Genomic DNA, 117,029 nt, shown 5'->3' with positions numbered 1-117,029 from the left:
TATTTAGCCAGTCCCCTGCTGGTGCCTTCTAACAACACAAGCCACAGAGCCATAGACTCTGGTGTCCATTGACTCCTTATAGCAAAAGTCTGCGGAGTACATTTGTGGATCCTGCACTGCTGCAATTGTCTGTGGATATCGTTGTCATCTGCTGGCCTGTGGACCCCTGGTGCCTAGGCTTTTCCTCCATCTTCAGAAGCAAGTCGAGGGATGGGATGGCAGTGGGGCAGGCTTGACAGTTAACTGCACTGGGCTGCGTCTTTGCCCCTTTCAAATCTCAAACGTCAGCAGTCATCGGAGTCGGGCCCTTGTCCTTGTGCCCTAGCTCCAGAATCTCAGACCAGCTGCTTCAAGTCCACGCTGCCTGTCAGCTGTCTCTCCTGCACTGAGATGCGGCTCTCCTTGCCATCCTCCTGTGCGACAGGCTGACACCCATGCAATGTCTCCTGCACAGGAGCTGCAGTGTTGTGGCCAGGATAATAGTCCACCTCCACAGGTACTTGCTGTCCAAGATCAGGGGATAAGGCCTGGGGAGCCAGGGTGTGCAATCCAAGATCATCCCTAGCCACAGAGCCATCCTGCCCCTGAGGAGGGGAATCCTCCTCCAAGTCCCTTCCCCTTGTGTGTAGGGGGGGGGGGGGCGGGAGTATCAAAGCTGATTTCTTGGATACCTCCTGCCCCCTGCTGGACACATGAAATTTGGCAGGAAACTTCCAGAGCCAGTCAGTGGAAGAAGCTGCCCCTTTGGTTCCACCTACTGGCCCCTTAAGGCGGGACTCCCCTATGTTCAAGGAGGGAGAAAAGCATGGGCTTTCCAGTGGTGCCCAGTTCCTCCCAGTGGGGAAGTGACTGGGTTGGAGGAAGAAATGAAGGCCGTGAGTCAGGTTTAGAGAGGGGTAAGACCCCAGGGACAGACCCTGAGCCCGTTTTCCTCTGTGTGTGGAGGGGGAGGAGTATGGAAGGGTGTACACACACGTGGTGTACACACACGTGGAGTGTGGTGTTGGGTGTATGTGCACACACCCATGTATGCACTAATGGAGGTCACGCTCAATCTTATTAGCTGAGTTAGGGTTTCTTTCGAAACCTGCAGCGCCTCATGTCAGCTAGACTGGCTGGCTAGCAGGCTCTGCATGCCCACTTCCCCTGCCAGCACTGACCTCACAGGCTGTTTTCACGGGTACTGGGTTCAACTTCAGGTTCCTGTCCTTGTGTAGCAAGCACTTTGCCCACTAAGCAGTAGCCTGTCTCCCTGCACCGTGAGCTTCCCTACCAGCCCACTATCTCTTCCAGCTTTTCTCCCTCCAGGATAACTTACCTTATCATCCACGGGGTCCTTGACCCTCTTTTCTAGAAAGAAAAAGAAGAGGTGGGGCATTGGGAGGGCAGGTTGGCATCAAGCACTGGCTGGTTCTGCAGGGCTGAGTCCTCCCTCCCTCCCTCCCTTTCACTCACTGATACAGAAAGACATCACCACGGAGATGGTGATGAGGATGGCCATCACGATGGGAATGACCAAAAGGGCTCGCATCCGGCGCTGCAAACCTGGAGAGAAAGACCTGAGTGGAGCCACTGGCCAGTGCGCCTACTCCTCATCCAAAGCAGCCACTTCCTCTAGCATCCGGACCTCCTGAAGTCAGAGCTTTCCCGCACTCGCGTTGTGGATGATGTTGCCATTAGGGGACCTTTTCAAATGCTTTGCGGTACTTGCCGATGTTTATGAATTGAGAGATTCATATTTTAGGAGGGATAATGTATGTGGGTCTGAGATATGTGCAGGTGTGTGTATCTGTGAACACATTCAGAGGCCAGAGGAGGATGTAGGTGTCCTGCTCTGTCACATGTCACCTTCTGCTACTGAGACAGAGTCTCTCGCTGAGCCTGGAGCTAGTCTGGCAACCAACAAGTTACTTTTGTTACTGAGAAGTAATTCTCCTTCTCAGTCCCGCCCCCTCCATAGCACTGGGGTCAGAGCTCATGCTTGCACAATAAACACACTTACTTTTAAGTCATCACTCTTGAGCTTGGGAGATTCCAGGTGGGAGGACCAGGCCCCCAATGAGCCAACTTCCTACCTGGCACCAGCTGCGTGGGGAAGGGAAAGCCCAATTGCCTGCCTGTTTCTCACACCCCCTGCTCTGTTCCCTATGCTGCGGCTGTTCAGCTCTAGTGTCTACATTGTTAAAATCTACTAAAGAAGTGTGCAGGAGAGAGGTACTGTATCTCTTGTGTCTACATTGCAACAAATTCAAAGCAACAAATAAAAAGACCCAAAGGCAGGTGGCTTCAGAGGCAAGGGGTGGCAACCACTTCCCCCACAAAAATTACGGAGACACAAAAAAATTTAATCAAGGTTAGGTCCTCTTTGAGACAGGGTCTCACTAAACGGCTCAGGCCAGCCTTAAACTTGATGTTCTCACTCATTCATCCTGCCCCTGAGTGCTGGGACTGCAGGCCTGTATCACCACACCCACCTGTTAGGTAGGGAGGCAAACACCAGTAGAACAAACACTGGCTCATAGGTGGCTACCTGGCTTTTAAATAAACTCATATTGGAGCTGGGTGGTGGTGGCGCACGCCTTTAATCCCAGCACTTGGGAGGCAGAGGCAGGCGGATCTCTGTGAGTTCGAGGCCAGCCTGGTCTACAAAGCTAGTCCAGGAGAGATGTTACACAGAGAAGCCCTGTCTCAAAAAACCAATAATAATCATCATAATCATAATAATATTGGAACCAGGGCCAAAATTAGGATGATGTAGGCAGGGTCATGTCAAGGCAGCTCCTACTTGATTTTAAAATCTGCTCTTTTGTTCATCATAGGTTTTCTGTTTTTACATTTGTTTTTGTTTTTTCTAGTATATCAAAGTGGTTTTTCTCTCTTGCTTGCTGTCCTTTTACAATAGCTTGTTACGTGTTACATATGAGCTCAAGTGCTTTTCTCACTCCTTTCCAGGAGAACAAAGTCAATCTTGAGAAAAAGCAATGAGACTAAAGTTTTTTTTTTCCTTTTCTTTCTGGCAATGGGGATCTAACTTAGGATCTCACACATGCTAGACTACTGTGGGGGTCTAACCCAGGATTATGCACATGCTAGACTAGTGTGGGGGTCTAACCCAGGATTATGCACATGCTAGACTAGTGTGGGGGTCTAACCCAGGATTATGCACATGCTAGACTAGTGTGGGGGTCTAACCCAGGATTATGCACATGCTAGACTAGTGTGGGGGTCTAACTTAGGATCTCACACATGCTAGACTAGTGTGGGTGTCTAACCCAGGATTATGCACCTGCTAGACTAGTGTGGGGGTCTAACCCAGGACCTCACACATGCTAGACTAGCGTGGGGGTCTAACCCAGGATTATGCACAGGCTAGACTAGCGTGGGGGTCTAACCCAGGATTATGCACATGCTAGACTAGTGTGGGGGTCTAACCCAGGATTATGCACAGGCTAGACTAGTGTGGGGGTCTAACCCAGGATAATGCACAGGCTAGACTAGTGTGGGAACCTGGGTTGTCAGGATTGCACAACAGGAACTTAGTTTCCTGAGCCATCTCAGTAGCGTTCTTTCCACTTCCTGTCTAGACAGTGCCTTCCCAAGCTGCCCAGGCTAGCCTGGAACTGGCAAAGTTCTTGCCTCACTTTCCTGAGGTGCTCTGTTGACAGGCCCGCTCACCAGCCCTGACGCTCTTGCCCCTCTCTTTCCTCACTCACACAGTGACAGCCTCGTCTCTGTCGTCTGCGTTTGTGATCCAGGCAGCTGGTGGAGCGTCACAGCCTAGCGCCCAAACCGAGGCTAACAGGCAACAGGGTCACACGGTGTAGCCACACCTCAAGTGCGGGGCAGCAGAACAGCGCTCACCATTTCCAAGTGGCAAAATTCCACACCAGGTACTCACAACACATGGGTAAGGGAGGGGCTGCTGTCAACCCATTTCACAGTCGAAGACACTGAGGCTCACACAGGGAATGTGATGCCTTATCCAGCTCCCAAGACCAAAGCTGAAGTACTATTCCCCAAAGTGCCTTTCATTCTCACTCCTACCCCAGTGTTCCAATGATCTCCCCCTTCAGTCCACCCTTCCCAGTCTCCCCTGGACTCACCACAGACAACATCAGTCTGATTCGTCCCTTCCTGTATAACCGTCATCTTTTCGGCCTCACAGCTGCACAAAGACACAAATGTACACATGTATGTGCATGCACACACGCATGCAGGGAGGGAGGGTGGGAGAGAGTAGGAGGGAGAAACACAGAGAGAGACAGAAAGAGTGTGTGAGACAGAGAGAAAACAGGGCTCCTCAAACATAGAACTTCCAAGTCCAGAGGAGTTGGCCAGTGAGTGGCAAGTCCACGTTCACTGAGTATGTGACTTACATACACTACAGCATCCTGAGTTGGTCCTTAAGGGAAGGACGGGAACACACAAGTGGAAGGGAAGGTTACTGCCCACATCGAAGGAGGGATAACCAAGGGTGTGGATGATGAGGGTCAAGCTTTGTGGTAAGGGTTAAAACTGAGAGGGCCTTGTTCCAAGGCAGGACCCTCAAGGCAGGAATGGGAGGAGATGATTGGCCTACAGTGGGGCTTCTCAATCTCGGCACCCGAAGGTGTTTTGCACTGGAAAATGTTCCAAGCTTTCTAGAATATTTAAAAGTGCCTCTGTCTCCACTAGCTAAATGCCAGGAACAGCCCCCTAACCAATGATGGCATCTGAAAGATGGACCAGATACAGACAGTGACCCACAGAGAACAAAACTGATCCCTGTTCAGAAGCTCTGATTTAAGTGCCTTCGGGGAAGATTTCACTATGAAGGCACTGAAGAAAGTGAAAGTTGGAGCCGGCTTGGCAGGACTAATGTGTCAGGAGGGAGTCAAGTGGGGGTCACTTGTGATGGCCTGCTCCAGGCAGGACAGTTCCAGGCAGCTCAAGAGTGTCCTTGGCACCCAGGCAGATGACCTAACTAGAAAGAAGAACTGCTCTCAGACCACACACGAAGGTGTTGCAGAGGAACTGCCCCCAGGCCACTCGTGGAGGCGTCGCAGAGAAACTGCCCCCAGGCCATAGAGGAGGCTTGCAGGAGAACGGCCAGCCAGGGGTGGAACAGGAGTGGAGACGTGAGATGTGGGATGGGTATTCCTGGGAGAAGTGGGCAGAGGGGGACGTGGCAGAGGAAAAGCCAGAGCAGTGGAAGGGGAACTTCAGAGAAAGCATGTGCTTTAGCTGTGTGAGAAAAACACTCAGCACCTTCATCTGAAGCCTCCAGAGAGAAGGGGCATTCCAGCTCCAGATAGGAAGCTGAGGGTCCCACACATGCTGAGGCAGATTAGGGGATCCCCAGAGGAAGATCAGAAGGGCCCCAAAAGATACAAAGTTGAAACAGCACACACCAGCTAAGTGGGGCAGCGTGGTGGGGGCACATTGGATTTCGATACAGGAACCTATGATCAGCCAATACACACCAGTGGACGCTGATGAGTGCCTGCTTGCAGATGGCACCATTCCAAATGCAGGAGACAGAGCGGGGCCGGAGGGGGGGGACTACAACTCTCTATTTATGAAGTTGTTAGGGGCTGGGAGGTGGTGGTGCGTGCCTTTAATCCCAGCACTCGGGAGGCAGAGGCAGGCAGATCTCTGTCTGTGAGTTTGAGGTCAGCCTGGTCTACAAAGCAAGTTCCAGAACAGCCAGAGGTATTACAGAAAGAAACTCTATCTCAAAAAAGAAAAGAAAAGAAAAAGTTTGTTAGCCTTTGGGAACTGTGAACTAAGTACAGATGGCCAACCACAACTTGTATAAGAGGTCATGGGGGAGCATATGTGTCCAGTGTTTCCTTGTTTACTAGTAGACTCTCTGGGAAAGAGTACTGAGGAAACAGCCTGCAGGAGGTGTTTGCCCGGTTAAAAAGATAATGGGGCATGTAGTTAAGGGTCTTACCAAGCAGGAGACTTTGAAGCAAAAGAGTAAACTGTGCTCAGGGGTGCAAATGCAGGGTGCAAGGTGTGAAGGAAGAGTTAGGGGACCGCAGCTAGACCCCAGTCCAACACCAAAGTGTCTAGGCTTCCTCCCAGAGGCAGCGGGGAGCCACGGAGTGCTTTAAATCATGAAGCACCCTGATCCAAAGGGGCTACAGACACTCACAATGACAATATGATGCAGAATCAACCAAGGGGGGGCACCAGAGGCAGGGAGCCTGTGAGGGGATGATGCTATCACCACACCACAGTGATTGAGGCTCAAGTTGACTACACTAGAGGAAAAGGAGGTGAACTCCCAAGATGCCCATACCAGACGTATGGACCCGACTGAAGTGGAGGGGAAGCAAGGGTGGGCGGCTCACTGTGACTGCCTGGAGCCAGAATCTGCCTCTCACTTGGGGCTTGGCTAGGGGCCCACCCTGGATATACAGAGTCGGAGGTGTTGGTGAAACATCACATTCAGGAATGGGACTTGATCATCTGGGGCCCAAACGACAGATCCAGGGGGAGATGGAACCATTGATGTAGATAAGAGAAGCTCAGGAGAGCCGGGGAAAGTGACTGGGGAGAAGAGAACCCCGACAAAGCAACAGAGAAGCAATGAAGACTCAAGAAGGGCTGGGGAGATAGATAACTCAGTGAGGAAAGTACTTGCCCTGTGAACAAGAGTTTGATCCTGAGAGCCCACATTTAAAAAAAAAAATCCAGACTTAGTGGCATGTGGTTGTAATCCCAGTGCTGGGGAGGAGACAAAGGGTCCCTGGGACTCTGGCCAGGCAGCCTAGTCTACTTGGCAAGTTCCAAGCCAGCGAGAGACTGTCTCAAAACAAAAGAAAAAGGTGAACAATGCCTGAGGGACAATACTCCAGGTTGATAGGTATCACACATGTGCACACGTAAATATGCATACATATATATGCACACACAGGAGTGTATACACATACATGCATGCACACACACACATGCACACACCAAAAAAGTGGAAGATCTGGCAAGGAACAGAAGAGGAGAGAAGGGGGTGTCATGGTGCCTCAAAAGGAGAGATTTCAAGAAGTTAGAGAAATCAAGAGATTCTATTAACCAATCAGAGCAGGCAAGGAAAAGAAAAATGCAGGAAATATCCCTTAGACCAGGTCACTTTCACAAGTGAGTGTGGCCATGGGGGAGGGGACTGAAGGGCAGGCAGACCCACACTACTTTCGGTTAAGGAGAGGCAACTCTTATACCTTGTCCACGGATGACACCGTTCAGAAGTTGATGACACACTGGAGAAGAAGCCAGCTGGGCAGAGTTCACACACAGTGTCAGCTGTCCCTGTGGCTGGGAGCGTGTGGGGAGGATGGATCAACAATCTCAATGGGCCACAGGATCTGAGTCCCAAGGGAGCCAGCAGACAGGCAGGGCAGGAAAGAACACCTGCCTTCAGCTCCTAGTCCCACTGCAGTAGCAACCCCCCCCCCAAGGCTGCAATCCAGCAAGGGTCTCCTCCCCTCCAAGGCTGCAATCCATCAGGGGTCTCCTCCCCCTTCCCCAGGAAGTTGCCCATAGCCAAGACCAGAAAGCAAAAGATCCCATTTCCTGTTAACGAGAAGGAAGATGCCAGTTGGGGGAGGGGGGAGTCTCTACCCTCTCAGTCTCTGAGGACCAAAGGCCAACTGCTGAGCCCCCAGTTCTTCCCTCCTACCCACAGAGCTGTTTCCCTAGGCAGGCCACTTACCCATCTGCTTAACTCCAAAGCCGGGGCCACAGGACGTGTGCGACACACATCTCACGCACTCCTTGCTGGTACAGTGTTGACCTTCCTTACAGGCACAAACGGTGTCTGTATCTGAGGTGCCCTCCTTCTCAACCTGGAGCCCATCATCTGAGCAGAGATGAGAAGGAAGAATGGGAACCCCGCCCTGACAGCACCAAGAACCCCACTTCTCACATCATCTCCTGTTTTCTTACACCCTCTTCCTACCACCGACTGTGATCACCTAACTTATTCAACAGCCCAGAGTTCCACTGGTGGGCACAGACCCGGGCTACTGAAGTCATAAGGATGCCACTGTTAGGAATATTAAGCCAGTTCTCAAGTGCACCTCCCCAAGCAGCCCCACGCACTAGGTTCACAGTGTGTATGCTGGTAACACCGCGTCTCTTTGTTCCACTTGTCCATGAATTCGCCTGAGCTACACAAGAGGCACTGGGTCTTGAAGAGAGCCGAGCAGTGTTCCTCCAGTCTCTTTCCTGAAAAAAAAAGGGGGGGGGAGGTGAGGAAATGTGGCAGCTCAGGCCAGTTCTGTGAATCAGACCCTGTCACTAACCAGGTGAGCCAGGGCCTGGGGGGAAGGGAGCTTGGGAGTGGGCATCTCAGGCCCTGCATGAGTAGGGAAAATGGAAGGCCCAGGGAAGCCTGGGGCATTCTGGCATCAAGGAAGGGGCAGGGGCATGAGTCGTTTTTAGGCTTGAGTTCACAGGTCATACATGGTATCGGCATCTGCCAGCAAACCGAGAGGGGAGGGTCTCGGGGTGGGGCTGGAGAGGCTGTCATCTCACCTGGCGGGCACAAGTCACAGCACTGGCCATTGAAGAGGTACTGTTTGTCACCACATGCAGCACATTGTCCTAGATGGACCTAAACACAGAAGTGTGTAACCGGAAGGGATCTTGGACAGGCATGTTGAAAGTTAGCCAAGGCACCTACTGCGACAGATATGGAAATCCAAAGCAGAAAAGAAAGCCCCCACAATATGTGGCATATTTGATTTTTTTTACTATATTGCCAAGTGGTGTGATTATAAAAAAAAAATCCAGAGAGTCATTTTGCCATCTTACAAAGCAAAAACTCAGAACTCTGTAACCCAAATAGATCCACTTGACTCCTCAGTGCTCCTAAAGACCCAGCAAGAAGGGAACACTGGAGCACTTCCTGGAGTCCAAGCCTGCCGGCTCCAGCTGGCCTCAGCCCTTCTCCTTCTAAGCACCGCGCCGTGGTCTCTGTCCCCAGCTCCACACCATCTGAGGTCAGAAGGATAGGAATCAGTCTACGAAGGGCAACACTGAGCAGCAAGGGGGCTGAGACACTGTGCGGGGGCAGATGCCCTCAGAGATCAGAAACACGAATCAGATACTCTTCGGAGCTAGACTTGCAAGGGGCTGTGAGCTGCCCAGCGTGGGTGCTAGGAACCTAACTCGGGTCCTCTGCAAGGGCCACACATGCTCTTAACTGCTGAGCCATCTCTCCAGCCTGTATGTGTGCTCCTTAAAGTCAGGCTAGATTTTAGGGTCCTACGGGGACAGAATTCAAAGCTCTCAGCATGTCCCGTCTCCACTGACTGTTTCAATCTCACCGTTTCTGGGGTGACTGGGTACCACCCATGCTATGAACCGCGTCTTGCTAATTTAAACTTCTCTTTAACTGTAAATCTACTGTTGCCTTGAGAGAACAGCCAGTATCACTTCCTATAAATTAAAAGAAACCCTAAAAATACACGCAACAGACTCTCAACAAGATTAGTAAACCTCAGCTCCTCGCTGTACTCGCCTAGAGCCCTCTCCCTGGGCCTGTCTTGATTCTAGTTTTAAAAGGGGGATTAGCCAAGGCATTAACTAGAAAGGTGTGGCGGTGCAGGTGTTAAACTCAGGCAGAGGTGGGAGGATCTCTGTGAGTTCAAGGCCAGCCTAGTCTACAAAAGCGCGTCCAGGACAGCCAAGGATACACAGAGAAACCCTGTCTCAAAAACAAACAAAAAACAAAACAGAAAAGAAAGGAGGGAAGGAAGGAAGGAAGGAAGGAAGGAAGGAAGGAAGGAAGGAAGGAAGGAGGGAAAGAAGGAAGGAAAGAAGGAAGGAAGGAAAGGTACTTATGACCTGAGTTCAATCCCTAAGAACCACACAGTAGGAAAGATTGGCTCCCATAAGTTGTCCTCTGACCTCCACACATACCCTGTGGTACTCAAGGACACATGCATACATACACATATACGTAAGTGTAATTAAAATTAATTTTTTTCAAAGTGTGAGAGTTTTTAAAAGAACTGTATGGTGAGTCTGCACGGTGCCGTTTGTGACTTGACGCATGCAGTGTGTGGAGGTCAGGGTACAATGTTGGTGTCAATCCTCACTTTCCACCTGTTTAAAACAGGGTCTCTTTGCTGTTCTCAGCGGCACATGCCCAGCTAGCTGGCCTGGGAACTTCAGGGGACTCTTCAGCTGCTTCGCTGTAGGAGCACACACCTCACATGGGTTCCAGGGATGAACTCAGGTCGACGGGTTGCCATGGCAACTGCTTCAATCACTGAGCTTTCTCCCCAGACTGGTACTTGGGAACTTATGTGAGGTTTTTTGTTTTTTTTTTTAAGATTTAAATTTTTTTTTTAGATTTATTTACTTTATGTGTATGAGTGTTTAGCCTGCACTGGTGTGTGCCCTTGGAGGCCAGAAGAGGACATTGGATTCCCAAAACTGGTGCCAAGGACAGTTGTGAGCCACCCTGTAGGTGCTGGAGAATGGAACCTGGGTCCTTTGCAGGAGCAACAAGTGCTCTAACCATCTCTCTAACCAAAAGGTTGGTTTTATTTTGATTATAGGTAGATTTGCATGTCTATATCTGGTTATGTGTGCGGGCAGGTACCTCAGTGTTCAGTAGAGCGAGTCAGAAACTCCTTGGAGCCAGAGTTGCAGCCCCAGCTCCAGTGTGGGAGCTAGAAACCTAACCCCAGCCCTCCACCAGGGCTGCACATGCTCCCAACTGCTGAGCCAGCCCTCCAGCCCTCATGTGCATTCCTTAAAGTCAGGCTACACTTTACAAACAACCATGGCTAGGGTTGCAGGGCACCCACCTTTGAGGATGAGAGGAGTCATTCTGCAACATAAACTAAGTCTCCCGCTTTTCTGAGGCTGTGTTTTCTCATCATTAAAGATTGGTTTTTATTATATTATTCATGTGCTAGCCCAGGGCAGGTGCTAAGAACTGAACTTGGCAGCGTGTGCTCTGACCTGCTAAGCTATCTCTCTAGCCCTGTTTAATCACCTTTAAAATGGAATTACAACCCCTGCCCTGGAGGTTGGGTGGGGAATGTCATGGCCCGGCAGTCCACCGTGGTCACAAAGTAGCTTTAATCGGCACACACAGATGAGCGTCTGTCTGGGTGCCCTGCACCCTGGCAACTGACTGACTGGCCAGGAGTCAGCTGATGGGTTGCTCTCATTCAACCTGGGTATCTGAGCAAATCACGTAATGAAACGCAGCAGAAACTCCTCCAGCCACACTGCATCCCCAGGCAGCACCTCGGCAGACTTCCCACCCTACTTCCAGAGAAGTGAAAGTCCTTGATGGCGCCTTCGAGCAAGGGAAAGAGACAACTTTCCTCTGACGCGCCAACCCCAGTTTCTAGTCCCCAAAGTTCTCAAGGCCACAACTTGGGACCCCTCACCCTGTGAGTGTCAAGGTCAGAAGTCAGGCAGATATGGATTCATATCCATGTCAAGAGACTTTGGATGAACCTCTTCCTCTTCCTGAGCCTCATTTTGGTCATCTGGGTAACAGGAGCAGGAAGAAGTCAAGCAGGCCGTATGCAATCTCTCTCCCAGATCCGTGCATAGATAGACCTCGCTAAATAGCACTTGCTATTTCTGCCAGGGCCCGGCCCCTACCTGGAGCCCAGAGTGTGGCTCACAAGGGCAGATTTTGCCTGGGTGGTCCAGGCACCTTGGTTTTTTCCTCCATTCCTCCCAAAAGACCCTCATCCTCTTCTCACCCACTCTACCTCCCTCCTGCATCCAGTCTCCCTAAGAGCCATTGCTCAAGGTAGTGGTTCTCACCCTTCCCGACGCAGCGACCCACTAATACAGTTCCTCATGTTGTGGTGACCCTTAACCATAAAGTTATTTTCATTGCTACTTCATAAGCATAATTTTGATACTGTTATGAATTACACTACTGTTATGTAGTGTAAATATCTGTTTTCCAATGGTCTTAGGCAACCCCTGTGAAAGGGTTGTTTGATTCTCCCCAAAAGGGTCGAGACCCACAGATTGAGAACCACTGGCTTAGCATGTAAATAAAAGCTTATAAGGAAGCTTCTTCATTTCCTCTCCTCTCCTCTCCTGCTGCTGACCCTGACAGTTATCCTTGCCCAGGCCACATGTCAGAATCTACAGCCCTCTGCTGGGGATGCAGCTCAGTTCCTACAATGTCTGCCCTAGCACGCATGAAGCCCTAGATTCCATTCTAAGAACCACATAAAACTGACCGTGGCGACGCATGCCTGTAGTCACAGCACTACACAGAAATTCAAGGGCAGGAGAGATGGCTCAGCGATTAAAGTGCTTGCCACATAAGTGTGTGGACCATTGTTCAGATCTCCAGAAACACATGGAAATACCAGGCATTTGTAATGGCCGCCCTGTCATTCCAGCCTCACAAAGCAAAGATGGGGGATTCCCAAAGCAAGCTGGCTAGTGAGACTTGTCATGTGGGGAGCTCTGGATTTGATTGAGACCCTGCCTCAATGAGTAAGGTGTCCGAGAATGACTCATGATATCAGCTTCATGCCCCACGTGCAAGAACACACACATACCTGGCAATTGTATACATACATACAAACCCCATACACACACAAGGCAGGGGAAAAGAAAGAAAGAAATTAAAAGTTCTCCTCAACTACACAGCAAGTTTGAAGCCAACATGGGTTAACTGAGATTCTCTCTCAACTCATGATTGATAGTATGTGCTAAAGGCACTAAGGGTTCCAGCTACAGAAAGCCAGGCCTGTAACATGACACCTGCCCACGTGGGCAATTCGAAGTCAGCTGAAACACCTAAGTCCCTGTCTCCAACCAAAAAGACTCTACAGTGCCTGAAAACATGGGGAGCCCAGCCAGAGGCGCAGGGCTGAGACTCAGGTCGTCAGGGGATTCCCAGCCTCCAGAATGAGGAACTGCAGACATACATTTAAACCAAAAGTGAATCAAGTTCTGGCTTCTGAAAATCCCGGCGATGTGCTTGGCTGGGTCTGAGCCATTCTGGTGCCCGGAGAAACCGAGGCTGGTCTCTTCATTCTGTCTTGGGTTCCACTGCTATTCCCCTGTTCTGGGTATCTCCTACGCCATGTTAAGTTCAAGAGGCAATGGCACCAACTTGGGGATTCCTCCTGGATTAGCTTGGCTACGGTAGGGCGTGGTGGTTGTTAAATCGCCTCTTACCAAGAAAATGCCCAGGGTCTTGTTCCCGCAAGATGCACTGGAAGTAAAAGGGTTCAACTAGCTGGGAAAAGATAACCACTGTAGCAGGCATCTGTCCACAAAGGGAAAGTGACAGGAAACAAGCCAGACCCGCCCCTTCCCCTAGCCAGGCTATCTTCCTGTGCACTCCAAACCCTTTCCAGTCTCTGTGGCCAGCTCCTGAGCCCAGACTTGGATTGGATAAAGTTGTCCAGGCACCGCTGTGTAAGCATGCCCTCCCTAAGTTCTCCCTGTGGACTACGCGCGGAACAGAACCCCAACCTTCTGGGAGGGGAAAAGGGCAGCCCACCTTATTTTACAGTCAAGACCAGAGATCTTGACTACTCGCCCCTCCCCGCCTTTCCCCCCAAACCAGCTAGGAAGATCTTCTTCCCCTAGTCCATCGCCCACTCTCAAATCCCTTGGGGTCGGGACAGAAGCCACTCACCGCTGTCAACAAGCAGCCCCAAAGCACGCACTGCCAAGGCAAAGACACCATAGCGGGTTCAAGCGGCCAGATCACAGAGCTTAGGGTGGTGCCTCCTAGTAACTCCAAAGTCTCGGCCAGGGGCCCCGCCCAGGAAGGGGGCGGGGTCTTCGTGCACCAGTCGCGGAGGGCCTCTGGCTAGTCGCAGAACAGGGATTTCCCCCCAGGACCTTCCCAAAAGTCTGATTCCCCCGGGAGTTTAAGGGTCGGACCAACACCTAAGCAGCAGGAGGAAGCGTGATCCCAACGGTACCCCTTTCTCCACAACTCGGGACCCCGAGAGCCACCTATAGCAGAGCTAGGAACCCTCCTGCTTGCAAGGAACACAGGGGAGAAGGATTCCTATAGGGGCCTGAGGTGGGGAGGTTACCCACAGTTCCCCCAATACCTCCGGGAATCTCCGCAGAACCGAAAGTGTCCCCAATAAGGACAGAGAGATCTAAGGAAGTCCCCAGCATCGCCGCAAACCCAGAAAACGGGAAAGACCACTTTGGAGAGCTGGGAAGTAATTCAAGGAAATGAATTCCCTACTCAGTTTCTCTTTCTTGAGAAGGAAATTCCCACTTGTAGGGGCAGAGCCCCATCCTCCCATCCATGCACGCCACCCACGTGTTTCTGGCGTCTCTCCCATCCCAGCTCCATCTGGAGTCTGGAGACGGGTATGCACTGGGTGAACCAGCCTTTCGTAGGATCCCAGGACCCCTCCCATTCCTCCTTTTGGTGGGGGGTGCTCTGGAGCAAGGATCTGAACTCTGGCCCTCATGGTTGCGTGGCAGGCACTTTACCTCAGGGGTCGTCACCCCAGCCCGTCCATTATTCATCATATTCTCTCCTGCTCCTCCTCCTCCCTCCTTCTTTTCTCCTCCTCCCCCATGTCCTCATGGAGTATATGGGGGTCAGGGGACAACTCAGGGGAGTTAGTTGTCTCCTTCCACCACGTGAGACCCATATCTCAAACTTAGATCGTCAGGCTTCATAGACCTTCCCTTTACCCCACACCCTCCACTACCACGGCTATTTCTGAACCAGGGTCAGCATTCTACTCTGCAGCTAGGGTGGCCTGGGTTCTGATCTAAGCCTTGGGTCTGATGCACTGAGTTCACTTGAGCAGCAATTTCCTCTCTACCCTTTCCCAGGAACTTGAACTAGATGGTGCTTGGGATGTTGATCCTCCGCAGGCTGAATGTCCAGGCCATGCAGAGAGGCTAGGCTGCAAAGAAAAAGGAAGGTGGGATGGGAAAGGAAAGGATAACCCCAGCCTTAGGGCCTGTCTTGCTTGCTGTTCTATTGCTGTGAAGAGACCATACATACCAAGACAACTCTTACAAAAGAAAGCATTTAATTTGGGGACTTGCTTGCAGTTTCAGAGGGTTCGTCCATGATCATCATGGTGGGAAGCAGACAGGCATGGCCCTGGAGCGGTAACTGAGAGCTTTACCTCCTGATCCATAGGCAGCAGGTGGCAGGCAGGGTGCTCTGGGCCTGGCATGGGCTTTTGAAATCTCAAAGCCCACAGTGACACATCCCCTCCAAAAAGGCCACACCTCCTAATCTTCCCAAAAAGTTCCATTAACTGGAGACCAAGCATTAAAACATATGAGCCTATGGGGGCCATTCTTGATGAAACCACCACAGGGCTTTTGCTACACAAAACACAGTAATGGCTTCATTTATCTTTATGCTAGACTTAGGAGTCCCGGAAGAAGTTACCTCTGAGAGGAGCACAGGCCAGGTGAACAGCTGCGGAGCATGTCTGGACCCTGGGTTCTGCTGCAGTCTTCTCCCTCTGGAACCTGTCCTGTCTCTGTCACCTCTGCCGCTGTCCTATCTCAGGGTGTCACTTCTCTCTCAGAAGCAGCCCTCATCACAAAGAAGATGGCAAAGGGGGCACAACTCTGGAAGCCTCAAGACTGACCTCAAACCACAGTGGCCCCTTGTGTAGAGAGGATGGCGATCACATACAAAAATGCCAGAAGCACTCAAATCGGGGACCCGCGGTCTCCATTAAAGACACCCAAAGACACCCGAGATGAAGAGAAAATTAAACTATCTTTTTCCTTTTTATTCCCTTTGGAAGACAAGCCTGGTTTTCATTTCTGTGAATGGGGGCATTACTAGAAACTTCGGCTATTGCTTATTCCTTATTTGCTTGATTCCAAAATTGGGCCCTTCACAGAACTGCCTGGGGAAAGCCAGTACACAGAATTAAAACATTAATTATATTATATAAAACATATCATAGCGGCAATTAAAGCATCTTAAATTAATGTGTGAAAGAATAAATAGTAGCCTTCATGTTGCCCCATGGGGTGCAGACCAGACAAGATAAAGGGAAGATATTTCGGTTCACACACATCCTGAGGAGATGCTGGTGTCGAGGCTTAGAGAAAGAACAGAATCGCTGAGGCCTAGAGAAAGAACAGAATCGTGTTGGGCTGAGAAAGGCAAGAGGAGGGAGAGGGGTGGTGATATGTTTCCAGGGGAGGTGGCAATGCCAGCATCTCATCGAGGGAAGGGTCCAGCAATAGAGGTAGGGCAAGGGGTGCTAGAAAGAACAGTGATCCAGGATTTGGGGATCCTGGAGGAAATGGCCATTGTGAGGAGCAGGGGAAGAGTGAATGGCTGAGGAGCATGTGTGGAGGTCAGGGGAGTCTGTGGCATCACTATCCAAAGACGCAGCTCTGCTCCTGTCTTTTACTGAAAAATGTCCCTCCTCATCACTTAATATGTATCCTTTTTTGTCCCCTTTCTTACAAAGTATACTGTACTTACATGTACATGTATGTGCGTGTGCGCGTGCGTGTGGTAAAAAGGGATATAAAGCTAATGCTTTCTTTCAAGGTTTAACTCTGTTACTCTGTTATGCATTTGACAGGGTTTGTGTGGTGAATAAGCGCATAAAAATATAATTAATAGTGAAAGTATAAAATCCAGTGTGAAGCTGCATGACTTCAGAATGGCTCTCCTAACTGTATAGATGATGTTCATGGAGATGTGTAGACTCTGGGTCTGACTAATCTCACTACATGATGGTTTTTTTATTTGCAAATTCATTACAATAAAGTTTCATTTTTAAAAGAATATTAGCCATAGTGGCACATGCCTTGTATCCCAGCACTCAGGAGGCAGAGGCAGGTGGATTTCTGGATTTTTGTGGTCTATATAGCGAGCTCTCGAACAGCCAGAGCTACATAGTAGAATCCCGTCTCAAGAATTAATTAAAAATATCCCAGCTAGTATGCAAACCTGATGGTGTTCCCCAAGGTTTGCAGAGGCTCCCCAGGACTGTCACCTTCTAGTTTACAGGGGTACACTTGGCTTCTGAGTCTGCATCGCTAACCAGACCTCCACTCCATTCCCCACCTGTCCCACACCGTCGCCTCCACCCGACAATACCTTCCCCTTGCCTGCTTTCGTCTCAGTCCTCGGTGCTGGTGTTCAGTGTACCTCCTCCGGGAGTTCATGTATGTCCCCTTCCCCCCCACCCCACCCCCGCCACCAATAACCCACTGGGGTGAGCACACCCACCTCCCCAAGCTCGCTCTCCTAGTCCTACAGCCAGTTGCCCAAGTGAAACTCAGCCCCACCATGCTGTACTTCAATTATCCTGTCTATTTGTGGAACCAGTGTGTTGAAGCGGCTCGGCTCCACCGGCACGGTAATGAAGCTCTCGCCCTAATCTCTGCCTCCAGCCATGCTCAGCCCAACTTCCCTTTTCTGTCCCTTAATGACATTTTGGGCAGATTGCATTCCTCTCGGATCACTTTCTGTTGTTAAAACCCCCATCCTCTGAAGCTGGATTCGCAAACTCAATTTAAATCTCATCTCATCTTCCTTGCTCATCCAAGGATTGACTTGAGCCAGAAAGAAAAAAAAATCTTGTCAGCTAGAAATAAAAAGCAGGGAAGGAGAAAGGGCTGACTGGTGCCTTCCCTGGGTTGAAATGGGAAAGGGGAAGTAGGAGAGGGCAGAAATACCCCTGGTGGAGTGTCTGGCCTTTGCAAAGTGTCTCTCCCCGCTGCTTGACCCCCTTGTCTGCAGTGGCCAAGTGTTGGCTTCCCGAGGGACACTGGGTAATTCTCATGGTTTCCCCCCTGGACAGTTCTCTGATGGGACATTCAGCTCAGAGTTTAGCTTTCCTCTCTGGCCCTGCTACCTCCTGCAGGCTACAGAGAAGTCAGTCTACTTAGATCCTGACTACTGTGTACTGTGACTAATGTTCACTTGGCCCACAGGGACATTTTATCTGGGGTAGCTGCTCTGCCATGTGATTTCTGCCCGGATAGGCAGTGACCACTACCAGGAAGACCTCATGAGAGACAGCATCCCACATCCCCTTCCTACAGCCGCCCTCAGTCTCCACAAGGCCCTTTGAGTCTCCTTCACCTCCACCTTTTCTACTGCACCCTCTGCCGTAATCGATAGAGCAAAAGACCTTCCCCTGCACAGGATTGTTAGTTAAAGCGGGCAACCGGGGTTGTGGCGAGTGGGTATAGCTCTGCCTCCTTTAGTAAAGCCATTGGGGAGATCTGGCTCCCCACAACCCAGACCCTTTTGGCTTTGCCAGCTGGTTCCTCGTGGAACTTCCACTCCATAACCTTTATAATGGCCATGCCTCACATCTGACCTGATTCCTAGAGAGAAGGGGATCAATGTTTTAGTCATTGCCTTAGTTAGGGTTCCTACAGCTGTGGTGAGACAGCATGACCAAAAGCAACTTGGGGAGGAAAGGATTTATTTGTCTTAAACTTCCACATCACTGTTCATCATTGAAGGAAGTCAGGACAGGAACTCAAAATGGGGAGGGACCCGGAGGCAGGAGCTGATGCAGAGGTCATGGAGGGGTGCTGCTTCCTGGATTGCTCCCATGGCTTGTTCAGACCACCCCATCAATCACTAATTAAGAAGACGCTCTACAGGCTTGCCTACAGCCCCGTCATATGGAAGTGGCTTTAAAATTAAGGTTCCCTCCTCTCAAACGATGTTAGCTTGTGTCAAGTTGACATAAAACTATCAAACACAGTCATCTTCTGTCGCCCATCCAGAGTGTGGGCCCATGCTGGGTGTTGATCAAGCACTCACTGTGTAAACGCAAGACAATTAAGTAACAAGTCTGAAGGAATCCATCAGGACCTACCTGCTTGGGCCCCACACTGGCTGCATGCCTGCCCATCTCTACTAGATGACTGGGTTCTCTAGCTGGAATTCCCAGACCTAACTGTGTCCCCCAGATATTTCCCTAGAACTCGACAGACTTGAGCTGGGATTTGTCAAAAGGAACTAAAACACTTAGGAAAGAACACAGTGAGAAATCTGGAAAACCCGAGAGTCAACAAAACCAAAAGGTGCTTTGGCCAAGAGTCATCAGGATCTGGCTAAAATGCCTTGCTGGTCTGGCTGATTCTGCCCCCAAGACAGAGGAACACAGCACTAAACCCCAGCAGCCTTCCGGAACTGGGGTGTCTGGAATAAGATATGGATTTGGTGGTAGAAGAGGTGACTCAAGACTTCCTGTTATGATCTCAAGGTCTTCTACATCCTGGCTTCTGCCGACCTCCCCCTCTGATGCCCAATCACTAGGAACCTCCAGCCATCAAGCAGACTTTGTTCCTACCTCAGATCCCTGTCTGTGCACGCCCCCACATCATCATCATCTGTGACCTCCTCTTCCCCAGTCAGATCTAAGACAAACGGTGTCTCCAAAGGAGGTCTATTTTGAGACCCTCATCTGAAAGGGAGTTCCTTCCACTGTCCAGCCCCTCCTGTTCCCCATACCATCCTCGTGTATAAGACTCATGAAGTTAGATAGAAGAGAATGTTACTGGAAGGATGCTGGGCAGGAAGGCTGAAGAATCAGACTCAGGCCAGGACCCCAGGAGGTAGACTATGAAGGGAGAAGCTCTTACAGACATCCCTGTGCTAGCCAGTCCCCAAGACAGTCCCATGATGCCACCTCCTGTTCTTCAAACCCACGCTGGGTTCCTTTCCTCGGTGACTCACAGGATGTCAGAAGGAGTTTGGAACATAAAACCCTGAGGTGGGGCTGGAAAGATGGATCAGTCAGTGGCATATTTGCCCCCAAAGCATGAGGACTTGAGTTCAGATCCCAACACACATGTAAAAAACCAGGTGAAAGCCAAGCATGGTGGCATGTGTCTTTAATCTTGTCACTGGGGAGGGAGCAGCAAGTGGATCTCTGTGAGTTCTAGGCCAGCCAGGACTACATAGCTAGAGCCTGTATCAAAATAATCAAAGAAACAAACAAAACAATATAAACAAGACAGTGTGTGTCTATAATACCAGCGATTGGGAACCAGAGGCAGGAGACTCCCTGGGGCTTGCTGGCTAATCTAGCCAGATCAGGTTCAGTGAGAACTATCTAGATTCAGTGAGCAAACCTATCTCAGAAAAATAAGATCCAGGGCTGACAAGACGGTTTAGTGGGTAAAGGTGCTTGCTGCCATGCCCGACAACATGAGTTCGAGTCCCAGGACCCACACAGTGGAAGGAGAGAACCAGCTCCCGAAAGTTGCCTCTAAACTCCACACACATGTAGGGGCACTCTTGCTTGAGCATACCCAATAAATAAACACGCAGATACATAAATGCAGTAACAAAGAATAAGGCCCAGAGTGATTGAGGGAGATACCCAAGATACATGATTTTGAATCTTATACAGCAATATTTTGTCCTGATGAACACTCGATTCTAGGGTTTCGGACACACACTGCCACATCCACGTTACCCACTGAGCCATCTCCCCCAGCCCAGAATCACACATTTTGATTCGCCAATGCCCCTGCAGAACATATTAATTCACTAAAGACATTATATTAAATAGACAGTTCACATATATATGAAATGTTGCAGACCAAAAGTAATCCATTGTCCTATTCCAAAATTCAATCAATATTTCCATTTGTACATTTGTATTCACAGTGTAGTTCTAGCCTGTTGGTATCTCGGGAGTTCTCTCTCTCAAGGAAAGCATGAATCCCTGTTTTATAGTTTTCCTATATTATTATGCTGTGAACACTGTTCCCATGATATTTTTATAAGACTTTTGATTATGTGTGTCTGTGTATGATATGTGCTCATGTGCAGTGCCTGTAGAGACCAGCAGAGGACATTGGATCCCCTGGGGCTGGAGCTATAGGTGGCTATGGGCACCCTGACGTGGGTGCTGGGAACCAAACTTGGGTCTTCTCTGAGCGGTATGTGCTGATAACTACTGAACCATCTCTCTAGCCCCACAGTTTTCTTTATCTAGCTCTACCCTCCCCCTCCTCAAGACATCCCACTGGGTATCATTATACATGTTAAAGAATGTATTTGTTCTTTGCCTAAGCAAAATAAACTACTTCCCACTAAATAATGTATCACAGAAATCATTCCGAGTCAGTAGGCACAGATCTGCTGCTCCTGTTTGAAATAATTGTGTGATAGTCTGTGTGGCGAACTTGTCTTATCTGATTCAGCTGCTCTGCCGTGGACTCGCTTCCAGGTTTCCACTTCTGCAGTGGGCACTAAGCAACACAGGTTCTTGATCATGCAGCTTGGGTATTTGTTCTTTGGTGTCCACAGAACAGGGTTCTAGAAGAAATCTTCTATATGTAGAAAGTGCAAACAAATGTTTTCAAAATGCTTTGCAAGAAAAAAATTGAAAAACTCATATTTAAGAAGCTCTGGACCCCCAGCACTCGGGAGGCAGAGGCAGGCGGATCTCTGTGAGTTCGAGGCCAGCCTGGTCTACAAGAACTAGTACCAGGACAGGCTCCAAGAGGCCCGAGAGAAACCCTGTCTTGAAAAAAAAAAAGAAGAAGCTTTGGACCGCCAGGTGTAGTTACACACACCTTTAGTCCCAGCAATCCAGAGGCAGAGGCCCGCAGATCTCCCGAGCTCAAGGCCAGCCTGGTGTACAGAACCTTTTCGGGAGAGCCAGAGTTAAATAGTAATCCTCTGTCTCAAACAAAACAAAACAAAAGATACCTTTAAGAAACAACCTTGGGGGACTGGAGAGATGGCTCAGAGGTTAAGAGCATTGCCTGCTCTACCAAAGGTCCTGAGTTCAATTCCCAGCAACCACATGGTGGCTCACAACCATCTGTAATGGGATCTGGTGCCCTCTTCTGGCCTGCAGGCATAAACACTGACAGAATATTGCATACAGGGGGAGGGAAATGGGAGGCAGTGGTGGGGAGGAGGCAGAAATCTTTAATAAATAAATTAAAAAAAAAGATTTTCTGAGCATATTTTCCTGTTAGATTTATTGTTATACTGTTAGAAGTTTTAAAGCAAAGAAATATAATATTATGAAGATATAATTATGTAAACATGGCCCACAAATAAACCATTGTCATTAGTATAAAATAAATAAATAAATATTTAAAAAAAGAAAAAGAAACAACATTGGGGAGGGGGAGGGAAATGGGAGGTGGTGGCAGGGAAGAGACAGAAATCTCAAATAAATAAATAAATAAATGAGAAAAAAAAAGAAACAACCTTGGAGCCAGGCGGTGGTGTGCACACCTTTAATCCCAGCACTAGGGAGGCAGAGGCAGGTGGATCTCTGTGAGTTTGAGGCCACCCTGGTCTACAGAGTGAGTTCCAGGACAGCTAAGTCTACACAGAGAAACCCTGTCTCGAAAAACAAAACAACAACAAAAAACCTTTAACTCTCTCTATTACTAAATGTTATCATTCATATATTTGTTAACTTGATGTATAACAGATATTGTTGCTTTAATTCATATTTCTCATTGTAGGGTTTGAGTGCTGGGGCCTCAGAACACGTCCTCAGTCTCCTTCCCATAGTGAAGCAGTTACTCAGGCTTTCCTGGAACTCATTCTGGAGCCCAGGAAGATCTTGACCTCATGATTCTGAGGAGCTGGGGTTACAGTTCTGCACTGACAGGCCCAAAGATGAGTTCTTATATTTTCTCAAATGTTTATGAGCCACGTGAACTTCCTTATCAATGAGCTAACCATCCTTTTCCAGACAGTTGTCATTCAGTCTCAATTATTAATTCACTCAACCAGGGCACTGAGCAATTAATGTGGGTCACGTGTTAGGGTTATAGTATTGAACTAGACAAGTCCCAGTGCTAATGAGTTCTTTGTATGCAATGGATATTAACCTTCTTCTCTGGCGTTCGCGTCGAAAATAAGCTCAGATGTCTAGTTGTGCCTCTGGGCGCTCCCACAGGCATGTTCTGGCAGTCCGTAACCATCTTAATTTCTTGTTACAGGGTGTAAAATAGTATTGGGCTCCAGGCATAAAGAAGAGTGACCAACAACCCACCGAGTGGCACCTTACAGGTACCCACCCTCAGGACCTCCATCCACAGTGACCACTCTTCACTGTATCTGGAGCATCTGTGACCACTTGTTCTGAGGCCATTAATGCCTTCAAAAACAACTTCAGCTAATTCTGGATCGGAGCAGAACAGAAGTGCCAGCATTAAATGTCTCTGGAAACAGTCTTCCACCATTGACAGAGTTATAAGCCTGCCCTAAGTTCCTCAGCCCCTCAGGTAGGATGGCTAAGAGTCTATATCATCCTCCCAGTCAGGATGAAACCCCAGTTCACCATGATGTGAGCTGCTCATCGACTCCCCTCCTGGAAGCACTTCCTCTGGATGTTTTACTTGCTCAACTTCCCTTACAGTTTCCTGTCATCATCTCTACCGTGTGACAAAGCTTTTCGCAGGGAGATGCGACACACGCCTACTTCTCTGATAACAGACCAAGGTACAGATACTACTGAAGTCCAACTTGTTAAACCATGAGTTTTATTGGGATTACTTACAGAAATGTGGGTGATGGGTTACTTTCAGGAGCAGAAATGACTCAAAGACAGCTGCATCACCAAAGCCCACCCTGTCATAGGTGACAGCTCACAAAAGTTGGGAACCTGGAACACACTGCGTGACCCGGAGGCACCTCAACAGCTGGGGCCCTTTCAGGGTGACTCAGCTGGTCGAAACCTCTCAGTCTTCATGGCTTTACATCTTTGAGTCTTTACAGCTCAGCTTCACTTCCTTTGAGAAGGACTCAGCTTTTATTGTAGACTGGGGAGGGGAGCTGGGGTCATCTAGAGAATCAGGTCAGTTTCAGGAACTTCCTGAAGCTATTTTGAGTTCTTAAGGAGCTTTCTGGCAGGATGGAATGTTTCCTCTCAGGGGACACCAATACACAACTGCCTCCCACATCAGTGAATGAACTCAGAGTTTTGCCTCCCTTTCCAATTTCGAGAGACAGCAGCTAAGATCCTTCCGTGACAGGTGAAGAAACATACAGCAGGAGAGCATGGAGCTGAGAGTAATCACTGTGACCTCTGGCCTCAGAGACATGGGTCCAAAACCACACTGCTTCTGACTGTGTGGCCTCATCCTAACCTCAGTTTTCCCCTCTGTGAAATGAGTGTCTATGACTACTGGAAAGACTGGTGTGTGTGCTTTGAGTATCATATTATCTAGCAAAAATGATATTAACCATTGATAGTAATCATTTCAGGGGCTTCAGATAGCTCCCCCATGATCAATGGGCACTTAGTACTCTTATATCCATTTCAGAAGACTCTAACCAGCTCTCTAGGGACCAGGGATATTGCAGCCATGGGGTTTCTGTAGTCCTGGAGTTTGAATATTCCTAGATATATTAATGTGTGGGCCCATCTGTGATAGCAGACACATTCCTATCTGCACCATCCAATATAATAGCTGCTGAGTACCTGGTGAATGTGAACACTACAGCTGAGGAGGTGGATGTCTTTGTGCTGTCTGTGTGTGTGTGTGTGTGTGTGTGTGTCTATCTGTGTGTGTCTGTGTGTCTTGTATGTTTCTGTGAGTATGTGTGTCTGTGTATCTGTGTGTATATCTGTGTGTGTCTGTGTGTCTTGTATGTTTCTGTATGTGTGTCTGTGTATCTGTGTATATATCTGTGTTTGTCTGTGTGTATCTGTGTATGAATGTGTGTGTCTCTGTGTCTCTGTGTATGTGTTTGTCTGTGTCCGTGTGTCTCTGTGTGTCTGTATGTATGTGTGTCTATGTGTGTATGTCCATATGTAGAGGACAGAAGACAACATTCGGTGTCATCCTTAAGAAACCAATCTAGCTCCCTTGAGACAGGGTCTCTCACTGACCTAAGGCTCACCAGTTGGGTGAGGCTGGCTAACCAGCAAGCCCCAGGGACCCCCTGCCTCTGCCTCCCCAGCACTGTGTGTACAAGTATGTGCTATCACAACCAGCTTTTCCTTGTATGTTCTGGGGATTGAACTGAGGCTCCTGCATGTGTGTAAGGCAACCAGTGGTGGCAACCCAGTCCAGCTTTTGCTTTTAACATTAGCTGGTATGTACCACCACATCTAACAGCCCCAGGCTAGAGAAAGAGGTTGGGCGGTGGTGGACAAAACCTCTCAGCTCTTCTCTTCCCCCCTGCTCTCTTGCCTCCTTGTTTCTGTCTCAGCCTGAGCTATTCACTCCCCTCTTTGGAGGGCTCTGCCTCTCTTCTTTGTATGTGACAGGTTCCATGGAAGGAAGCAGCGGGGACGGTGACAAGCGCCGTATTTTCATACACGCCGCAAGGTGAGACAAGCGCCTTGGTAACCTCTGAACTGAAAGACAAGATGAATACCACTATAAATACAGCTGAATAGAGATTTGCTTCCAGATGGCTCCCATTGTTCCCTCTTCCGCAGAGTGTTCACGCTGAGACAATTCCCAGCTTCTCAGATCCTCTATCGTTATAAAACATCACATTACCTCATTTTCATCTCGTTACATTCACAGGTCACAAGGCTGCTTTCATCCTCGCGGAGTTCATCGTTAATGGTTACGAAATAATGCTGCTTTCTGTTTCAGCAGGAGCCCAACAGAGAGCTTCCTACTTGGGAATTCTTTTATCCCTCACTTCCTACTTTTGACTCTCTCGTCTAAACAGTGGGGGCTAATGGAGTTCTCTGTCTGCTAGTGTGCATTTCCCATCAGCCAGGATGCTCCCTGCTCAGGCCTATGGCTCCACGGGGTCACACTTGCTGGAGCCACAGGCAGGGCTGACCACCAACTCACCCACTTCCATAAACTCCATAAGGCACAGTACAACAAGGGGGCTTTGAAGTCTCAAAGACCGTGGGTTCGAATGCTGATTATAACACTTCACAACGTGTGTGGGAGGGAACGGAATGAATTCACATCTTTGATTCTCAGTTTGCATATCTATAAAATGGAAGGGTCACTGTATGGGAAATATCAAGAGCAAGGACCCCACCACAAGTAGACTACCTTATACGCTTGGGTAATTATCTGCTCCTCTGAGACTCAACTTTCTCATCCAGAAAGTGGGATTGTAATATCTATGTTTTAGGTAGTTAAAGGGCACTAAGTAAGGGTATATAAAGTGCTCAGCAAAGTTCCCAGCCCAAAGAGCTCCCTCGCTCTTTCATATACCCTAAGAGAGGTCCTGTCTCCGTCCATCAATGGCTTTCTTTATATCCAAGTTGTTAAGTGTTTGTGTGCTTTGGCTTCCTCTGACTGTCTGGAGAAGCCAATGGACCCTTCTTAGAAATATATTTTCCAAGGAATAAGACATTGTGGGGACGTGACAGCCAGCCCTAACCTGTTGGCACCGTCCTATTGCCTGTCTAGAAATGAACTACTCCACCCCAGTCATTAGAGTACTCAGACCAGAGTAATGATTTACACAGGTCCCATGTGATGACTAAAGAAACACAATACGGAGCCATCCACCCCTTCAGGGCCATTAACTGGAGTGATTGTTTGTGTTTTAACAAATAAAGCTTGCCTGAAGATCAGAGTGCAGAGCTAAGCTACTAGAGGCCAGGGAGTGGTGGCACACACCTTTAATCTTAGGATTTGGGAGACAGAGGCTGAAGGTTCTCTGTTAGTTCAAGGCCACCCTGGGCTACAAGAGATTAAATCTGTCTAAAGGAGAAACAGACCTCACACAAAGGTGATCCCAGCAATTGAAATCCCACTCCTTTAACCCCAGCACTAGGGAGGCGGAGACAGGAATGATATGGCTGGGCAGAGAGAGGAATATCAGGTGGGAGGAGACGAGAGCTCAGCGCAGACTGAGGATGCAGACTGAGGAGACAGTCTGAGGACAGGATGGCCCCTTCGGTCTGAGCATTGGTAGAGGTAAAAGGTCTCTGTTGTGGCTGACCGCATTGCTTCTCTGATCCTTCAGCTTCCACCCCTAATGTCTGACTCCGGGTTTTGGGATGCCTGGGAGAGCCTAATGGTTTGCAGGTGAGATGAGAAGACGATAATGAATGGGCTGTGAAGCATTAACAGCTGCCTTTGCTCCCGTAAAACCTGCTTATCGCGATGGGAAAGAGATGAAATGTCTTTGTATTACTATATCTCAGGAAAGTAAGAAACACCTCTCAGGGAAGGCAAGCAATGCTCCTGCCCAGCTGTGGATTCCATGGTTAGTTATCATGCACACCTTTCTGATGCCCGCCTTCACCATCTTCTGCAGGGGCATGCTGTATTGGCTCTAAGGCTGCCGTCCCTCTGCCAGCAGTAAGAATAAATTTATTTAATCTAAATTTGAATTGAGTCTAAGTCCCTGATTTCTCCCAGGAGAGTCTAATATCATAACATAATGGTGTCATGAAGAAAAGCAATTATACAGACATAAAATCATCAAACTATTGACAACAAGCATGTAACACGGTTAGCACTCTGTTTGTTCATTACTTAATTAAATATCAGATCTAGTGGCAAGTCCTCCATCATCACAAAGAAAGGAAAAGTGTGAGCAGTAATACAAGAAGATACCCGCAGCAGCCAGGCCTACTGGCATAGGCTGTCATGCCTGCCACTCACTCAAGAGGCTGGGGTAAGAGGATCAAAAGTTTAGAGTTAATCAGAGCTACAGAGAGAGTTCAAAGACAGCCTGGGCAATTTAGTGAGACCCTATCTCAGAGTCAGACGTCCAAAGAGAACTGAGGATGTAACTCAGTCCTGGGGAGCTTGCCTAGCGTGTCTGAAGCCCTAGCAGGCTCAGTCCCAGTCTCACAAAGAAGCAGAAACTGCCAACCTCTGCTGGAAACAAAGCAGGGCTGCAGAACAGGTGTGGAAGAAGCTACAGGGCACTTTAAGGATTAATCTAGCCTTTCCGGCTGCAGGGGGACTCAGCCTCTCTGGGACTGAGACGCTTTCCCTGGGCCAAGAGCTTTTTTTATTGCTCTCCAATTTACACCTTTAGCAAGTTGATGTCCATTTCCCTAAAACATCCTAACTAAGCTTCCAAAGGGACAATGCAAAATGCAGATTCTTAATTAAGGAATATCGCAGTGTGCAGGATTTTTCCCAATTGAGTTTTGGGTAGACTTTGTACCCTTGGGAAACTCTTGACTGGATCCACGTATGTTAAGCAGAAGGTGCTGAAGACAAAGGGCAGATTAAGGTTACATGTGACGTTCTGGAGCCAGCTGCAGCTCTGGAGGAGGTCTCCCTTCAGAGCAGTGATTCACAGTAAAGAGAAAGGCTTACTTCCAGTCAATGAAGGTATTCATGTTCATGAACCGCACGCTAAGGGCCCTTGTGTTTTATTTAGCACCCCTCTGTCCTCGGCAGTGGGCCCAAAGTCACAGGTGAGGTGGAAGCATGAAGTAACAGGCTGCAAATGACCCACCGAGTATTATGTTTTAGGCACTCTGCTAAGTGTTTTGCCTGTTTCAGATCTGAAGAGATTAGGGTTTTGTACCCAAGGTCACACAGTAGTAAGTGGGAACGCCAAGGTCTGAACCAAGGTACTAAGCAATAGTCTGCTGGCCTAGCTACGTGGTTACACAGCCTCTCTACACAAGAGCACAAGAGCTGAGGTCTAAACCTTTAGAATTAGCTGCACTTAGTTAAAAAGTAGAAAGTGAAGGAGGGAAGGAAGGAGAAAGAAGCAGAAATGGGACTGAGAGAATGAGACACACAAAAACCTTGAAGTACAAAGAACACAGTGCATGTCGGGCTCAACAGGACCGCTGTGATTGCAAATTGAAAGCATAGAAGGCAGTGGCCTCAACTAAGCAGGAAGGCAGAAAGGGGACCTGTTCCAGAGGACCTAAAGACAGCTTTATGTTTATCCTAGAAATGGGAGCAGATTCATCTTGCAAAAATATCCCAGCCAGCGTGGTAGCACAAGCCTTTAATCCCAGCATTTGGGATGCAGAGGCAGGCAGATCTCTATAACTTCAAGGCTACCCTGAACTAAATATAGTAAGTTCCAGGCCAGCCATAGGTACACAGTGAGACCCCGTCTTAAAAATAACAATGCACGCATAAATACATTTCTATGGTTATATGGAATGGGCCAAGCCAGCAATGCCAACAGCATAGACTAGGTGATGTCATGGAGAGATCTGAGGGACAGGCTCAAAATCATCAACTGAGGGACTGAGAGGTGATTAGACTGTACAGAGGTGTTTCTCAGAGATAGTCACAGCTCTTCCCCAAGACTCTGTGCTATCCCAGAATGAGGTCTGGACATTCCTCCCATTCTGAGGTAGAATTTATGTTTTCCTTGCTTGAAGCTGTCCGTACTCGTAGGGTTACTCAAGCTCCATCACAGAAAGCTATGTAGCTTGTGCCTCTCTGGTTTCTTTCAGCTGCTCTCTTGGAGCCCTGAACTGTGTGTAAACAGCAAGACTGCCCTAGGGTGCCCTGAAGCCCAGACCGGGCATGTGAATAACCAATGTGGAGACTCCAGGGACATGTGGAGACCTGCCCAGCCCACAGATGCCCCAATTGCCCCCTGTCACTGAGGCAGCCACTGACTCTGAGTTAGAGCTTCTGATTCCCAGAAACTATGGATAAGAAGGAAATGGTGTTTTCACCATTGGGCTTTTAATCTGAAATGTTCATCTTCATCCCATCTCTACTGAGTCAACCAGTTATCCAGACGAAAACTTCAGAAGGGACATTTGATATGATCACTTTGGGTTATCTGCAAAGGACCCAGCTGTGGGATAACCGCTCTGTATGATGTTTATATGTTTTATTACCATTGGTTAATAAAGAACCTGCTTTGGCCTACAGCAAGGCAGGATAGACCAGGCAGGAAATCCAAACAGAGATACAGGGAGAAGAAGGGTAAAGCAAAGGGAGATGCCAGCGAGCTGCTGGAGCAACAAGATGAGCTAGAGAACAGGTAATGCCATGAAGCCATGTGGCAAATATATAGATTAATAGAAATGGGTTAATTTAAGTTGTAAAAACTAATTAGTAATAAGTCTGAGCAATAGATGAAATGGTTTGTAATTAATATCAAGCCTTTGAGTGATTATTTTAAAGACAGCTGTGGGATCAAGCAGGACAGAAGTCTCCATTTACAGGAGCCAGAGATGGTGACATATGGTGAATGGTTTTTTTTGTGTGTGTATGTGTGTGTGGGTTTTTTATCTTTGCAATTTTAATTACCCAGCCTGGTGACTTGCAAACAAGGGAGAGCTTTTTAAAATGAAAATGCAGATACTTGTGAAGGATGATGATGCACACCTGTTATCCCAGCACTTGAGAGCCTGAGGCACGATCTCTGGTTCAAGGTTTGGTTTACGCAGGAAGACCTTCTCTCAAAATAAAAGGGGTTGGAGGCAAGGAGATAGCTCAGTGGTTAAAGTTTGCTGTACAAGCATGGGGATTGAGCTCAGATCCCCAACCTTCACACAAAAACCCAATCACGGCAGTATACACCTGTGATTCCAGCACATGGGACTTGCTGGCCAGCCAGCCTACCTAATTGGTGAGCTCAGGTTTCAATGAGATACCCTGTATCAAAAAATAATGTGAACAATAATGAAGATACTCAACATTGTATTCGGGTCTCACATACACCCAAGCATGGACCTGTACATACATGCACACACATACATATACCACACACACACACACACATGAAGACATTCTCAGACTCTACCTCAGACTCCCCAAATCGGAATCTTTCAGAAACAGAAAACCACAGGATAGCTGCCTTGTCTTGTTCTTTGTCATTGTCTTTTATTCTTTCATCTTTCTGTCTGACCATTCTCTCTCTCTCTCTCTCTCTCTCTCTCTCTCTCTCTCTCTCTCTCTCTCTCTCTCTCCTGGTTTTTCAAGACAGGATTTCTTTTTAAGATAGGATTGTAGTTGGAAGCTTCTGCCATGACTGGTTCTGCATCTGTTCAGTCCCAAAGAAACTCACAAAGGCTTATATTAATTATAAAATGTTTGGCCTATTAGCTTAGGCTTATTATTAACTAGCTCTTACAACTTAAATTAACCCATAATTCTTGTCTATGTTTAGCCACATGACTTGGCTTTTCTCAGTAAGGCATTCTCATCTTGCTCCCTCTGCTTCTGGATAATAACTGAATCTCTCTGCCTTCCCTCTTCCTAGAATTCTCTTAGTCTGGTCACCCTGCCTATACTTCCTGCCTGGCTACTGACCAATCAGTGTTTTATTAAACTAATATGAGTGACAAATCTTTACAGTGTATAAGAACATATCCCACAGCATAGGGTTTTTCTTTTTTTTATTATTTTTTTTTAGCATAGTGTTTTTCTGTGTATTCCTGGCTGTCCTAAACTAGCTTTGTAGACCAGGCTGGCCTTGAACTCACAGAGATCTACCTACCTCTGCCTCCCAAGTGCTGGGACTAAAGACCTGTGCCGCCACCACCTGTCCTGATATACTCTCTTTACATCTTCCAGTATAGAGACAAAGAGAAGCTGGATCTTTTGAGATTTGCTGATGACAGGGCATTGAATGGATTAACTTGGTCATCTGAGTAACTGATGGAGGAATGTCATTGGTTAAGTAATAAAGAAACTGCTTGGCCTAATAGGTTAAAACATAGGTGGGAGGAGTAAACAGAACAGAATGCTGGGAGGAAGAGGAAGTGAGGTAAGACACCTCAGACAGACGCCATAGCTCAGCTCTCGGGTGCACACGCCATGAAGCAAGCTACCAGGTCAGACATGCTGAATATTTCCCGGTAAGACTGATGCTACACACACGATAAGAGATGGGTTGATCGGGATATGAGAATTAGCCTGTAAAGGCTAGAGTTAATGAGCCAAGCAATGTTTAAAAGAATACAGTGTCTGTGTAATTATTTCGGGGCATAAGCTAGCAGGCGGCCAGGGTGCTGGGGATGGCCCCGCCACTCCTATCACTACAAGTAACATAGACTCTTATCGTTGTTTTGCAAGTACATTTCACATGGCTCTACAGACAGATTAAACACATTCTATCACGTGTAATAGGAATCAAGACATAGACATTACTGTAACAGTGGATAGCCCTGAACTTACTCTTCTTTATAGAATAGAATATTATATGGTAAAGAAGAAAGGTAAAATTGGTTCATGGTGAGCTAGGCATGATAGTGTACATCTATAATTCTGACACCTAGGAAGAAGAGGCAAAATGATCAAGAGTTCAAATCCATCCTTGGCTCCATGGTGAATTCAAGGTCAATCAAGAGAACAGAAAATGGTGTCTCAAAAATGAACACACACAGCTGAGAGGGGGTGGTACATGGCTTTGATCCCAGCACTCAGAAAGCAGAGGCAGGCAAATCTCTATGAAGTTGAGGCCATCCTGGTCTAGCTAGTTCTAGTCTAGAGCTAGTTCCAGGACAGGCAAGGCTACACAGTGAAACCCTGTTTCAACCCTTTGCCCAAAATGAACATATACAAAAATCATTTGAAGTGAAGTGTTATTTGGTGTTAAATAGCTTAAGGAGAGAAGAGAGGAAATCTAATGACTGGCCTCTGGTATGTCAAGATAGATTTAATTATTAAAGAGGAAGAAGTTAGTCAAATTAAAACTTATGTGAAAAATATATCATGTTTTCTGCAGATAATAAAGTCTAGAGTTAAAAAAAAAATCAGACGGGCTGTGTTTCTTCCCAAGGGGTTTGTGGGAACATCTATCTCCTTGCCTCTTTTAGCTTCTAGAAGTTGCTTGCTTCCCAGGACCAACCAATACCCTGCCTCTCTCTCCCTCCTCCTGCTCCCAGCAAATGCCTGAGAGAAGCAACTGGTAGGGGGAGGGATTTGTTACAGCTCATGGTTACAGGGGGATTTCAGTCCATTGCAGCAGAAAATGCATGACGGCAGCAGTAGGAGTGTGAGGCTTCTGCTTCTCAAATTTTGATGGATTAGAATTTAAAGGATGCAGGGATTGTTCCTCATCTCCATCTAGCCCCTTTCTCCCAAATGTTTCCATAACCACCAACTAGGGACCACCATAACCTCCCATACAGCACTGCCAGCTAGGGACCACCATAACCTCCCATACAGCACTGCCAGCTAGGGACCACCATAACCTCCCATACAGCACCACCAGCTAGGGACCACCATAACCTCCCATACAGCACCACCAGCTAGGGACCACCATAACCTCCCATACAGCACTGCCACCTAGGGACTAAGTGTTCAAATACATGGCTTGTGAGGGACATTTCACATATAAATCATCACACCTCCCTTTTTCTCCTCCCCATCTCCTCCCATTTCTCCTCTGCTTCTGTAGCATGCCACCTTCTGTGACTCTGCTTCCCACCTTCCCTTATAAGAACCTGTGCAATCACATGGGCCTACCCAGACAACCCAGGAATAGATATCTTCTATATTAAAACCAATGGCATTATCCTTGTTCCCAGGTAGAGACATAGATTCACAAGTTCCAGAAATGAGGACATGGGCATCTTTGACAGTCATAAGTCTGACTACCACGGTACTACAAAGCCACTCTGACATAGGAGTGTGACCAGACACCAGACTCTTCCTCATCAGGTGACCCTGCCAGGAAGGCTTCCTAATGGCTGTAAGACACTTAAAGGTGACCAATCAACAGTCTCCCTACTCCAGCCCCTGACAGGACCTTGTCTCATTTACTTGGTTTGCAAAGCTTTGCTTCAGGAGGCTACAAGCTTTGTTGAGGCTAACCAGGAACTTCACATCACTGCAGTGAAGTCCCCTCCACCCCTTCGCCAATGTTCTAGGAAAAGCAGGATTCAAGCTACAGGTGACAGTTAGGCCACGTAAGGACATGAAAACCTAAAAACCTTTGTTTTCTAGCAGTGGTCTAAAAACACAGCCCAAACAGATCTATAGAAAGCTACGAACTATGATGCCATAACAGAAAGCAATAGCAGATGATATCTATGAGTTAATGAATTCATTACAAGCCAGGCCTGATTCAGAGAGCTATACATACAAAGCTTACGTGCTATGGCATTTTACCCTTACTTCAGCTGAACATAACATGCAATACTCTTACTCCCTGTTTGCAGATGAGGTTCAGGAAAGGGTCAAGCACAAGTTCCAGTTTGCCCAGTCTCCACGGGTTCTCCTCGCCTCTGTCACACAGCTTCATGGTCCAGGAATCCCGCTAAGGGCAGTGCTAAGAAATGTGGATTGCTTTGGCTTCTATTAGCTCCTGTGAGCCCTTTGAGAACTGCATATAAGGGAGATTAATCCCTTTGCCTAGACAGTGGACCTATAGACACACAATGTTCCAGGGCGCTCTGATAACAGGGGAGTTAGAAGAAAACACACTAATGATCCTCAACCCTTTGGTGGCTGATGCACCAAGATCACCACAAGCTGGAGGCCAGCCTGAGCCACAGAAGCAAGGCTTCAGAAGCAAAGACAAACACCAACAGATGTTGGTGAAGATGCAAAGAGGAGGGCGGTGCTGATGGGGACATGAATTAGTACAGTTGTTACAGAAAGTCATCTAGAGGTTCCTCGGGAAGTTAAGGGAACTAGCTTGTGTCCAACAATCCCAATACTGGGCATATATCCAATGGCATGTGTCTTAGTGGGTGTTCTACTGCTGTGTAGAGACACCATGAGCACAGCGACTCTTAAAGAGGAAACTATTTATTTGGGGGCTTGTTGTATGATGGGTGTGGGTTCAGACAGGTCCGTGGAAAGGAGACACAGGGCACCTTAAGGACGAATCCAGGCTTTCCAGCTGCAGTGCTCAACATCTCAGACTGAGACCCTCTCCCTTAGCCAAGGGCCTTTTTATTGTTCTCCAATTTACACCTTTAGAAAATTGATTTCCATATCCCCAAAACATCCTAATAAGCTTCCAAAGGGACAACGCCAAATGCAAATTCTCAATGAAGGAATATCACAGTGTGCAGGATTTTTCCCAGTCAAGTTTCGCATAGGTCCTATACCCTGGGGAAAGTCTCTGACAGGATTCATGTATGTTAAACAGAAGATGCTGAGGACAAAGTGCACATTAAGGCTAGTGTGACATTCCGGAGCCTGAGGTTGCCTTACAGTTTCAGAGGTTTAGCCCACTGTCATCATGGTGGGAAGTGTGGCAGTGTGCAGGCAGACACGGTGCTGAAGAAGGAGCTGAGAGTTCTACATCTTAATCCGCAGGCAACAGAAGACAAGAGACACACTGGGCTTGGTTTGGGCTTTTGAGACCTTAAAACCCACCCTCAGTGACACACCTCCTCCCTGTTAGTGTTAGGGCCACACTCCTAATCCCTTCAAATAGTGCCTCTCCCTGGTAGCCAAGCACTCAGATATATGAGCCTATGGGAGCCATTCTTAATCAAACCACCACCATACTGAAATCAAAGATGCATTTGACATCATCACCAACTTTCATCTTACTCACCAGCCATACTTTGGAGTCTACCAGTGATGAGTTAGCAGGTATACACGGATCTGGTACTCTTTATTGCAAAGAACAATGTTGCTTATGGGCAAAAGAGCGTATTTGAGCACAAGGTTACAAAGCTTTCATTCTGAGCACCAAGGTCTTAACTATGCTTCTTTTGTGATGAAACTGTTGGGAAGCTCGGCCCAGACCCCAAGCCCGAGAACCCCTGCCATGGGCACCTATGGGCTATCTAAGACCTGGCCCATTGATCTGTCGTGTGTGCTCTCATGTTTTCTCTCCCGCCTTCCTGAGAGCCACCCAGGAGTGCTCTGCTTTGCATTGCCCTGCTTATTAAATCTGGATTTATTAACTTGGTTTGGTTTGGCTTATTGCATCGGCAGCAGAGGAACTCAGCAACTGGAGATGCAATGCTTACCAAAAACACCATGACCAAAGCAGCTAATAAAAGAAACCATTTAAGCCGAGCAGTGGTGGTGCACGCGCTTATGCTCCCTAATGGGTTGTGTGCATCCCAACGACAAGGACCTTGTCTGTTTTTCCCTTATACACCTCCAAAATCGAGTGATTTTGCCTTTTGCTTATGTTAGCTAGGCTGGCCTCCAACTCACTGAGTAGCAGAGGATGACCACGGACTTCTGATCCTCCTTCCTAAACCTGAGAGTTAGGAGTATAGGCCTGCAAGACCACACCAGTTTATGCAGTGGTGGGGATGCATTCCAGTGCTTCCTGCATGGTGAGCAAACACTTTGCCAAGTGTGCCAGGCCCTAGCCCATGCTTTGGCTAAATAATCTGATTGGCATGATTCTTCTTAAATTTTTGTAATTTATGATGTATTTTACGTATTTATTTTTAGGTGTATGAGTGTATTGCCTAAATGCATGTCTGTGTGCCATATGTGTGTCTGGTGCATGCATAGGCAAGAATTGGGTATTAGAGCTCCTGGAAACAGAATTACAGACAGTTGTGAGCTGACATATAGGTGCTGGGAACCCAATCTCGGTCCTCTGCAAGAGTAGCAAACACTTTCAACTGCTGAGCCATTTCTCCAGCCCCATACCTTAGGATCTCTTTTGGAGAAGAAAGGATGAGTGTCCGTGGACAACCTAATTGACAGATTCTGTTTTGATCTCTAATTCCATGCAATTTTACCATCATTTCTACAACTGTTTCTCCTGTGTGTGAGGTTAGGTTCTAGCTGAGAATGCCTACTTCTTCCCCCAGCACATACCTCATTGTGCAGCGGCACACCCTAGGGTGGTTTCTTTTAACCTGGTCTATCTTTCTACTAGTCTCCACCTTCCAAGAGAACAGAGAAGGGTCTCTATTTGCTAGGGATGATAGGTACACAACAAGTCACAGAGTATTTTAAAGAATTATTTTAGAATTAAAAAGAAAAGTTTTCAAAACAGTGATGTGGGAGTGTCATATATCAATCTGTTGATTTCATTGGCTAAGCAATAAAGAAACTGCTAGGCCCATTGGATAGGCCCACCCTTAGGTGGGTGGAGTAAACAGAACAGAATGCCGGGAGGAAGAGGAAGTGAGCTCAGACTCCGCAGCTCTCCTCTCCAGAGCAGACACCTCAGGGAGAGACGCCATGCTACCTGCTCCAGGGAAGACACACGCTATGAAGCTCCGACCCAGGATGGACTTAGGCTAGAATCTTCCCGGTAAGCGCACCTAGGGGCGCTACACAGATGATTAGAAATGGGCCAAAGCAGTGTTTAAAAGAATACAGTATCTGTGTAATTATTTCGGGGCATAGGCTAGCCGAGCCAGGCGGCTGGGGTTTTGGGGACCCAGCCCCGCTGCTCCATATTACTACAAAACAGGGTCTCCCTTGTTGGCCTGCAACTCCTTATGTATAGGCTGGCCTTAAACACATAGTGATCCACGTGCTTCTGCCTCCTGAGTGCTAGGATTAAAGATGACTTTTTGTCTTATCATTTAACATCTCTCTCTCTCTCTCTCTCTCTCTCTTTCTCTCTCTCTCTCTCTCTCTCTCTCTCTCTCTCTCTCTGTGTGTGTGTGTGTGTGTGTGTGTGTGTGCGCGTGTGAATGAACTCAGGTCTTGAAAGCATGTGTCTTTACTTCCTCACCAGCCAAGTCTTGAGGGCAGATATACAACAAACAATGAGTCAATGAGCAGACTGAACATAGAAGTGGATGTTCAAAGAAAATAGGCCTCTCGTCCTAGCTAAAGCAATAAGACAACAAAAGGAGATCAAGGGGATACAAATTGGAAAAGAAGTCAAACGCTCACTATTTGCTGATGAAATGATAGTTTACATAAGCAACCCCAAAAACTCTACCAAAGAACTTCTACAACCCATAAACACCTTCAGTAATGTAGCAGGATACAAGATTAACTTAAAAAAAATCAGTAGCCCTTCTTTACACAGAAGCTAAATGGGCTGAGAAAGAAATCCGAGAAAATCCGTACTCAAGTTATGACAAAAAAAAAAAAAAAGAAATCAGAGAAACATCACCCTTCACAATAGCCACAAATAGCATAAAATATCTCAGAGTGACTCTAACAAAACAAGTGGAAGACCTCTATGACAAGAACTTTAAATCTTTGAAGAAAGAAACTGAAGAAGACACCAGAAAGTGGAAAGATCTCCCATGCTCTTGGGTAGGTAGAATTAACATAGTAAAAATGGCTATCTTACCAAAAGCAATCTACAGATTCAATGCAATGTCCATCAAAATACCAGCAAAATTCTTCACAGACCTCAAAAGAATGGTACTCTACTTCATATGGAAAAGCAAAAAACCCAGGATAGCCAGAACAATCCTGTACAATAAAAGAACTTCTGGAGGCATCACAATCCCTGACTTCAAACTCTACTACACAGCTACAGTACTGAAAACAGCCTGGTATTGGCATAAAAACAGATAGAAGGACCAATGGAACTGAATTGAAGACCTGGATATTAATCCACACACCTACGAACACCTGATTTTTGACAAAGAAACAAAAAATATAAAATGGAAAATAAAAGATATTTAACAAATGGTGCTGGCATAACTGGATATCAAAATGTAGAAAAATGAAAATAGATCCATATCTATTATCATGCACAAAACTCAAGTCCAAATGGATCAAAGACCTCAACATAAAGCCAGCCACACTGAACCTTATAGAAGAGAGAGTGGGAAGTACACTTGAACACATTGGCACAAGAGACCACTTCCTAAATATAACCCCAGCAACACAGACACTGAGAGAAACAATTAATAAATGGGACCTCCTGAAACTGAGAAGCTTCTGTAAAGCAAAGGACACAGTCAACAAGACAAAACAACAGTCTACAGAATGGGAAAAGATCTTCACCAACCCCACATCAGACAGCGGTCTGATCTCCAAAATACACAAAGAACTCAAGAAATTGGTCATCAAAAGAACAAATAATCCAATAAAAAAAATGGAGTACAGACCTAAACAGAGAACTCTCAACAGAGGAATATAAAACGACACTTAAGGAAATGTTCAACATCCTTAGTCACCAGAGATATGTAAATCAAAACAACTCTGAGATTCCATCTTACACCTGTAACAATGGCCAAGATCAAAAACACTGATGACAACTTATGCTGGAGAGGATATGGGGGAAAGGGAATACTCCTGCATTGCTGGTGGGAGTTCAAGCTGGTATAAGCCCCTTTGGATGTCAGCATGTCAATTTCTCAGAAAATTAGGAAACAACCTTCTTCAAGACCCAGTAATACCACTTTTGGGTTCATATCCAAAGGATGCTCAATCGTGCCACAAGGACATGTGCTCAGCTATGTTCATAGCAGCATTGTTTGTCATAGTCAGAACCTGGAAACAACCTAGATGCCCCTCGATCAAAGAATGGATAAGGAAAATGTGGTATATTTACACAATGGAGCACTACACAGCAGAAAAAAATGACATTTGAAATTTGCAGGAAAATGGATGGAGCTATAGAAAACATCATATTGAGTGAGGTAACCCAGACCCAGAAAGACAATTATCATATGTACTCACTCATAAGTGGTTTTAAAACATAAAGCAAAGAAAACCAGCATACAAATCACAATCCCAGAGTACCTAGACAACAATGAGGGACCCTAAGAGAGACATACATGGATCTAATCTACATGGAAAGTAGAAAAAGACAAGATCTCCTGAGTAAATTGAGAGCATGGGAACCACGGGAGAGGGTTGAAAGGGGGGGGGGGGAGGAAGGGAAGGGAGCAGAGAAAAATGTATAGCTTAATAAAAATCAATTTAAAAAAGAAAGAAAATAGGCCTCTCAATGTTCAGATTTCACAGCTACCATTTTACTTGATCTGTACTATTTGCAAGGGGTGGGGGGCGGGGAGAAGAAAATGAGACAAAGACCCGATGGCATCTAAGAAGCTCCCTGGGGCTATTCATACAGCCATGGCTTAATGGAGAGCATTTTTAACTGTGTGAGCAAATTCCATTCCCTGTAACAAACTCTAGATTAAATGCGGAAAAGAAAAAGCAACATTTCTACATGCTTCACGGTTCAAGAAGAACCAGCACTATATCTCTAGAAGCCTTTTGCCTCTTGTCAGTGAAACGAATAGGATACACAACCTATTTAAATGTAAATTTAAATTCAGCTTTTTCTTAGCCTCTCTGTTCTTTGTTCCTTGCGATTCTCCAATACACAGAACTACAGGTGCTTAGGTGTCCAGGGCTTTAAGTCTGACAGGACCGAGGGTATTGGGGGACTTAAATCTGTCGGCCCAGTTACCAATGAGGGAAAGGCCAGACCGAAGAAGTCCTCTGCGGAGCTCCACAGAGACCCCGTTACTAGGCAACCGTTGGCGTTCCCAACCGCCGCCCGAGCGCCCTTCTCCTCGTCGCCAAGGAGATGGACGCCTCAACTCAGCCCTGCCGTAAACCCACACGCTTTTTACGTCACTGTCGTGGCCGCCGCTGCGTGCGCGCCCTCCGCCCCCACCAACACACTCCGCCCCGGCCGCCATTGCCTCGTGCCCGCGCCGGTCGGTTGGTGGCGCCTTTGTCCTACGGCGGGCAGGTGGGCTGAGGCCGAAGCCGTAGCGGCGGGTCTGAGGCGGAGGAGCGGCGGGGAGGCGGCCGCGCTGGTAGCGGTGAGTGCTGGGAAGCGGTGGCCGTCCGCCGAGGCGTAGGACTGATGGGCAGGCAGTTGGGGGTTGGGGGGCGCTGTGGCGGGAGGGTCCGCTCGACGCGCGGCCGAGGCCTCTTCTCCGGGTGCGCGCGCGAAGCTGCGCATGCCCAGTGCGGGGCGCGGCTGCCTCTGGCTCCGGTCCGGCTCCGGCCCGGCCCAGTCCCCTGTCTGGCCGAGCCCAGTTGGCGAGCGACTGTGGGCTGAGGTGGACAGCGCCGAGTCGTCTTTGTAGGATCGAGTACGCCCTGAGCACCAGTCTGTGAAGTCGCTCGCTCGCCAGGGGAGAGGGGCGGGGGCGGCGGGAGGGGCTCGGCGAATCAGTGGGCGCAGGCGGGATTCGAACCCGGGTCATGGACACCGGTCTCCGCGTCAGTGTCCCCACGCCAAGCAACCTGGGGTGCACTGTCGCCCTGGGCGCATTCTCGAGATGTCAACTTGTGTGACTCCTCGCCCGTTTTATGGAAGCGCACCCTGGGCCCGGAAAACCGGGCGAGAGAAACCGTGCCCGAGGTTCTTACACGGACATAGCGCCGCAACCCACTGGCTTCCAGGGCCCTAGCGCTGGGTCCTTTCCGCTCCACGGTAACGGGCCAGGGGCTGTGCTTAGGACCAGGTCCCCCAGCTTCCGTCCCTCGCGCTGCACCGTTACAGTCTGCCTGTCATCTTGTACTATTTACCGAATGTTAAATGTTTTTTCTAAAACCGACTCTGAACCCCCCTCCCCCTTAAATACAGTTTGTTTAAGGCGGAAACTTCAACCCCAAACCGTATAATGGAAAGTCAGTTATTTTTCTGACGCTCATAAAAGAAAAAAATAAATACCTGTCTATTAAAATAAACACTGTGTCCTTGTTCCTCCTGAAGTTGTGCGCTCCAGGCTTTGGGAACCGCTGCCCTAGGACTACGGGGTTAATTGTCGTGTTGTGGCTTTCACTGTATATAGGATTTTTTCCCCCTGCGGTATTCCAGATCGCATTGAAATGCCCTGGGATCTTCGGGATGATAATTATCCTGTTTGTAAAAGGTTGCCATTACTGACTTGGAAGTGGAACCCCAACAGCTGCAAGAATCACCTCTCAGATACGCTGGTCGTGCCGCCTCAGTTTTCTGTAGCACTGTGGTGTGGTAGCCCCCTTGACAGTTTATAAACCGATGTTTCTGCAAACACCGCTGGGACTTTTGACAACTGTACATTGACTCTTGTGTATCAGTATGAGTGTGAAACAGTAACTTTGTATTGACCTTTCTGAACAGGGCCCTGGTTTTACCTTAGGGGATTGGAGATCCTTGACCAATGATTAACATGGACGTCTTTCTTCCTTTTGGTTTCCTTGTCTCGTCCCTTTAGCTCATCTTTCACCTTCCATATATTCTTTGGGACCCCTGACATGCATACTCTTAACCTCCTGATAAAGACTGCTTTTCCTTGTACAGTGTGCTGGCGCACCCACCACATTGGAAAGGCATTTGTCTAGATAGCAGTGTTAACTCTCCCACTGGTTCTCTCCTCATAAATTTGGTTTTTATAAAGTATGAGAGCAGATTTACTTTAGTTCCTAAAATGAAACTCAGCAAAGCCAACTTGGGCCATTCCAGATACCCCCCCACCAAGGGCTGTAAGACAAGAAGTCAAGGTTCTTAGGTATATGACCTTGATATTAAGAGTAGAACTAAACATAAGGTCAATCATTGTCCTCAGATTTCCAAGCAGCAATCCTGTGCAAAGAAGAAAGGGGATTTTATTTTACTCAGGAGTCCATTTCAGAATATAAGCAAGTGGAGCCTCATTTATTAGTGCTCCTAACTAAAAATAAACAGCTTTTGGAAAGGCTTTAGCAGTCCCATGAGCAAAGGTTTGCTATGAAACTTTTTAAATAACCATTCTGGGTGTTCCATGTCTGTGCCTGCAGGTGGCAGTGCCTTTGTAAGCTTGTCACTGTGAGAACTAGGATCCGCATGTGCTTTTAAGATTGAAAAGCCTTTTACGAAAAGGAAACCTTTGGAATATGCCCTTTAGTTTTCTGCTTTTGACTCCCTGCATGAAAAATAGTCTCTATTCCTAAACTCACCATTGGCACTTAGTTGCAGAGGGGATCCACAGCTAGCAGCGCACGTGGTAACTACCACTCCCTTGCTCCTGCAACTTGTTCTGTAAAGTGCGTGCATTAGTGGTATTAGATGTGTTGTGAAGTTTTATGCATATATGGAAATGGGAGCTCAAGGAGTTTTAAGATTTCTTGCCCAAGATCACATATTAAGAACATTTTGAGACAATATTGTTAGAGATAAAAGATTTCATAGGCAAAACTAGGCAATGTTGTGTAGCTTCCATAGTCTAGGAGTTCTGAGGTCTCTCTGTTAGCTAGCCCTGTGTGTGTGTCTGTGTCTCTGTACTTGTGTGTTTGTCTGTATGTGTGTATTAATGTGCCAGAGATGATGATAGTCTCATTATGACTCTGCCTCTGTCTTCCCATAAACTCCAGTTAAATGTCCCCCCAAAGCATTGTTCTTTCTACTGCATTGCTTCCTGTACACCTTGTGGTTTATGAATGATTATCATGTGTCTTTAAGACTAATACTTTCAAAGCTCACTGTCAGCTTTTTGTATGTGCTAAAAGATGTGTCCTACGAACAGCATACACGGTTGTGTAGACTACTCTGCTAAGAAATAAGCTGTCAGAGCAGTGCCCAACAGAAGATGACCCTCTGTTACTCTCATTAATAGCAGCTTTAACAATGAAAGATAAAGGTAAGGCTACCTATTTATTCCTCCAGCTTCCACAATATAACATTCAGTTAGGCCATCTACTGAGAAGTCTTCCTAAAACCCTGGTGAAAGAGAAATAACCCTTAAACATCAACTGCTAGAAAGAAAAGCTATGACAGTGGCTAAAACATGGGAACACACAGTCCCTGAAAGCAGTGTGAAAAGTATAATCACACTGTGACCTCCAAAGGAAACAGGATCGCACAGGTGACACAGTCATGGTGGAGTCCTGGCCCTGTCATGGTGGAGTGCATTCTGATGTTTTCCTTTAACTGATTTTGTTGTTTTTGAAAGCATGTTACCTTCATTAGCCCATTCTCTGGCTAATGAAGAGCAAACTTAATTCTGCAAGCCAGAGCTGTCAGTATTGTTTTGCTCCTAGGGTCCTCTTTGAAGTATTTTGTTTTACTACCTAAATGTAACTTTTGGGAAAAAATTAAGATGGCCACATACTTTCACATCCACACCACTAAAGCAGTGTTTAGTAAATCTGAAGTTAATCTTGGGAGACATTCCTTTTTAGGAAAAGGCATTCTTCTGAATGTAAGGTATTAGCTATTGAAAGGTCCAGAGACTTTCTAAATATTCCTATTGTTTCTAGTTCAGACTACACTACAACTTAGCTGAAAAGCTAAGAAGCAATCTAGTTCACACTATGAAGCTGAACCATTTTTAGAATTAGAGCATTTGAAGACAAGTACAAACATAAACCAGAAGTTATCACTGTCAATAATCCTGGCTATGACTAGATTTTCTTCCTGATAGTTGGTGTTTGTTACTTCTGTTTGAACAGATTTAGGGAGACGTGTAAATGAAAGGCCTGTGTGTTATATTGTGTAAGCTGGAGGAATAAATAGGTAACAAACTAGTACTTCCCAAATATTTGTTAAGTCCCCTTAGAATTGAGCTCAGTTACAAAATATTGGTCTGATACTCAGATTCTGTAAACTTAGGACAGGGCCTAGGAATTTGATTTATTAATGAACTTTTAGTTGGGGATTCAACTCAGTGGCCCTGGGTTCGTCCAGCCCTCTGCTCTGAGGACAGGAAGTAAATAAACTTTCCAAGAGGTCCTGACACATCACCATTAAAGCGGTGTGACATAGGGAATGAATGTATATGTATAATTTAAGTGGAAACATATCTATATATATGAGAGAGTGGGGGGAGGTTTTGTTTAATGGACACAGAGTTTTACTTTGTAAGATGGAAAGGTTGCGAGACTCCTGCCTGACTGAATGTACTCACTCATGCTCAAGTGTCTGCTTGAAGTGTTAAGATGGCTTGGGTGAAGCTGGTGCTGGAGCACACGCCTAGTGTGCTCAAGGCCCTTTGGTCTACCCCAGCACTAAACTCAAAGCTAAGATGATGGTTTCTTTGTTGTTGTTGTTTTGCTGTAATTTTTTCAGTGATGCTAAGAAAATAGAGAATGGTTGTCATTCTTTCTGCTATTAAAGTGTTAGAAAACTGGTTAAAGAGAAGCCTGGTGGCTATTTGATCAAAAGTTCATTTTATATTCCATTGTTAAAAGTAAAATCATAATCTTTTGAAATTTTCTCCACGTCTTTCTTTCACTGTTAAACCAGTGGTTCCCAAAGATTGATACTGTAATGGGCAGCATTCTGTTTTGAAAATTTTGTTATGTGGGTGTGATGTGTGGGGGTGCACACATGTCACAGCATTCATGTGGTGGAGAGTGGACAACTCTGTGGAGTCTGTTTTCTCCTTCCTTTTCATGGGTACTGGGGTTTGAACTCAGGTCACTAGGCTTTTGTGGCAGTTGCCTTTCTCCGTAAAGCCACCTCCCTGCCTGGCAAAAACTGCCTTAAGTTTAAATGCTCCTGCCCTGTTTTTAGGCAGGGAAGCTTTGTTAATTTGGCTTTGTTTTGGTAATTTAGTTCATGTCTCATATCTAGCAGGTCCTTTTGCCATCACTTTCTTCCTTTTTTCACAGCAAAGTGTTTTGTGATGTGGATTTAGCCTTAGACTGGCTTCATCTCCCCTCCTCTTCTCAATGCAAACCTCCTGTGCTGTTCTGATTGGCTGTGTCTTTTGCATCATTCCTTTGCATTCACATGTGCTGGGTGGTTCTTTCCTTTTCCCAAGCCGTTCTTTCTTCCAGTTCCACGGTTTCTTTCAGTCCTTCCTTCCTTCCCACCTCCATCACCTGCCATCTCCCTGTGAGTACCTTTCACCTTTATTAAAACAGTGAACCCCTGTAAGTCAGGGATGTGAACCTTGTTGTCTCCACATATCTGACACCTAGTACAGTAAGAATTTTTTGTTTGGTTTTTATTGTTGTTGTTTGTTTTTTTTTTTTGGAGACAGGGTTTCGCTTTGTAACCCTGGCTGTCCTAGAATTTACTCTATAAACCAAGCTGGCCTCAAACTCAGAAATCTGCCTACCTCTGCCTCCTGAGTGCTGGGATTAAAGGTGTGCAACACCAACGCCTGGTTTATACAGTATGAATTCGACAAATGGCAACATAAAAGAAATATTCCGTGTGTTAATTATAAACTGTCCTTCTCAAGTTCATTGACTTACTTAAGCTTTTCTTTTTTGTTTGGTTTTTTTGTGTTGTTGTTGTTGTTTTGTTTTGGTTTTGGTTTTTCAAGACAGGGTTTCTCAGGCTTTGGAGCCTGTCCTGGGACTAGCTCTGGTAGACTAGGTTGGCCTTGAACTCACAGATATCCGACTGCCTCTGCCTCCCCGAATGTTGAGATTAAAGGTGTGCGCTGCCACCACCCAGCTGAGCTAAGCTTTTCTATTTTGCCTGTTTTAAAACTGTATTTTAAGTTTTTTGTAGTAGTGGTTTACTTTATATTAGCTGAACTTTGTGACTCTCAGTAAATCTTTTAGTTTGTCTCATTAAATCGTCATAGGAAACAGTAGAATATTTATTTTATCAAAAAGACACAGGCTCAGAGAAATCAAGCGATTTGACTGAATGAATTCCTTAAGTGGGGCTTCAGCTGGGATATGCTGATCCTAGCCAAAAAAAGGAAAGAGGGGGATCGGCAGGCACAGATAGGCAAAAGCTCAGTGACCTTGTTTATGTGGACTCTGAAGCCATCTCACAGCAGAAGAGGATGATGGTTACTATGGGCTGTGGGTTGGGAGATGATGGGGGAGGAGTAAAAATGCAGTTAGGGATAAGTGTTGAAAGTGATGGATGGTAACTTGACTCAATTATTCCACACTACATATATGTATGTACAGATGACACAGGCTATGAACATGCATACCTCTGTACCTTATAACATCACAATGTGTCCCATAATTACAAATGGGTATAACTTGTAAACTTTTTCATTTACATTTCTTACTTGGGAATTTCATCCATGAATGCTATATTTATACCCCCCCAACTCCTATGTCCCCATCCCCAACTCCCTCTCAAATTCATGGCCTCTTTTTAAATTATTCATTGATTGATTGATTGTTCATATATTGATATATATATGTGTGTGTGTCTGTATACATACTATTATGTGTATTGTATTATATATTTTATATGTATTATATATACATGTGCACAGATCTGTGCCTGTACGTATGTGTACATCTATGTAACTACTGAGTCTCTTTATTTTTGCTAATGTGTACATGTGTTTAGGGCTTAGCACTCGGGATTGGATAGCCTGTTAGGACTTGTCCCTGGAAAAAAGTGATTCTGCCTCTCAGCAGCCATTGATTACCTATATGTAGCTCTTCCTCTAGGGGTATTATGGCCTTGTGAAATTTCCCCTTTCTACAGTGGCATGTAAACTGGTGTTGTCATTATACAGATATTGTCTAGACAGTGGTATTGTTGAGATTTCTCAGGTGTTTCTCCCTGCCATGTCTACAAGACACTGTCTGACAGAAGGTGTTTTGGATCTCTAGCTGTTAATGTTGTTTTTCTGCCTCCTCTTCAAAGATGTTCCCCGAGCCTTAGGTATAGGGGTTGTGTTTTAAATGTATCAGTTGGGGTTGGTTCTATACTTTCTGCATTTGACCAGCTTGTGGATTTTTTTTTTTCTTTTCTTCCTGGTCTTTTGACAGGTTTTCTTTGTATAACAGTCCTAGAATTTGCTTTATAGACCAGGCTGGCCTCGAACTCACTGAAATCCCCTTAAAGGTGTGTGCCTCCACTGCCTGCAGTGTACATTTCTGTAATAGTCATTTGCTGCAAAAAAGAAGCTTCTTTGGGCTGGGTGTGGTGGTGCACTCCTTTAATCCCAGCACTCAGGAGGCAGAGGCAGGTGGATCTCTGTGAGTTCGAGGCCAGCCTGGTCTACAGAGTGTTCAGGACAGTCAGGACTGCCCCACAGAGAAACCCTGTCTTGAAACCACTGCCTGCAGTGTGTACATTTCTGTAATAGTAATTTGCTGCAAAAAAAAAAAGCTTCTTTGGTGAGGAGTGAAAGTTATACTGTAGTGCTGCCCACCCTTTACAAACCAGGTCATAGGTTCAATCCCCAGAGTGCCCACGCCTCTCATCCTCTCTCTAATAACACACAAAATTTCACAGTTAAAAGAGCAGGAAATTGGGGTTGAGTAGATGGCTCAATGGTTAAGAGCACTCACTGGCTGCTCTTCAGAGGCCCTGAGTTCAATTCCCAGCAACCACATGGTGTTTCACAACCATCTGGGGCCCTCTTCTGGCCTGCAGGGATACATGCAGGCAGAATACTGTATACATAATAAATAAATATTTTTTAAAAAAAAACAGCAGGAAATTACTGTTCATTAAGTTTTTTTGGAGCTCTTTGATCCCAATATTTAGGAGGCTGGGACAGGAAAATTTGGAACTAAAGGCCACAACAACAAAAATAATTTTCAACTGAAGAGTTAAAATATCAGTAGCAAAACCCAGAAATATTTTGGAAATATTTAGTTTGAGGTAATGGAAATTGATAAAGTAAATTCTACTCCATTGAGTATCTATGAGGCATTTAAACATTGGGTGTTCGGCATAGACTGGCCCTTTTCCAGGTTCCCTTGCGCTGTGATCAGTCAGCAAGATTGTTCTAAATAGAAACCATGTCTGTGTTAGGGCAGGCTTAGCCTGATATTTAAGCAGTTTGTGTTGGTTGGACTTGGATCTGAGTTCAGATTTTTTGTGTGGGGGTGATATTATGTATATATGATGTGTACATGAGTATGAATATACATGTGCATAGGGATGTCAGAGTAGGACATAGTTTGGGTTCCCCTATTGCCATTCACCTTATTGCCTTCAGACAGGGTCTCTTACTGACCTAGACTGTGTGGCTGCCCTCAGGATCTGCTGTCTCCACCTGGCATTACAGGCTGGCCCAGTGCTTAGCTTTTAATGTGAGAGCTGAAACTCTCAGACCTCTAGATTTTTGTCTTGATAATAATGTGGCCTAAGATAAACCACATGGTTTTTGTGACCCTCAGATTTCCTCATCTACAAACTGAAAACCTCCTTTTTTGAGACACGGTCTCACTGTGTAGTTCTAGCTGAAGAGTTGTGAAAGGATTGGATCAAATCAAGCATGTGGTGTTCTGTATGGCTTTGGGACAGAGTGAACACTTAATAAGTTCCTCTTTCCAAGAATGGTATGCAAATACAGCTAAAGATACAATAAATGCAGAATGGAAGGTAACTGTGGGGGAATGTGTAGTAGTCAGAGGGAAGTTAGCTTAAAGTGCCAAATAGGAGAAATGCAACAAGCATGGCTTCTTTTAGGGGGGTAGTTTTTGTTGTTTTTTTCTTTTTCTTTTTTTTTTTGTGTGTGTTTTATTTTGGTTTTTGGTTTTAAGTTGTTTTGTTTTGTTTTGAGACAGGGTTTCTCTGTATCTCTGACTATCCTGAACCTCACTCTGTAGACCAGACTATCCTCAAACTCACAGAGATCCACCTGCCTCTGCCTTCTAAGTGCTAGGATTAAAGGTCTGCATTACCATGCGCAGCTTCCTGGCATTTTTTTTTAATCTCTGGCCTGTGACAGTAAAACTCATCACAGTTGTCCCTGATTTACATGTGTCACCAAAGCCATCTTCCTTTAAAAACCCTGCAGTAGGTGATTTTGCTGTCTCTGTGGGTATGGTTTTTCCAAATGGTGTCATCTTCATATAATGCCAGCGTAGTCACTCCTGGTTGCTAGCTGCTTTTCAGCTAAACTTTGGGGGCAGTTTTATTTCATTTGTTGGCCGTTATTGGAATTTTATGGGCTTCTGGAATCTTCAACAGTAATAATGGTGCTCATGGTTCACACTGCTTTACATCTCATTCTCATTGTTTCCTGTTGCTGTGCCTGCTGAGTTGAAGAATTTAGTTGAAGGGCATGTCTATGGCTCCATAGTAGAGAGCTTACTTCACATTCACAAGGCCCACTACTGCAGAAACAACAAAACCCTTGTTTTGTAAATTATTTATATTCTCTCTCTACATATATATATATATGCATGCACATACATATACAGATACATACATATACATATGTATGTATGTGGAGCAAAACAGCAGTTCATGCTACTATGAATGAAACACGCATGTTTATAACACACAAGGGCACCTATTGAGCCCTGCGTGGCATATTAGTCTGAAATAAAATGAAAGTGTAGATTGGAAACTATACACTGTCTGGAATCTGCACCCTATTCTGTCACTGTTTAAAGTGGCTATTTTGCTTCTGTGAAACATGCTTTCTTGATTATTTTTCCAGTTTTTTCTTATTCTATAAATCCCTTTGGTTGGTGTTGGTTTCTTGACATAACAATCTTTAACTGAGAAGTGCTTTGAACTTGAAGCTGTCAGAATGCTTGAAAACCACAGCTGTTCAGGCTGAGGTTCTATCTCCTGCTGATTATTGTAATACCAAATGGCACCTTGCTGATCAGATTATTTAACTGTATAAGAAGCATCCAAGCAAAAGTGGAGACGACATGGAGAGACTGATTTTGGTTCTTATAAAAGTGTTTGACCAGAATAATATGTCAGAAACAGAAAGAAGCCGTGGTTTTCCCTCTTCTGCTCTAGAGAAGCATTCCATTTTTTGTCCCGATAAAGCTCTGATTCTTGCTGCTTTTTTTCTTCTCCTTTAGATAATGCCATTTTTATTTCCGTGATGTTGGCTGTCTAGTTCTCTGAGGTGTCAGGAGGAAAAGAATGTGATTAATACAGAAGCTCCTTTACCAGTAACTGCATGTGTTTTCAGAGAAAAGCTCCCTCAACCTTTGCTTCTGGCAACAGGAACTCAGATCTCCAGAAGTTGTGTGTGTGCTAAGATTGTGAGGGGCTCAACAGCAGTGTCGGAGATGATGTTTTCACTACTGTCTGAAACCCTCTCCACTCTACCTTAACACGAGCAGTCCTGAATGAGGTCCCTAGCCAGAAAGTCCCATTTCATTGTCTCTGCATGTCACCCAAACTGAAAGATGGGTGAAATGAAGGTGGAAAGACAAACATTTGGCAGACCAAACTAAAAGTGTGTTGGCCTCTAACATAAAAAGTAGTTTGTGTTAAAGATGCAGCTTAGTGGCAGAGAATTTGCCTACTACCACAAAACAAAATTAGTTATGGAGGCCAGCACTTGGTAGACTGACACCGAAGGAGTGTCTTGAATGTGGGACTAGCCTATCTCAAAGAAGTAGGAAAGGGGCAGGGAATTAAGAGTTCTCTATCTATCTATCTATCTATCTTTTTTTTTTTTTAGAGGAAATATATGCCACACCATCTATATATCATTGCTTTCTATTAAGGAGAATAGATACTACATAGCAATTATGATAAAAATGGCTTAAGTATATAATTGTAAGTGTTCTTTAAATAATCTTTAAATCAAAATTGTTTTTAGTAACTTGGACATAAAATATCCCCTTTCTATCTTGAACCTCAAATTTTGCCTCAAATTTTCATAATATATAACCACTTTGATCTTGTAATTCCTATATGGTGACATTCACAGACTGGATACAGTGTAATAACCTTTCATATGCAGAGGGAAAGGACAGATTTGACAGAAACTTAGCAGTTAACATAGTACCACAGGGAGCAGTATGGTACCTAAAAATTCCAGCACTCCAGGGTATGTGGCGGAAGATCTGAAGTTCAAAGCAGCTTGTGCTACAAGCAGCACTATTTATGTGCACATACTAGGTGTACCCAGTGATAGTATGAGAAGTCTGTGATTAGTTAAATGTAGTGTATTTCCTGCAAATCCTGACTGTACTTGAAATGTGTAATGAGCCTGATAGATCAGTAAGCTCTTGCAAAGCTTTACTTTTTTCTTCACAATTACATATTTTTTATAAAATTAAGAATCAGAGAGATGCTCAGTGGGTAAAGATACATGCTTGCCTGACTTGATCCCTGGAACCCATGTTGTAGAAGGATATTTGTGAACTTAATTGTAAATTACAGAATCTCCTTCAGTATCAAAGCTCTGGCATCTATTTCTAGTCAAGTCGTACATAGAAAATATATTCTAACTTTAAGTAGAGATTATATTCTTCTGTGTCTTTGTAATTCAGGAGATAAGGAATGATTTGGGCAGAGTAAGTTTCTCTGGTTATGTAGATTCATGTTTTCTTCAGTTTTGTTAAAAAATATCCTTCAGGTCATAATATAGAGACTTCTGATTTAAGTGGAATTACAGCTCTTCCTCACTTAAATGAGAACTTAAAAATTGGCATCTTACAGAGTGAGTGAAGCCTATAGTAGACCACTGTAAGCTTTTCTCACTGCCGTGGTCTCGCACATGATTGGAAACTGCTTGGGATTTTTTTAAAAATACATAATTAGTATTTTAAAGTATTTTATTATCTGAGTGTTTAATACCATTTGAGTCATTAGCTGTGATGCTGTTGACTGCTTCAGTGGAACAAGAGAGATGAAGCTGAACTGCAGTAGGAGGCAGTGTCTCTGTCAACTTTGGAACTCCTAATGCATTCATTTATTTTCTGAGAAGATCAGCTGTTATTCTGAGACATCGGTTGGTGTGTTTAGTACTCGATTACCTCTTAGAATATGGTATTTTGTTTTTAACAAAACAATCTTTCACTGCATGCATTTATCGACCTTTCTCTAAGCTCTTAAAATGCTGTTCATCCCATGGCACATGCCGTCCTCTCTAAATGAAAGTTGACTAGGAATGGTTTCCACAACCCACATGCAACATGCTCGTGCTTACCTTAGCTTATAGACGTGAGCGAATCACATTCTTTTATTTTAAAAATTAATTTCTTTCCTATATCTCATTCTGGAAGATTTCTATCCAATTAAAAAGCAATCCAGAATATGTTAAAAAGCTGTGTTTCACTGTATAGTGATGTTTTAAGACAGTTAATTCTAGCTTCTTTTTAATATAAGAATTATTTACCTTATCCCACACACACACACACAAACACAAAAATATCCAACTAACAACCACCTTTGCCTCCCTTTGGACAGGGTAATGTTAAGCTTAGGGTTTGGCAGGGTATTGAAATATTGACATAAATTAAATTTGTACAAAATAGAGGGACATCTTTTACCTTTTACTTATACCTTTACTGTATACCTTTAACTTAATAATGAAAACTGCCCAAATGCCAGTATGTCTCTGAATGGATTTCCTCATACCAGCTGGTTGCCATTGTTTTTTTCTTTTTCTTTCTTTCTTTTTTATTTTTATTTTTTTTATTTTTTGGTTGTTGCTTTCATTTAAAATGTGCTGATGATCTTGTTTTTATTCCGTAGCATTGAACAGATGGGTTGATTATTCTTTACAGATATTAATAAGGCAGCGGAAAGAAGAAATATGAATACGGCTCCATCAAGACCCAGCCCCACACGAAGGTAAAGTACCCTGAAGCAGTGAGTTACCTTGGGAGAGTTGGGCTTTGGGGAGTTAAGCCCAACTTCACACATCAAGGGTCTTTTCTTCCCCCCCAACAAATGAGAAACTCTCAAGCAAACAAGAACCTTGTGTGAAGGGCCTTCCTACTTTTTAAAATCATACATCAGGAGATGCAGAGGAAGCTTTGTGTTTTCGGTGACAAAACCAGCAAGTTCAGTTTGCAGCGTGAGTTGCAGGCAATTGGAAGAGGATAAACCTCTATTTTCCCCCAGCTAACGTGTCATTGGGAGCCTTCAGAGCAGGAAGAGGGCCCCAGGGTCGTGTTGGTGTCTGCCTGCCATGCTGCAATGCAACAGGCAGCAGAGATTTGATTCTTCATTGCAAATCGCTGCCGGTCCAGACGTTAACTCAGGTTTGCAGAAAGAGCTGCTTGAGAGATTGCTGCTGTGCCTGTGCTGCAGATCCTGTGTGCTCGCATGTTTGGGTTACTTAATTGAGGGGAAATAAAAAGGGCAAAACACTCCACTTCTCAAAAGTCTTCTTTTTTCTGAGCTTTCCTGCACATAGAGGAAAGGAATTTTCCTAATATGACCTTCCTTCCATGTTGTAGTAGGAGCGCGATGGCTAGTTTATGCCCCGAAATAATTACACGGAAACTGTATTCTTTTAAACACTGCCTGGCCCATTAGTTCCAGCCTCTTATTGGCTAGCTCTTATATATTGACCTAACCCATTTCTAATATCCCTGTAACACCACGAGGTGTCTTACCAGGGAAGATCTTAACCTGCGTCTGTGTCTGGTAGGAGAATCATGGCGACTCCTTGACTCAGCTTCTTTCTCCCAGCATTCTGTTCTGTTTACTCCACCCACCTAAGGGTTGGGCTATCAAATGGGCCTAGGCAGTTTCTTTATTAATTAACCAATGAAAGCAACAGATTAGAAAGAAATCACTCCCACATCACTTCCAGTATAGACAAAAGTCATATCCTTGGTGTGTACTCTCAAGATACAAAGGAAGAACTCTGCTAGTGTTCCATTGAGATTGTATGCACACTTTGTGGTCCCATGGCAACTTGCAAATGGGATGCAGTATGTGCAGTTTCGTGCGGGATGCAAACCGACACAATGTAGTTGATATCTGATGTCCCTTGAAGGCACAAGTGTCCTCTGGATTTTGCCTTTGCTCCTAAATAAAATGCCAGACTTCCACAGAAACTACAACCCACAATAAAACACATTCCAGGCCAGTGAAATGGCTCAGAGGGAACAGGTACTTGACACTAGCCCAGCTGCTTGAGTTGGATCCCCAGGACCAACATAGTGAAAGGAGAGAACTGACTCCCATAAGTCTCTTAACCTCCACATGTGTGCGCCGTGGCACCCCCTACACAGAATAAATGTAAATTTTGTTTTGTTTTTGTTTTCTGTGACAGGGTTTCTCTGTGTAGCCCTGGCTGTCCTGGAACGTAACTCTGTAGACCTGGGTGGCCTCAAATTCACAGAGATCCGACTGCCTCTGCCTCCTGAGTGCTGGGATTGAAGTTGTGTGCCTCCACTACCCAGCTGTAATTGGAATTTTTAAATGAAACTACATTCCCTGCATGAACTAAGTTTAGTTGTTCAGACAGAACCCTAATGTACAAAGAAATTGAATTCAACACCACACTGCAGCTATGCCGCAGCTGTCACGTGGATGTCCTAGATATCTGTTGGTTTCACTCTACAAGAAGGCATATCATATATTTTTCCTTCTAATCCTTTAATGCCTGTGACAGACTGCAAGTATAGCTCACTTGGTGTTGGGGTCCAATGCTAGCCCGAACCCTCAATTATTTTTCTCGACCAGACCCCAACATAAACTCTCTCTCTGGACCGGTGTGGAGGAGACGGGAATAAAGACACGACTCACATGGTTTTATCAGGAGGGAGATTCTCAGAGATATCTCATGCTATCTTGAGTTTACATTCTGAAAATTTTCTCGTTTATTCTCCATTCTTTCATACCAAAACTTAACTGAGGTGGAAATACATTAGCATTCTGTCTCCTAGGTAACCAGGTGAATGGCTTTCAGTCTGGTCCACACTACCAGTCTGCTGTAGGTTTGAATTAGCATTTCTATCAGGTGTCCTCCAAATTACAAAGGAAGGAGCAAAACATCTTGACCTTTTGTTAGATTAGCTACAGCCTGCCTGGCAGGATACCTGACCTGTCTCAGGTGTGGCCTATGGCTTGATGGTTTGGCTGCCATGCCACATAGAAATATGGGCCTACAAGTTGGTTGGTAGAAGGCTTGCCTAGTGTATACTAAGCTCTGGGTACAGTCCCCAGTACCACATAAACTGTGTGGTAGTGCATGCCGTAATCCAGGCACCTGTGAAGTAGACGCTAGAGTTCAAGATTATCATCAACTGCATAGTAAGTTGAAGACTAGCCTGGGATACACTAGAGCTTGTCTTGAAAGAAAAGAGAAGAAATGATTGATTGTGGCTTGCAAATAAATACTTCACTGGCTGACCTACAGGTGTGTGCGAGGAGCTCACATATTGTGGAAGACACAAATCCTTAAAACTTAAAAAATTTCCATGTAGTATCTCCTTCAGTCAGGCTGTATCTAACTAGTGTAGGTTTAGGGCAGTCACAGTCCCATCTCTATTGTCACTCATTGCCTCAGTAAACATGCAGTGGGTGTAGCCAAGAGTTTGCATCCAAGGTCAGAATTGTAATTGCTAATGACTTGAAAGAGGAGATGTGATATGTGTCATTTTCAGAGAGCACTAGTGTGTATTTTTCTCAACTAAGTGGCTTAAATGAATATGGAATGTATAACTATGAAGACATTGACTCTACTAGAAAAATTCTCTCTCTGTGATGCTTGTAGTCTCCGGATAGAATCAGCTATGTTTTTACAGCTGGAAATACAAAAAGGACAGTACACACACACTTTCTAGGATAGTCACTCAGGGAACATGGGAGCACCATGGCACCGAAGCCACATCTGGCCCCGAGGCTGAGAAAATCTGGGCCTGGTGTGGGCTTTTGAAACCTTAAAACACACCCCCAGTGATACATTTCCTCCAACAAGGCCACACCTCCTCATCCTTCTAATCCTTTCAAATATATGTCACCATTCCTTGGTGACTAAGCATTCAAGTATAAATGCCTATATAGTCATTCTTACTCAAACTACTGCAGAAAGGAATAGTATTTTTTTTCTTTTTTAAAAAAATAGCTTCCCACAAGCAAACAAGTATATAAATAGCGTTAGACAGAACCCTTTCAAATGATCTCCCTGCCAGGTAAACAAATGTGCAGACATCTTGATAGACCTCAGAACTAACCTCTAGACAGATTGTTTGAATGTAGATGGGGTGTGGCTTCTTGCCATGTTCACGATCAGCAAGACGGATTACTAGGCTAGTGCCATTTGATTAACAGTTTTTCTTGTGATATGTGACTGGTTTCCTTGGCATTTAGCACAGTGGTGTTCTCTATGGTTATGCTTATTTTGTTTGAGGGGAAAACAAGTTTGGTAAAATTTGTTTTGAGCACCACTTAAAACTTGAACAAAATAAGCTCAAATTTTTACCTTTAAAAAAATAGAAATAGATCAAGATAAAGTAAATGTACTGAAGTAATAGTGCTGTTTTGGTCACTGCCCTACCTATGCTTCCTTCTCTGCACACACCAGTAGAACAGCAGTGGAATACATGTGTAGGTAGGGCAGGACTGCCAACCCCTTGGGTGCGTGCTTCCAGTCAAAGCCTGAGGTAGCTCAGTGTCAGCAGGTGAGCTGCCTTCATTGAGCAGCCCAAACCCTTCTTCCTATGCACGTGGTCGCTGTTTTCTGGAGTAAAGCTTGACACTGAACTGGCGACCAGCATTTCCTTTAAGATACAGCATTATCTCTTTGTTCTGTCTACTCTAAAACAAAAAAAATTGTTTTTAGGTGTGCTGGCCAGGCCTTTATAACACTTGTTTTGCTGGACTTTAACCTTGACTGTCAGAACACCTCTGTGTCTCTGGGGGTTTTCACAGGATTATCACCTCTTTAGATGTCTCTGTGAACACAGTTCTGCTGGGCTTGCTCAGTGTTCAGTAATGTACCTCCCTAATGATTCCAGCTGTCAAAGTGTAATTCTGACTCTGTTGGCCTGGCCAAGCATAGAATCTGCATGAGGGCTCCTTATTCACAATCACATTTCAGCCTGGATCTTTATTGCACAGCCCTTGGGCTTCTTCCTTAGACCACTGTAGTGCACGACATACTTATCCAGGTTGTCTGTAGCTGGTCAACAGGCGTTGGTCTGCTTTCGGGGACTGAGTTAGAATTCTCATGACCCAGATTTTTGAAGTTGCCATTTTCAGTTTATCTTGAAAACTAGATTTTGCAACATATCCTTGTGCCAGTGTGGCCTCAAATACTATTTCCTAAACCTTCCCATATGACCTAAAGAACAATAAATAGAATTACTTTCTCCACAACAAAAGCTCCTTAGGGGGTTTTCCCCTTTACATTTTTGAAGGATATTGTCCATATGTATATGCCTCTCTGGTGAAAGCCACTGGTGAAAGCTCATCAGAAGTAACCCAGCTCTGGACAGATTTCCTGTATGGCCTCAGTGTTTTCATCTTGTCCATGTGGGCCTTAACTTCTTCCATAATTGCTTGTTCCATTTGGTGTAAGATTGCCCCAACTTTCAGTGGCATCACAGTGGAAGACTCTCGGCTGTGATTTACCTCTTCAAGAAAAGTCATCAGATCTCAAGAAGTGCCACTTCTATCAATGGGGGAGCCAACATGCTTTCCAGGGAGAAGCTTGAGCACCTAAAGAATTTGGACCTGTGAAGTGTACATCTCATTTTACCTCGTTTCCCACAAGTATTTGATGATAGAATTCTACAAGTCCCTTATTTCTCACTACCTGGAGCTGTCATGGTGGAGGCTCAGCGCCACACGACATTTAGATAATGGTATTTGTGGGCAGAATCTATGAAGAGCTAATGAAGGATTTTTCTCAGGATCAAATGAAGGCTGATCCTCCCAATACTTCGGTGGACACAGGAAGAAAGGAGTCACTGACAAAAAAGAAAGAAGATAGGGCCTTTCTCCTGAACCTCCTGGACTGCCAAAACCAAGGAACACTGTCCTGGATCTGACGTTTCAAGCTGGCTGAAAAACAGCTCAAGTCCAACTCAGCCTATTAAGCTGACCATCTGTCGGTTCTTCTCTGTATGCTTTCAAGTGCCTAGTACCCTCCAAGCTCCTTTAGTGCCCAGCAAGAAAGCCTGTCAGCCAGAAGCAAGTCACTGCTATTGAGCCGTGGTTTTTCCCCCTCACCTATCCCTGCCTTATCTCTAGAATGTTGCCCAGTGATTTGATTGTCTCTTAAAGAGCATTTGCCTCCCTTTCCCTCTCCCCCGAATAGATCATGAACATGGAGCAAAATTATGTGTTAACCACCTGTCACCCTTTGTAGTCTCTGGTGCTGCTGCCTAACTGCCGTGTTGTGTTCCCTTGTGGTCTCTAGTGGTGTAGTACATGACCGTGTGCTGTTTTGGCTTCCCTTTGTAAACACTGCTTGTGCAGTGACCTTGTGAGCTTTGTGTGCTCCAGAAACCTGCTTGTAACATACCTATCATCTAAGGTCAAGCTCCTCAGGCAGGAGTTTGCCCTCTGCCAGCTCTGGACACTGAACACAGCACTACCTTGTTAACTGTTTTTGTTTTTGAGAAAGGTGGTGGGATCAAAAGCAGGAGTTTCATTGCTCTGAGAATGTTATTTGGGTCCTAGAGTAGCCATAACAGGATTTTATTGTTTCATTTTTGTCTTTGCAACAACAGTGCTCTGCCATGTTGTTCATCTGGAGGAGGGAAGCGTTTGCCTTTTTGTTTTGGAGAATTACTGTCTTTACTGCCCTCACTACCACCTCTCCTTTGCTTCCATCCATTCCCCTTTGGGAATATTGTCCTTTTTGCATGTTTATCCGGAAGAGAATTATTAGCTTTGTTGCACATGGACTTCAGAGTCTTTGAGGGAAGGGGAAGGAATGTTGTGTCGTACAAGAAGTATGGACCCAGGCTGTGAGGACAGGGTTGTTAACAGTCAGCCTGCAAAGGTAAACTACCAGGTAAGATGCTTCAATGGGGTGGAAAGAATAAGAACAACTTGGTGGCGCATGTAGGAGCACCACAAAAATAAAAACAGTAATAACAAGAGCCAGCTATGGCATTCATAATTGTCATAAGGCTGCAGATAGAATGCTGTGACACATGGGGTTCTTAGCCACATTCTCCCAGCCCAAGGCCTGTGTGGTCCTCAGTCCATCAGACTCATGCTACTTCAGCCCTGATTGCCAAGAACACTTGAAATCTGATTCCACCTCTAATGACTACTTCTAATCGCTCCCCAAGGCAGGTTTATCTGCCGGTCATTAATAATCTAAAAATACTTTGTATTTGTCACTTCCTGTCGTATTCTGACTGTTTGCCCACATTTACACTGTAGCAGATGTTCCACATAGCAGGACAGTTCTGTGATACAGTAGGAGCTTGGCAGTCTTGGTTAGTCTGCACTTGATTCTGGTAAAGAATGTTCGGCACCCATTTAAACACCTGGCTACTGCTGTGTGACAGTGCTAACAAATCAAAGAGTACTGATGAGCCCTAAAATAGAGGACCAGAATTGCCACAGCTGTTCTGGAAGCTGAGGCAGAAAGCTCTCTTGAACCTAGAGTTTAAGACCAGCCTAAACAACCTTACAAGCCCCTCGTCTGGGGGAGGGAGGCAAAAAATGTGTCAAAAACAAAATTACATTTAAATTGTTTTTGCTGTGGTTGTAAGGATGAAGAGAAACAAAGGCTTTCTCAAGCCAATGGCATTGTGATAGATGCCTCATATGTACAGTGGTGATGAATGCCAGAATCTCAACAGAGGTCAGTACAGACATTTCCTGAACTCCTTGCTGTATCTTAAGGGCACAGTCTTCAAGACAGCATTCTGCCGGTAGAGAGTCTATGTGAACAGGTGCCACCAACCTGCCACTGTGCAATTTTTTTGTTTTGTAAACCATATAAAGTGTGTTTACATTCAGGCAGCTGCTCTGTGATATAGCCTTAAAGGAATATTGTTGCACATGTGGTCCATTGTTGATTAAAATGTTGTGTGCTATGTGACCATTACCTCAGGACAGTTTGCTGAGTGCAATAGTAGTGTGTGTAGGACACGCTCCTCCCAGCGTAGTTCTGTGTGGTATGTTTTTAGGGCAGAATCAGATGACATCTTTGTTCTGAGGATTTTGCAGTCTACTAGTGAAGATACACTAAATGAATCTAGAATATATACATAGTCAATATGAGAAAGTACAGTTGTTGGGGTGGGATGCAGCTCAGTGGTAGAGCACCCACTTTTAACATACATGATACCAAGAGCGTAACCCCTAGTACCACCCCCCAAAAATTATAGCCTTGACATTTTAGAAGCAGAAAGTAATTTTTTTCCATACTTATTAGTCATGTCTCACTGTGTAGCTCTCACTGTATAGCTGTCTGTCTGTATTCCCTTTGTGTGCTAGACTAGCCACAAAGTCAATGGCGATCCTTCCACCTTAGCCTCCTGAGTGCTGGAGTTTCAGTCAGGTGTTGTAGCACACACACCTGTAATCCCAGCACTCGGTGGGAGACAGGAGGATCATGAATCTAGGGTATGAGACCCTGTCTCAAATATCAAAAAATAAACTTATTGAGAATCAGGGCATAGGGGATATTTCTTTACTGAAACCTAAAAATGGGATCTGGGTCCATCCTGCTGCGCTATAGGATCAGGAAAGATCTCAGCTGGGTGTAGATGAAAGGTCCATACAGTAAACTGTGGAGGAAGGAAGTGCTGCAGGGTTGAGGAAGTTAGGGACCAAGATTGTTCAGGCCCTTCCTACCCGTGGTGGAAATTATTTATTGAATTTAAATACTGTGGGAAATGAACAAAAGAGTTTTACTACATAAATATTCCAGCAAGAGCAGAAAGGAGAGTTCTAGAAGGTTCTAACTCTGGTTTAGAAGTTAGCATTGGGTAGTACCAGTGAAGGTAAAGTGGACAGAACTGAAGCCAGCTTTCAGAGAAGGAAACTAACGTGTGTGATTTAGACAGAACTTGGAGCCTGAGTGCCTCTCAGTCGTGTCATTTACTGCAGTCGAGAGCTGTGGTGGAGCCTGTTGCAGAAGATCAAAAGTTGAGGACAGGCATTATGGAGGATGTAATCCTGCTAGTGGGTCAGACATGAAGGAAGTGGCTGGAAGATGGCACATGGGCTTGCTTGTGAGGATTGGTGGCACTTGGACTCATGTAGGAAATAGAGAAGCCATATGAACAAAAGTGTGCAAACAGGTGTGTTTGTGAATTAAGTCATAAAAGCAACTTAGGTTGAGCCAGTAAACAAGGAGGAAATAGTGGAAAAGGACCTAACAAGATTCTGTGCAAAGAGACTGCTACCAGCAGCAGAACAAGAGCTGATTATTTTAGAACTGTTAGCTTGGCATACCAGACTGCTCGCTTTTTCTCTTGTGATTGAGTGTCCTGTTGAGATTTTTCAACTGGTTTTCTATATATACTGTAAAAATTAGTCCTCCGGTTACTTTGTATGAGATTGTGTCTGAGCAGAGTGATAGATGGGGTAACTGTCCTTAAAATTCTAGTCCTGCTCTCACTGTTAAAGGGCTGCGTTTGAGAGGAAAGATTTGAAGGGTGGTACTTTCTCCCATAAAGAGCTGAAAGGTTGGCTTTTCCTTTATGAACCTTGACCCTTACTGTGCCCTGTAGTCCTGACCCATGAAGTCTTTTTCAGATAACTGATCATGGGAGGAAATAGCATGTAGGGGAAAGAACGCTCACTTTGAAAGTCTGTTGCGATGGAAGGGCTAACTCGGCATGTGTGAGAAGCACTGCGTAATGCCTGAAGCCTGATGACTACAACTACTCCAGCCACAACTTTGGGCTTTTGTTTGTGCATACTTCTTTTGATGCTATAATCTTTGAGGTTCTGGAACCTTCTAGGACTTATTGTTAACAAAATGGGGACTGTCCTAACATTTTCAGTTATGTTCTCACTGTGTGTGCTATATTTCAGAGAAAAATATTTGGAGGGAGGTAGCATTCTCCTATAAAGAACTAAAGGATTGGCCACCCAAAGTTTCTTTGTCTTAGCATGTTTTTGTTAACTCCCACAGGGATCCATATGGCTTTGGAGATAGTCGAGATACAAGGCGTGATCGCTCTCCAATTCGAGGAAGTCCAAGGCGAGAACCCAGGGATGGCAGGAATGGCCGAGATGCCCGGGATAGCAGAGACATTCGAGACCCTCGGGACTTGCGGGACCACAGAGACAGCCGGGACATTCGGGATCACAGAGACAGCAGAAGTATACGTGATGCTCGGGACCTGAGGGATTTTCGGGACTTTCGTGATCTAAGAGACTCTAGAGATTTTCGAGATCATCGAGATCCTGTGTATGACAGATACAGAGACATAAGAGACTCCCGAGACCCTCTGTACAGGTATGTCCAAAGCTTGTCCATCTGCCTTTTTGTTGGCAACTTTTCTTAGTTGTATTTGGGGGCACTTACTGAAAATTCTGTATAAGTGACCTTGCATTTCCTTATATTCCTATCAAGTAGCACTCGTTAAGTTTGATGAATGTGTAAAAGATTGATGAATTGTGCTTATTAAAAGCATCTGGAGCTGGGTGGTGGTGGCGGCACACTCCTTTAATCCCAGGATTAAAGTACTCAGGAGGCAGAAGCAGGATCTCTGAGCTTGAGGCTAGCCTGGTCTGCTGCAGGAGCTCCTTCTGCTCCTTCAACCAATATCCTTTAAGATACCAGCCCGCTTGGGCATGGTCTCTGCTTCCAGCTACTAGACTCTGTACCTGGTCTCAAAGAGGGCTGTTGTCTAGGACAGTGATCTATAAGTTTTCCCTTTAAGTAAATAACCCTTTTATTAATCATAATTCCAAACTGGTGTGGGATTGTTTGGTGACTTACGTCTACACTGGTCTACAGAGTGAGTTCCAGTAGAGCAAGGAGAAGCCCTTTCTCAAAAAAACAAAAAAGCATCTGAATCATCCATGTTGTGAAAGACAGTGTTATACAAACGAAAGCAGAAGCAAATCCATAAAGACAAGAGATCGCTGGGGCTGGGGAAAGCAGGCAAATGATTTAGAATTCTGTTTGAGGTTGTCCAACAGTTCAAAATGAATAATGGTCACAGCTACATGGCATTGGGATTGTAGCACCTGTGAAGTATGCGCTTAGGTGGTTTAATGCCCATGTGGTGATGTACAGCACAGGAAATTGAGGCAGGGAAGTTCAAAGCCAGCCTTGGCTATAGACCAAGTTCAAGCCACATGAGACCCTGCTGAAAAAAAAAAATGTTAAAATGGCAAATTATTGATACATACTTTACTACAGTTTTTTTTAAGATTTAGTCGTTTATTTTATGTATATGCATGTATGACTTTATGCCAGAAGAGGGCATTAGATTCCACTATACATGATTGTGAGCCACCATGTGGTTGATGGAGATTGAGTTCAGGACCTTTGGAAGAGCAGCCAGTGTTCTTTAACTGAGCCATCTCTCCAGCCCCCTTACTACAGTTTTTTTAAAGTAGAAGGAAGAGAGATGAGAAGGCATAACATGGTTCCTCTGACAGCCATTTGCTCCAGTGCTGTCTTTATTCCATCTCTTTTCATCCCAAGTCCATATCATTTTGTAAGATGAGTTAACTTAGTCACAGCCCCAGAGACAATAAACAAGTCCTACATACAAACCTGGATTCCAAAATTCTGTGACTACCTTGGAGGGACTTTGGTTTTGAAGTATTCTCTGCATCTGAGTTTTGCTGGATAGGACAGTGTTGTAACTTGAGAAATTGTTCCTAACTTTTCAGGAGGGAAGGCTCTTACGACCGCTATCTGAGGATGGATGACTACTGCCGGAGAAAGGATGACTCTTACTTCGACCGCTACAGAGACAGCTTTGATGGACGAGGTCCTCGTACAAAAGGTGAAGTCTCAACAATGTGTTCCTGTTACTTGGGGAGAGTCATTTATTAACACCACTGCTTCCACACAAAGGGCTTAGTGATCCAGCCAGGCAATCCACAGATGTTAATGTTGATGTTTAAATGCAAATTAGCACCATCCTGTAGGTTGGTCATCCCACCGGAAATGAGAGTGTCCAGCAGTGAGGAGGAGCAGACGTCACAGGTGAAGGCTCTGAGACTTACTTGCCTTTTTGCTTGTTTTGCAGGTAGCTGACCATGCATATAGTGTGGGGTTTGTGTGTGTATCATGCTTACCTAACAGCTTCTCTTTAGGTAAAGGCAAGCATGGGTGTTACTTTTTACCACCTACGTTTCTCAGCTCTGTCTTCAAAATTTTCTTATTGTTTTATACTAGCCAGATAAGAGATGGGAGGGACCTCACTACAGATGTTCAGAATATAGTCACTCTTGCCCATTTGACTAGCACAGGCATTATAAAAATTGTACTTTGGTTAGTTGGCTGGTTTGTTTGTTCAAAAAAAGTACAAAAATTCACATTGGAATAGTAATGAAATATATCTGCCAAGTGGGCAGAAGTTAAAAGGCTAGCAATGCCCAGTGTTGGGTAAGGTATTCAGAGAAATAGACAATGGCTGACTTACTTTTTGGTTTAGAGGTAGCCGAGGCCTACCTCCACCTCCATGGCATAGACAATCTTGCCCAACTTTTTTTTTCTATTTTCTTTAAAAAAAAACAAAACAACAAAGTAGCCCATGCTGGCTTTGCAGTTCCATTTGTAAGCCAGGCTGACCTTGAAGTCAGCAGTCCTCCTGCCTCAATCTTCCAAGTTTATACAGGCATGAGATACCACATTGGTTGATCTACCTTTATTAAATAAATGGTTGTTAACAGCCTTTCTTGGAGGATCATATAAAGCGCTACAGTGACCAAGGCCTGTCACCCATGGTTTCATCTTGGTGGATTTAATAAATAATTAGAAAATAATAAAAATGGTTAATTTTGGGAGATGTATATGAGGATTAATTCAGAATGTCTTAATTACATTATGGAAGGACAGCCCTTACTTCCAATTTCCCTGCTGGTGTCTTGCAGAGCGTTTGAAACGTGAGGAACGACGTAGAGAGGAGCTTTATCGTCAGTATTTTGAGGAGATCCAGCGACGCTTTGATGCTGAGAGGCCTGTGGACTGTTCTGTTATTGTGGTCAACAAACAGACTAAGTAAGAACCCGTGCTTCCTTCTCCTCAGTGTGGAAAAGCATCAGAAAAATGGAAGGTTTTGCTTAGCACTCCACTAGACAGGTATCTTCTTAGCTTAGCAAACCTGTTGAAGATGAGACTTTGCTTTTCTGGTATTTTTTTCTCTCTCTCTCTTTCCCTTCCCCCTTGGTATTCTCTCTCTCTCTCTCTCTCTCTCTCTCTCTGTATGTGTGTGTGCGTTCCTGTGCACACATGAGCATATGTGTATGGATGCTGCAGAAGTCAGGGGACAGCATACGCCCTCCCTCTATTACTCCCTGCCTTGTTCCTTTGAGAAAGGGCCTCTTAGCATGCCTTTAATCTAAGTACTCAGGAGGCAGAGGCAGGGGGATCTCTGAGTTTGAGGCCAGCCTGTTCTATAGAGTGAGTTCCAGGATAGCCAGAGCTGTTACACACAGAAACTCTGTCTTGACAAAGAGAGAGACAGGGACAGAGAAAGGGCCTTTTGATCAACCTAGAACTACTGTTATCTGCTCGGTTGTTGTGCTCACTCAGCTAGCACTTTCAACTGCTAAGCCATTTTCAATTATTATTCTTTCAGAAGTCTTAGATTTTTTTTGTGAGACTAAACTGGCTTACTCTAATAACTTCTATGTCTGATTTTATCACTTTGGATAGGGGTCCAGAATATTGTAATTTACTAGGGCTGGGTTGTATGCTATAGATTTAGCGATGAGATTCGTCCAGTAGAACCATATGATCTACGAGTAAGGTTGGGAGTATAGTCTAGTCAAGAAAAATAATTTATCTCCTCCACTTCCATAAGGGGCAGTCTTGAATGGAAAGAGCCTGGCCTTACTGAAGTGACCACATTAGTCAAGTCAAAGTCCACGATACCTCTCTGTTCCACTCTGTCCAGCTTACACATTTGGCCGTGGCTATGTTCTGTTTCCCTATGTAGTTAGATAATCTGTATATTTTCTAGCCATTTGCAGTTAGAAAAGTGCAGTGGCTCTGGAAGTCGGTGTTAAAACACTAGCCATCAGGCAAGAGTTCACAGGCTTTGAGTTGCCTTGCCTTGTCTAGATGCCAAATAAATAGCCACCATTTTTTGAGTACCTACCCAATATGACCCCTGAGTGTCTTATCCCATACAACCCCCTGGGTGATTTACATAAACAATTTTTATCATCACTAATTATATGTGTGTCATTCAGCAAGGGGGAGGTAGGTGGAGGGGCTAGGTCCTGGGACTGCAGTAGTAATAAACAAACACGTCATCCTATCTGCCTTTAGCTCTCAGCCTAGTGAGAAAGGTGACAGAAAAAGCATATGAGTGAGTCTTAAGCTGGGAAGAGGTTAGGGATTTAAGTTGGAGGGAAGATGAAGAAAATGACAGGCACTGAGCCATGTTCCTCATTTACTGGCTTTAGAAGAAAAAAGCTGAGTTTGATAAGAGACAAAGAACTTGCTCCATAGCTTTATAACTTTACAGATAAATCCTGGAACTTAAATCCAAACATATTTCTAACATCAAAACCCAAACTTTTCTTCCCATTGTGTTCCCAAGCAGCCTCCCCAAGGGATGCGAAGTACACCAAGTCTTAGCCGTTGGCGGTAAAACTAGAGAATCAAAAGAAAGGTGTTAGTTGGTCATAGTGAGGCATGCCTATAGTCTCTGCATTCCAGAGTAAAGGTAGAATTGCTTCAGGGCTGGCCTGGACTACATGGTAAAATCCTGTTTTGAGATGTACTTCAGAACCCTGGGACTGCTATACTGCAGAACCTGTGTAGTATGTCCAGACAGTGTACCTAAGAAAATCCAACTGATGGAGGAGAAAGGTTTAGATTTTTGCCTTCCAGGCAGAAACTGCCCAGTAAATATCATTGATCATTAATACTGTCTGTTCAAATAAGTTCATTAGATGCTCTGGACAGAATCAGATATGAAAGCTCGACAGATCCTGATAAACTAAAACCTAGAAAGGAGCTGCACATTAATCCAATTCCCAGTCATCAAGATCTGACCTAAGGCCAGCTTCACCAAGTCGAGGATTAAAATTTTCATGCGGACTGTGCAGGCTAGTGCAGGGTCCTGTATGATTGCCCAGTTTGGTGGTGGTTTTTATTCGGTATATCTGGTTGCTGAGAAATGACATGATATTGATGCATGCTGTGACTGCTAAGCCTAGGTGTTGGCATGGTGGACTGACAGGGAGCCCGTGGGTCGTCGAACAAATGTCCCTTTGCACCAGGAAGAGGACTGCACCTGGGTGCTCAGAGAAAAGATGAATAAAGAAGGTTGTAAAGAAATGGTCCCTGGTTTTTTGGCTTATCTCATTACACTCTTCATGGAGAATAAATGAGAGTCAGCAGTGGTGAGGCTGAAGACAAAGAAGAGAAAGAAAAGGAAAGGAGTTTGATGCAGAACTCGTGATACATGCTTAGATCCATGGCAGAGGCAGAAGAAAAGGGTGGTGAGGAGCTTGACAGAATAAAGCCTATTTGGAAGAAGCCTGGCGACATCAGTAAAGACCTCCCCAAGTACTCCGCCAGCAATTGGGAGGAACAGTGGACTGCATAATCACAAGTTAGCCCCTTAGGATCTGAATTTTACTAGAGTTATTATGGATTCCAAGAATCTCCTTCTTAAGTATTTCCTGTGAAATGTTGCATCAAAGCAAAATTTAGAAAGCTATCAAAATGAATTTGGTACTTTTTATTCATTGAAGTGGTAGAAGATAGGCTGGAGAGGTGGCTCAGGAGTTCAGTGCACTCCTGACTGCTCTTCCAGAGGACCAGGGTTCAATCTCAGCACCCACATGGCAGCCAGCAACCCTCTTTAGTTAGTCCCAGAGGATCCAGTGCCCACTTTTGGTCCCCTGGGACACAAGGTACATGGTACAAAGACATACATGCAGACAAAGACATTTAACCACATAAAATGAAAATAAACGTTTTAAATGTAATAAATTGGTGGACGATGAAGAGAAACTACAAAAAGTTTTGTGAAGCCTTCCCTCCAGGTTGGATATTCTCACAATTTATACCATACAACATGGCTGCTTTGGGGGATAACGTGGGTTCTTCTAAAGACCAGAGTGAAGAAAACCAGAAACACATCTGTTTTCTCCCAGGGGAGCCCTCTGTGAACCTTCTCCAAGGAGTGGCTCAAAAGTGATCTGTGTGACTGAACTCCTTGGTGCTGTGTCCAGTAGCTGAAGAGTTTTAAGGTGAAGATATGTCAGTTACAAAAGCGGCTTGGGACATCCAGAACATGGACAACAGGAAGAGAACATCAAGTTTGAAAACTTAGCAAAATTATTAAATATCTTAGAAAAAAGATTGAAAACCTGGTTGTGTCAGATTTCTTGGTGACATCCTTATGCTACTGTTGTCATGAGCACTTATGGGTAGACAGCAATTAACAAAAAAAAATCATGACGGTTTGACCCCTGAGAAACAACAGCCTTGGGGTTAAGAGACAGCAGAGGATCCACTGGAGATCCACGCTAACCACTCCATTATTGAGATCTTAAGACAGAAGGCAGAGGCTGATGGGAGTGGCAAGTCTGGAGCTATGCTCCTGTCCTGTGGCTCCAGTTGGGAACTCCCAGGATGTACTCTAGCAGGCCCTACAGGATACTCAGGCTTCCAGTGTTGGGGAGTGTGAGCCTGCTGCTGTGACACATGCTGCCCTTTGGAATGAAGAAGCAGACAGGCTTCTCCAGAACAAGCATGTCTCCACGTGCTCAGTTCCCTTCATCCCTTCTGACACTGTCTTTGCCTTGACTGGGAGTGGAGGTGTTACCATTTTAAACATCTGAGTGGCATGAGAACAAAGGTGAAGATGAAGTTTCTTCCGTATAAGTGAGGCTGTGATGACTCAAGCACGAAGTGAAGCTGGTGATGCTTCCTGGTGTCACCTCATACCGTAACTGCCAACTTTATGGTCCAAAGTATTCAGCTATGAAGCTGAAGTCCTTAGTATGCCAAGTCTTTCCTTGTGGAAGTGTTGGAGCTATACCTTGATGTTCTAAGACTCATGAAATGGCTCACATTTCTTCTTGTATACCCTTTTTACTATTCCCTCTGGTTCATTTATGGACTGGTCCTCTGGAAACAGTTTGCTGAGCTAAATTCAGTGGGAAGTATTCTCCATGATACTTGTTTTCCAAGTTAAAGTACCAGGGAACCGAATGATGAACTCCCAAGGTCTGAACAAGCTGGTTGGGACTAACAGAGCAAGACTCTGAATAGAAATAGTGCCCAGTGATAGTCAGCTTTAACTAGTAGATGAGATGGAGGGACAGGTGTCAAATACTGTCCTACTGGCAACTTCCCTGTGTGCTCATAGGCAAGTGAAACCATTGGGGAAGCCTGACACTGGGTTCTGAGGAGGAGACACAGCTGGCTGAGGTCCAGCGGTGTCCAGATTGAGACGTGGCTAGGGAATGCTCATCTGGATCCTGTTCTTACAGAGATTATGCTGAATCTGTGGGGCGGAAGGTCCGAGACCTCGGCATGGTTGTGGACCTGATCTTCCTCAACACAGAGGTGTCGCTCTCACAAGCGCTGGAGGATGTCAGCCGGGGAGGATCCCCATTTGCCATTGTCATCACCCAGCAGCACCAGATTCACCGCTCTTGCACAGTCAACATCATGTTTGGAACTCCACAAGGTATGGAGGCCCAAGGAATCCACTTCCCAGAGATAGTCACCAGCACACTGATTCTGTGCCCTGCTTGTGAGAAGTGAGTAGCTTTGGGGAATGGCTGACGTGTTTCAGCTCCAGTATGGCAGATCCTTCTTGTGCTGTGAGGAGACATTGATCATCATATTTTCCTTGGTGTTCTCTGATAACTGCTCTGATGTGGAGGCAGGTGATTTGTAGCATCACTAATATCCCTGGTGTCAGTGCTCCCACTGTGTCCCATCTCATGGAAAGACTTAGGCACACCTGGCTCCCAGTGAAGTCTGGCTTAGGCATCTGCTGCCTGAAATGCGGCTCCTGCAGACAAGAGACTGTCACAGACAGTCAGTGTGATGGGAAAGTAAGTAAGTAGGGGAGTCCGGAGAACAGGAGGAGGCTCTGGCCTCCAGAGGATGGACAACATCCTTCAAAGTAACTTGTAGTGCTTTGAGCCCAAGTATTGAGACTCAGCCACTCATGCCCTGATTGTGGCTCTTATAAGCCTCACTTCCCTTTTCCACCCTGGCAAGGATCTCTGGAGGCCTGGCTGTCACCCGCATAGTCACAGGGTGTGTTAGAATCTCTAAGTCCCTTGTCTCTGAGGAGCTGTCCTTAGTGTGAGTGAGGATATTTATGTAAGGTTCCAAGACTGTTTCCACCATTGAGAAAAGGAGGTTATTTAGGGTTACAATTTGATCTTCGTCTATGACTTTTGAACTGATGAATTTAAAAACAGTGTTGGCTCAGCCCTGAAGAGCACAGCGGGAAACCAGGCTTTACAGAGATTCTTTAGCCTCCTGCTGCTGTCTAGAGGCTGCAGGACTGCTCCCCATGAGGTCTGTTTGACTCTGTGGGAGGCTCTTGTGTTCCTTTGGTTTTTATCAGGAGTCTGTGATCCAGGATTCTCACTGAAGAAATAGCTCTGTAGGAAGGTGTGTCCCACACTAAGAGCTCTGTCCCTCAGCCCACCTCACCCTACTCCAGGCTTCTTGGCTCTGTAGTGCTTCTCTGCTTTGAGAATGAGAAAGGCTCGGCAGAGTGCAACCACAATGGGCACTTGGCTCTGTCATGGGAGAAATAACTGTGTCATTCCCTCCTACAGAGCATCGCAACATGCCCCAGGCAGATGCCATGGTGCTGGTGGCCAGAAATTATGAGCGCTACAAGAATAACTGTCGGGAGAAGGAACGTGAGGAAATTGCCCGACAGGCAGCCAAGATGGCTAATGAAGCCATTCTACAGGAAAGAGATCGTGGAGGCCCTGAGGAGGGAGGTCGTGGGGGGCACCCTCCAGCCATCCAGAGTCTCATCAACCTCCTGGCAGACAACAGATACCTTACTGCAGAGGAGACAGACAAGATCATCAACTACCTGCGTGAGCGGAAGGAGCGGCTCTTGAGGAGCAGCGCCGACTCTCTGCCTGGTGAGCTACGTGGCAGGGCCGAGGTGAAGTTCTCACTCTGCATTTCTCTCATCCCGTGCTCTGGTGGGAGGGTGGCATGCCCAGGGTTCTCTGGGGTGGGTAAGGGAAATGAGCCATCCATTGGCTTCCCCCACAAGCCATGCACGCTGATGATGCTTTAATGATCTCGATTCACTGCTGAGCTCTGCTCCCTGTATTGGGCTAGTAGGGGGTAAACTAGTGGTGTTGGCTCCCTGAGAGCCACAAATGGATGCCCCTTGTTTATTTATTTATTCCTTTTTTCAAGCAATTTTCTTGGGCACTAGGCTGCTTTCTGTGAAATAGTCCATATCCTGAGATAGCCCTTTTGGAATTTGATGCTTTTGTCTGTACTGTATGATCGTTGTGATGTATGACTGCTGTTCTTCCTGTGGCTGCTGGGCCTCCTGCCCTTAGGGGGCACTCTCAACCAGATGCCTCCCTCTTCTGTCTTCTAGGCCCGATTACCCGCCAGCCACTCAGGGAGGCCTCGGGTGCCTCGCTGAAGACACAAGCAAGTTCCCAACCGCTTCAGAGTGGCCAAGTGCTCCCCTCCGCTACACCCACTCCAGCCGCAACCCCCACCTCCCAGCAAGAGCTTCAGGCCAAAATCCTCAGCCTCTTCAATAGTGGCACAGTTGCGGCCAACAGCAGCTCTGCATCCTCCTCAGTTGCTGCCGGAAGCTCCCAGAACCAGAATTTTTCCACAGCAACAAACAGCCAGCCTCAGCAAAGACCACAGGCCTCAGGAAATCAGCCTCCAAACATTGTGGGACAGGCAGGGTCTACTCGGAACATGGGCCCCAGGCCTGGGGCTCCTTCCCAAGCACTCTTTGGTCAGCCTTCCAGTCGCCTGGCACCTGCCAGCAGCATAGCTAGCCAGAGGCCTGTATCTTCCACAGGTATTAACTTTGACAATCCAAGTGTACAGAAGGCTCTGGACACCCTGATCCAGAGTGGCCCTGCCCTTTCCCACCTGGTTAGCCAAACTGCAGCACAGGTGGGGCGACCCCAGGCCCCCATGGGCTCTTACCAGAGGCATTACTGAGGCTCTACCAGTCCACTGTCCCTAGTCCCCTTTTCCCCTGGCCCCTCCCACTTCATCCTAAGTAGAGGTGTTTGAAAGTGTTCTTCGCACTCTCTGGGTCAACATCAGATTCCTAGGTTTCTCACACCGCTCCTTCCTGCGGCTGTTGCTTACCACTTAACAGAACCAGAACTCAGACTGCTTTGGGGCTGGAGCTTTTATTTGGGTTGAAAATAAGTATTCCTGGGGTCTAGGCTCAGCCTCTGTCTAGTGGGGTTGCTCTGGCCCTTGCCTGGTAGATTTGGAGGAAAAAAGGAAGAAACCAAATCCCGGCTGCCCCAGTTTGGAGCACTATTTGTGGAGTCAGTGGTCACGGCCTTTGTTTCCACCTCCACACATCAGGCAGGCAATGTCATCAGGTCCCATCAGAGAATGGAACTCCAGCTCAAGGATTCAGATTGGCTACTCTGAACTGGGGAAGCGTGACATGGCAGCCACAGAAGATAAGACTCTGTCTGCGGCAGAATGGCCCCTTGGGTGTTGGCTTGGTTTTGTAGTTTTCCATTTTCTCGGAGGGTCTGCAAATGACTAAGCGCCTCACTCAGGACTTTGACACGAATTGTGACTCTGGGGCCCGCTGCTCGCTCTCCACAGCGTTAGTCAGCACTGAGAGGGCATCTCCAGACTGACAGTGGACACCCATGTTTTCAGTGGTTTATTTTGAGCCCCAGACTTTTGTTTGCATCCAGGCTCTTGTTCTCTTTTCTGATGAGCAGGAGGTAGGGACCATTTGATGTTAGACTGTGGACGCTGGATATATTCTCAGACAGCATTCGTAACTTTGGAGTCAGTGGCACTTGGAGGGCTATGGCTGTCACCCTGAATGGAGCCGAAGGAAAACACCTCTGCCTTTGGGAAAGACTGCTCATAAGAACCCTGTGGAGAGGAGGGCCTGATCGCCCTCAATCAAGAGTGGGAGCTCCAGTTGAGTCCCTGCCAGGGTTGAGCAAACTGGTTTCAAAACCCAAGGTTCCCCAATGGCAGCAGTTTATGTTCTGATCTGTTTGTGTTATATGGTGGGTTTTTTCCCCCTCTTTGGAACTCTTGTGTTGTTGATAAAATGAAATAATTACTTTTTAATTAAAATAAGAAAGTCAGACCTGTGCTCACCTTTCTTGGGTATATCTGCAGCGCTTCTTTGCAGAGCACTCCCCCAAGATGAGGCCTTAGGATCTCTGCACCCAACTTGAGCCTCAGTGTGCTGCACTTCCCACCTGGTGAAAAGGGTTAGTGATGGACAGAGCAAAGGCCTTGCATCAAAACCTGCCATACTCTGCACCTGCTTCTAGTAGAGACAGCCAGACTATCGGCAGGTGTGTCCAGAATGCACTGAGGAGCCTTTGTGGATGGTTGGAGGCAGAGACATTCCTCTTTGCCTTCATCTTTGTTACTGCCTATCACGCAGGAGTTTGGCATAATCTCTAGTCAACCTGAAAGCCTTGAAGAGCCCTTATAAGACTTGGCATGATGTCCCAGCTTCTAGAGACTCATTGTCTTCCAGAGGATGCCATGTGACCTGGTACCTAGGAAGCATGTCATGGCCCAGGCACAGGGCCCAGCTGGATATGGTGGCCCACACATAAAATCCCCAGCACTTTGGAGGAGGAGGCAAGGGTATTGGAAGTTCAAGGTCATTCTTGGCTACTAGCAAAGTTTCTAGCCAGCCTGGGTTCCATGAGACTATGTCTCAAAAAACAACATCTGTTGACAGTGGATTTGATTTCATCCTAAAGTGTCCAAACGGTACCCCTTAGGCTATCAAGGGTGTAATAAAATTATTTTTATTGCATTGTGTGCAGACAGGTATCTAAAAAATTAACACAGTAAAAGCCTTAAAGCATTAAATGGGAGCATTCAACAGTAAAGGAAAGAACCGACCCTCTCCTTTGCATATTGGCACAAAGAACACAAGATCAATACCGAGGCAGGATGCGAAATACCAAAACACTAAAATTAAAGGCAGGCCTAATAATAATAGTAATAACGATAAATACTCTTTGATTTGGCTTGCAACCTCTCCTATTTACAAGGGTTTTGGACTGCATTGCATTGCCCTGCACATAGGTCGGCTGAAAGAAAAGCAACACTCGTTCTCACTACCAGGCTATTGAAATATTGCACTCAGTGAAAGTCACCCGGATGGACATGGAACATCTAGCTACAGTGATTTAAAGGTGACTTGAACGACACAAGGTTCATAACAAATATTGCACATGGAGCACAGAAAACTTGGGTTTTTGATGTGGGATGTTTGTTTTCATCAATGGAAACTTTGCCTTTGCCAACCAGAGAGTCTGGGCCCAGGTAGTGTACAACTTTGGTTCCCTAATTGGTGTTGATACAGCCTCCTCCCCTTCTGCGCAGCCCCTCTCTTGCCCCAAAAGGCAAGACCCATAGCAAGGGAGAGCAGTCTTGAAGAATGACAGATCCTGGGTCCTACACTTCCAACTGAATGGCTACTGGCTGGAAGAATATCCAGTCCTCCATCAAATCTCAGAGGGGTCTTAGGCCGTGCAGCCGAGCAGCAAACCTCCAGCCCCGCCGCTGGCCACACCTGACCTTGTCTGGACGGCACCAGCTGCAGCTCTCTGCTTTGGGCTCAAGGGAAAGGAGGTGGTGAGGTCAGCTAGTGGCCCCGGCCCTGGAGTGGGCAGGATGTCTAACTAGGTGCGCAGGTCAGGGCCCTGGGGCTGGAGGCACTGTACCCAGTCCCAGAGGGCGCTTAAAGGAGCATGCAGTGCCTATCCCCTTAGTAACGTGCCCTAGGGGAAGGGAACCGGCCAAATGCCTTTCTAAGGGCTGAGGGCACCTCCCCACAAGTGGGGCTGGTGTTGCGGAAGCGCCAAGGACGAGTTAGGGAAGCCAAAGGCCTTGGGTCCAAGTCAGAAGAGGGCAGAGAAGCGCAAGGAACAACGGAGCCCACGTGACTCCAGCCCTACTCCAGGACTTGGTGTCTAGGAGACTTAGCTAAGGACCTGCTGCTAGGCAGCAAGGCCCAGCTCCAGAGCACTCAAGAGGCAGCTGGGTCCCCAGGCAGGACCTGCAGATGGGGACCAAGGAAGGGAACCGCAGAGGCTGCCCAGGCCTCCTGGTGAGTCAGCCTCTAGACTGGAATTGGCCCCTCAGCCCTCTCCTGTCCCAAGGCGGAAACTGGGGAGGGGGTGCCCTCCAGCTCCTCGAATTCAGTCTTTGGCGAGGAGCCACGGGACATGGGGAGCAGGCGGCAAGCCAACAGAGGAGAGACGCCTGCTCCTCCGCGAAGGCACCGGGCGGGGCTTCCTCGGTGGACGCCGGCCTCGTTTTCTCCCCCTGGAGAGACGACGACTCGCTCTCCTGGCCGCCAGAAAGCTCGCATCCACCGAAGCCGGCCGCCGTCTCACCTGGGTTTGCCAAGAACTAGAGGGAAGAGAGGGAGACGCAGGGCGTGGACAGGGAAGGGAGAGAGCGCAGGCCTTAAAGCACTTGGCTCTCAGCTCCAGCCCGCAGGGAAAACTGGCTCCCCGGGGCTTCTCCGTCCCAGGGCGCCCGCAGCGGGAGAGCGCGGCCGTGGCGAGGAGTCCGTTGCGCTTCTAGTTACAGAAATATGGGGACATTAAAAATACACGCGATGTCTCCTGTACACTATGTATAGCGCGGCCGGCCGGCGCCCGGGCTCGGCGACCAGGGTCCCGGGGGAACGCGGCGGGGCGTGGGGAGGGACGGGCCCGGGACCGTGGTTCCGCTCCTCTCCACGCCACCTCGCCACCTTTATTGCAGCGTCTGCTCCGGCGGGGCGAGGCCGGGCTCAGAAAAGGGGCCCATGGGCCGCCCTCAGAGTCAGCCCCGACGGGTGCGGCCTCCGGGCTGCAGGCAGCGGGGAAAGGGGCCAGGACACGGGCACAGGGTCTTATGTAAACGGTGACAGCGGCGGGGTGGCGCGGCGAGGGCTCCGGGGCCGCGGGCCGGGCGCGCGGCCGGCGTGACAGGTCCTGGCCCTCAGGAGTAGATGGTGATGACCTCGCGGCCGCCACCGCGGACCAGCATCACCCGGTCCAGTTGCTCAGTGAGGACCTCTAGAAATTCCATGTCTGAGAGCTGGTCAAGGAGACAGCCTGTGCCTTCCCAGAGCCCGCGTCCCTGTCCAGTGCTGAGCCCGCTCTGTTATTTTCATTCCAGGCTAGAGGACACAACCCCCTTTGCCAACAACCCCCCTCTTCCCCCAAACTTAAGTTCAGGATACAGTTTTCATCACCATTGCGGTTGCGGGGAGGCCCAGGCATGTTGAGCAAGACTAGCTTGGCATCCCGGGATTTATTCACGATGACCTCGTTCAGCCGCACAGCTGTGTGCATGCGCCGCACGTTGGACTGGTTCCTGCAGAAGAAAGGAGAGGAAGGCTAGGGCATTAGCCTAGGCCAGGAAGAGCAAAGTCTGGTCACTCTCCCAGAATGAGTCGGGCTACCCAGTCTGGTGCATGCCAGTCTGGGACCTCCCCCAACCCCAGATCTCTCCAAGTTGGGCCATTTAGAGGCCCCAGAGGCCAGGGACACCCCTTGAGGGTTCCGTGGAGTAGGGACCCTAGAGACCTAGAAGAGAAGATGGAAAAATAGTGGCGCACTTACAAGTTTTCCCACTCCCTTCAGGAAACATAAAGAGAAGCAAAGAGAGAAAGAAAAAGAGAGGGGTCAGGAAAAGGCGGTTGCCCATTGAGCCAACCATCGGCTGCCCTGGGTGAGCATGACCTCACTCAGCCCCCACCACCTTCCCCATTTCAACACCTGTACTTAGGAGCTGGTCCTGACCCCTAACATTCTAGCCCAGCTCTGTAAGTCTCCAACTGGGGAAACCAAGGCAAGTTCTGCCCTGGATCATCAGACTGCCAGAAGAGGACCCTCCTGCTCATTGGTTCTGCCATGTTTGACAAGTCCTTTAGGCCCCCAACCCCAGCTTCAGCCCCCAGGCTCGTACGGCTTCATGCTGAAGAAGTCCTTGATGCCCTCGGAGGAGACAGGACTGGGGCCTTTATTCTTCTCTGCCACTGATTTGTCCTTGGTCCAGGTGAGATGCACCTTCTCTGGGTCTGTTTCCCCCTCCCCCTCAGGCTCCTCCCCTGGAGACGGCGAGCTGCTGGGGCAGCTGGGAGCACTCTGGTCATGGATCAGCTGCACCTGAAGGAGGGGGATCATTCAGCCAAAGGCTCCGCTCCCACTTGCCAGAGCCAAACCACCCCAGCCACTCACCTCCTCCTCTGGCTTCTCCTCACTATCGCCAGCTGTCTCGTCGGGAACATTGAGGCGGAGCCGAGTGTTAGCGGGATTCTTCCTCCGAATGGAGCCCCGAGACTCATCTGTGATGCTCTGGATCTAGGGAGTGACAAAGGTTGATGCCAGTTCTGCTGGGGGTCACCACCCACACCCTGCCAAGAGCCATTACTACAATTGATGCTCATCCAGGTTACAAGTATTCCTGAGTGGCACACACTGCAAACGCTACCGCACCTCAAGACCAAACACCTAGGCATCACTGACCTGGCCTCTGGTCTCCAGAGCTCAGACCTTCCTGCCACCAACAACCAGCAGGCTAACACCTGGCACAGCAAGGCTTGAGCCTAGCACTCTGGTCCCAAGTCTCTCTGGCTGCCCAGCACATGCCAGCGCATGCCATTTCTTATCACTGTCAGCCTGGGTGACACCCCCATCCTTCAAGGGCCCATCGCTCACTTCCCTGAGCACCTATCAGATTCTCTCACCTGGGAGACCCATAATCACAGCTCTTCCCCCTAGCCTACAGGACCTGCCACTCATTCCCTGAACAAGCTCACGCCCACCTCTAGGCGCTCCTCTGTCCAGAGCCCTGGGCACCATTCCTCACTTCCCCCAGGGACTCCACTCCCTGGGGTGGCTCTTTTATCCGTACTCCGAAAGACCAGTGACTGAAACCTAAGAGAACTTACCCCATGGGTGCTCAGCACAACCACTCCCGAAAGCCCGTCACTCACTCATCCCCTAGGAGGCTTGCCCCTGAGTCCTACCCAGCATCCATGTTAAATATCCATCTGTTCCCCACCCTGAGAGTCTGTTACATGAACCTTGTCTCCCACACTGGCAGCCCACACCCCTGAGAACTCGTCATCCACACATATTTAGCATCCATTCTTCTCCCTCGGGCCTAGAAGTCTCCTACAGAGGAGCAAGTCTGTCTCGATGCCAAAGTCCCTGTGAGGGGGCTGGGAAGATGCAGCAAGACACACGTCCAAGTGCAGGGGAGCAGGGTTTCAGGAGGTGGTGGCAGATAAGGGTTATAAAGGTGAAGATGGTGGTGCCGATGGCCGGGCATGTCAGACCAGAACCTGTACAGCTCCACAGTCTGAGAGCCCCACCAGGGGACCCTTACCTCCCGCTCCCGCTCATTCTTGGTTAGGTGCATCTGCTTGAGGATCTGAGAGCGCTGCTCCATTACCAGCGTCTTCTCATAGGTGTATGCCGAGATGTCGCTCTCATGCTGCGAGCAGGAGGGAAGCAGGAGCTTGAACCTGGGGAGCCCACCCTCCCACCAGTCCGCACCTGCCCATCACATGCCCTGGCACCAAGGCTGGAGGAGGCGGGGGACTGCGCTCACGGGGCCACGGCCTGGGAAAGCAGGCAGCTAGTTCCCTGTGCGCCCAGCGCAGAACCAAAGATGTGAATGGTGAAGCCGTGAGCGAGCGGCTTGATTCACCTGAGTGAATGAAGAAGGGAAGACGTTTGTGAAAAGAGCAAGGGATGAACGGACACATGCCTGTGAACTGGGGGCTAAGTGTATGGCTACGTAGGCAGGTTAGTGAGCACGGCAGGAGGCGTGGATCCTCTGGGGAGGTGGAGAGAGGAGTGGAGACCCTCCAGGAGCAGGCCCGGCAGCAGCCTGCCTGGGTTTGAACCCTGACTCTGCCGCTCACTGTGCTGTGCAGTCAATTACTGAACCTTTGTGTGTCTCGGCATTCTAGTTGGGAATGAAGAGGTCTAATGCGTGTATCTCTCTGGAGGCCAGGAGAGTCCCTACAGCAGTCTGTCACAGAATGAGCACTCTCCAACATGGCGGTCACTTTGTGAGAGAAGAGGCTAAGGGGTGGCAACCTGCTTCCTCCACTGATGGGTATCGGATGAGCCCTGATTGGTGCTGGGGCCAAGAGGAAAGAGCCGCAGGCGGGACTTGAAGAACTTGAGGCTTTTCTGGGGACTCACCATCTCCACCACCTCCACCTCTGCCGTAATGCGTAAGTGATACAGAAACGTGGTCAGATCTTTCTTCATCTGGATGCTGTTGTCGTCCATCTGGGCCACAGTGAAGATCCGCATCTTACATTTCCTCCACACCTGCAAGGATCAAAGGCAATCCAGCCAGGTCCAGCCAGAAGCTGTGAGAAGACCCATGGCCAAAGACCCCTCCTGCAGGCTCTTGGCACCCAATCCCTATCTGCAGATTCCCCTGCTCAGGTCTGGGGTGCCTCCGCTAAGGGGCCACTCCCTGTATTAAGTGTCCCCTCCTTTGCAGCAGTGTGCTTGTCGGGGTGACACATCAGTTCCTCAACACCCCTGATAAGGGAGATGATCAGAGCTCCCAGGAAGGGCAAGCATGGAGGCTGGCCAGAGCCCCGAGCTTCCCTACGGATATCCCGCAGGCACACACGCCCTCCCCACACCGCAGACGTGGGTACACGAACCTTGTGATGGCGCAGCAGAAAGGGCAATAACATGAGCATGCCCCCATCGTGCACGATCCACCACACATCGATGCTGCCCTCGGAGAAGCGCTCAGGGTTCCCAGGAAACATAGACACATTCTTGGTGACCAGCAGGGCCAGGTGGCCAGCTGTGGTTTCCCGGACCAGTTCTTGGAAAGGCCAAAAAAAAAGGACCAGAGGGCAACAGTGACCAATCCTCCAGGTGCCGAGGGAAAGCCACCAAGCCTCCTGGCACCAGCTCCCACCACACTCCTGAGTCTAGTGCTGTGCCTCCAGCATCTACCTGGGCCTCATCATCTACTGGCTATTTGGCTGTAAGAAAGTACTCCAGTCTCTCCTGGCCTCAGGTCTCCCATCTGTTCTTTTTCCTCTCGTGTGTGCATGTATGTGAGGGCTGCATGTTCATGTGAGCACACGTGTCGACGTAGACGGAAGCAGACATCAGCCTCAGGCATCCTTCCCTGGTCCTCAAGAGCCCTCACCTTGTTGGGGTTTTTCATTTGTCTTTGCTGCTGTCTGTTTTCTTGTTTGCTGGAGATGGGATTCTGCCTGACCCGACTGGGCTAGAGCTCCCAGACTGGCAGGCAGCTGAATCCCAGGAAATTCCCGTCTCTGCCTCCCCGACACTGGAGACCTCTGGATTCAGGATCAAACTCTGGTCTGCACGCTTCTGTGATCAGCAATTTACCAGCTGGGCGCGCTCCCCTTCCTGTGCCTCTACTAATTATTAAGAACCCATGGGAAGCCAAGTAGTTGTGGCCCATGTCTTTAATCCCAGCACTCGGGAGGCAGAGGCAGGCAGATCTCTCTGTGAGTTCAAGGCCAGCCTGGTCTACAGAGTAAGTTCCAGAATGACCAGAGATAAACAGAGAAACCCTGTCTTAAAAAAAACAAAAGAACAACTAAACCCACCATGGGTGGCCTCTGGCTGTTTTAAACACGACCTCCCAGCTGTGTGACCCAGGCAAATTTCTTACTGTCACTATGTCTCAGTGTCACACCAACATGCTCAGGGTCATGAGAGCATTAGAAAAGTCTCAATTTGCCTGACACACAAATGCATTCTCTAAATGATGGTTGGACACATCTGTCAAAGACCAGAGCCAAGATGCAGATCCCGACCACCATGACTCTAAGGCTGCCGCCCTCACCCCACCCTGTCCTGCGCCGTCTTCCTCCCAGGGCCTGACATAGACGCTAACGTGGTACCACCTGCAAGTACTGAGCCCACACCATGCTGTACTCAGGAACCTCAGAAGCAGAGCAGCCCACAAGCCGACCGCATCAGTACCGATGAAGTTCCTCCATGTCTGGTGGTCCTCTTTCTGCCGCCAGTTGCGAGGCCAGCCTACTAGCACCGTGTTGTGTTGCAGCCCGCCGAGGCCCCCAGACTGGATCAGGTGGGACACTCCATCGCGCAGGTTAGAGGAGATCACCACCTGGCAGAAGCCCTTCACCTTCTCAGCCTCCATCAGGCGCCTGATAGACTGTGGGGAAGGCGTGTGTAGATGAGGACCAGCCTCAGACAGCCTGGGCTGAGGCTGAGGCTCACAGCCTCCCTCCGGTCCTTTCAACCATCCTCCCTCTCTCTGCGTCCATCCCATTTTCCTGAACCTCAGCTGTGATCTGACCTGACTCCAGGGCCCACACCAGCGCCTCATCACCTATGGCTCCTGTCCCTGCTCATCACCAGTGACCCACCCCACCTCCGCACACCCTGCTGTTGCTCTGAGTTGTCCTTTGCTCAACACGCTCTCCACTGCCATCCCACGTGCTCCTCCCTTGACCCCAGTGCCATCCTCCCAGAGACCACCCTCCACCTAGACCACAGTTCAGCCAGGCTGCTCTACACGGCCACACAATGTAATGATTTATTTTAACAAAAATGATGGGCACCTTCTGTGCACATTTAATCTGCACTGGGGGAAGGGTTCTCACTGTTCCCATTTTATCAATGAGGAAATCGAGGCTCGCGTAAGGACAGGCTGCTAATGTAAGTGACGATTCAGGAGCCAGGAGGCTCATTTCAGCCGCTCTGCCCTCAACCACTGACCTGATGTCTAACTAATTCCATCTCTGCCACCTCCTGGCTGTGGCTTCGTGCAAGTCACCTAACCTCTCCTCTTATCGTCCAGGGGAGGGGGGGCAGTTCCACTTAGGAATCAGGAGGCTTACACAGCTTGATTCATGAGAGGGCTCAGGACACTGCCCTGTATCATAGCCCTAATGTGTCATACTGCCCTGTCCTTATTAACCCAGAAGAGCACTCAACAGTGCCAAATGGGGCTGGAGCCTTCCTGTGTGTGGCCTGTGGCTAGCACTTGGTCCTGCTCTCCCTGGGCCTAGCCTAATGTCTGGTACCCAGCATGCTCTCTGTATGCCTAGCCTAATGCCTGGTACCCAGCATGCTCTCTGCCAGTTCACGTAGCGTTTTCCTGACCAGCTGGGGCCTCCAGCTCTGAGTCTTGATAGATTGGTGTGAGCGGCTCAGTGAGGTGGAAACAGCAACTGTCACAGGCTATTAGGGGTGCCCCTCCCCATCTCACCTTTTCTCTCTCTACTCCCAGCTGCAGCCCTGGGGGAGGACAGGCCTCCTCTGCCCTCTGGGTTCCAGGCACTTCTCATACAGTTCATGCCCACCCGGCTGCCCCATTCCCAGTGGCTCTGCATGCTCCTTTGTGGATGTGACAAAAGCAGGTGACCCAGAGCCAGGGGCGTGTGCGAATCCTGGCTAGACTTCCAGCCAGCCTTGTGATTTCAGAAACCTGCCAGCCCATGCTGGGCCCCGGCTTCCTCCTAGATGATCTTTGAACTTGTTTTTGTTTTGTTTTGCTTGGATTTTAAAACACCTTGAAAGATTTAAAAGATTTCCCCTTCCAGAAGGAAGAGAGTAGTTTCTGCCTCAGGGTAACCTGAACTCTAAGCCTCAGTGTCCTTATCCATAAAATGGGCCCTTCTGGCTCTGTCAGCCTTTGGTTCTGTGGGTTGAATGTGGAGGTCAGAGGTCAATATCAACTATCTCCTTAAGCCACTCTCCATCTTACTTTTTTTTGAGGTGCTCATTAAACATGGAGCTCACTGATTGGCTAGCCTTGCTGTCCAGTGAGCTCCAGAGATCCTCTTGTCTCCACCCCTACCCTCAGCGCTAGAGCTACAGCCCCACATCCCAGTGCCTGCTCTTACAAAGGTTCTCTTGCTTTTCACAGCAAGTGCTTCCTCCTCTGAGCCACCTCCCCAGCCCCTGTGGGTAGAATTGACAGGCACTCGCTCACCCTCTGACCCTCAGACTCCCCTTCTAAGGAGAAGACACGCTCCCGAGTGCCCTGACATCCCAGAGCTGTACCGAAAGGCAAGTACAGTAAGGTGAAGACCGCCTTTCCACCTTTCGACACTTTCGACCCCTACTGCCCACCCTGCCCGGCCTCTGCTCACCTCCTCTGCCCGCTGAGCCTGAGGGTGGTTGTCCAGAAAGGTGCCCTCCAGGACAGAGCCCACAATGGTCAGGCCCTTCCCTGCCTTGAGCTGGGAGGTCAAGGAGAGCAGCTGGGGGTGCACCACGTTCTGATCCTGGTCCACACGCACCAGCACCAGCAGCTGGGGCCTGAAGAGGATGCAGGTTCACGTGACCCACCTCCCACTCCCCACCCACCCACCCGTCCACCACATGAGTCACATCTGTTTACCCATTTGTCTCCTGGGCCCCCACACCTGGGCTCCATCCACCGCAACCTGCTGGGCCGCAGCAACCATTTCCTTGAGCAGCAAACCCTCCAGCGGAGGCCCACCCCTCTCTATCCATCCAGCCACCCACCCATCGCTCCATCCCTCTCATTCATCCATCCATCCAGCCACCCACCCATCCGTTTCACCCTTCAGTCATCCAGCAGAATCCAGATGAATTTACCTACCAGGCCTTATTCACTCAGTCACCCACATACCCACCCACCCCTACCCATTCACACATCCATCTATTCACCCAGACAGACTTCCATATGTGTAGATGCTTATCCAGCCATCCTCCCTGCCATTTCCCCGTCACTTCTTCACACACTCAGCCTGGCATTCCTCCCACTCTCCATCGCTTTCATAGTATCCACCAAGTACCAATTCTGGGCTGGACCCTATGCTGACTGCGTGAGAATCTACAGACAGTGCCAAGCCCAGTATCTGGGAGCCCCAGGTTAGTAATATGCCCACAATCCTGACTTCCAACCTGACCCTTGGTGGAACCAGGGGGACAGATGTCAAGCTGGGTGTGTACAGTAGCCACTTAGGAAGTACCTGACCTAAGGGCAGAAGGGGAAGAGTCTAGAAGCCCCGGGGCCCCTCATGTTCAATAGAAATGTTGTCAATAATTTGAAGACTCCTCAAGACTCTGTCCCTCTCAAAGTAAGAGAGCAGGCTTCAGAAGTATTGTCTTTCTGCTTCTCTGTGTGATTTCCACAGATCTGTGAACTGGCAGGTACCCCCAGGGCTAGGAAGGGAGTTGGCCGTACAACATAAGTTTGGGAATTTTTTTTTCACAAGTAATGGAATGATCAAATAAACAAATATCCAGGACTCAATTCATCATAGAGCTGTAGGGGGCTCGGGCGAGATGGGGTTAGAGAGAGGTACCGCTCAGCCAGAGGGATAGATCGGACCCCTGCTCCCCTGCCATCCCCCCCTCATCCCCCCCAGCCACCCTCACCACTCACCTCCAGTTCTTGGTGTGCGGAGGTCCTTCCTCCAGGCGCAGGAGAGCGTAGCGAGCAGCGCTGAGAGACAGGCCTCGGATCCCATCGCCCCATTCCTTCTCCGCCCTGGGGACCGGGGGAGGGGTCACATGAGTCCAGGAAACCAGGAGTGTCCCAGGGCATAGCCATCTCTCCCGTGTCGCTCTCCTTCTGACTTACTCAAGCTGTAGCTGTGTAGCTGGTCCCTTTGAAATCACTCCTAAATCTAGATGCTCTCTTGCCTGTCCCTCAAGGCATCGTCAGCCTCCTCTCTAAACCTACTCCATAGGGTCCCCTGCTTGCACTCCTCGCCCTGCCCACCCTCAGCTCCCCTGGCCTCCTCCCGGCACTTACCCCCGGTACTCGATGTATTTATAGATGAGGCCAGCGATGAGCATGGCTACCAGCGCATAGTACCAGGAGCAAATGAACATGAGGGCCAGGCAGAGGCTCATGCCCAGGAAGGAGAGAGTCCTGGAAAATGAAGAGAACCCAGTCCCTGAGCCCTTTGCAGGGCTGATGGTGACACCTGGGCTTGGGCAACAAAAGCAGGGTGGCAGGCAAGGCCTAGGCAAGACATGGGCATCTAGATCTAAATGCCACACTGGTGTCACCCTGAGCACCGTGCAGACGTTCTAAATAAACAAGTAGCCATACACAAGGATCCATGTCCCACCCGACTCCAGAGTCACTAGGCTCTGTCCCTTAGACCCTGCCAGATCCCTCCAGGAATGTGGGTTCATATGGTTTCTGAGACAGAGGTCCGTGGACACACTGGAAGCAGGACCTTCCAGAAAGAGGCCAGCAGCAAGAGGAGGAACCTTAAGACCAAAATCATGTGGCTTCCATGAAAGTCCATTATCCTGCCAGGCAGTGGTGGTGCACACCTTTAATCCCAGCACTCTGGATGCAGAGGCAGGCAGATCTCCATGAGATTGAGGCCAACCTGGTCTACACAGAGAGAGAGTTCTGAGACAGCCAGGGCTACACAGAGAAACCCTGTCTTAAAAAAGAAAGACTATTGTCTCATAGTCTTATGGGTGACCATGGGTCAGTCACCTGCTGTGAATTCAACTTTCCCATTGTGGAGTGAGCATAGTTCTTCCTGTCACAGAAGAGCCCCCTCCAGAAGAGAATCCTCTCTGCATCACCTGCCAACAAGCTCACCAGAAACCTAAGAGAGAGCGTGGCTATTGTGCCCATTTCCCAGATGAGGAAATTGAGGTTCAAGGAGGCTCTATCATCAGTCCAAGCTCTCGCTGGCAGGAAGTGGAGAGTCAGGCTGTGAATTTGAGTCCAGCTGACTCTGACCTCCATGCTACCGTGTAAGAGGTTGAGTACTGTGGCCACAGGAGTGGTCACTGGGCCATTTCTGGCCATGTCACATTACTGTTTGTAACCATAAGACCCTCCCTTCGATCTTCCTTGAGCTGTCTGTAGAGGAGGAGACACTGCTCAGACTTCAGATCTAATGTGGGGCTCAGGAGAGGTGAGAAATGGCTGTGGGAAGGGTGGGGAAACAGGCACTCACCAGTGGTAATATCGAAAGCGTGGCCTCCAGTTGGGTGTCCTCAGCAGCGTCTGCACCGCACAAGCCAAATTCACAAACATGTAGCACATGAGGAAGAACCTGGAATGCAAAAGACACTGTGAAGACAGAGAAACCGGAGCTTGAAGAAGAAAACAGGACTCGGAGGAAAGAGGCAAGGAGGAGAAGAGAGGAGAGGAGAGGGTCATGCCGACAAACCAAACCTCACAGCACAGCCTGCTGTGTGTGAGGCTGAATCTATATGACAGAGGATGGGCTTCTGCGGCTGTTGGGGAACTTCCTGGAGCTGTTAAGGTGATGGTGGAGGGACCTAGGAAGAGAGGCTCACGGGGCCAAAGGATGGGCCCCAGGCCTAGCACGCACATGGAAAGGATGGGGGCGACCTCGTCCAGGGAGGCGATGAGAATGCCAATCTCACAGATGCAGGCAGTCAGCAGCAGCGCCCAGGTTGGCTCTCCATTGGCCTTGCCATGGCCAAAGACCTGGGAACAGAGCAGCCATCATGGGAGACTGAAGCCTTCAGTCTTGGGAACCAGGGGAACAGAGGCAGGACCCGTCTAACCAGTGAGGGGGTATGGGGAGGTGCCTGTGTTCTGCATCCTCTAGGGAACCCAAGGGAACACAGGCTCTCTCTGTCTCACCCCCCCCCTCACTGCCATAGTCATGGAATGACACTGAAATGACCCCCAGAGGGACAAAGGCTCCTAAGGGACAGGCAACATGTGTCTGTATGCTCAGTAGATTTTTTTTCCTTAAGAATCACAGAAAAAGACAGCTTTTCCTAGCCCTGTTGCTGGCTCTCTGAGTCCCCAACTGCTCCGAGGCTGGAGAAGCGCCCTCTATTCTTCCTCTACAAGCAGATAGTGTTCAGAGATGGCACAGATCACAGGCCAAATCCCAAATAAAGTCCCTTGTTTTTTAGTGCAGCTGTGGGGCACAGTACCCAGGAGGGAGCTCAAGGCTGGCGGTGACCCTGGTGCAGTGTCTTCTGGGCAGGGACCCAGATGGCTGATCTGCTGTGTGGGGTGGCTCTGCCATACTGACCTGCAGGAAGGGCACTATGCCATCCCGAGAGATGGCCTGAAGCAGGCGTGGGGCCCCTGTGAGGCTCTGCAGTCCAGCCCCACAGGTGGAGAAGAAAGAGCCGATGACAATGACCCAAGGAGATGGCCAGGCCAGAGTGCCCACCACCAGGTTGCCATTCACAGCTTCCCCGAACCTGGAGAGAGACAGTGAGGGGACAAGGACATTGGGTGAGCAATGCTACCACCAACGGTGTGCCCAGAAAGATGCTGACTGCAGGGCCTGGCTTCTGTGTGACCTTGAGCACATCACTGACCCTCTGCTGTGAGCTGCGGATCTTCATGAGCCTACCTCACACAAATGGTGAGGGAATAGGAGACGCAATAGGAAAACTCCCCAGGACGGGGTATAAATATGATCTTAATAAACAGTTCATTGTTAACGTGATCCTAAAAAAATTAATTGGCTCAATGGGGCTGCAGCATCTCCATGTGAAAATGGGGACTCCGGCTTCAGTGTGCGCTGGTGGTATAAGAATAAACGGGAAAGGGTCTGCAAGATGGCTTAGTAGGGAAGGGCGCTTGTCACATCCCATGACCCACAGGGTAAAGGGACAGAACTGACTCTCATCCATATGGACACTAATGGCACAGATACGCACATGTGCAAACACACACAGATACATACATACAATAAACTAATGTTTAAAACAATAGAAAAGAATCAGGCCAGGCAGGGTGGCATACACCCTTAATCCTAACACTCGGGAGACAGAGGCAGGCAGATCTGAGTTCAAAGCCAGCCTGGTCTACAGAGTGAATTCCAGAACAACCAGAGCTACAAACAAAAGCCCTGCCTCAAAAAAACAAACAAAACAAAATCAGAAGAAAGTATTTTGTATCAGTGCCACTGCTTTAAACAGTGTGGTCGCTCACATGTGCCCGCAGCCCAAGCCACGTGAAACTGGGCAGGAGAACTCCTTCAGTCCAAGAATTCCAGAGCAGCCTGAGCAGTGCGGCAAGACCTCACCTCCAAAAGGGGTGCGGGGGTGAGGCAGAGTAGATGGATCAGACGTTGTTTGTTTTGTTTTGTTTTGGGGGGGTTGATATTTTGGTTTGTTAGTTTGTTTTTTGAGACAGGGTTTCTCTGTGTGACAACCCTAACTGTCCTGGAACTCACTTTGTAGACCAGGCTGGCCTTGAACTCACAAAGAAAAGCCTGCCTCTGCCTCCAAGTGCTGGCATTAAAGGCATGTGCCAGATGGATTAGCTGTAAGAGCACTGGTTACTTCTCCAGAGGACCTGGTTCAGTTCCCAGCACTCATATTGACAGTTCACAAGCTGCCTGGACTCCAGTCCCAGAGGATCCAGCACTCACTCTGGCCTCCACAGACACCAGGCATGTATGCAGTACACAGACATACATGCAGGTAAACACTCGTGCACATAAAATAAAAACAAGTATTCTTAAAAAGGTGAGAGAGAGAGAGAGAGAGAGAGAGAGAGAGAGAGAGAGAGAGAGAGAGAGAGAGAGGTGGGGGGAGAGAGGGAAGGTGAAGAGGAGGGAAAGTGGAGCTGCTGCTTAGCAGCTGGAATCCTGTCCCTGGAGATGTGCTCAGGGGACATTGCTGAGCTCCTTCAAACACCAGGCAGAGCGGTGAATGAGGGATGCTGGACTGGCGGCAGTCTCGTGAGAGGTCTATGATGAAATGAGATGCACGGAGGTCAAACGACTCTAAAATAACATCACAGAAGCAAATTTTCACTTGATTGGGCCACACCCCCACCAAAAGATCTTGCAGTGGACTCCATTTCTTAAAACAAAATCAAGCTTTAATTTCCTTGTGGAAAAGCCAGGCCCCATCCTAACTCCAGCCCAGGCCCCCATCCTGACTCTGGCCCAGGCCCCCACCCTGACTGTAGCCCAGGCCCCTACCCTGACTCCAGCCCAGGCCCCTACCCTGACTGCAGCCCAGGACCCTACCCTGACTCCAGCCCAGGCCCCTACCCTGACTGAAGCCCAGGCCCCTACCCTGACTCCAGCCCAGGCCCCTACCCTGACTGCAGTCCAGTCCCCCATCCTGACTCCAGTCCAGGTCCCCACCCTGACTATAATCCAGGTCTCTATCCTGACTCCAGCCCAGGCCCCCATCCTGACTCCAGACCAGGCCCCCATCCTGACTCCAGACCAGGCCCCCATCCTGACTCCTGCCCAGCCTCACAACCCCATTGCATTGCCACAAAGAAACCAAAGTATTAATGTGAGTCCCTTCCATCCCCCTGCTCCTTGTGTGTTCACATGCTCTCCAGAAGCGAGGGACCAGGGTGCTAAACCCAATACAGCTTTAAGTATGCACACATACACACACATGCACTGCTATTAAAAAATAATTTCTTTGTTTTTTGAGACAAGGTCTCTTTACACAACCCTGGCTGGCCTGGAACTCACTAGTAGACCAGACTGGTCTTGAACTCACAAAGGTCTGCCTGCCTCTGCCTCTGGAGTGCTAGGACTAAAGGTATGTGCCATCATGACTGGTAATAAATAAAAAATTTAAAGAAACTGGGAAGGAAAACTGAGGCAAGCATCACTCAGAATCTGTGTGGGGTGGGTCTCTGTTCCCAAGATGCCAGATTCTGTGGTGGTCAGATCTACAGGTGACAAAGTATCCACTGGCAGGCACGCACTTCCCTGAAGACTCAGAATCGTGTCTGATGACTCACAACTCCTAACACACTGGAAGTGTTGTGGACCTGGATGTCACACTGTATTGTTTAGGGAACAATGACCAGAGCAAGTCATTGGCTGATCTTCCAGAGGACCCAGGTTCAATCCCTAGCACCCACAGGGTGGCTCACAACTGACAGTTGTTCCAGGGTACCTGACACCCTCATGCAGCAAAACCCCAATGCACATTATTATTAATGACAATAATAATTATTATTAATGACAATAATAGTCTACACAAACTGAGCTTTAGTCTAATGCTTTCGGCCTATGGTTGGTGCAGGACAGATTACAATGTACAAAAGCCCCTTTCAGCTTTTCCTCGGGTGTCTGCTGAAGTCCTTCAAATGCTGGATGAAGAGCCGAGGTGAAGGGACCCTGGTGATCTCTGGGAGGTCTATAACTAAAGGAGATAAATGGGCCAGGTATGGTGGTACCACCTTTAATCCCGGCACACAAGTGATCTCTGTGAGTTCAAGGTCAGCCTGATCTATAAAGCAAGTTCTAGAATAGCCAGAAGTATACAGAAAAAAAACCCTATCTTCAAAAACCAAAAAAAAAAAAAAAAAAAGGAGTCAAACTACCTTAAAACTAGCAGTATAGCAGTAATGTATTTATTAATGTGTTTGCTTGACCAGGTCACACTGAACCTCCTGTGCTCTCTGTAGCCCTGTACAAAAATCTGTGTTACTCTTTGCTTCCCTCAGAACCTTGAAGGCAGTGAACAATACACAGGGGTGTTAGGTGAATGAATGAATGAATAGATCTTAAATAAATAGATGATTATCCCAAACCAAAGGGACATCTGTGGAGCTTCTTAAGTTTCAGTGACAAGAAAGATAAAATACTCAGTAAGAAGAAAATGAGTAAATCAGCAAGTATTGTGCTCAGGCCACCCTGCCAGGTCTGTTTCTTCCTGAGCCTGCCCCTCCCCCAGGACAAGACCCACCCCCATTCCTTGACTTACTTGTCCCGCAGGACGACCCCCTCAATGCAGGCCCCGAACAGAACAACAGAGCTGATGTCTAATGTAGAGAATGAAGGAGAATCCCTAGCAAGGTGATGCCCCACCATTGCCCATCCTGAGCCACCAGAGAAGGTAGCAACCTCCATACCTCCTGCAATACTCCCCCCACACCCAGGGTGGGCACCACCCAGCTGTGTAGGATACAGACAGCAGAGGTGGTGGCAATGGCCAGGATGGTTCCGGTAGGGATGGACTTCTGGGCATCCCGCAGATCTCCAGACCGGTTGGACCCAGCCATGATCCCTGTAGGCAGAAGTGCAGTTCAGATAGAGGCCGGGGCCATTGAGGAAAGGACACATATTGGAGTTGGGAGCCTGGTACCTCACTGGTATCACCCTGGCTCCTCTGCTATCTTTTTGGAGCTTGATTCCTTCCTTTCTCCCATAGGGCCTGAACAAGTACCTACTGCTTAGGTGGCAGGGAGAGCCACTTGTCTCTGAATCTCCTGCCCACCCACTCCCAGGCACAGGCCTCCCTCCCCAAGCTTCCCCTCACCTGTGACTGAGGGGAAGTAGATGCCGACAAGCAGAGTGAAATAAGAGGTCATGTCACTGAAGACATAGGGGTGGTCCATGTCGATGGGGGTGCCATCTGTCAGGCCCACTGACGGCATCCCATGCCTCTCCACAATCACCCCCTTGGTCAGGTAGGAACTCCACAGGTTCTCTGTAGGAAGATGAGACACTCAGAGAGACGACCGGAAGTTGGGGGCCAGAGCTTAGACCAGGAGGGTAGGGAGCAGAAAGGTAAGACCAACCGGATCTCGTTCCCACAACTGGCCGTTCACGCACACCATTTTCCAAGCTCCTATGTTTTGCCAGGGTGGGGACACAGATTTCAAAGCTGAATGGGACTGAGTCTCTGCCCTTAAATAGCCCAATCTAGTGGGGCAGACACAGAAAATCTTCTCCAAGACTGACTCCATACGTCCCCAGTTGACCTCATCAGCCCTCAAGCCCCGGCTTGTCCCTGCATCTCTCATCTTGGTTATGGCACTAGCATCAATCAGTTCAAACACCCTGGCGTTGCTGTCAGCTGCTCCTGTTCCCTTCCCCTGCTTCAAAGCATCTCAACTTCTACCCGTCACCACTCATTAATATTTCTCAAACAAGCTTTTCTTCCCCCTCCAGGGCTCCTCCACCTTGCACCAGCGGCAGCTGGGGTAGATGACTCTGCTACAGGGGCTCTCAAACAGCACCGCAGGGTGTTAGGCAGAAGCCTGTCATCTACACGTTAAATGTGAGCAGCCCTCAAGTTTTCCTCATGTCTTATGTGCATGGGTATTGTGTCTGCATGCATGTCTATGAACCTCATATGTGCCTTGTGCCTGCAGAAACCAGAAGACATCAGATCCCCTGAAACTGGAGTTACAGATGGTTGTGAGCCACCATCTGGGTGCAGGAATCAAACCTGGGTCCTCTGGTTCTCTTAACCTCTGAGCCATCTATCTAGCCCCAATCCCTCTAGTTTTGATGACCAAAAAAAATATTTCCAGGGACCAGCAAGATGGCTCAGTCAGTGAAGGCACCTGCTGCCAAATCTGATAATCTGGGTTCAAACCCGGAGACCCACATGGTGGAAGGAGAGAGCAGCCCCCAGCAAGATGTCCCTATGACCTCTATATGTACTTGGCATGTGTGTACATATACATGCAAACACACAAAATAAAGTGTGTATGTGTATGTGTGTGCATGTGCACATGGATGGGCTGGCCACCTCCAGTGCAAAACAGCTCTAGTTAAGAACCCCTACTCCACTGCCATTGAAACTATCCCTGTTTCTCAGAAGAGTCCTCGTTCTCCTGGGCTCACAGCATCTGCCTCCTTCTGCACCCCTGCTGCCTTCAGGATGTAACCCAAACTCTGCAGCAAGGCTTCTAGGGCCTGCAACAGTCTGACCTGTGCCATCTTCTCTAGCATCATTCCATGTTGTCTTTTCTTTGTACACAGCCCCCAAGTCACATCGAATGATTCACAGTCCAAAGGACAGGCTATGATTCCCACAGTCACACACATTAAACAGGCTGTCTTTTGCTCTGCAATTCCCGTGTTCCCCTACACAACTGACAGTCTCTTGCTTGTCCTCCAAAGCCTCCCTTGGCAAGTGCAGGAAGCCTTGTTCTTGACATCTGATATATATGGATGCTGTGTCTCCTTGTGCTTCTCTGTTCACTGAATACACATCTCTATGGATCAGAATCTATTAACAACTCTTTCTGTCACTAAAATCCCTAAGGCCAAGTACTGAGACTCGTGGATGCTGTGGTCCCAGTGCTTTGGCACGGTTGTTAAGTACTTAGTAGGCAGAGAACACTTATTAGACTGGCTTTCTTTTCGGTAACAATGAAGTGCATTCCACTCTTTCACCTCCCCTTCTCCATACTGCTTAGGACGGAACATGGCCTACACAAGATGCCCAATTAAAGCTGACTGAATTGACTGAAACCCAAGGAATGCCCCTAATCCTGACAACTTAACCCATAATCCCCGAGGCACTCCATGGACACCAGCCCTTTCCCTTCCCCCAACCTTTGATGAGGCCACTGGCAGCACCAGGAATGCCTTGGATCTCAGTGACATTGTTTCGGGTGAAGTACTCATCACAGGTAGCGTTGAGGAAGCGGGAGGAACAGAAAAGGCCCCAGAGCTGTGTGGTCACTGTCTCATTTCCTTCCCAAGCCAGTTTGGCACAGACATCAAAGCCATGGCGAGACAGCGTGCGGTTCCCCAGGAGGCAGATCCTAGGGAGAGAAGCAAGCAAGGGAGGTGGGAAGAACAAGACCGCTCCCTTGTTTCACAGTAGAATCACTGGGAGTTTTAGAGACACAGAATTTTGGGCCCCACATCCAGAGATTCTGGTTCTGTCTGGCGCACGCCATTGGCGTTTCTATAGTTTCCCAAGCGAGTCTAGCATGCAGACAAGGTAGTGAACAAGCCTGTTGGTGCTATTGTGCTCAGCACCATGGACAGCAGCCTGCAGCCCTGTCCTCTGCCACTGAGATAGAGGGAACTCTGTACTAGAGAAGCAAGAGAACCAAAGGGGACCTGAGCCCTGGGTTCTCTCTTTTGGGTTCTTTTCCACCCTAGGGAAGGTATCAAAAACTAAGATTGTCCATTCTAGGAGGCTGACCCATCCAGAAGCTTCCCCACCACACAGAGTGTGTTCCTTTTTCCAGCAGCAAGCAGCTGACACACTCAAGAGAACCTCTTCCCTCCTCCAAAAATGTTATCCCATCCTGAATGAACTTGCCCTAAATAGGAAACATTTACCCTGCAGGGATGTTGCTCACAACCCACACACTCTAGTTCTGAGAGGTGAAGAGAGAGGGACCTGGCAGAGATTCTTACTATGCTGACCTGAGCTGGGTCAGTGAGGGCCACAATATTGTAGACTCAGAAAGACAGCACTCACGGGAAATTGGGTGGGTCGAAGGCAGACTTGATGACCCCTGCATAGATGGCCAGGATGGAGAGGATGACACAACCCAGAAAGACCAGGGCAAACTTGTTGACGTACTTGACACCCACAAAGACCACAGTGGCCATGCAGGTAAGCACACAGGTGCCATATACCCGCATATTGTTCAACATGGCCGCTGCCTCCCCACTGGCATCTTCTGCCTTGAAGATGGCCATGGCTGGGAAGAGATAAGCCTGCAGGAAAGGAGCAAAGCAAGTCAGACAGATGACCTAGGAAAGGCCAGCTGAGACTCACCCCAGGGAAATTATCTCCAAGATGGGAAGTGATATCCATCAAGAAAGGCCTGGCTAAAGATGCTGTGGGCTCTTCTGCAATGTTTATGAAGCGGCCAATACAAATAGCACTCAAAGATGTTGGGAAAGGTTCTTCACTGCTATTATTTATTATAGCTATTAATTATAGTTATTACTTTTATTATTTATGATATAAAGGTGGAAAATAGATGCTTATCCCTAGAGGGTATTTTATTTCTACTTAAACTACAAAGCTATTTAAAAAGATGGCATGAGATTGTGGCATGGCTCAGTGATAAAAAGTACATTTGATATGAATATAAGCCCTGGGTTCATCCCCAGCAGCAAAGGCAAAAAAGGCATAAATTTATAGGGACTGATGCTAAAACTATCCACTGTGAGCATGGTGGTACAGACTTTATAATCCCAAACTATGGGAAGCTCAGGCAGGAGAATTTGAAACCAGCCTAAGCTACATAGCAAGACCTTGTTTCAAGAGTTTCAAAACTATGTGTGGTGGCATTGGGTGAATAAGGTCAAAGTTCTATAAGACAATTGTATCTTATGATCTCATTTCTATAAATTTATATGTGGAAATATTTACCCATGTGTGTGTGTATAATTGTAGATGTGTTTGTAGGGATATCCAAATATCAGTGTCTGTAATCCAAGAACCCAGGAGGCTGAGGAAGGAGGATCAAAAGTATCAAATCAGCCTGAACCATAAGGAGACCCTGCCTAATGAAAACAACTAGCTGGGTGGGTGGTGCAGGCCTTTAATCCCAGCACTTGGAATGAAGAGGCAAGTGGACCTCTGAGTTCAAGGCCAACCTGGTCTACAGATCAAGTTCCAGAACAGCCAGAGCTACACAGAGAAACCTTGTCTCAAAGAACAAAAGAAAAGAAAAGAACAACAACAAAAATAAAACAATGGAAGCTTTTATTAAATAATTAAAATGGGATGTCTTGCATAATTCATACTTCTAAAATGCCTACATTAAACTTACAATTCTTATGTTTGTTTAAGTTACTTTTTATTTATAAATAAAGGGAGTTTTCGGGTTCTTGAGGAAATATTTATAGGTGGAGTTGTGTTTTACAAAGACAGAACAAAATATCATATAAAAGAACAGAAATGCAAGAGCTACACACAAAAATGCTTCTGATTTTCACTAGCTCCCTCTCTCCCTCACTCTGACATTGTTCCAGTGTCAGGCGGTGGGCAGAACTGTTTGACAATGCATCTAGAGATGCCGTAGAGTCCACAGTGCTTGCCCCAATGTGCCCCCTCCAGCCCCCAGTCCCCGATTTCTTCTCTCCTGCCCCCAAACCGGAAGCTCTGTCTCTGTCTGTTTTGGTTCCTAAAACCATAGGGAGAGTGGGCAAGCACAGATCCTGGAAGTCAGCGGGATGTAGGCTCACATCCCTCAACATGTTTCTGAGACTCTCTGGCCTTGCCCTCTCTTCTAACACATGAGAGATTCATGGGGGGTGGGGGGCTGCTACTCTTAAAATCTTAGGGCTTGCAGAGGATAGGGGGTTGGGAAATGTTAGCTCCACTTTTCATTTGTGACAGGATCTCTAGCATCCCTGACAGACTTCAAACTCACTATGTCGCTGAGGGCGACCTCATACTTCTTATCCTCCTGCCTCCGCCTCCCAGGTGTAGTGTGTATATTGTTCTGAGAAGCATAGCCAGGACTTGGAGCACTCTAGGCAACTAAACTGCACCCCTTTCCTTAAACCAAGGTTCCCTACTCTGCACCCATTCAAACAGAAAAAACAGGAGGCCTAGGCAGCTGCCCTGCCCGTCCTTCAGTCCAGACACCTAGACTTTCTCCATCCTAAGAAATCTCTCTACACGGTCCTTCATTGTTCTCTTTTACAACCCAAGAACATCTGTCGGAGCTCTGCAACCAACATCCAAAGAGCACTTTGGGCAGGGGGGAGGGGGGTGCGGGGTTCAAGACAGGGTTTCTCTGTAGCTTTGGAACTAGTTCTTCTAGATCAGTCTGGCCTCGAACTCACAGAGATCCACCTGCCTCTGCCTCCTGAGTGCTGGGATTAAAGGCACGTGCTGCCACCGCCTGGCCCAAAGAGCACTTGGCACACTCCCTGGAATGTGGTGGGCTCTCATTATTCCAGCTGTTATTTTAACTCTTACCAACCGCCTCTGCCACTTCCCCCACAGCAGAGTGACCTTGAGCTAGTGATCTATTTGCCTTTTGGGGCTTCTCATTTGTAAAATGCCATCATAATACTTAAACCTCTAAGGATTCGCGATAATGACTGTAAAGCACTTGGAGCTCCGAGAGCTCAGTGGGTGCCTGATAAACCACAGCTGTTTGTGTTACATAATTATTGTATCTTGTCTCCCCAGCCAGACTGGGAACTCTTTTGAGACAGACCACATCCAACTTCCCTTTGGCCTTAGCTTTAGGCAGTGTGGCCTGACCTATAGCAGGTGTTCGGGGAACACTCGTTAAGTGGCTGACAGCCTGGGACCCCACGCCTCCTCCCCTCCCCCTCTCACCAGCAGGATCTCGATGGTGCCCAGGATGTACATAGCCCCAGCAAAGGTAGTGCCCAGGTAAAAGCAGAGGCCCACGGCGCCCCCAAACTCTGGGCCCAGAGACCTGGAAATCATGTAGTAGGAGCCACCAGCTGCAGAAAAAAAACTAGGATCAGCGAGAAGGTCAGAGGGCCCCGGGCAGCTCTGCAGTGAGCAGGACTTAGGGACAGAGGGCAGAAGATGGTTTCTCTAGACCTCGGGCTGCCGCCCCAGAAAGAAGACTACAGCCAAGCACTCTGCATGGAGTTTGCGGCAGTAATTATTCCCAGGTCGCTAATTACCCCTGTAAGGAGGTCATAGCTCAGAAAATAGGATGGCAGACAAGAGGTTCTCAGGCTGAGTAGGGGAGAAGGTGACCACTGCCCTATTCAACACCAGCATCTGCCTCCTTCTCTAACCCCAACAGGCTTGCCCTTACCTACCTCATGAGCAATAATAGCCTTACTCTTGGTCTGCAATACAGTGTTGGGTCTTGGGTCCTGATGGCCCACAAAACCTGGCCCTCTGTTCCCCCTGTCAATCATCAGGCCCCAGCCCTCCCCCACTCTGCAAAGGCCCCAGTCACATACCAGGCACAACACCATTGGTTGCAATCGCACTCATGGAAATGGCTGTGAGCATCGTCTGCAGGAAAGAGATCATCAGAATGGTGGCTGCTGGGGGCAGCAGTGGCCTGGCTGGCGGCCAAGCCAATATACCCCACAGCCACCAGCCAAACCCACAGGCTCTCCTCTCCTGAGCTTCTGTCTGGGTCTATTCCAACCTCTGCACATGCCAAGCCCTTCTCAAAAAATAACCTCTTATTCACCATGAAAATGGGAGGAGCTACCATACATACAAGAGAATTCTGATCACTCTAGTTTGGCCCCTAGGTAACTTAGGACAATTCATAAGACAATTCACTTCTCAGGCCTCAGTATTTGTGTTTTTTTTTTTTTTTGGTTTTTCGAGACAGGGTTTCTGTGTGGCTTTGGAGCCTGTCCTGGAACTAGCTTTGTAGACCAGGCTGGTCTCGAACTCACAGAGATCCGCCTGCCTCTGCCTCCCGAGTGCTGGGATTAAAGGCGTGCGCCACCATCGCCCGGCTAGGCCTCAGTATTTGTATCTATAAAATGGGAGACGTAGCTTCAGCACTGATATATTTGAAGTGGTCCCAAGGCTTTGTGTGAAGACACAAAAATATAAACTTGGTGTTCAATAGATATTAGATTTTTTTTCAAGGTGGACGGGAAGAATCTAATTGCAAAGTTATCTGTGAGACATAATCTCATTTTTTTTGTGTGTGAGTAGGGACCTTCCAAAATGTTACTCTTATGCAATTATGTTGAATTTTGTTTTCTTCTCTGCATTTATCATCAATGAATCTGCAGTACTTGGGCAAGTACACAAACATAGGCACGCAGGTGAAGCCTGGCTGACAGTCATCAGAGAGAAGCCTATGAGACTCAGGAAGGACCAGTCAGACCTAATTTACTCTCAAAGATCACAAGTAGTGACTCCTATAAAAAGCTCAGGTCTCATGCTTCCTCCCCCCTACACACCCCCAGGCCTCGACCAAACCCCAGCTGTCTTCACTGAGCAGAGGAGAGGGGTCACTCACACAGGAGCAGCACATGAAGACCATACAGAAGGACTCCATGATGCCAGCGATGCCCACCACCCAAGTGAGCCGCAGGAAGAGGATGACGCCAAAGATGTTCTGCAGGCACGGGAGGTACACGCCCATGAAGGTGCCCATGCGTGGGGCCTGCCAGAGAGGCCAGCATCAGTCTCTACAGCCCCTACTCAGTTCCAACAGCCTAGCCCACACCTCCTCCATGTTCCTTCCCTGCCTCTCCTTGCTTGCCTCTCCCCCCTTTCATCCCTCTTCCCTCTGGCTCTTGTGTCCTTTTCTCCTTTCTACCTGCCTCCAGGTTCTTCCCGTTGCCTCCCTCGTGCGTCCTTCAAAATACCTCCTTCCTCCTCTCCTCCACCTTCATCCTTCATCTCCCATTTCTTCCCCTACCCCCCATAGCCATCGCCCTCCTTCTTTCTTCTGTGTCATTCACTCCTCCATCCAGATCCATTTCCTCTCCCATCCCTTCTCCCCCAAGGCCCCACCTGCACCGGCTTCTTTTTTCCACCCTCATTGTTCTCCGCTTCTTCATGCTCTCTACTTCCCTGGGGCAGGTTGGTGTAGTTGGCCAGCCCACTGAGCAGGGAGGACACCATAGGGCTGGTGTCCATCTCCTCCTATGGAGGAAAGTGGTCGGCATTAGGGAGCAGGAAGGTCAGGGAACCAATTGGAGTGAGATGGGGACGAAGGTCAGGCCACTGAGTTTGGGATGCAATGGAAACAGAGGAGGGGGAAGCGAGGGGAACAGGAGAAGGAAGTGGTGAGGTAGGAGAGGAGGGCAGGGAACCACAAGGTAAAGGCAGGAAAGACCAAGGAGGGCTAGGGAGGCCGGGGAAGATGGTGGACCTGAGGGAGGAATGGAGAGGCGTCTACTCTTCCCGAGGGAGGGAGGGAGCTCTGATGAGCCAGCGTGACTAACTGTCGCCCAAGCAGCCCACCTCAAACAGGGCCATGTTCTTGCCATCGTACTCTTTTCCCTTCTCTGTGTCAGTGCTGTTGATGAAGGGACTGCTTTCCTTGGGGTTGCCATCACCTGAGAAGAAGAGGAGTCAGGGGTGACACCTGTCACTTGCTCCCTATCCATCCTGCATAGAGCTATGGGGCCACTTTAACACCTGGAGCCTTGGGTCACAGGCTGGAGAAACTGGGCTTGCACTGCCTTCTTGCGTGATTTTGGTTGGAAGCGTGGATAAAGAACCCAATTTACTGCTGGCTGTTCTGAGTGCCTGATGAACATGTGTGTCCTTCTTTGCTCTTGAGGAAGGGTCCTGGTTCATCTACCACGAGTCTTCAGAGTTTCCATCTTGGATATAAATGAGCCCATCTTAGTATGTGGGTGCATGCATGATGTTTTTCTAGAGAGGGCTGCAGAGAACCCTGCCACCTGAACTCCCAAGGATACCCTTTTGGCATCTTATACCCCCTTCACTGTTATTCTCCCATGTGTCAATAGAATGGCCAGAGGAGGAATCAAGCAGCCTAAGACACTGTTCCTGTCCTTAGAGACCCAAGCCAAAGCCAGGGGAGAAGCAGTAGACAGGACTGCTAGAGTCTGTGAAGGAAACAAAACATCAGGGACGCAGGAGGGCACACAGCCCAGCCTGAGAGGTCACAGAAGGCTTCCCAGAGGAAGTGACGCGTCAGCTGAGAACTGAAGGATGAGTAAGGGCTAGACTGGGGGGTGGCAGGAAGGTGTTCCAGGCACAGAGAACCCAGAACAGTGTGTTTGATGTCCCAGATGTGGAAGCCAACAGAACAGGTTACTGCTGAACAAAACGTGATCTAGCGAGAGTCTTAGGAAGGGGCATATTGGGGCTAAGGATGAAGGGTGGCTTGGGAGAAGATGACTCAAGGTAGTGTGAGCCTTAAGGAAGTGCCAGGCCATCTTGAAGAATTTGGATCCCATCCAGAGGACAATGGCAGTCACTGAAGTTTCAGGCCCAAGAGTGTCATGACCTGACTGGAGTATTGCAGCAAGCCTTCTGGCTTCAGATGAGAAGTACAACGACTAGAACATTTCCACAGTCCGGGCACAGGCTGACAACACCTCGGTCACAATAATCTGGGGCAATGGAAAGACTCGAGCGTCAATCATTATGGAAGCATTGCTGTGCCAGATGTCTGGAGAGGGGGAGGGAAGAATCTAGGATAAAGCCTGGGGTTCCTAGCATGGGTCAATGGGTGGGATGGTGCTATAGCTTAATGGACTGAAGTGTGCAAGAGAGGGTGATCTATTGGAAGGTCCAGAAGCTTCCTGGGCACAAGGAGGGAGCAATGTCCATGAAAGAAGTTGCACACCAGAAGACCTAAGGGTAAACACACAAACATATATAGGAAATGTGCCAAGCCAAGGAGAAACTCTGTTGGTGCAGAGAAGGGTCCCTCCGAGATATGAGCTTTCCAGGGACATGATTGGGTATTTCCAGCCCTCAGCCTCCTTCAGTGCCAGGGCTGAAGCCCCAGCAGTAGTCATCTTCCTGGACTCTGGGGAAGAATTACCATTGTCCAAGTTCTAAGTAAAGCTGAGGCCCTGTGGACCCTGAGTCCCCTAGTCCTCATCTCTTGGTGTCCTTGTCTGTCTAACATCCTCCTCCCTGCCTCCTGGAACCCTTCTTCAGTCACCTGGCCAGGGACCTCTCTCAAGAGCATGATGTATCCCAACCTGTTTGAAACTTGGGGGCAAGGGACAGCACCTGCTCCAAAAAACACCCACCTCCACCTTGCCACATTGAGGCAGAAATGCCTGATTGCCTAACCAGGCCGCCAGCCATTTTCTCCTCTCACCGAGGTGAGTTCCTGGGAATAACAGGCCCATTCTCCCTGTGATAGCCAGCACGTAATAGATGTTCAGGAAACAGTATTTGGAGGAAAATTCAGCAAGGCTTCCGTCTCAGACCCCAGAATCTGAAAAGATCTGTCTGGGATCAGAAACCAGGAGAAATGAGAGTGAGGTGGGTCCCATCTCCTTCTAAAATGTTGGCCAGATGCCTTCTGCTCTTGCCATAGGATAGTTGGGACTAGAGAAGCTAGTGGGGTGTAAGAGAAAAATCCCTAGCGGTTCAGGAAAGGACTGAGCTGGGAAAGCTAAGCTTCAGTACCAGCCTCCCTGGCTCTGTTTCCTGTTGCAAAGGAATAGTAAGTTGGCCTAACTCATAGAATAACTAGGAAGTCAACTGAAATAACACATACCATGTTGGCGACCCAAGTGTACCTACTGCTACTATTGCAACTACCGTTCTTAGCACACCTGGTACCCATCTAGCCTGGGCTTCTTATCCCCACATCCTTCCCTTAGCTGCAAGATTTAAGGGCTTCTCTGAACAGCTGGGTGCCTTTCTTAGAAGCACCCTCCATTAGGTCCCAGACCACCATCAGAAGAGCCCCTCCCCTCTATTTTTCACGTCCCCTCTCAAGCCTTCCTTCCTTGTCCCAGCGGATGACGCTTAACCAACTGGAAGGGGGACACCCTGGCCAAGGACCCCGTAACTAGGAGGCCGGGCGCCAGTCTCCATGGCGACAGCGCGGACAGACCGCGCAGCGCGCTGAGCCGGCCACGCGCCCGCAGCCGCTTATGTAACGCAGCGCGCAGCGCAGAGCCAGACTACAGGCCCGATCCCGGCCAGGAAAGGAGCGCAGGGGAGGGGGGCGGCATGGTAGGCTCGTCCTGGGTCCCGCCTTTCCATCCGCTGCCTGGGCCAGACGCCAGGCTCCGGGCCTCATCAGCCAAGGGCTGATTTTGTCCCCTGCCTGGAACGCTGGGCTCACTGGTTAAGGGGGATGGGGAGTGAGCGTCTGCGTTCTCAAAGGAGCAGAACAGCAAAGGGGAAACTCGTCCTGACTCCCCAGAGCCAGGAGTCTGGGTGCTGGGAGAGCTCTAGAGGCGCGCAAGAGGCAGCCCAGACCCAGGCTGAGCCCTCCCCGCCCCCGCCCCCGTCCCCGCCCCCTGGGAGCTCTCAGCCTGAATCGGCTTTCAATTAAGCTGCGGAGGCCAGAGCTCGCCGGAGGAAACAGGCGCAGGCTAAGGAGCCTCCCCCGAGGCCAGAGGCTGGGCCTGAAGGGAATCCCCAAGGCAGCTTGGGGAGGGAAAGGGTCGTCTGACCCCAAAGGGAAAAAGATCTGGATGCCAGGGACAATATCCTTGGGATCTTCTTTGGCTCAGAGGAGCCCTCATACTCTCCCTGAGGTCAACACCAGATCCTTCCATCTAGTTCCAGGAATCAAGACTCAGAGTCAGGGGCTCTTGGTCCTTCTTTGCTTAGACCCGGGAAGTCTTTAGTTCCTCCTATCACTCTCACCAAGAGTCCAGGGAAGACCTTCCCGCTCTGGGATACAGAATGCTTGACCCAGGTTCTGGCCACTCTAATTCCAAGCGCTGGACTCTGTATATAGAAAGAAAGTCTCCAGGTGGGCCTGCTACACTCGGTGTCTAGAAATGTACAGGGAGTCCTGAGAACTGGAAAGAACTATTAGAATCCTGCTTCCAGCACTCATGTGTCTTCTTTTGGCGACCCCATAGAAACACAGAGGTCCAGTGAAGGTCGGTGTAGGAAGCAGGTGCTGAAGAATACACAGAACCCATTCTGGGGAGCAGGGATGTCTCATGGTGGAGGCACCTGAGAAGGACCCCGGGAGGAAGTGACATCCCTTTCCTTCGTTCCCGGAGCACTGCTTCAAGATGCCTGGCGCTGCCGCAGAGTAGACTTTTACAACCCCCTCCCCCTGCAGCCAAGGGAGAAGTGCCTGAAGAGGTGACCCCAGGGTCACTGGAGAGATGGATGAGCTGGCCAGCAGCAGTTCTGTCCCCTGCATAGGACTCAGCCCCGTGGGAGAATGGGAATGGGGTGTCTCGGACAAAGGACCAGAGATGCTGATGCCCCCAGCCTTCCCACGCCTCCACTTGGCTCTGACTGTGATCTAAAACCAAGGACCTCAGAATCAAACCTGCTAGTGTCTGTGAGATCATTCTTTCAGTTCTTGGGGCCTTGGGCCATTTTCTGGGGAGGTCTGTGGGAGTCTCTGCCCAGAGGGTCAAGCAATGTCTAAGGGAGTGTTTGAAGGCTCTGAGCGCAGACAGCAGGCACTGGAGATGCGCTAGTGCGCAGGGGACGCAACGCTGCTAAAGGGTGGGGGCTGGGGGCGACTGACAGCGGTGATGGATGCCTGAGACCGCTGGGGGGCGGCGAGGGGCCTGGAAGCCCGAGGGGGTGCCTGGCCCCAAGACCTCAGAGCAGAAAAAACGGCAGTGAAGGATGACGGAGAACCGGAACTGCACAAGGATTTGCTCCAGAGCCCCTCAGCTCCTGACAAGTCTCTGCACCCACCGCAGCGAGTCCGCAGTGTCGCCACAGCGCTGGGGACTCAGCCACTGAGACCCCGTTTCTGAGGCCTCACCAGGATGCTAAAAGAGCTAACTGTGGAGACTTCCCCCTGCCCCGCCCTGAAAACCATCCTGCTGCCCCAGGGTACTAAGAGAAGGGGGAAAGAGGGAAGAAGGGATCTTGCTTCCTGTCCTGAATGGGAACCCACGGAGAATCGAGAGGGAGAGGAAATTCGGCAAAGTAGACCTGAAAATCCACAGAGGAGGTAGCTTCAGGCTGAGATCAGGACTTCAGGGAGCCTTGGGGGAGGGTGTCCTGGTTGCACTAAGTACCCCTTAAGGGGACGCTGCAGCCCAGACGGGAGCTATCATATGCCTCCAAACCTCAGAGCCATCACTTCCCCCACCTTCCAACTGGAAGCTCAGAGCGAGGGACTGCAGCAGACTGCGCCCCCAGAAGCCGCTGGTCCCTGCTCTGCGCCAGGACGCCCGGGTCCCCTCTCGGGGAAAGGAGCCTCCCTCCTGCCCGTCGAATGGCACATCAGTCCTGTTCCAGCTAGTCCATCCCTTTCCAACAGCCTCTCAGGTTTAGCTAATCCAAGTCTGGCCCCAGGCCGCGGATCTTCCCAACCCGGGGTCCCCAATCTGCCTCGGAGCGCGGCGCATTCCAGAACCTCGGACAGCGCCTATCGCATTCCAATGGAGCAAGCCTCACGGCGGCCTCCGCGTCCGCAGCCCGGGTCAGTCCCCGGCTTTTCTCTACAGGAGGCGGCCCCCGCTCCGCCTCTCACCCCGAAGCTGCCCTCCTCCTCGCCGCCCCCTCCCCCGCCGCCCCCGGACCACTGCTTACCCGGGTTGGCTCCCCCATCGCCATCCTCGCAGTCCGTCAGGTTGTTGAGCATGGTGGCTGCGCGGCGCCGGCTCCGGGATGGCTGCCTCGCTTCGCCTGCGCCCCTCTGCCCGCCTTTGCCGCTCGCTTGCTCGAGCTCTCTCGCTCGCTCTCCGCTCCACGGAGGAAGAAGCTGCAGTGCCCGCCCGCCCGGCGCACACACACTCGCACACGGACACACGCTCACACCCGCGCGCGCCCCCTCTCAGCAGCGGCGCTGCTCACCTCATCCCGTATGCAGGAGGCGTGAGCCACTGGCGGGTTTTTTTTTTGGGGGGGGAGTCGGAGGGAGGGAGGAGAAGGGATGAGGGGAGGACAGAGAACTCCAGTGGCCCCCTCGCCTGAAAACTGGGGGCTTGTGCGGGTGGGTTGGAGGGGGTGCTGCGGGAGCCGCGGGCCTTGCTTCCTAGAGCAGAAGCAACCCCCCCACTCTCCGGCGCAGGCGGGGCCCGGCACGTGGGCAGGTGCCATCCCGCGCCCTAAAAATAACGGCAGGGAACTAGGTCGCGGCCGCAGGGAGGCGGCCCCGCAGCGGCTGCCTGACTGGGGGTCCGAGGTGACCCCTGGAGGGAAGATGTGGAGAACTGAGGCGGCAGGGGCGAGCACTGTAAAATATAAGGGCCCCAGGGAGCCTGCCTACAAAACTGGTGAGGCAAGGCCTGGAAGGAAAACCGACCCATTCCCAAACCTCTGTCCTAGAGGTTGGAGTTGAAGGAAGATGGAACCCAGGACCCCCCATCAGTGAGGCCCTGTGCTGCCCTAGGGGCCTCGGGTCAATGGATCTATCTGGCCCATCCTGTTTTTAAACCGGTGGTTGCCACTAGAGGAGTTGTAGAGAACTCTCTCATGGTGCTCAGGCTGGTTGGAGTCTCAGCATCCTACCCCAAGACACGTCCCTGGAGCCCACACCACAGACGGGGGCTTTCTGATGTAGGAGGATTTATGGATGAAGCGCAGTGAGCTGCAGGCAGTAGTGAGGTTCAGCAACACCACCTTTTCACCCGAGATGGTGCAGCCCCTAGGGAGGGTACGCTGGCCCCAGGCTGGCCAGGAACAGGATGGGGGAAGGGGGGAATGAGGCCGCCTGCCGGTTGGGGATCAGATTTTCTCCTGGGTCGGGAGTGTCTAATCTCCTAATCCAGGATTGCTTTTGGAGGCTTTCCAGCCCTGACGTGCTCTTCTGTGCTCCTCCTCCTCTCCAGCCCCTCCCCCGGGAGCTTGATTACCCTGGGAACCCTCAGCAACCCTAGAGTCCAGACACGCTGCAGACAGTGACATCTGAGGTTTGGACCCTTTGCATCTGGGAGATCTAAGCATACCATCAAGTGTAAAGGAAATAGCTTTACAGTCACTCTGGTTCCTGACTCAAGTCCTCAAAATCCCGGGCAGAAGAACTGTTTGTCTTATCTATTGCAGTTTTCATTTCATAAATGAAAAAACTAAGCACCAAGACAGAAAATGACTGCCCATGAATGCCAATGAATGTCAGAATTCAGTCTAGTACCCATTTCTATCTACTCCAGGGTAGGTGGCTCTTCAGCAGAACCTCTTTTTAAATTCATCCTGCCTCCAATGAAAGAATACAATCATATCTACGCTGCTCAGCTGCCTCTGATTCTCTGCTTCAAAAAAGAAAAGAAAAATTAACAGGGGTTTAGTCTGGGATGAGTTTTGCCTCTTTTACGCCCAGGTTTCAAAGATCCTGAGGCTTCTTGGCTGGAGCAGAGAGTCTCCCGTATCTGCAGAGATACCTTACAATGCAGGCATTTTCGGGACCTTGGACAGGGTCGACTGCCATACTGGCCCTGTGGAATTTGTCAATGATTTCAGACTAGGCCAACTGAGGAGACTTAGTTTTGTAGACACACAGCTAATCCGTTAGGGACAAGATGTGAGCATTTGGGATCTGGTGTGATGGCTCTGTGATAGGTAAAGGTACTTACAGCCAAGACCGACAACCTGAGTTCAGTGCTTGGGACCCAACTCTTGCAAGTTGTCTTGTCTACACATTCTACACACATACACAGTAACAATATAATATTTTAAAGAAGGTGTGATTATTTGGTACCATTGACTGTCCCAGAGTCAGTTAGTCATGTGCATGCACGTGTGCACATGCATACACACACACACACACACACCAGCACACAGCACACTGTAGAGGTGTGCAAAAAGGTAAAACAAAGTCTGAGATGTTTTCCAGCAATTGACAGTCTGGGATGTCTCCCTGGGGGCATATTTCTTTATCTATGGTCTATGGCCTAGTGCTATGGCATCTCTGATCATCCAGGGAATAAACCTGTATTTAGGGACATGTGAATCCCCACAGAAAACAGGTGAAGGCCAGAATGACTGCCCCCCTGTGAATCCTCATTAGAGTTGACCTGGAGAACCACCTGGAATGTGGAATGCACTGCTTCTATCCTGTCCTCTGCTGCAGAAATCTGTTTATTCCCGGACAAAACCAAGCTCCTCTCTCTGGACCTCAGCATCAGCCTCCTTAAAGTGAAAGTCTTGGATAAAGGCCTTGAGCTCTTCCTGAGGAGGTGTTGGGATATAGCTCTGTTTGAGAGAGTTTGATTAACATGTACAAGACCCCTGAATTCAATCCTCAACACCACAAAGTATTTAGGGGTGGGGGGAAGCCACCTGGTTGGTTGTAGTGGTGCACACCCATCAGGAGACAGAGGCAGGGTTCTCATGGCAAGTCTGGGGCTAGCCTTGTCTACAGATGAGTGCCAAATCAGACAGGGAACTGCAAAGTGAGGAAGGGGAAAAAACATTCCTCCTGGGGAGTCCAGACCAAGCAAAGGTAGAGTCTTAAAAAGAGTCCCCAAACCCTTCAACTGACACTGCTCAGGGAGGCTGAGCCCTCTTCTTTGCCTTCCTGGTGAGGCTTTCAGAAAACTCACATCAAGCACCTCCTACATGGCCAGCCTGGTCTTGGCCAATAAGAGGTGGCCTTCAGTTCTGAGGCCCTGTAACCAGAGAGACCACTCAGCATACCCTCCCCATGCAGAAGACCAGAGCCCTGGGAAGATGGGACAGTAGAGGAAAGCCCCTGGATAGAGCAGTTTAAGAGACAGTGATCAGGCTCCTATTTTTGAGCTCAGAGTCTCTAAAATTCATACCCCCCCCCCACCTTGTGCTTCTCAGAGAGAAGCTCAGTGGAGCTGCCTCCCACCACGTGAAGACTGAGGTGCAAGGAAGGACTTTATAAATTATTTTTCCACTTACCACTTATGATGGAATTGGAGTCTAGAAATGGAAATGGAATGGGAGGCATTTCTCCTCGTGGGCTGAATTTACAAGTGGAGACTAGAATCCAGCATCTCCACTAAGCCAGGACAGGAGCTGTCCAGAGGAGGCTGGAGGACACAACTGTACCTTTTTGTCCACTCATACAGTATTTCCCACCCATCCTTATTACCACAGTATCACCCCCTTGACCTACCCACCTCCTGTCATGGAGCTGAGACCCCAAGACCTCTCCTTCACCCCTCCTCCTACCACCAGCACGCCTTATCCTCCAGACCCAAATCCTGGCAGAGTTGATGAGTCCAGAGCACAGCACACCCCACACATACAGGGCTCGCAGCAGAGCACGTCAACCACCACCGTCTCCGTGGCAACTGGGGGCTTAATTAACAGGCTGCAGCCCTGTCGCCATGGCAACAGCACCCCAACAGCCCCCTATTCCCATGCAGACTCAGCCTATCTTCCCTATTTCCCAATCTGGACCTCTTCTCATGTAACTCAACCCTATCCTCACCCCGCCTGGAAAGCTGGGGCCTGTAGATAGCTCTGGTTCATTGAGAAGAGAGTAGGGGAGAGAGGGGGATGAGAATGAGAGAGGGAAGGAGGGGAAGAGAAGGAGAGAGGGGGAGAGAGAGAGAGAGAGAGAGAGAGAGAGAGAGAGAGAGAGAGAGAGGGCTGTCACCATGACAACTGCAGCCCTGTTCGTAACCAGTTTGTTGTCATGGAGATTCCTAAGGCTCACCTTGGGCTGAGGTGGGCAGTAAGGTTTCTGAGTCTTGATTGAAGGTGGAGAAACCAATTGGACAGCACATACACATGGTCACACTCACAGAGACAGACACACACACACAGATACACAGACACACACACATACACACACACACACATAGCAATAACAGCATCGTTCTTCCCAATTTACAGAGAGAGAGACTGAAGCATGAGATCTGAATCTAGAGGAGGCCCCACCCTTATAGAGCATCAAAAACTCTTGCCTCATTTTTTGTCATTTGAAGTGTTTTGTTCTGTTTTTGAAGGGTCTTTCTTTATAGTTCAGGCTAGGCTGCTTCAGTCTCCTGGAATTACTGGTGTGAGGTGTGACTATTGCTACAAGCTCATCTTCAGTTATTTTATGGAGGAAGGACATTTCCTGCTTTATACTACAGACAGGTAAACTGAGCCCCAGGGAAGGAAAGCAGCATATTCAAGGTGATATCACAGAGCTTGGGCCAGAGAATATGTGGTCCATCCTATGGTCTTGCTTCATCCCCTAGCAAAAGTTAATTCATTGTCCTTCCATGAAGGCAAGCCTCAATTTCTGTGAGCCTGGCTAATCCTACTGTCCCTTTCCACTGTCCAGCCTCCCCCTGAAAAGCTGAGGGATGGGGTGTGGGCGAAAGGATGTGGGCTTGGCTCAGAGCTGTAAGGATTTGTCTACTTCTATCCTGGGAGGCTACCACCCGCCTTCCTTCCTACAGACCAAGACAGGCACCCGAAGCATGCGTGCTGCAGTTCAGGGCTAACGGTGTATTCGAGGCTCAGTCTCTCACGTAACCTTTTCATCCCTGTAGGTCAAAGCAGGCAACCCTGCAATGGCAAACCCTACAGCTGGACCCACAGGAAAACACGATGCTCACACATATGTGATTTGCCAGTGTCCCCACAGCCCCTCCTACCCTTACATATGCTGTCACCGCTCCCCTTGACCCTGGGAACAAGAGGTGGGGAGAGCAACTCTCTGAGCTGCTCACTGACTGACTCTTGTCTGCACACTGACACAGGGCAGCTGTGGGAAAGACACCAGATGCTAAGCTCCTCCTGGGAGCACGCGTCTAATTCCCCGCTCAGTGACCTTCAAGGAGGAGGTGTTTGAGGTCATCTGAGGGTTTGAGAGGTAAAGAGACACCCAAATCATGACAAAGGGGAACTTTGAATGAACTCATAAGATACACGTGCCCACCCCACAGACAAAAACAGAAATCTATACGCCGTGTCCATCATACACCCTGGCAGTACCGTGACACACATAAGCACTGGCTCACTGACTTCTTGACAGGTCATGGAAGCCGGTGTGGGATATACACATCAAGACATGCACACACAGCCTCAGACACAAGCACACAACATCCCATACTCACATTCATTTCCCACGTACACTTGGACAGTCAGGTTCTGGGTCTATGCTTTACGTCAACGGTGCAGGTGTTAGTGTGAGTGGAAAGACTGAGCAATCACTTTGGGACCTGAGTCCCCAACACATTATTCCCAGGTCAAGGTCTGAAGAACAGGAGGAGAGAAGGCAAAGAGGGAGGAGATCAGAGCCACATACTCTGATGAGCCCCGATCACTCACTGTCAGGCTCTGGGTATAGAACTCAGAACACGAAGATAAAAGACATGATCTCTGTCTTTGGTACGCTTCAACCAGCATCTGTTGTTGTGCTCCAGTGGGCAGGCCGAGGAGGAATGACTGCCTCTTCCTGGGAGCAAGGGAAAGGAGAAAGGGCTTCAGAAGAGGTGAAATTGGCTATAGCTTTCAGAATGAGTGGGAGTTTTCCTAGCTCGTGGAAGGGGGTGGGGGTGAACAGGGAGAGTTGTACCATATGCAAATGAGGAAAGAAGCTGAATGACACACTAAAGGATCCGGCCTTTATCCTACAGTGGAGGGCATCTTTACATTGCCCGTGGAATGGTTAGAACGGGCAGGCAGCAGGGAATCCAGAGAGGAGGATGTGGTCCTGGCTATATGGCAACATTGGAGTCTTGGATGGGGGATCGTGACAAGCAGAGGAGAGATGTAACAGAATTCAGGATCAGTTTTGGAGGTCAGTGGCCAAATAACGAGGGACAGTTGGGTTTGATGAGAAGAGAAAACAGTGATGAGACTCAGCGTTGCTGAATTTTTGATTCTGAGAGGCTGAATAAGCCATTTTTTAAAATGACAAACAAGAGGAGTTACAGTAAAGAGAGAGTGTGAGAAGAAACCCGACTTTCCACATCCACGAGGCGGTCGGGTCACCTGAATGGAACCTGCAGAAGTCCAGACCTGGAGTTGTCCATACCTTGAGGAGCCTCCTGAAGGATCCCCCTAAGAACCATGCATGTGTTAGCGCCAGAAAAGGCCAGCTCACCCGCGGCTCATGAGCGACCCCTAGCGTCCAGGGAAGGCTCTCTCCTCTTGGCCTTGGGGCTACTCCAAGCCCATTCGCCCCTCTCCTTCCAAACATGAGGGGCGCAGAGTTAGAGAGAGGGAGAACCCTGCAAGTGGCCCTTGCAGAGGAGATTCTGTCTGCAACCAGGATGTCACTTCGCTTCGGAAGGCCAGAAGGATCCTTCTGCCCTCTCCACTGTAGCTGCGCGTGACTTCCATTACAAGATCATTGCCCTGGGCCCCCCAATTCCAGCTGAGCTAGCTCCTCCAAACCCTTCAGGATCTCTCCTTCAGAGGGAGCTGAGTCCCGGGGAATTGAGACTGGGTCCTTTGGCATCCTTCCTGGACCTAGCTACCCAGGATGCGACTTCCCTGTCTGCGATCTCCTTTAGGGGATACCCAGGCGTTCCCGACTCTACAGAGAGGCAGTAGACTGGAGAATCCGTTGGGCTTCAAGGGCCCGCTGACGTGGCTTCAGCCTCAGAGACCCCACCCACCCAACCTGGCCCAGCTCTCATCCTCCGGGCCCAGCCCTTCGTGGCCGGCCCCCCAAATCGACTTAGGCCCGCTTTCCCGCAGTTCTGGAGCCCACCTCCTCCCCCAACATCATAGTCCCCTCTCTCTCTCCCCCTCCTTCTCAAGGTCTCCCACCTCCTTAGTGCTGGGGCCTACTCCCATTCAGACCCAGACCAATCCCTCCGTCTCCAGCTCTCCCCTTCTTCTCTCGCCCCTACCCCAGCTCTTTTCCTGGACCTACTTGCTCCCCTGTGGCCCCGCCCACCAGGATACGGTCCCGCCCCCCTCGCCTTTCCCGCTGGGGCGTCCCAAATCCTTGGTCCGCGCTCCTCTCCGCTCCCTGCAGCACCCCTCGCCCAACCTAGGCCCCGCCCCGCCCTGCAGTGGCCCCGCCCTCTCGTCCCGCCCCCGGCAGCCCCGCCCCCTGCGGCCTCTACCTTTGACGTCTTCCCTTGGGAGCCGGCGGGGGTCGGCGACCGAATGCCGGCGAGACTCAGGGTCTGCGGCGGCAGCTGGCGCCGCGGGGGGCAGCGAGGTGACCGTGAACCTGCGGCTCATGGCGCGAGGGGCGGCGGGATCGCACAAGTGGCCGCAGCCGGGCTGCTGAAGCGCCAAGAGCTTCCCCGCCCGCCGCGCGTCGCGCCGGGTCCTAGTGCCCGCTGTGCCCATCCTCCCAATTCTGGCCACTTGAGACCTTGGGCTCTCGGTTTCACCAGAAGCACCAAAGGAGCCCACCCAAATGTGAGTCATTTCTCAAGGAGGATTCCTCCACCTCTACTGGAGTCTCCTGAACACCTGAGGTTCGCTCAGTCAGCACAAGTTGGTGGTGAGACTGTTTTAAGCGGTGGAAACCTCTGCCCATAGAGTAGTGACTATCCACTGTCTACTTTGCCTTCCTGAGGCATATGTTCTAAGGAGGACGTCGGAGAAAGTGTGTGAGCAAATAGGTAGATATCATCATGTGAGCCTGTGCCATATCTTAAGAAGGAAAATTAGGGCTGTTGTTGAGGAGACCTAAAAGGGAGATCTGAGAAGGGCTCCCAGAAAGCCTGAGACCTGAACTGAGACCTCACTGATGAGGAGAATCAGCGATGCGGAGATGTCGGGGAAGACTTGTCCAGCAGAAGCAGCAGTGCGTACATAGATCTAGAGATGTGGTTCAGTGGGAGGATGCTTGCCCGGCATGCACAAGGCCCTGGATTTAATATTCGGCATTCTTGACTAGCAAGGCCCTGGGGTGAGAAGGAGCTTGGACTGTTCTAGAAACAGCAGGAAGGACACTGTCTGCATCAGAGTGACTGAGTGGCAGGAGATGAGAAAGAGAGCAAACAGCACAAGCTGGAGCCATTTTAGAAGGAAACTCAACCGAGAAAATGTTTCCACCAGGCCGGTTTGTAGACAAGCCTGTGGTACAGTTCCTTGATTAATGATTGATGTGGAAGGGCCCCGCCTACTGTGAGTGGTGCCATCCCTGGTACTGCTGGTGGTTCTGGATGCTACATGAAAGCAGGCTGAGCAAGTCATGAGGAGGAAGCCTGTGAGTCATGTTCCTCGTGGCTTCTGCTTCAGTTCCTGCCTCCAGGTTCCTGCTCTGATTTCTGTAATGATGGGTTGTAGTGGACATGTAAGCTGGAATTATAAAACCAAAAAAGCCCACTTTTCTCCCAAAATTGTTTTTGGTCTGAGTGTTCTATCAGCAAGAGGAACCTAAGGCAACATTTTTGAGGAGGGGCCTGAATTCTCTTCTAACCCAAAATGGAAGCCGCTGGAAGTTTTGGTGCAGCAGGATAGTATGATCTAATTTATATTTAAACAAGATCAGTGGCTCTGAGAGCTGGACTAAAAGCATGGGAAGATTACTAAGTCAGCTAAGTGTACACGGGCGTGGATACAGTGCATGTGACCACAGGCAGAAGCCTGAGGATCCCAGGGGCTCAGTGACAGCCAGCCTGGCCAGGTCCTGGGTCTCAGAGAGAAAGAAAGAGACCCTGTCTCAAAAAACAAGATGGAACTGACTGGCTGTAGAAAGTTGGCTCCTCAGGTAAAGGTGATTTCCAGCAAGTCTGACATGAGTTTAATCCCTGACCCATGCAGATGAAAGATGAACTCCACACTCAAACACGCAGGTGCCCGCAGACTCACGCATAACAGTTAAGAAAATAGCCAGGTGTGGTGGCTCACGCCTTTAATCCCAGCACTCCAGAGCCAGAAGCAGGTGGATCTCACTGAGTCTAAGCCCAGCCTGGTCTACAGAGTGAGATTAAGGACAGCCAAAGATACACAGAGAAACTCTGTCTCAAAAAACCAACCAAATAACACACACACACACACAAAAAAAAAAAACCCAAGTAAATAAATGTGTCTTTAAATCAAGATGGAGAATGACTGGAGATGACTACCCAAGTTGACCTCTGGCCTCTGCTTGCACCCACACACATGTATATGCATGTCTACACACAACACACACTCAGGCAGGAAGCAGGAGCGGCTACTGGGAATACAGCAGATGACCTGGGGAAGTGCAGCCAGCAGGAACGTAGCAGAGATAGAGGGTAACAATGGAATCAGAGAGCAACTGCACTGTGGGGAGCAGAGCCAGTCAGAACCACTCTTGTGCTGCTTGGTCACACCCTACCCCAAGGCTGGGCATATGCCTGCCCTTTGGTCCAGAAGTCTTTTTTTTTCTTTTGGTTTTCGAGACAGGGTTTCTCCATAGCTTTTGGTTCCTGTCCTGGAACTAGCTCTTGTAGACCAGGCTGGCCTCGAACTCACAGAGATCCGTCTGCCTCTGCCTCCCAAGTGCTGGGATTAAAGGCGTGCGCCACCACCGCCCGGCTGGTCCAGAAGTCTTACTCCAGTTTGTGGGTGGAAGAAATGGCTACCCATGTGCTCCCAAAGACTTTTGTTTCCCTTTTATTTTTATTTATTTGTGTGTGTGTGTGTGTGTACAGTGCCCATGGAGCTCAGAAAAGGACTGAGGTTAACTGGGGCCAAAGGCAATCGTGAGACACCAGATGTTGGTATTGGGAACTGAATTGTCTGTCTTGCAGACAACCAAGTATTTTAACCTCTAAATTGTCTTTCCAACCACTCCCCAACCAAAACTGTTCATAGCAGCATTATTCATTATAATCCCAGACCTGAATCTACCCAAATGTCTACCAGTAGCAAAATTGATCATTGTCAGGCGTTCACACAATTGGATTGGGCATAGGACTAAGAATAAACCATCTACTATTTACAAACGATGCACAAATCTCACAAAGACTGAACAAAAGGATTCAAGAGACAGAACTGTTTAAATACCCGGGGAGAAAACTAAGACGGCTTAGTGGGTAAAAGTGCTTGCTGAGTAGGCACAGTGGAATGAAGGTTCTCCTCTGTGTGTGAATGTACCTGTCCACAAAAGTCAGGGGGCAACAGCTGAAGGAGAAGTTGGGTCTGTTTAGGTGGAAAACCTATTAGGTCACAAACAGCAGGCAGTCAAACCTGAGTCTCGGGCTCAGGGGAGAGATTCAGTTGGAGACATCAGTTTGGACAGATACGCTGTTCAAAGTTGGAGGGCTGGTGAGATCATAGGGAGTAAATGTCTACACTGGAGAATCTGAGAATTGAGCCACAGGGCATGCTACCATGAGACGCTCCAGTGAGGAAAGAAAAGAGCTGCAAGGGAAAGGGTTCCTGACACCGAGTGTGAGAAAAAGACTTTTGGAGAGAAAGACGGACTGTCATAGCACACGCGTGGATGGAGATGGACTGTCATAGCACACGCGTGGACGGAGATGGACTGTCATATCATATGTGTGGATGGGGATGGACTGTCATATCATATGTGTGGATGGGGATGGACTGTCATAGCACACGCGTGGATGGGGATGGACTGTCGTAGCACACGCGTGGATGGGGATGGACTGTCGTATCATATGTGTGGATGGGGATGGACTGTCATAGCACACGCGTGGATGGGGATGGACTGTCATAGCACACGCGTGGATGAGGATGGACTGTCATAGCACACGCGTGGATAGGGATGGACTGTCATAGCACACGCGTGGATGGGGATGGACTGTCATAGCACACGCGTGGATGGGGATGGACTGTCGTAGCACACGCGTGGATGAGGATGGACTGTCATAGCACACGCGTGGATGGGGATGGACTGTCATATCATATGTGTGGATGGGGATGGACTGTCATAGCACACGCGTGGATGGGGATGGACTGTCGTAGCACACGCGTGGATGGGGATGGACTGTCATAGCACACGCGTGGATGGGGATGGACTGTCGTAGCACACGCGTGGATGGGGATGGACTGTCATATCATATGTGTGGATGGGGATGGACTGTCATAGCACACGCGTGGATGGGGATGGACTGTCATAGCACACGCGTGGATGGGGATGGACTGTCATATGTGTGGATGGGGATGGACTGTCATAGCACACGCGTGGATGGGGATGGACTGTCATAGCACACGCGTGGATGGGAACGGACTGTCATAGCACACGTGTGGATGGGGATGGACTGTCATATCATATGTGTGGATGGGGATGGACTGTCGTAGCACACGCGTGGATGGGGACGGACTGTCGTAGCACACGCGTGGATGGGGACGGACTGTCGTAGCACACGCGTGGATGGGGATGGACTGTCATAGCACACGTGTGGATGGGGATGGACTGTCGTAGCACACGCGTGGATGGGGATGGACTGTCATATCATATGTGTGTATGGAGATGGACTGT

At 48.4% G+C, this 117,029-nt stretch overlaps 3 protein-coding genes across 7 annotated transcripts in view; 1 reads left to right on the top strand and 2 right to left on the bottom strand.

The window, feature by feature from the left end:
* The window catches only part of Cd40 (CD40 molecule), a 13,763-nt gene extending 22 nt beyond the window's left edge, over positions 1–13,741 (bottom strand). The window contains exons 1-9 of one of the 2 annotated variants that reach the window (XM_075963046.1): positions 13,634–13,741; positions 8,518–8,596; positions 8,083–8,208; positions 7,694–7,840; positions 7,203–7,296; positions 4,104–4,165; positions 1,456–1,545; positions 1,319–1,350; positions 1–527 (exon numbers count right to left, since the gene is read on the bottom strand). The exon at positions 1–527 is cut by the window's left edge and continues 22 nt beyond it. In XM_075963046.1, the coding sequence (XP_075819161.1) occupies positions 336–527; positions 1,319–1,350; positions 1,456–1,545; positions 4,104–4,165; positions 7,203–7,296; positions 7,694–7,840; positions 8,083–8,208; positions 8,518–8,596; positions 13,634–13,684 (873 nt within the window). In that variant the 5' untranslated portion in view covers positions 13,685–13,741 and the 3' untranslated portion in view covers positions 1–335. Of the gene's footprint in view, positions 528–1,294; positions 1,351–1,455; positions 1,546–4,103; positions 4,166–7,202; positions 7,297–7,693; positions 7,841–8,082; positions 8,209–8,517; positions 8,597–13,633 lie in introns of both variants that reach the window. The other variant, XM_075963047.1, reaches the window with a different exon arrangement.
* Positions 13,742–40,292: 26,551 nt separating this feature from the next.
* Positions 40,293–73,614, top strand: Ncoa5 (nuclear receptor coactivator 5). 2 transcript variants are annotated; one of them, XM_075963044.1, is made up of 8 exons: positions 40,293–40,445; positions 52,975–53,041; positions 62,262–62,588; positions 63,980–64,095; positions 65,189–65,315; positions 69,776–69,975; positions 71,090–71,410; positions 71,887–73,614. In XM_075963044.1, exons 2-8 carry the CDS (start codon positions 53,004–53,006, stop codon positions 72,474–72,476), a joined length of 1,719 nt encoding a protein of 572 aa, XP_075819159.1. In that variant the 5' UTR covers positions 40,293–40,445; positions 52,975–53,003; the 3' UTR covers positions 72,477–73,614. The 2 variants fall into 2 exon arrangements, with proteins under 2 accessions (XP_075819159.1, XP_075819160.1); XM_075963045.1 differs by having other exon boundaries at positions 71,090–71,433.
* Positions 73,615–74,275: 661 nt separating this feature from the next.
* Positions 74,276–112,855, bottom strand: Slc12a5 (solute carrier family 12 member 5). 3 transcript variants are annotated; one of them, XM_075963040.1, is made up of 26 exons: positions 112,720–112,855; positions 100,094–100,188; positions 99,641–99,772; positions 99,141–99,287; positions 98,110–98,164; positions 97,502–97,632; positions 94,667–94,908; positions 93,784–93,995; positions 91,751–91,921; positions 91,400–91,498; positions 91,196–91,253; positions 87,523–87,697; positions 86,842–86,960; positions 86,461–86,559; positions 85,284–85,403; positions 84,912–85,016; positions 83,647–83,815; positions 81,506–81,701; positions 80,194–80,363; positions 79,715–79,846; positions 78,888–78,995; positions 77,735–77,857; positions 77,463–77,662; positions 77,117–77,131; positions 76,735–76,868; positions 74,276–76,582 (listed from the first exon to the last, which is right to left on the bottom strand). In XM_075963040.1, exons 1-26 carry the CDS (start codon positions 112,838–112,840, stop codon positions 76,491–76,493), a joined length of 3,420 nt encoding a protein of 1,139 aa, XP_075819155.1. In that variant the 5' UTR covers positions 112,841–112,855; the 3' UTR covers positions 74,276–76,490. The 3 variants fall into 3 exon arrangements, with proteins under 3 accessions (XP_075819155.1, XP_075819157.1, XP_075819158.1); XM_075963042.1 differs by lacking the exon at positions 112,720–112,855 and adding an exon at positions 105,323–105,786; XM_075963043.1 differs by lacking the exon at positions 112,720–112,855 and having other exon boundaries at positions 100,002–100,105.
* Between the last annotated feature and the right edge of the window lie 4,174 nt (positions 112,856–117,029).

This window comes from Microtus pennsylvanicus, chromosome 2 (assembly GCF_037038515.1).
Source record: "Microtus pennsylvanicus isolate mMicPen1 chromosome 2, mMicPen1.hap1, whole genome shotgun sequence".
Classification (NCBI taxonomy): Eukaryota; Metazoa; Chordata; class Mammalia; order Rodentia; family Cricetidae; genus Microtus; species Microtus pennsylvanicus.
The sequence above is the reverse complement of the archived record's forward strand: the minus strand, read 5'-3'. Positions and strand labels throughout refer to the sequence as shown.

Excerpts from the sequence above, each read along its gene's own strand:
- Ncoa5 (XM_075963044.1), top strand. The coding sequence starts at position 53,004 with ATGAATACGGCTCCATCAAGACCCAGCCCCACACGAAG. Across the intron at positions 69,976-71,089 it reads CATGTTTGGAACTCCACAAG|AGCATCGCAACATGCCCCAG; the intron begins GTATGGAGGCCC and ends TCCCTCCTACAG. Across the intron at positions 71,411-71,886 it reads CAGCGCCGACTCTCTGCCTG|GCCCGATTACCCGCCAGCCA; the intron begins GTGAGCTACGTG and ends TCTGTCTTCTAG.
- Slc12a5 (XM_075963040.1), bottom strand. The coding sequence starts at position 112,840 with ATGAGCCGCAGGTTCACGGTCACCTCGCTGCCCCCCGCGGCGCCAGCT. Across the intron at positions 98,165-99,140 it reads TCTTCATGTGCTGCTCCTGT|ACGATGCTCACAGCCATTTC; the intron begins GTGAGTGACCCC and ends TCTTTCCTGCAG. Across the intron at positions 86,961-87,522 it reads GCATAGTGCCCTTCCTGCAG|GTCTTTGGCCATGGCAAGGC; the intron begins GTCAGTATGGCA and ends CTCTGTTCCCAG.